Raw genomic sequence first — 144179 nt, forward strand, 5'->3', positions numbered from 1 at the left:
TCAGCCGACTAGCCTCGTCGGCTCTGGGGTTCGCCGAGCCGGGTGGAGGGGAAAGGCCGCGGCGACCGCGAGGCGGCGGCGGGGGCGCGGGCGGCGGCGGCGCGGCCGCGGCTGCCGCTTTGTTGTGCGGCCGGGGCCGGGGAAGGAGAAGTGGGAGGAGGGGGGAGCTCAGCGTCCCGCTCCCCCGGCGGCTCATGGCGACGACGCTCGGCACATCCGGGACCCTCCGGCCGAGGCGGCCGCGGCGCCGGCTGCTCGGGCCCCTGCCCCGGCCGCTGTGGTGACTCCGCCGCGCCTCGCCGTCGCCCCCGCCCCGCCCGCCGGCCCGGAGCGCCGCCGCCGCCGCCGCCGCCCCCGCCGCCGGGGACATGTCTAACCCCGGAGGCCGGAGGAACGGGCCCGTCAAGCTGCGCCTGACAGGTGAGGGGGGCGGCGGGCGGCCGGGCAGCGCGGGGTGGGCCTGCCGGCGGGGGGTGCCTGTGGCCTTGGGCAGGGCCAGGGTCGCGATCAATGGTGCTTCGGGGGTCGCGGCGTGGGAAGGCCTAGTTCACTCGCGCGGGTTTGGAGATTCTTGAAAAAGCCAGGAGGTCTTTTGTGGAGGGGAGGGGGGTACGCCGGGCCGAATCTCTGGCGGATCTGAGGTCGGGACGTCTGGGCGGAGGAGCTCGCCTCTCTCCCCCACCGCGACCGCGAGCAGCCCCTGGGCTGCTGCCCAGGTGGGGTCGTGAAGGGGATTATTGAATCCGGTTGCTGACTGCGCGCAGTAAACACTCCTTAAAGATGGAGTGCTTAACGGGAGGGTGTGTGTGTGTGTGTGTGTTCCCGGGTTGTTAACTTGGACACCCACTTATGCCCGCGTGCAAAACCTTGACTCTCTGCTGCCGGCCAGTGTGGCCGGTGCCACACACCTTAAACGCACGTCTAAGGAGAGGGAAGGAGACTGAGGTCGACTTTTCCGGTGTGTCTGCCTGATCCCACAACTCGGGCTTATTGTACACTCTGTGTTTTGGAAGTGTTTGATTGTAGGGTAGCATGTTTTGGGTTGTTCCTTGTAGGCCGCAGAATGTGGCTCACAGTCTGACTTTAGATCTGCTGTAGAAACACTTTTTTTTGGGGGGGGGGCGGGGGGGTAACATTTCTAAGTATGTGCTCATACAAACTTTCAAGCAAACTTTCTCTCATTCTCTCCCCTCTCCCCCTTCCCTTTTCTAAATGGAAAAGAATGTCCAGAGGGGTTTGCTAGATAGAAGACTATTCTTACAAAGTGTTTACGATTCCATGTGCATGAAATCTTTACAGGTATGTTTTGTTTACGTTGCCGTTTTTGGTATTATATGAACTTGTCAGCTTCATTTTAAGGAAAAAAATTTATTTGGTTTGGAAGTGTAATTGAAATCAGTGTAGTTACAGTAGTTTCATCATTTACCGTTGATAAGTCGTCCCCTTTTATGTTCGGATGTGTGTTGAGTAAATTTTCCTTAGAGGATTTGTGTGGATGTGCCCGAGTGTAAGAATAAGCTGTAATTATGTTTGCCCACAGTAGACTTTGAGATTTATATGGACTAATTTTCTAGTCGAATACTCATGGCACATCCCGGTCCACTGGCTGAACTTTCTAGATAAAAACTTGCATTGAGTTTGGTATTTGAGAATTTGGTATTTGAGCTTGAATGTATGTTGCCTGCAATTTAAAAAAAAATTACTTTCTTTACAGTTTTGCTTTCTCTAGGGAAAATTGCAAAGAATCATTAACTAAGAGGTTCTTAATAGAAACCCTAGGTTGGGGGATGCATGTCCTTACCACCCTTTCAATTTCCTTATTTTGGGGAAGTCAGTGGAAACCTTTATAAGGGATCTTTGTTGCTTTAGTTTATCTGTTGTTGTTCTTATCAGGAGTCAGTTCTGAGCTAGCAGTCCTGGAAGGAATCTGTGAATCCTAGGTGTGCAAAAACTGTTGAAACAGAATGTTGTCATTTATTTCCCTCTAGGCTAATATACATACAGAGAAAATAAGGGAGAAAACAGGGATTTTTATTTTCTGCAGGTAATATGAGTTTTGAGGCTTTTAGTTGATTCAGTAGATCTTGGAAGTATTTTTCTGTGGCTTCCTTACTGTATATGATTCATTATAAAAAATTCATAAGCAAAGTTTGTTAGGAAAGGTCACATTTAGTTTTGGGGGTAGGGAAAGGAAACATTGAACTAAATAGAATGATTTTGTATATGTAGATTTTTCTGAAGAATTTTAAATACAATTGTAAAACAGCCCACATACTCTTAATAGTTTCTTAAAGCCATTGGGAATTTGCCTCTGAATAGTTTTAAAGTTTGACAAATATTAACAACACTCCCTCCCCCACCATGTCTTTTGGTTACATATGATGGAATTTCTCCTGTTTTGCCAGAAAAGTTATCTTATATTTTTTCAGTTTTGTTCATCATTTACAAATTAGATAGTATAGATTTTAACAAATAGATCTCAAGAACTGGATTCAATTAGCAGCTTTTTAGGACATAAACATTAAAGAGTTAGATGGAAAAGATTGTTTTGACTGACTGGATAAATGACAGGGCTGTGTTTGATGTTCATCCAGGAATTGGTCTGGAGCTGGTGCCCAGCTTCTCAGTCCATCTTGAGGAGCCAAATAAAATATTTAACCTAGGCCTCATTTTATTTTATTTTTTTAAAAAGTTGATTCTTTGTTAAGACCTTAAGAAATGTTTGGCATACCTTTAGACGAAGCGTTTAACAGTTCATTTAGATCTTGGTTTCCTAATGGAGGGAAAAAAATTACCAAAAAAAAAAAAAAAACAAAACCCTCAGAAAACAGCACATCCCACAGTGAATTTTGTTTGCTTTAGAGTACATTTGGGTTGTAAGATGTTTTGAAATTATTGTTCAGTGCTTTCAGTTCATATCATACTAATATTTAAATTTTTAGTGTGCCTTTGATTCCAAAGTGCTTTATGAACTGTAGCTACTCAATTATATCCTTAATGTAGAATTGCTCATTTACTGAAAGGTGGTAACAATTCTTTTTTTTTTTTTTTTTTTGAGATGCTAACATATCTTGCAGGAACACACACACACTCTCTGAAGGATAAGTATTTAAGTCATGATATCTCTGTCCACAATAGATAATAAGAGTTTTCCACATATTGTTCCTAAAACCACAATTAATTAATGAACTGTGGTATTTTTTTTTGGTACTAAGAAAGTGGGGTTAATCCCAAATTTGAGCTTCCTTAGAACATTTATGGTTAAAATCTGATTTGGTCCATCAAATTACTTTTTTTTTTTTTTTTAGGGAGAGAGAATTTCAATATTTATTTTTCAGTTTTCAGTGGACACAGCATCTTTGTTTGTATGTGGTGCTGAGGATCGAACCTGGGCCGCACACATGCCAGGCGAGCTACCGCTTGAGCCACATCCCCAGCCCTCAAATTACTTCTTTATGACACATTAACACTTGATCATTAAAATGGTCTATGTGGCAATACTATCAATTTTTGACTAGTATTTCTAGTGCAAATTGATTCTACAAAGTGTAATTGGTATAGTATGCTTATCTGATACAGGGTTTTCTTACAATAGTAAGAAATAGTTTGTACAGAAAGTACTCTTTATGTTTGCTTGTAGTAAAAACAAAAAGGAGAGCATATATATATATATATATTTTTTAAATACCATATTGTTCTTAAAAAAACAAAGACTGGAAAAAGCAGTTCAGTGTAATTTCTATTATTTTAAATTCTTAGATATGGAGAAATAGTAGGTTATTTCTCTAGAACATTTATTTGAGACTTTTTGTAAGTTTGATGTTTTTGTATGCTATTTCTCATCTTATTTTCTTATAAAAATCTTGGTAGTAAGGTTAACCAGATCTATAAATTAAAGAAAATTAATTTTAAAATCCTACTTTATTCTGGTTAATGTTATTTAATTGTGTATTATTGATAACAAACCTTTAAAAATTACAACTTGATTGCACCTTGCAGGTTTCTGTACACCATAATGACTTCTTTTAGGGACATTAGTGATTGATTTGAAAATCCCCAGTTCATATTATTTTCTTGGTGTCTGAGGAGGAAGCCAGTGTGGCTTTGCTCTTTCCTTTTCTCTTTAAGTTCTCTCTTGTTGTCTAACCTCCTTTGGACAGGGAGCAGAACATGCCTAGGTGCTTCACACAGTTTGGGTTTCTTGGTGAGTGAAGTGTGTGTATGTGTGTGTGTGTGTGTGTGTGTGTGTGTGTGTGTGTGTTTTAATCATGGCTTCTACTTTTTCTGTTGGTTGACTATTATCACAACATTTATTTTGCATATAATTCAATTTTCAAGGTAAATGAAAGGTCACACTTAAGGAACACAAATATTTTAGTCATTTTTGGTGAGAGCCTTTTAAAGATATAGTATTCCAACTTTTTAAAAATAGGCCATACTTAACAGACTATAATGTTGTCCTTGTGATTCATTATTATGAATATAAATTGTTGTATAATTACAATAGGGCAGAGTGAGAATATCATCATGGTCTGTAGGCAGTACTATTTGACTATATGATATGTTGTTTAACTTTCTGTTCTTACTGATTTTTCTTTTTCTTTTTTTAAGAAAGGGGGGAGAGAGAGAGAGAGAGAGAGAGAGAGAGAGAGAGAGAGAGAGAGAGAATTTCAATATTTATTTATTAGTTTTCGATGGACACAACATCTTTGTTTGTATGTGGTGCTGAGGATCGAACCCGGGCCTCACGCATGCCAGGCGAGCGCGCTACCGCTTGAGCCACATCCCCAGCCCCCTTACTGATTTTTCTCTCTTGACTTTTTTTTTTTTTTTGCTGTTACTTTCATGTTTAGGAATCCTGGATCCTTGTAATACACTATTGTAATCAGCATTATTACATATTTATGACACAAATGTATTAAGTGTAAGACATTGCCATGTTCACATCTATTATCACTTTTTAATTCTCACAATAGCTCTGTGAAATAAGAGATTAAGTACATGTTAGAACCCAAATTATCTGTCTCTATATAAAGGCTGCTTCAAATGAATTAAGAGTTGTGTGGAAAAATAAAATAAATACATTACATTCATTTGGAATTACCTTCACCCCTTGCAGTTCTTTCTTACCTTTTAAGGTTCAACTCAAGGATTGCCATTATCCCTAGAACTTTTCCTGACCTGTATTGACCCCTAAGACTCTTAAGAAATTCTTTCTCCATTATTAAACCTAACTCCTGGAAGGCATTTATTGTAAATATGTACGCTGTAAACTCCATGAAGGCAAGGTCCTGGTGTCAGCATGGATTAGGAGCTTTTTAGTTTTTTATTGAATGAATGCAGAGATACTAGTTCTGTATATAGTTGTACATGTAGTTTGCAATGGCTAATGCACTGGATGTGAGTGATGAGATGAGGCTATTGACAAATTAGCCTATTTAGGATATTACTATAGTTTTCCAAGAAGTTCGATTAAAAATAAAACTTATTTTAAGATGGTGAGAACCACGGGCTGGGGATGTGGCTCAAGTGGTAGCGTGCTCGCCTGGCATGCGTGCGGCCCGGGTTCGATCCTCAGCACCACATACAGACAAAGATGCTGTGTCCGCCAAATACTGAAAAATAAATATTAAAGTTCTCTTTCTCACTCTCTCTCACTCTTTCTTTAATGGTTCTCACCATCTTTTTTTTTTTTTTTAAAGTATTTGAAGCTTTGGTATATTTTCTAATTAAAAACAGTCTGGGGGGCTGGGACTGGAGCTCAGTGGCAGAGTGCTTGCCCAGCATGTGTGAGGCACTGGGTTTTATCCTAAGCACCACATAAAAATAAGCAAATAAAGGCATTCTGTTAATCTACAACTAAAATAAATAAATAAATAAAATAATAAAATAAAAAAAAGGTTTATTAAAAAAAAAAACAGTCTGGGAATGACGTGGAGGATAGGATTCCAATAGGATCTGTGAAGACCGGCTTTAAGATAATCAGTTAAGGGGGTTTGATAGTGACCATTGTTCAGATTTTTTTTTTTGTTCTAACACTTCCAAATTTTGTTATTACAAATAATTTTTGTAAACATCTTGGTGTAGATAACTTTAATTTTAAAAAAAGTACTATGTTTTAGGATATTTCCAAAGAAAGTTTGTTACTGGGTTTAGGTGTATTGATATTTTTTAGGTTCTTGACTAAATTTTCTTTAGGCTGATTTCTAAAAGAGTTGTGCCTATTAGAGCAGTAATGAATGATTAGTGTCTTTAAAAATAAAACAAAAATCTATCCCATCATAAGAATTGGCTTTTATTTTAAAAAGTCTTTGTTTATGTTATTTATGTTTTATGTTAGTTTTATTATTTAAAGGTTTACTTATGAAGTTGAATATTTTCTTCTGCTTACTAATTATATTTTTCATTGTTGAGTTGTTTGGCTTTGTTCTATTTATCTGTTAGGGACTTAGTGTTTTTCTTATTGATCTGCCTGAGACTTTAAAATATATTAATCTGTTGTCATATTTGATACAAACATCTTTATGATACTGTTTGTCTTTTAATTTTGACTGTTTTTAGACATGCAGAAATTTGTTATTTTAGGAGTCAAATTTGTTCGACTTTTGTGAAGTTTTTTTTTGTGTTATTTTTATTTTATTTGTTGTAATTGTTATTTTTATACTTAAGAAGTCCCATTTCTTGAGAAACTTGGTATTTAAATTCATTTTATTTTAGTGTCTTTAAAAAATGGTGTAAGAAGCTAGGAGTGGTGATGCATGCCTAAAATCCCACTGACTTAGGAGGCTGAGGAAGGAGGATCGAAAGTTTAAGGCCAGACTCAGTATTTTAGTGAGATCCTGTTTAAAAATAAAGAATAAAAAAAGGACTAGACATGTAGCTTGATGGCAAAGCATCCCTTAGTGTTCAATCCCTAGTAACTCCTCCCAAGAGGTTTAAGAAACCATTTACCCTCAAATTGCCATTTTAGCCTGCTCATCAATATTTATTAACCAATTCTTCCTTTCCACAGTGTTTGTGATATTTATTTCAGTTTAATTACTGAGAGTCAAATCTGTCTCTTGATAATGCTATAGTGTTTTTATTATTATAGCATTATAATTTAATTTAATATTCTCACTGTGGCATAGGAGTGTAGGTCAGTGGTAGAGTGCATATTTAGCATTCTGAGACCGCGGGTTTAAATTGCCAGCCCCCCAAACCCTCCCACAAAAAAATCCCATTAGGCCCCCAATTTTTTTTTTCACTAATTTGCTCTGTGTGTGTGTGTGTGTGTGTGTGTGTATGTATATGTGTGTGTGTGTATGCACACGCACACACGGGATGCATATGTTTTACCAGGAATAGAATCAGGAGCTCTATCACTGCCACATCCCCATAAGTTGCCCCAGGCTGGCCTTGAACTTGAGCTCCTCCTGCCTCAGCTTCCTGAGTCTGGGATTATAGGCCTGTGGCACTGTGCCTGGCTCACTCATTTGCTCTTTGGTATAAATATGGAACTTTAAAGAGAAATTTTATTTGTATTATTATGAGAATTGCACTTTGTGAAAATGAGGTATTTAAGTGTACTCAGTTTTCTCACCCAGGAGACTGCTTTTTTAAATTTTATTTTATTTTTTTACATTTCTTCATGATTTGATCCATTTTGATTAGGATAGTTTTATAATTTTCTTGTATTTTAACTTAATTTCAGCTAACTTATATTTCTGGTACTTATTGTTATTTTCTAATCTTAGCTATAACTTGTATTTAGGAATGCAATTACATGTTTTTTTGCTTTATTAGAGCAATTTTCCCAGGTAGAGCTTATTAATATTTCACTTGATGCTAATTTTTTTAGTGATCAGTTTTTGGCATTTTATTTTTTAAATAATTTTCAGTTGTGATGGACACAATACCTTTATTTATTTTTTTATGTGGTGCTGCTGGTCAAACCCAGTGTCTCACACATGCTAGGCAAGTGCTCTATCACTGAGCTACAGCCCCAGCCAAGTTTTGGGTACATTTTACAATTGACCATAAATATCAAAAAATTTTTTTGCTGGCCACAGTAGTGCATGCCTCGAACTTGCAATCTTCTAGCCTCAGCCCCCTGAATAGCTGGGATTATAGGTTTGAGCCACATGCCCAGCTGATAATTTTTATTACAGTGCCATGAATGGAGAAATAGTGTATGTGAAAAATAAAAGAAATCAGAATAAGCCGAGTTTGCCCCTTACATTTTTCTTTTTAAAATTTTTATTTCATACCTCAAAATTTTAAATTAGTTTTCATTTCTTACTGATGAATGTGGATTGCCGCAAGCTTGACTTTAATAAAGTTTACCTGTCTGCCAGCCATCAGCCCCTTCGAATCAGTTTTGGAAAAGGTGGAATATAAAGAAAAGCATATCTATCATTACACATTATACACATGTATTTAAACATCCCACTATACCCGATAAATATGTACAATTATTATGTGTCAATTAAAAAAGAGTAAATATCAAAATGTGACCACAGAAAGGGTTGTTCTGTTAAATGTGGGTTGGATTATGAGTACTTACTGCTTTTGCTTATTTTTTTCTACAAGACAAAAGAAAGAAAATTATATTAAAATCTAACTAGACGATTTTGACGACTGCATTCCTGAGAACTGTCACAAAGCAGAAACCCATAATGGAGATTATATTTTTCTTCCTTCCTTCCTTCCTGCATTTCTTTCTTTCTTCTAATTTGTTGTACATGATAGCAGAATGCATTTCAGCTCATAGTATACAAATGGAGCACAGTTTTCCATTTCTTTGCTTGTACACAAAGTAGAGTCACACCATTCATGTCTTTATACATGTACCTAGGGTTATATTTTCTCTGTAAGATATACTTGGTAATTTTATGGAAGGCAGTCAGAATATTGTGGAAAGAGTATAGAATCTGGAGACAGAAAATTTGGGTTCACATTCTAATTATGCCACCTACAAGTTTTGTGCCCTGAAGCAAATCACACATTTTCTCTGTGCCTGTGTCTTTAGTTATAAATGCATGTTTAAAGTAACAGTGTTATTTTTAAAATCTGCAAGATAAGAAATAGTGTATGTGAAAAATACTGTTTTATCTGTAAAATTTTATATAAATATATTTTGTCATTTTTTACCAAGATTGTGTTAAAATAAATTAGAGCAAATTTTCTATTTTATATGAGCAGATACAGATAACAGTGACTAATACAGATATTGATTTAAATGATATGCATTGTTGGTGGGACTGCAAATTGGTGCAACCACTCTGGAAAGCAGTAGGAGATTCTTTAGAAAACTGGAATGGAATCACCATTGACCAAGTTATTCCACTCCCTGGCATATATCCTAAAGACTTAAAATCAGCATAGTGTAGTGATATGGCCACATCAGTGTTTATAGCAGCTCAATTCACAATACCTATGCTATGGAACCAACCTAGGTGCCCTTCAACAAATGAATGGATAAAGAAACTGGTATATATACACATTGGAATATTACTCAGTCATAAAGAAGAATGAAATTATGGCATTTGCTGGTAAGTGGAGACTGTTATGCTGAGTGAAATAAGCTAATCCCCCAAACCCAAAGATCAAATATGTTCTCTCTGATATGCAGATGCTGACTCACAATTGGAGGGCTATGGAGCCGGAGGTTCATGGATTGGATGGGGGGATGGGGAACATGGCAGTGGAAAAGACAGAATGAATTGGACATAACTCTCCCATGTTCATATATGAATACATGACCAGTGTAACTCCACATCATGTACAACCACAAGAATGGGAAGTTATACTCCATGTATGTATAACATGTCAAAATACATTCTACTGACATGTGTAACTAAAAAAGAATAAATGAAAAAATTGAAAAAAAATAACTGATCTGTCTATTAAGATAGGCATAAAATATCTTGTGTACCCTGGAGTACCAGTGTATCGTAAGTGTTTAAATTACTGTATTTGTGCTATTGTATGCAACCATTGTGTGAAGTATAAAAAAAATGCTGGTGTTACTTAAAAATCATTTATGTATAAACTTTTTGGAATAAGAGTAGCATGCATGAAGTACTTGAGAATACATGTTAATGCAGTGGTGATGATTATGTGCTGAAATAGTTATCTTTTTTTTGTTTGTTTGTTTATTAGAGATTTCATCCAGGTGCACTTTACCCCTGGGATACATTCCCAGTCCTTTTTTTTTTTTTAATTTTAAATTTTGAGACAGTGTTTCACTAAATTGCTGAGGCTGGCCTGGAACTTGTGATCTTCCTGCCTTAGCCTCCTGAGTCCCTGGGATTTCAGGCATGTGTCACCACACCCAGCTAAATACTGTATCTTAAAGTACTCTAGCAGACAAACAATTGTACTTCTCTCTTCCTTCCCTCTCCAAATTTTTGTTAATAAGCAGTCCTTTGGAGGATAGTTTTTAGATAATTTAGGATTGGGGATGGAGGCTGTAGATGGGGCCTCTGTGTAGAGCAAGTATTTATGATTTGATTAATTTCCATGTAGTGGGGCTGGCATTCAAAAATAGCCTGTAGTTTCACCTCTTGCCAGTAGATGGAGATGTTTCTGTGCAGGTAGGTAGATGTCAAGCTTGAGGAAGGCTTGTGAAACTGAAACCCAAGGTCTATATCAGTGTATTTGGGTTAAATTTAATTGAAGGATTAGAAACTGAAACATGACCCAAGCTTCTAATGAAAATCCATACTTCAGTATAGTTTTCTTACATAAATTCTTTAAATACTACATGCTGTAGAAGGAGAAACAAAAATTATTTCATTCTATCAGAATTACAAACTAATTAATTCTACTTTTATTTTTGTATGATCCTTCATTATTGGGTTTTGAATATAACTTTCTTCTTCCAGTGAGGAATAAAACATGTTGGTTGGATTGGGAATTTTGTAAAGGAAGGATGGAAAAATACTTAAAATTTAAGATAAGTAATGTGACATTCGATATATTCAAAATACTATCTCTAACATAGTATTTGATACATAATGTATCCTCAGTAAATGTGAATTAAAGAGTGATGAAATTCAAAGAGGCTTTCATTGTTGTTAGGACCTCACTTAAAACAATAATAAGATTTTTCTTTGTGGTATCATTGAATTAACTGACATCTATATCTTAGTAATTTTGATGACATTAAGATATAACGATAGTGGACTGCCAGGAGCAATGATGCATGCCTGTGATTTCAGGGGCTCTGGAGGTTGAGGCAGGAGGATCAAGAGTTCAAAGCTAGTCTCAGCAATGGCTAGAGGTTCAGCAACTCAAGTGAGACCGTCTCTAAATAAAATACAAAATAGGGCTGGGGATGTGGCTCAGTAGTTCAGATTCCCAGAGTTCAATCCCTGGTACCTCGCCCCCACAAAAGAAGACTGAGGAGTTCTTTTGTTAATATTTGATTTGATTAACAGAACTCCTTTACTATGCTCTACAAATTTAGCTTCTTAACAAAATAAAGATCAGGCTGATATCCACTAGACATACATCTGTAGAGTATCACCTAAAAAATTTCACTTGCATGAGTAGTCTGTCAATATTAGGAAGATGATTTAGTAATTTGATAATTATTTCAGAGCTCTGTGGGGTTTTTTGTTTTTGTTTGTGGTACTGAGGCTTGAATCTAGGACCTAGTGCATGCTAGGCAAATTCTGTGCCACTAAGCTACATCCCCTGTACTTTTAAAAATTTTATTTTGAAGCAGGGTCTTGCTAAATTGCCCAGGCTGGCCTTGAACTTGTTTTCCTTCAGCTTCAGCCTTCCCAGTGTACACCATCATTCTTGGCTAAGAACTCTGATTTTAAAGTGTTTGCTTTTTTGGGGCTGGGGTTGTAGCTCAGTGAAAGTGTGCTTGCCTAGCATGTGTGAGGCACTGGGTTTGATCCTCTGCACCATATAAATAAAATAAAGGTACACTGACAAAAAAATATTTTAAAAATTTTTTAATTTTTAATTTTTGCTTTTTAAATTTCTCATTTCTTTACTATTCAGGTCTTGTCTTTGTAGGTATTCTGAACTGGAAAAAGTGAAATGGACACCTTTAATTTCATGAAAAGGGTTTTAAAAACTCTTATGAAGGAATTAATAATAGATTCTCAAGGGAATAGTTGGTACCAACTTTTAAAATTTAGGATGGGGTACATCAAAAGTTCTTTGTAATAAAATTTGAATTCTTGTATAATTTAGTTTCCTATTTTCTAGTTGTTTCACACTTTTCTTATTTTTAGCTTATGTAGGAAACTGATATTTTTATTACTTTAAAATGAGGGTTGGTGATGATAGTTTAATTTCCTCTGATTTCTAGTTTAGTTGGCTCTTAATTCTGTTTTCCCTATCCATGAAGAAGACTTGGACTAGGGTGAAATTTGTTCATGTTTTCCTATTCACTCAGTAAACATTTGCTAAGAGTCTTACATGTATCTAATACTGAGGTTTAGGCCTGAGATTGGAAGAAGAGGTTAGGACAGTGATCTTGCTGTCAGAGAACTTGCAGTGAAAACAGACTGATGAGAAGACTTGATGGATTAAATAACTAAATAGTGTTATAGTTAGAAATATGCAATGAAGTGAAATAAAAGAATGAAAGCTCATGGATATTTTTAGGGGGACTCTGTTTCTAATTTCTAAAAATTGAACAGTATATCATATTTTCTACCCTCCTTTTTATAAAAGAAAGGTACATTGCTCAGCTATCCCAAATGGGACATTGTCCTGTGGTAAGAGGGCCTTCCAGGCCACTAGAGACAAATCCAAATATTAGTGAAGTAGGTTGAGAAGGCATGGCTCCAATGACTGGGTAACTTTTTTTGGGGGTGGTGGTGATGGTACTAAGGAATAATGCACTTAGGGCCTCATGCTTGCTAGACAAGTACTCTACCATTGATCTGTATCCCCAAACATGGGTAACAGCTTTTCACAAGACAATGGTAATTTCCATTCTTTAATTTTCAACAGAATGGAAGAACTTAATCAAGTTGTTAGGGAAATCAAATACCTTTATTTTCCAGAAAATTTTTTAATAATTACAGATTTTTGTTATTTCTTGACATATGTAACTCAATTTTTTTTTATTTCTTGACATATGTAACTTAATTAAATATATATTTTTTTTTTACCAAGGATTGGACTCAGGGACACTTGACCACTGAGCCACATCCCTAGCCCTATTTTGTATTTAGAGACAGGGTCTCACTGAGTTGCTTAGTGCTAAATTACTGAGGCTGGCCTTGAACTTGCAGTCCTCCTACCTCAGCCTTCTGAGATTCTGGGATTGCATGTGCCACCATGCCCAGCTTTATTAGTCTTTTTTAAAAAATAAACTTTAGGGCTGGAGTTGTAGCTCAGTGGTTAGAGTGCTTGTCTTGCATGTGTGAAGCACTGGGTTCTATCCTTAATATTACATAAATATAAAAAATAAGGTATTATATCCATCTATAACTAAATATTTTAAAAAATAAACTTTAAATTTTAGAATTAAGATTTACAGAATGATTATGAAGTTACCATGGAAAATTCGTATATTTCCCATACTCAGTTTCTCCTCTTTTTTTTTTTTTTTAAAGAGAGAGTGAGAGAGGAAAAAGAGAGAGAGAGAGAGAGAGAGAGAGAGAGAGAGAGAGAGAGAATTTTTAATATTTATTTTCTAGTTCTCAGCAGACACAACATCTTTGTTGGTATGTGGTGCTGAGGATCGAACCTGGGCTGCACGCATCCCAGGCAAGCGCGCTACCGCTTGAGCCACATCCCCAGCCCCAGCAGTAGCGCGCTCGCCTGGCATGCGTGCGGCCCGGGTTCGATCCTCAGCACCACATACCAACAAAGATGTTGTGTCTGCCGAGAACTAGAAAATAAATATTAAAAATTCTCTCTCTCTCTCTCTCTCTCTCTCTCTCTCCTCTCTCACTCTCCTCTTATTAATTAATCTTACATTAGTATTGTACATTTGTCACAGTTAATGAACCAGTAAGGGTACACTGTTATTAACTGAAATCCACACATTTGTAGATTATTTTTTCCCTATTTCTCATTGTTTTTATCCCTAATAGATTGGAACTTCTTGCAGGACAGAAGAGTGTTTGTGTGTGTGTGTGTGTGTGTGTGTGTGTGTGTGTGTGTGTGTGTATGTATGTGTGTGTTGCATTTACCTGGTATATGAACACTTACTTCTTCCTCACTTGGTGAGAAAATTGTTTAGGGAGGTCACATATGAATTTTCCGAGTCCCATAGCAAGTTCATTTTGAATTGGTACTGTAGTCATACTTTGTCATATCCAGTTTACTAAGTACAAAGGTGGATTTATTGTGAAAAATAATGGATATTAATTTTTAGGACCAATCTGAGGGTCTGGGAAGTACTCTAGCAATCTGTTTACATGGTCCTTTTTAAAATAATGTTTTCTTGGTGTAGAGTACATGTATAGAAAAAGTACAAAAATTTTAAGCATATGTAGTTTAGCATTTTTCAGAAGCTGAACACATTTATATAACCAGCATATAGATCAAGAAACAGAACATTGCCAATATGTGATTACAGATTTTTGAAGTTTGCAAACTTATTTTAAAATATCAATCAGCTAAGATTGCTGTCTTTTTACTCCAACTTCCCCTGTGTTACACTTATCGTGTTGGGTGGCAGTGGAATGAATGGCTGTGGGCATTTTGGGATCTGACTGTGAGGTAAGTGATTTGGGAATACATTTGGTTGTGTTTTAGCAGGTTATATTTCTGTGGTTCACAGTCTGTCTATGTGTAATCAGGGCATTGCTAGCCATCCCATATAGGAGTGGTTTCTAAAAATACTACCTGTTTTGCTAACCCATTTGGTATTGTGGCATAAACCTGCAGAGCTAGAGGTAATACAGTGGTATGAATGTGTCTTATGTCATCTGGCACATGAAGTATGATGAGTACAGGGAAAATAAGGTTTGATACTAAAAACTAGTTGGTGGAAAATTATTCCAGTTCTTATAGCTTTATTTGAAAAACACTTAAGAGTTTTCCCAAGTTTGACAATCCTAAAGTTTACAAAGCAGTACAGAAAATGACCCTTTGCTTAAAGAAACTTCTAAGCCATCAATTAACAACAAAAATGTGTTCAATTAGCCCAACATAGTTGGGTGGAAACAACCCATATATACAGTAACTGATGAATTAATTAAAAAAAGATGACATATTTATGCAGTGGAATATTACTTAGCTTTTAACAAGGAATATAGTACCAATATGTGCTAAGCATGGATGGACCTGTTTGAAAGACGTTAGACACATGGGGTTCCACTTGGCAAGTCCATAGAGACAGAAAGTAGATTTCTGGTTACCAGAGGATGGGGAGGGAGAGTGATTTATAATAGGTGGTATAGTTTCTTCTTGGGATAATAGAGATGTTCTGGAATTAGGTAATGGTGATGATGGTTCAGCATTGTGAATATATTAAAAGCTATTGAATTGTATAGTTTAAAATGGTGGATTTCATGTTTATATAACTTTTATCTCAAAACAAATTTCAAAAAGCCTGAAACAAAAATATTATTATTTTCTGGTTTTTATAATGTTTGTGATATTTGTCAGCTTATTAAAATTTGTGAGTTATTGTCTTACTCTTAAGTTAAATATCTACTCTCATGCCTAATTCTGTATTATTAATAAAGTAGGGTCCTCATACTGTATAAATTCTAGTCTTCATATACCTGCACGTACCCCAGGATGTATATTAGGATCATATAAAATTGTTGAAGAACTCTATCTTATTTTTAAGCATGGGGGATTAAACCACCATGTTTGTTTGTGCTCTAACCCCAAACCCCATTTAATGAGATAACGGGATTAAAAATAGTATGAAGATACAGGAGCAGGCCAGATACTTGGGAGGCTTTGGTGGGAGAATCACTTGAGTCCATAATTTCAAGACCAGCTTGGCCAACATAGCAAGACCCTTTCTCAATAACAAGAAAAACAAAACTGAGCTGGGTGAGTGGCTCACACCTGTAATCCCAACAGCTCATGAGTTTTCTTCCTGAATGTTTTTATTTGTGGTTGGTTGAATCCTTAGAAGCAGAACCTGCTGAGATGGAAGGCTGATTGTATTTTAAAGATTGAAAGTTGTTTTTATGAATTTTTTTAAAAACCTGGTTACAACATAGTATACATACATTTTAGAAAATTTGAAAGTCACAATAAAGTGCTAGAAAAATAAATGACTACTGAAAGATAACCTTACATTTTGGAATATATTGAAACACTTCCTTTTTGAATAGGCCCTGGCTCAAAAATATATCTTAATAGGGATTTTTTTTTTTTAAAGAGAGAGTGAGAGAGGAGAGAGAGAGAGAATTTTTTTTTTAATATTTATTTTTTAGTTCTCGGCGGACACAACATCTTTGTCTGTATGTGGTGCTGAGGATCGAACCCGGGCCGCACACATGCCAGGCGAGCGCGCTACCACTTGAGCCACATCCCCAGCCCTTAATAGGGAATTTTTAAAAAAATATTTTTTAGTTGTCAGTGGATCTTTTAATTAATTAATTAATTTATATGTGGTGCTGAGGATCGGACTCATGCATATCAGATAAGCACTCTACCACTGAGCCACAACTCCAGCCCGGGAAATTTACTTTTTCTAAGTTTATAAGTGATTTATATTGATATGAAGACAAGGAAAGTTTTGTTTTGTTTCCTATTTAAAAATTTTAAATTTTTGAGGGGAAAGATCAGAGTTGCCCTGAGGTAGTGTTATTTGGCTTGAACTATGAAGAACAAGACTTGTGATTTATTCTGATAGTGTGATTGATTTGAAATGGCTTGAAGAAATCAGGTGTTACTCAGTTTTTATGTCTTTGTTACATAATTTTAAGTTTTTAAAGCTAAATATGTGTGACTAATTTAGCTTGTACCAAGGACTGTACAATGAAAAAAAATTAATTTCTCTCCTTTTTTTTCTTTTAATGGACACAGTACCTTTATTTTATTTTTATGTGGTGCTAAGGATCGAACCCAGTGCCTCACACATGCTAAGCAAGTGCTATACCACTGAACCACAACCTCAGCCCTCTCTCCTTTCTTAAATGTGGCCCCAGATGTAGTCTCTTACCAGTGCCTTTCCCTACCTTGTAAACTACCAAATACTTAAGTAGACGATGCTTTCTGGTTTTTATCTGCCTATCCATTCCCTCTTCTTCTGGTAACTTTTGTCCTACTTTTCCTTTTGGAAATCTTTCCTGTCCTACTATTAGCACAAGTAATATTCATGAGCTCAGCTTGCTTCTTAGAGCCAAGCTGTTCTAATCTCTAGGTGGAGAGAGAAGTGTAATCAACATTAAAAAGTAGAAAGTGCAAGGTTATGTATGGTTATGTATGATAGGCTAAGGAGTCTGGATTTTAAACAGAAGGTAGGATTAGTGTAATGTGTCCAAGCAAGGGGTTTATAATTGCTCCACCTTTCGTCCACTGAGCCATGTTCCCAGGCCCCATCCCTGTTATTTGTCTTTGAAATTTCTCTTGACCAATCCCTTTGTTTCCAGTCTTACCTCATTTTACTATGGTAATTCAGTCCTTTTGACTTCAGACTGAGATTGTTGCTGTAATTAACAAACGGGTGTTTTCTCTGGGCTACAGGAGAAAGGACTTATATATAGCATTCTGGACACCCAAGATGATTCTAATCATGTCCTCTCAGAAACTTTTAGTAGTTCCCTGTTGTTGAGAGGATCAGATTCAGGTTCCTTAACCTATCATTCAAACAGGTCATTCCAAAAATTTACCCCATTCTATCTTTTAAGTCTTTTTTTTTCCCCCCCTTTATTTAATAGGTTCTAGCAAACTTGAAATGTTTCTTTTCACCCTCTCATATAATCCTTCCCTTTTTGTTTTTAAATTTTGTGTGTTTCTTTTTTCTGGGTTGTCCTTTCTCTGCTTCTTCCTCATTCTTTGAGTTCAGTTAAAATTATACCTCCCTTGTGCAGGCTCTTCAAATAATTTAGAAGCTAACTTGAGCTCTTACCTCTGAAATCTCAGAAAAACTCTTTGTACTTAATAAGGTGCTTGTCATATAATGCTTTCTGCTGTTTGTCTAAACCGTTAAATTATACAACTCAATAGTGTTTATTTTCCATACACAGTGCTTTCATATGATTGTGTGCTTGATAAATATTTTTTGTCCTGTTAATTGAACTTTCCTATTTTGAACTACGTTTTGTACTGACTCTAAATGTTTTGGGAATTCAATTTAGTACTGCATGTTTAACATTAATTTATTTGTAGCTATTTTGTTTTTAATCCATGGCATTTCAGCTAAACTACAGAATTTTTCAAAAGGCAGGAAATACATCAAATATATAGTTCCAGAATTCCTCCAGAGTGGTTTTTTTTAATATTTATATTTTAGTTGTAGTTGGACACAATACCTTTATTTTTTTATGTGGTGCTGGGGATTGAACCCAGGGCCTTACACATGCTAGGCATGCGCTGTGCTGCTGAGCCACAGCCCTAGCCCCCGTTTTTTTTTTCCCCCCTAAGTGATTTAGTGAAAAGCCACTTTATTTACTTATTTTATTTTTTAATTTTTTGTGGTGCTGGGGATTGAACCCATGGCCTTATGCATGCGAGGCAAGCACTCTACTGAGCTATTCCCAGCCCCTACATTATGTTTTTAGTTTTTAAAATAGTGCTGAGGACTGGGGCTGGGGCTCAATGATAGAGCACTTGCCTCACATATGTGAGGCACTGGGTTCGATTCTGAGCACCACATATAAACTAATAAAATAAGGTCCATCAACAACTTAAAAATTTAAAAATAGTGCTGAGATATTCCTGTCTAGCATTAAGTATTTTAGCTGTTTTTTTTTTGTTTGTTTGTTTTGTTTTTGTATACACACACATACACAATGACATTCCCTTCACCTTGAGATAGGGCTGTTCTAAATACATGGGATCATGTGATCCTCCTTCCCCAACCTTTTGAATAGCTGGGACTACAGGTACATGCTACTGTTAATTGTAGGGACTAGAATTTTACTGCTATCTATAATTCCTATAATTAATTGAAATCGTGAGATCATTCATGTTATGGGAACAAAATAGACCAATGAAGGTAATGATTCTGGAATTTAAACTTGCAACAAAGCAGATTACTCATTTAATGGTTGTTCTTGTGTTACATGCTAAATATATACTAAATATTTTTTATAAACAACCATACTTATTATTGTTACTCAGCTAATACATTTCACCTCCAATGAAATGATACTAGGGTAGGTTATGGAGGGGTTAGTGAGAAGAAAGTCTCCTTTCTCTGCTTCTGTTTGTATACTTTGTCTTTTCCTTGAAGTTGTATTTCCTCTGTTTCAAGAGACCTGGATCAACTTTCATATCATCTCTCTCTCTCTCTTTTTTTTTTTTTTTAGAGAGAGAGAGAGGATTTTTTTTTTTAAAGAGAGAATGAGAGACAGTGAGAGAAAGGGGGAGAGAGAGAGAATTTTTTTAATATTTATTTTTCAGTTCTCGGCGGACACAACATATCCGTTGGTATGTGGTGCTGAGGATCGAACCCGGGTCGCACGCATGCCAGGCGAGTGCACTACCGCTTGAGCCACATCCCCAGCCCGAGAGAGGATTTTTTTAATATTTATTTTTTAGTATTCGGTGGATACATCTTTGTTTGTATGTGGTGCTGAGGATCGAACCTGGGCTGTATGCATGCCAGGCGAGCACGCTACCACTTGAGCCACATCTCCAGCCCTCATAATCAACACTTAATACCTAGGTATAGAGAAATCAGTTACTATCACTAGGGATTCCATCTTCTATTCTAATAATAAATTATACATCAATTTCGGTAGCTCCCTGTTGTTGCTGGAGATCAAACCCAGGGCCTCTTGTGTGCTAAGCAAGTGCTTTTCCACTGAACTACATCCCTATTCCCCTGTGTGTATTAATTGCCATATTTTGGGAAATTATATACCTAAGTCATCTCACTTAATCTTCAAAGCAATGTGAAGTAGGTGAGTGTGCATATGACATATCACAAGAAAATACTGATCTCAAAGAGGTTGAATAATTTATTCAAGGGCTCACAGTGAGTTAGGTGTTGGGGGAGGTGGAATTTGAACCCAACTGTGTTTTACTTCTGTCTCTAAGCTCTGTATTAGAGTGTAGTCCTAAATTGTGTAGCTCTTTTTTAAAAGAATATTTTTTTTTTTTAGTTGTAGTTAGACACAGTATCTTTATTTTTATTTATTTATCTCTATGTGGTGCTTAGGATCGAACCCAGGGCCCACTCCTGAGCCACAACCCCAGTGTTTAGCTCTTTTGACAGAAGTTTGGAGGCCTTTGAACACTTGGTTTTTATTTGTTTTTCCCCCTAAGCAGTTACTGTTTGTCTAATCCCCCCCGCCACCTTTTTTAAGGGCAGGTGAAGTGTTTCTGACCTTTTTTAGAACCAGGTTTTAGGTCAGATAGTCTCATATAGTCTGTGATTTGAATTAAGAGAGTTTTTTGTTTTTTCCTTTTCCCCTGTGTCTCTTTTTCACAGCTGCTTGTCAATTGGAGATTCATTTGATTTAATCTGCACATGTCTGTGGGAGGGTTGAGGCTAAGAGTATGTTGGGGCATGCATGGTCAGTTATTAACCTTGTGTGGATTTCACAGGACACTTCAGCCAGTCTAACTTCAGACCTCTGAGCTGATGGAGAAATTTGTGATTAATGTGCCAGCAGTAGAAACTTCTGGAGATTAAGAGCTTTGCCTTTTTTCCCTTTTATATATAGAGAGGCTTAGAATAATAGGATGGAATGGTTAATTGATGATGAGAGGCAGTGTATTATACTAAAGTGCTGATCCTCTCTAATCTTTAATTTCCTTCTGTAGAGTGAGAATATATTAATCCAGAGAAACTAATGCTCTAACCCATATAAAGTACCTGAGAAGTAGAAAACACTCAATGAATGTTAGTTATTAATTGTGTGGATACTTCTCATGTCCAGTAAAGAGTGTGTGATCATAAAGGCAGGAGTTGAATTTAGGGTATTTTTGAGTTTCTCTGTTTTTTGTTTATTTTGTTTTACATTTTTTGTTTTGGGAGAGGGAGGTGATTAAGTACATTTTGTGTTCTGAATGTGTATCATAGGAGTCAGGCTGATTTTCAGATATCAGTTAAGACGAATTCCTTTTCTGTCCAGGTTTGATAAGGTTAATTCTAGAGCTGTTATCTGTTCCTATCAAGTAGCCTTTTCCACTTCTTTTAGAATTTAAATATCCATGTGTCTATCTTTAAAATTCCTGCCTTTGTAGATTTCCTTTAATTTTCACCATTCTTCTTTTCAGGCTGGACTTCTAGAAAAGAATAGCCTTGCTTTCCTTTCTGAGTTTTCATTTCTCATTTAAGCAGCTACTCAGATTTTGTCCGTTACTCTTGTAATACTGTTCTTGGTGAGGATGCCGTTCTTAAGTGATTTAACAGACTTTTCTGATTTACTTGCCTGTATCTCAGTTGCTTTTTCAGGGACACCCAAGACCTAATTGAGTGCTGGTGAAAGTAGGGCCTCTGGGTGCATGTTGTAAGTTCTCCCAAGTCATTCAGAGAAAGCCCTTAACTGGGACCTTTAAGAAGCCTGTAAAAGCAACTGTTCTCATCATCAGTTAAACTATTGAGAGGCAGACTCTGAGTAGCTCTTATAATTTTCTAACAACAGTTTAAAAAAAAATTTGTGCTAATAAACTTGTTACAACTCTGAATGGACCATTATTTGTGACCCATTTCCCCTGCCATAGTTGTTCTAGTGGCTTTAAATATAAATTTTTAGATTTGATAATATTAACAGACAGTTCTCTTGTTTTACTGCTCGTATCTAACCTGTTGCACCAGTTTGGGTGTGGTGGTAGGAACTAATTTCTTGTGTTTTGGCCAGTAAGCGCTCTGTATAGACTTACAGAGTAACTGGCTTTTCTTCTTTTGTGGATTTAATTCGAACAGGATCATATATTTTTAGAAACTCCCAAAAGGCTGATAATCTCTCAAATGATTTTCTATTTCATGTAGGCAAGAAGACTTTGGAAGCAGCTTGTAAATAAACAAAACAACTTCTAGAATTTTTGTTAACTGCTTCATCTGTTTTAACTTTATACTTTGTCTCCTTGGGGCACAAGCAGGTGCTTTTTTCTTCCATTCACCCCAGGTGACCAGCCTGTCATTTTATTGTCCTTTTATAAATCTACTCCATTTACTGAGGTCAGATTTATAACTAGTCTTCATATTGAGAGAGTTTCTGTATGTGTGTAATTGAAACATAGGTAGTTTCATGTATCTTAGCATGTGACTTGTTTAATACAGCTCCTTCTGGGTACTTTTTTCATTTGTTTTTTGAGATTCCCAAATTATTCTAAACCTAACACTTAGGGTTGTTGTCTTTGTTAAGTTTTCTTTATATCTTCCTCAGGGTTTAAGATTACTTTGACTTTATTTGTGTTTTTATTTTTTTATGTGGTGCTGAGGATTGAACCCAGTGCCTCACACATGTGATGCAGGCACTCTGTCACTGAGCTATGGCCCCAGCCCCCAAATTCATTTTTTTTATAGACTTCAAGTCAAAACTACTCTCAATGCAACTCTTTCTGTAGTTCTGAATAGGCTTTCCTTTGTTGTGGAAAGTTTGTTTACCTTTTTATTACTATGATTGATTCTCCTAGCTTTTGTTTTTCTTAGTTCTGTTTTTTGATTTGCTTTTTGTCTCCTTTTGCTGTATTATTCTTAAAATTTTGTTAACATAGTGTTCATTTTAGCTTCTTTTTTTTTTTTTCAGTATTGGTTTACCTGGTAGATTTTTCTTTCTACTGCAGTATTATTAAAAAGTCATCTTTGCTGGGCATGGTGGCGCATACCTGTAATCCCAGCAGTTTGGGAGGCTGACGCAGGAGGATCTCAGGTTCAAAGCCAGCCTCTGCAAAAGCGAGATATTAAGGAACTCAGTGAGACCCTGTCTCTAAATAAAATACAAAAGAGGCTGGGGGTGTGGCTCAGTGGTTGAATGTCTTTGAGTTCAATCCCCAGTATCCCTGCCAATGTTATCTTAAAGATTTTCCCCTTGGACATAAATGTTCATCTCTAAGATAGCTTCTCAGGATATCAGTTGGTTCCCCTGGAAATTTTATCTCTTTGGAAACTTAGGGTTTATCCTGGACTGGTTGTCCCTTTAATTCCAATGCAGTGATAATTGCTTTAACTTGCCTAAGAGTTCTTGTATAATCTTTACAATTTATAATCAGGTTTTGGCGAGAGGTGAAGTTTTGAGGGGAGCTCTGTTCTCTCTAGATTTTACTGATAAGTAAATAGCAAAATGTAGTGAAAATAGTTAATTCTGTTATATATTTTATATATTTTAAAATTTTATAGTTTATTATTATTTCTGGGTGGTACTCGGGGTTGAACCCAGATGACATCTCCCACTGAGTCACACTCCATCCCTTTTTTAAAGTAATTTTATTTTGAGACAGGGCCTTATTAAGTTGCCCAGGCTGGCCTTGAACTTGCAATCTCCTGCTTTAGCCTCAGGAGTTGCTGAAATCACTGACATATGTCACTATGTTCGGATTCAAAAAATCACACATTTTAAATGTGTGAAATGTATTGTCAAGTACACCTAAAAATCGTTTCAAAATTGTAGTGGAAATAGTATGAATTTTGAAGTAAGAAATTTGGATTTTAATCCTTTTTCTACTTGGTAGTTTTGAAGTTCTTAGTCTCAGTTTTCTTATAAGGAAAGTTATATCCACCTCATTCAATTGATGTGCTATTAAAAGTTCAGTTTATGTGAAAGATGGTACCTAGAAGATAGTGAGCATCTTATTTACTCACTACAGTTTTTGTTTCATCCTTAAGAAACAGACCTCAGACCATTAGAGTAGTGACATTCCAACATGCTGAGAACATAATTCATTTGGGTAAGAGATATTGAGTACTTGATATGTGTCAGGGATTGTGGTAGAGGAGATGTTAAGACATTATTTATAAGGTAGCTTACAGTATGGTATTTCACTATACTTTAGAGATAAACACAATATCCTGAGAAGACTAGGAAAGGAAAATCTAATTTGACCAGGTTAGTAAAGATCTGAGTTAAGATCACTTTCTGAGTAGAGGTTAAACGATGACTGTGCTCAGTTTTTAAGGATTAATAGGATTTATTCAGGTATATAAGCTAAGGAATAACGAAGGAGGCATTTTGCATTGAAGGAAAGTGATAAGTGAAAGGTGCTCGTGGAGGATATAGTGTGAGATTGTATTGGACATCAGGGACCATATCATAAAGTCCCATGTGGTTTTAGGTGTGTTGGAAAGCCTTGAGGGTATTTACACAAGCAGGTAAAACAGTCTTGAGTTTTGTGTTAGAAAATTTACTGTAAAGGTACATGGATGATGAATACAGATTAACTTTCAGGTTTTCTTGATGACTGTGTGGATTGATGATGCTGTTAAATTTGAGGGGAAGAAGGAAAGATGAGTTAATATTTAATAATGGGGAGAACCTTAGAAATAGTTATTGAAGGGAAAAAGACTTATTAGAAAACAAAAATTGAGCACCCAATAAAGTAGTTTTACTGCCCAGCAGGGAACCTGATCTGTCAGAGTAGTTTCTGGGAGAGAGAAATGGAGTAGGTCTTTTAAAACTAAACAACCACAAAATGTCCCTGTTCCCTTTTTGGAAAGCAAAATCTCTGCATGTTTTGATAGGCTGGTGATACATATATATTTGTTGACCAGATAAGCAGTGGCTTGTGTATGTGTCTTAATTGAATGTGCCCATGACAAAATTATAGGGTGTAGCTAGTTGCCAGTGCATAGACTAACCAGGAATTAAATAAATTAAGCTCAGTACCTCTGTGCTAAGAGAAAACAGTGGTTACTTCTTATTTGAATTAACTCACCAGCATAATACTGTAACAATCTTTTTAAAAAAGGAACAGATGATTCTGTTTTCTGATAGGTTGTATAGGAGCTGACTTTATCTGTCCTTAACTTGATCTGGGGTTATGGGGCAAGTTCTGTGTTTCTTGGGGTCATTTATTTTTGAAGGCCTTTTAAGACTCAGTAAGAAAATCCTTTAAGGGCATAGAAATCCACTGTTCCAGAATGGTAGCTTGCTTTAACATAAACCCATGTATGGGCCTCTTGAAGCTTGCCTGTTGTAGCCACTGAGAGGGGGACCTGAAATGAGCCTCTTAAGTGCAGTCCTTTCCAGTGAGGAAAGTTAGCTACTTTGGGGCCATAATACTGAGTGTATCAGGGTTTGGAATGATGGTATAGCCATTAATGTTACTGACAAAATTTAGGCTAGGAAAACTAGGGTACCCTGAAACTTCAGAGGTAATATCAACAGTAGGGTGTCTGTTTTAAGAGGATGTTATAAAGTTTCTGTTTAACTCTTCCAGTGAAATAAATTCTCCAATGATTGAACAGAAAAATAGGGCCTCCCCATGTGTGTTAAGCAATGAACTACTTCAGTGCCTGCATGTGCAGTAGTTACACTATGTCTTGTATGAGGAATGTCTCTGTCATTTTTAAGATTAAATCATATTCAACAACAATATTAAACCAGAGTTGACAAAAGGGGGAATTTTGGTGGGGGGGGGGAGAGAGAGAGAGAAACTTTTATTGGGGAAAACAAAAAATTCTGGGGAAAATCCCACCCAATGAAGATTAAGGGGGGCAGCATCCCAAGGTCAGGGGCGACGATTGGGTCTTTGGGGTAGTGGCCAGACAGACCTCTGCACGGACAAGCCCTCGGACCTGGAGAAGGGTGGGAAAAGCACTGACACTACTGTGCCTAAGCACCTCTCGCCCAGCCAGGGAGGTAACTCAAATCACGTGCGAGGATGGCTTCCCACAATTCTCCTCTTCACCATGCAAGGAAACAGCAAGAGTTCTATATTTGTAGAGTTCTTTGACTTGCCTTTTAGTAGTGACTTGTCTGCAATCCAGGAAGAAGGCTCTCTCTAGACATTTAATCTTACTGGCACCTGATCTTGGATTTTCCATCTTCTAGAACTTACTTCCAGATAAATAAGTGTTTTTTTGTTTAAGTTAATAGACTGTACTATTTGTTTTGGCAGCCCAAGCTAAGATAAACTTCTTGCCAAACTTAGACTCCTTTATTTCTTTCTTAAGGTACTTGAAGCCTAAGTGAATTTCTTTAGAAATTTTTGAGTAGGAAGAATGACAGTTAATATTTATTGAGTATTATATAGTAGGTGCAAAATGTTTTATGTGTTTCAGTTTGTTTAATCTTTAAAACAACACTGTGAGGTGACATTTAGTGTCCTCATTTTATCCTCATTTTCAGATGAGGGTCTCTGAAGCAAGGTGACATTAAGTAGTTTTCAGGGCATTCTGATCCTCAGTTTTATGGTGCTTATAGTATAAGTCATACTGTCTCAAAAAAAAAAGAGAGAGATAAAGAAAAAGGAGGAAAACTTGGGAGTGGCCCAGAAAGTGATATAGATCTTTCTCTACATATAAACTAAGTATTTAGGCTTCATGGAAAGGGCTAAATACTTGAATCTTAAAATACAATCTTCCTTCCCTTGGTATGTGGCTTCTTTTACGGTTTGGCTTAATTTAGGTATTCTCTTTCAACTTCTTGGACAACCATCGGTTAGGAGTGGGTCCGTTTGATTTATTGTTTTCTTTTCTCTTTCTTTTTTCTTTTCTGAGACACACGCTGGCCTCCAAACTTGCTATTGTCCTGCCTTAGCCTTTGGAGTCTGGAATTACAGGCTGGGCTGAGTGGGTCTTTTTGAATGAAGGTGTCCCTTAAAGGAGGTGGTGACTGAGTCTCAATTAGGATAATGTTTGGTCTGCAAACAGCATAGGAAATGCCTAAAACATTGTGAATTTGTAAATGGAAGATGGTACCTTTATGAAAATATTCATTCACAAGTTGGAGAAAATAATTCACAGAACTACGGATTTAAGATATATAGCTAAAATGCTTTTAGATAGGTTTTCAAAAATATAGCTTCTGTAATGCGTTTGCTATGTGCAAGGTATCAATAGAGTGCATACTATGTATTTATCTCATGTTGAATGTGCTGTTTGGCTTAAGTTTAACCTGTGAATCAGATCTTTATTATTATGCCAGTTGAAAGACATGTTAAAATTCTGATACTATAAGGAAACATTGTTACTATGGCTAGAACAAATAATATCTGCATTTATAATGCCAAAGTAGACTATTATTTTTGTATTGAAAAAGTTCAACTTGCACTTAATTAAAAAAAATCATTTGTGTATACCCTTGTCTTGTTTTATTCATTTAAAAAAAAAAAAAAACAAAACAATTGTGCTAAGCATGGTGGTGCATGCCTGTAATCCTTGCTATTTGGGAGGCTGAGTCAGGAGGATGGCAAGTTTGAGGCCAGCCTGGGCAACTTAGTGAGACTCTATCTTAAAATAAAAAAATAAAAACAAAACAAAAGAAGGACTGGAATATAGTCAGAGGACAAGTATTTCTAGGTTCAGTGCCTAGCACCCCCACACTCCACATAATTTTTTTTTTTTTTTTTTGGACTGGAGATTTAACCCAGAGGCAGTTTACCACTGAACTACATTTCCAGCCCTTTTTATTTTTTAGTGTGAGACAGCTAAGTTGCTTAGGGCCTAAGTTGCTGAGACTGGCCTTGAACTTGTGATCTTCCTGTCTCAGCCTCCCAAAACACTGGGATTATAGGCTTGTGCTTCTGTGCCTGGCATCCCCACCCTGCCTCTCCCAATTAAAAAAAAAAAAATTAAAAATAAAAACCAAACTTGTTTGGGAAGGGTTTTTTTTTTTTAAAATCCCAAATCTCCATGTTTATTGAAATTTAAAAAAATTAAAAAGTTGATGTGAGAGGTTTAAAAAGGTCATTTTAAATTTGAATCAGAACCAATTTTGCCTTTGGTGAAATGTTTAAATGGTGATATTACTTGTTTATTTTTGTCAGGTTTAACCTCATTATGAAAGAACTTGTTTTTAATATGTCATTTTTTTTTAATATGTCATTTAACATATCAACTATATTAAATATCTGCCAGGTACTAAGTTAAACTTAGGAGGCCTAGTTTATTCTGCAACATGCATGAAAGAAATTGCTAAAATTCCTTGATTAAATGTAGTGGTAAAAAAAAATGTAGCTGTAACATGACATTTAGCTAAATAAAACATGGCTATTGTGATTACAGAGGTAAACCTGCTATATGTATTGAAAGATTAGAATTACTGATTTTTTGGAGAAGGTCCTTCTGTAACCTAGGTTTCAATAAACGATTTTATGAACCTTGGTCACCAATAATTGCTTTAACCTAAGTAGGATCCTGTAAGAAGGAAGATCAGACTTGGGAGAGTATGCTTCATTCATATGGTGATTAAGACTTTGGGTTTTATTAGACTACTTGAGTTGGAATTTCAGCTGTGTCACTTATAGTATAATGTTGTAATAAATCTGTGCCTGACTCTCAGTTTCTTCATCCTAAGAAATATAGATACTAACTTCACAAATGACTGATACACACTTGCACATAGTAACTATTTGATAAATATTATCCAGTGTCTTTATATTTCCTGTTAAAATTGTGTTTTATTAAATGTACTATTTAAATAGACATTTTCTAAAAGCATATAAGAAAATATTTTTCGTGAAAAATTTTTTTTGGAATTGGAGATTGAACCCAGGGATACTTTACCACTGAGCTACAGCCTCAGTCCTTTTTATTTTTTATTTATTTTTAAAAAATTATTTATTTATTTTGATTCGGTATATATAACAGCAAAATGCATTTTGATTGATTGTACACAGTTGCAGCACAATTTTTCATTTCTCTGATTGTATACGATGTAGCCACTTACCATATGTGTAGTCATATGGTAATAATGTCCATCACATTCCACCATCTTTCCTGCCCCCGTAGCCTACTCCCCTCCACTCCCTCCCCCTTGCCCAATCAGTGTTTCTGTATTTTCCTGAAAGCCCCATCTCTGCATCCACTTTTCAGAGAGAACATTTGGTCTTTGGTTTTTGGTGAATGGCTTACTTTGCTTAGCATGATATTCTCTAGCTCCATCTATTTACCTGCAAATGCCATAATTTTATTCTCTTTTAATGTGGAGTAATATTCCATTGTGTATGTGTACCACAGTTTCTTTATCCATTCATCTGTTGAAGGGCATTTAGTTTGCTTCCACAGTTTAGCTATTGTGAATTGAGCTTCTATAAACATTGATGTGGCTGCGTTACTATAGTTTGCTGATTTTAAGTCCTTTGGGTATAGATCAAAGAGTGGGATAGCTGGGACAAATAGTGTTTCCATTCAAGTTTTCTAAGGAATCTCCATATTGCTTTCCAGAATAATTGCGCCAATTTGCAGTCCCACTAGCAATGTATGAATGTGCCTTTTCCCCCTACATCCTTACTAACACTTATTGTTGCTTGTATTCTTGATAGCTACCATTCTGACTGGAGTGAGATAAAATCTTAGAGTAGTTTTGATATTCATTTCTGTAATTACTAGAGATGTTGAAAATTTATTCATGTATTTGTTGATCGATTGTATATCTTCTTCTGAAAAGTGTCTGTTTAGTACCTTAACCCATTTATTGATTGGGTTATTTGTTTTTTGGTGTTAAGTGTTATTTTTTTTTTTTAATATTTTGGTTGTAGTTGGACACAATATCTTTATTTCACTTATTTATTTTTATGTGGTGCTGAGGATCGAATCCAGGGTCTTGCACGTGCGAGGCAAGTGCTCTACCGCTGAGCCACAACCCCAGCCCGGGTGTTAAGTTTTTTGAGTTCTGTATATATCCTGGACATTAGTGCTTTACTTGATGTGCATGTGGCAAAAATTTGCTCCCAAAATATAGGCTCTCTCTTCACCTCTTTGATTGTTTTCTTTTGCTGAGAAGAAGCTTTTTAGTTTGTGAATCCATCCCATTTATTAATTCTTGATTTTATTTCTTATACTTTAAGAGTCTTGTTAAGGAAGTTGGGGCCTAATCTGTCGTGATAAAGATTTGGGCCTACTATTCATTTAAATTTTTTTTTTTAGTTGTAGATGGACATATACCTTTATTTATTTTTATGTGGTGCTGAGGATTGAACCTAGTGCCTACACATGCTAAGCAAGCGCTTTACCACTGAGCCACAACTCCAGCCCCTTATTTTTTATTTTGAAAGAGAGTCTTGCCAAGTTGTTGAGGGTCTCATTAAGTTATTGAGTCTGGCCTAGAGTAAAATTCTCTTGCCTCAGCCTTCCAAGTTGCTAGGCTTAGCGGTATGTGCCACTGCACTCAGCTACTTGTCAATATTTTTACATAATTTCTAATGGCTGTCTAATAGTATTTCAACAGGCCATGATTTACTTAATGGCTTCATTATTGTTATGCTCATAAGGTTGTATCTGATACTTATGCTCACTGCAACATTTTATAATAATTCTTTTATTTATGAATCTTTGTGTAGTGTATCTGTGGTACAGATACACTAAAACATGTAAAAATTATATTGTCTCAAAGTTTTCTGTAGAACTTAAATTTCATTTTTATTTCATGTTGGGGTTGAAATAGAGGTTGTTTCTTGGAACAGAAAGATCTAACCTGTTGTATGGATGATCAGAAACGGTGCATCTTAGTATATATTTGTAAGTCACTGGGGTAACTTGCTGAAATTCATATTGAAATGTTATTTTGGATTTCAGTTTTATTTTTTCAATGATAAAGTTCAAAGAACATCCAGAGAAATATGGAGAAGTTTACTCTATTAAAAAATAGTCTATACAACTTTTGAGTTGCAGAAACAGTGTTATACAATCTCTTTTTGTGGGGCAAAGGAAAATGGGATGTCTGAGCTCCCCCTCTTTCTTTTTTCCTTTCTCTCAGGCAGTCTCATTCCAATCAGCAATGTAATTGGAATGCAGCTCCGTTCTGGAGGAGGAAGGGAAATTTTTGGCAAGGAGTTGCTGTGCAGTTGGGAACTTTATTCACATTAAGCATAGACAGTCATTCATTATGAATCTAGCTCAATAAAAAAACAGCATAGAATTTTATTCCTACAGCTGGAATTTACTCTGATCTTATTACCTGGTGTTTTGCATGTAGATAATTCCTTTTTTACCCCCCCCCCCAAAAAAAGAAAGAAATTGTTGACTTAATTTAAATGATAATATTTATTGTCAGCTGTACTTCTGCAGATGGTTTTATTGCTGCCTCAAATAAAATATACAAAAGAGATTTTACAAAATTATTAAACATTTCTTGAGGAAAACAAAGCAACCAAGGGTATTCATGACAAAATATTTGAATTGTAGCTGACCTGTGAGTTCTAAGGGCAAAGGATCATGTCTTATTTATCTTTGTAGCTAAGGAATCTATTCTAGTACATGGCACAAAGTGAATGTTCAGAAAATATTGAACGAAAAAAATGTAGGAAGCACTCTACCACTGAGTCATAACCTCAGCCCTCTTTTTTATGTTTCTTTAAGAAGACAAGTAAAAATAAAGTTAAGAAATGTAGGAAGTATCCCCTTCTCATTAAGCATCTCAAGATGATTATTGCTGTATTCATGTGAAATAAACATTATCCGTATACTTTAGCATAGCTTATCTTAATTTATTTGGAATATCTCCTAATCATTTCAAATCATTTATCTGAAGAATGGGCAAGTGGACTAAATACAACAAGATAGGTTTTGGGGATGTAGACTTAAGAGTGAAAAATACTTTGAAGGAAGATAATAACATGATCAAAGTAGTATTATAAATTTAATCTACTGTGCACCTACAGATGGTTTGAGACATTGTCCCTAGTAAATTCTGTAGCTGGTGAGGCATTGTGTTCGATCCTCAGGACCACATAAAATGAATAAATGAAATAAAGATATTGTCTCCATCTACAACTAAAAAATATTTTAAAAAATGAAAGAAACATAAAAAAGAAATAAAATCTCTTCCAGACTGCCATTCCTCCTGAGCCTCAGAACTCCCCAACTTAGTATTACTTTTCATTATTAAAAAAAGAGTCTATGTACATTCCTCAGAATAATCTCATACACATTCTTAATTGAAAATTCATTATTGTGAAGTAATCAGGAGTTGTCATATTGAAATTCATGAATTTTTTGAGCATTTCACTAAACTCCTATAATTGGTACTTATGTGGATGAAAGGCCACAGAGCTGTTGGTCTAGTCTCTGAGATAAATTCCCAGGAAACCAGAACAGTTCAGTAAAATCTGTAATGTGTGAAAATAATTTATTTATACAAATAAATAAAGTTACCAGTTCTCAGATCATGTTTGGTAATCTTCCTTTTAAAAATTACAAATAAGAGTGTTTGCTTCCAGGGCATAAAATAATTATGCAAAACTGGCTGGAGCTGATGAGAATCCAGCATTAAGGATAGCAATTTGGCAATTTTGATAATTTAATATTTTAAACTAAGTCTTGTTTCTTTTAGGACCCTGATGTTATCTTTCCTAGTCTCTTAATTAATAAAACACAATTTCTCTTCATAAACTTTCAAACTTGTTTTAATGTTCATTTTATTTTTTTAGTTGCCCTTAATAGCATCTGATTTGTGATTTTCAAAAGAAAGTATTAAACATGACCTGAAAGTGTGTTTAAAATGGATTTCATAAGTCAAAATCATGATTATATCAGAATTGGTAATTCATCCGCTATATAGTTTAAAAAATATCCTGTTTAATGAAACTATTTTTGAGTTATTTTGGAGTCAGTTTCATTCATTCTGTAGATACTGAGTGCTCATCAGATGCCAGATAAAAAGAGATAAGGGAGACATGGTTTGTACAATAAGGAGTTTGCTACCGCCATAGTTATAAAGAAAAATTTAAACTTAAAAAGTTATAATGAAATGTGAAAAGTGCTTGTCATAAGTATGGGGAAAATACAAGTCTGTCAAGGGTTAAGAGAAACATGCTGTAAAAGATTTCCTTCCCTTTTTGAGACTTAAAAGATGAGCAGGTGAAGAAGCCTGGCGGAATGTTTTTGAGACAATGGAAATTGCATCTCAGGACTCTGGTCATGTGAGAAATGGGAGTGCCTCTGAGAAAGTGAAAGTTTAGTATGGCTGGATTTTATACTTAGGGATTTAAGGGGCAGTTTTGATGAAAAAAAAAAATGAGGACAAAGAGGTAATAGAATCCAGAGCTCTTTTTTTTTCTTATATTTATTTATTTTTATGTGGTGCTAAGGATCGAGCCCAGGGCCCTGAACGTGTGAGGCCAGCGCCACGAAGCCAGAGCTTTTGAAGGGCATTGAAGCCAATATAATTTTGGGTCAGAAGACGGTTCTTTAAGGATGGGAGGAAGGGAAATGGGTGAGAGCACATTTTTAGAAAGATCACTTTGGGTCAAGTATGTATAACTGGTGGAGGTGAGCCTTGAGGCAGGAGACTTAATTAGGAGGCTATGGCAATTTTCTAGACACTGGTTGATAATGACCTTGAACTAAGGTGCTGTGGTACTCATTCTAGAGAGAAGTGGACAGATGAGGGATATATCAGAGAGAGAATTGATTAGAATTGGTAATTGCCAAGAGATGGGGAGAGAGAGGAATAGTGAAGATTGCTGTGTCAGTTTCTGACTTGGGCAAAAGAGAGGAAAGCAAGGCTGTTTATTGAATGAGACTGGAGGGAGGAGCAGTTTTGGGGGCAGAGGAGGATGGTGATTTCATTTGTGAATATATTTAGTTTTGTGGACTTGAAGTTCAGGATATAGCTAAGATTTTGATTTTGAGATTGAGGTATCGTTAAAAACCATAGAGTAAAGGAGTAAAGATTCAGGAGAATATTTGGAAAAGTGACTCTTCAAAATTATATTTCTTTTTTTTAAAATATTTATTTATGTATGTATCTTTTTAGTTTTAGGTGACTACATTAGTTTGTTTTTATGTAGTACCGAGGATCGAACCCAGTGCCTCATGCATGCTAGGCGAGCACTCTACCACTGAGCCACCACCCCAGCCCTTCAAAATTATATTTCTAGAAGGAGGAAGAGTGTTATCAATTTGTGAATTCTCTTTCAGGAAAGTTAGGAGTTCCTTTTCCTAGAAAAATACACATACTGATAGAAATTTACATATAATTCCAAAGTTTACCAAAAAATGGGCATCTGTAATCCTCAGGTTACGGAGTAAAAAGAGAGGACTTAGGACAAAACCATAAAGAACCTCAACTTTTATGGATGGAGTATAAGAAGATCTGGCAAGGAAGACTTAGAATGAGTTTTATGTACTATATGAATGTGCTTTTAAACAGAAGCAAAAAGAGAGAGAGCTTCCAGAAGAGAGAGTAGTCAATAATGGTAAATGCCTCTGAGGGTCCGGCGTGATAAGGAATGGAAATATCCTTTAGATGGATTTAATAATTAGGTTCCTAAGCCTTTGGAGAAAAGCATTTTGTGATGAGGGAATAAGACAAATTAAGTGGATTGAGGTGTTGGAATGATGTAAAGAAGTGAAATCAAAGTGTAGACAGTTCTTTTGAAGAAGTATCATAAGAAAGGGAACAGGTTGCTAGAGGGAAACTTGCTTAGGTCTTGAGTAAATTTAAATGCTGACAAAGTGGAGACAAGGTAGATGTGCGAGGTGGCACTCTGGGTCTCTGAGAACGTGGTAGAGTGTATATGAGATCTAGAGACCGGAGAGTGGGCATTGTAAGTGAAAGGGGGGGAAAAAGTATGAAAAGAGTAAGTTTGTGACAAGAAGTTAGAGAAATTTTCATTTTTTAAAAATTTCTTTAAAATAGGAATTGAAATGGTTTCACTTAATGAATTATGGGATAGGTCGTGGCTTAAAAAATCACCTCATTAATATCAAGGATTATAATTTTGGATTTGAATGTATGTTTATATGATGATAAAAATTTGGGGAGAGATTCTTTTGAATCCAGTTTGTAATTTGGTATTTCTTAGGTATAGCTCTGGTTTCCATGATTTTTTATGGTCTGAGATTCTGACAAGTAAATCATTGTGCTTACTTGCTATTTCATTTATTTACTGATAACATCTGTTTTCAAAATAATATTTATATTTCTAAAGTGGTTGCTTAAATTTAGACTTTTCCCCAGGTTTATTTTGTCAAATGAGTTTTATACTCTAAACTTCCAGTAATTATAATTAAGGAAACAGATCACTAAAACTGCAAATAGAAGTGGATACAAATTAGCCATACATTACATATATATTGTATAGGTTTAATTAAGAATATATAAAGGGCTGGGGATGTGGCTCAAGCGGTAGCGCGCTTGCCTGGCATGCGTGAGGCCCGGGTTCGATCCTCAGCACCACATACAAACAAAGATGTTGTGTCCGCTGATAACTAAAAAATAAAATATTAAAAAAAAAAAAGGACAGCAGAAAAGACTTCCTACTGGAGGAAGAAGGGGAGGTCTATTAAAAAAAAAAGAATATATGAAAATGGACCTTTTTCTCTAATGAAGTTGATTTAAAGACATATGGCTCTATATAACTAGCAATTTTTAATTTGAAATATAATTTATATACCGTAAAATTTATCCTTGTAAAGTGTTAAATTCAGTGACTTTTAATATACTCACATACTTCTATTTAAGTAATACTTTAATGCAAGAAAATTCAGATTTGTGATCTCTAGCTTTAATATACTAATTTAAAATTTTAAAAGATTAGGCCCATCATGTCATTGAGCTGATGATTTAGGGGATGGTAATTTATTTCTCCTACAAAGTTTCTGTGGCATTTTGATAGTAACAACATGTTATTTTAAAAATGTCTCATTTGTCTTGTGTATGATCCTCTTAAATGTAAAATTATTTTATCCTTAAAATAGACATGACAACCTGAATTTATGATCTTTCCCTTAGAATTATTTTTCTCATTGCCATTGAATTTTTCTAATAGGTCTTGATGAAGATAGGAATTGGGTCTTGATTAAGAATATCAGATTTATACATTTCTTGCCCTGAGCTGTTACTGGTGATCATTGCTAAAGTTGCAACCATTGCTGTTCAGTTGTCTTTTGTTTGTTAATCTTTAATGAAAGTTTGTGATCATATTTCATACAAGCACTGCAGTAAGGGTTTAATTATCCACTGTTGTTTTCAGTGTTTTAAAATGAAACAGTGCAATCTTACCATTTTATTTTAATTTTTCCCATGTATTTTTTTGTTTCCTTTACAGTACTCTGTGCAAAAAACTTGGTGAAAAAGGATTTTTTCCGTAAGTAAATTAACTTTAAATATAAATCTTGCATATCTTTTGTAAATTTTTTTAGATAATATTTTCAGAATTGCCTAGTTTAGGAACTTCTCTATTCAGAGAGATATTTAGTGTTTTTTTTTTTTTAGATTAAATTATTTATTTATTCTAATTTGTTATATATGACGGCAGAATGCAATTCATTTCATATTATGCATATAGAGTCAATTTTTCAAGTCTCTGGTTGTACACAAAGTATTTTCACACCATTTGCGTCTTCACTCAAGTACTTAGGGTAATGATGTCTAACTAATTCCATGTCTTTCCTACCCTCATGTCTCCTTCCTTCCCCTCCCTCCCCTTGGCCCTATCTAAAGTTCCTCCATTCTTCCCATGCTCCCCCCCACCAACCCATTACCATTATAAGTCAGCATCCTCATATCAAATAAAATATTTGGCCTTTGGTTTTTTTGGGATTGCTTACTTCTCAGTATTATATTCTCCAACTCCATCCATTTACCTGAAAATGCCATGATTTTATTCTCCTTTAATGCTGAGTAATATTCCATCGAGTATATTCACCAGAGTTTCCCTATCCATACATCTACTGAAGGGCATCTGGGTTGGTTCCACAATTTAGCTATTGTGAATTGTGCTGCTATAAACACTGATGTGGCTGTATCCCTGTAGTATGCTGTTTTAAGTCCTTTGGATGTAAACTGAGGAGTGGGATAACTAGATCAAATGGTGGTTCCATTCCCAGTTTTTCAAGGAATCTCCATACTGCTTTCCAGATTGGCTGCACCAATTTGCAGTCCACCAGCAATGTATGAGTGTGCCTTTTCTCCCCATATCCTCACCAGCACTTATTGTTGTTTTATACTCAGTGTTATTTTATGAATGCTTTGGTTCAAAGCCATTAAACATCACATTTTTCTAGGGGATTTTGTGCTTTTTACCCTTAATCCCTTTCCTTTTATAAATTACCCTTTTAGATATTTATATGAATGTGTGTATATGCAGATGTGTGTAATACATGTGAAAGTTGTGCATATTACTAGGTTTTTAGAAAATTTTTAAGAAAATATTTTTTGAATACTTTTTTCTTTTTTCACATTTTGTAGGAAATTTTACCAATAAATTTTAGAATTTAATGGGAGGTTAAAAAAGTTATTGAGCCTTCTTAGAATTTACAGAGTTGTAGGAATGAAATCTGTCACATTTGATTGTAGATTGTAGATGTGCTTATGTGTAGTGAATTGACTATGAATATGGCAAACAAGTGGTTGTAAAATTTATTGTGGCTTTCTTTAGGGTTAAGTTTTGTGAGAGAGGATTGGGAAGTACCTTTTGTGTGTGAAAAATTTTACCCTTGTAATTTCATGCTTTACAATAGTTATTATTGAGTAAAATCTTACTCAACAAAATTTTATGTGTAAAATATTTGAAATTAAAAACTAAAATCTTACTCAACAGAATTTTATATGTAAAATATTTGAAATTAAAAACAGTAAAATCTTACTCAACAGAATTTTATATGTAAAATATTTGAAATTAAAAACAGAAGGAATTCATTAGATTTTAAAATTTAAGGCCTGTCACCCAGGAAAAACACTCTGTGTGTACAGATTTGGTATGGTATAATTTTCAGGTGTTTGAGTGTTTTTTTTTTTTTGTTGTTTGTTTGTTTTTTAAAAAAGCTCTTGATATGTTTTATTTTTTTTTGGTACCAGGGATTGAAAACTGGGGTACTTAACCACTGAGTGACATCCCTGGCCATCTTTTTTATGTTTTTTATTTTGAGACAGGATCTCACTAAATTGCTGAGGCTGATTCTGAACTTGGGATCCTTCTTCCTCAGCCTCCTGAGCTGCTGGGATTACAGTCGTGCACCACTGTGTTTTAAAATTATACTTACTTTATTCCACATGGAATAAAATTCCTAGAGTAGAGCCTGAATTAAGGTTTTAAAAATAACAGTCTATAAAGTTACATCTTTTCATGTGCCTTTGTGTTTACATGGGAAAGCCATTTAATAGAATAATTTGAAACATAGGAAGAAAATCGCAAGCAGTCTTTAATTCATATACTATGAGCTCTTGATCACACAAAATGTCACAGCAAGGGGAGAGCTCAGTGGCTATAGAATTCCCAGTCTCTCCTTGCTGCCACCAGTTTATAATTTATCATGCTGCAATCAATGATCCACTTCCTCCTTGATACTAATAACCTAATAACCAAGGTGAGCTTTTTTTCTTAACTTTCCTTAAGGTTGATCTGAGATAGGATTTATCCTAGTAAAACTGCAGAGCAGCAGATAGGATTAGATAGGCTGGTGATAAGGAGAAAAGGGATGAAGTGAGGGAGCACTCTTACAGCTACTTCTGTACTTTCTAGGACATCTGCTATGGCCTGAAGATAAAACCTTCAATGTTGTCTCTCAGCCTTCCTTTTCAGATTAATTTCCTTCCCCCATAGTCCCAAGGCATGGCTTCTTCAATAAAATGTCCAGATAGTTTTTCTTGAAAATCTAGAGGAATCTTACTTCAATTCTTTGTAAGCCTCTGAGAATTGAGTGTAATCCTTTATGGGACCTTCCTTAAGTTGTAGTTGAAAGAAAGAAGGCTATCTTCCTTATTCATTAGTGTAGGCAGTAAAAATGATAATTTTAAAAGTGTGAACCTGGGCCTGGGGTTGTAGCTCAGTGGTAGAGTGCTTGCCTAGCATGTGTGAGGCACTGGATTCAATCCCCAGCACCACATAAAAATAAATAATTAAATAAAACAAAGGTATTGTGTCCATTTATAGCTAAAAAATAATAATTTAAGAAAAAAGAGTGAGATTTGCTATAGGGATAATAAGATCAGGGAAAACTGTGATTATTTTTAAAACTCAGAATGGGAGATACCTAATGGCCGGGGAAGGGAAACAGGAGAGCTTATTTTAGGCCTTCAGAAAGGAGTCAGCCAGAGGAGGAAATATCTTGCAGATTCACACTGACCATGGTTCTAGATCTCTGCTGTGATAGATTTACACCTGTACTTTGGGATATTTTTGACCTCTTTATAAGTTGAGATTTGTCCACATTAATTTCAGAGAAAATTGAGTTTGTAAATTTTTAAATTTGAGTATATGATTGATCAGAATGCAGTTATTATTTTTAAAATTTTTTTTTAGTTGTAGTTGGACACAATATCTTTATTTATTTTTATGTCGTGCTGAGGATCGAACCCAGTGCCTTACATGTTCGAGGCGGGTGCTCTACCACTGGGCTTCAGCCCCAGCCCAGAATGCAGTTATTATTAATAATAAAACATAGGTAAGTTTTGCTTGTGATTTAGTTTAAATTGTGTTCAATGAGAAAAGTAAATTTTACTATGGAAAATAACTATGGAGTGAGGAAATAGATAAACATTTTTTTACTATGTTGAAAAAAATTCTGCCATGTATTGTCTTTTGTAAAGTAATTTGCATGTGAGATACCAATTGTTCCAAGGCATAATAATTGTTAATTACCTTGCTAGTAAAGTTTTGTTAACTCATATTTTGAAACTGTTTTCAAGATCATTGTCTCTTAAAAAAAATACTTCCCCCTTCCCCCCAAATTTCAGCAGGAAAATTTTCAACCATGAGGAAACATGTAAATTCTAGTTTTATCATGTATCTATCCATATGTCCATTATCTATTTTCTTTATAGAGATATTGTCTTTGTTTCCCCCCCCCCTCTCTCTCTCTCTCTCTCTCTCTCTCTCTCTCTCTCTCTCTCTCTCTCTCTCTCTCTCTCTCCCAGGGGCGCTTAACCACTGAGCCACATCCAGTCCTTTTTTATTTTATTTAGAGACAGGGTTTTGCTGAGTTGCTTAGCATCTCACTTTTATTGAGGCTGGCTTTGAACTCCTATCCTCCTGCTTCAGCCTCTCAAGCTGCTGGGATTACAGGCGTGCATCACTGTGCCTGGCTTTTTTTTCTCTTTTTAATGCAACATTCAAAAAATATTTTTGTGTAAGATGATGTATTAAAATATTTTATAGAAGCCAAATCAAAGTCATTTAGAAGCAAGATGTGTTCGTTAAATGTTTTCTTTTTGTCTTTATTCTATCAAAAATAAAGTTTTGTTTCTTTTGGAAAGAAATCCAATTTTAAGTTAAAATACTTATTTCAGGGCTGGAGGTGTACTCAGAGGTAGATTGCTTGCCTAGCATGTATGAGGCATTGGGTTCGACCCTCAGCACCATATAAAAATAAAAATAAAAATAGTCTTGCTTCTCTAGAACAACTGCACATACATATATATTGTTATTCTTTCCATTCACTGAGTACATTTGTATATTAAGGAGGTTCTTGAAATTATGGGGAGAACTGAGAAATTTTTAAAATACAGAAAACACTTTAGCCACTTTATATTTACCACTAGAGGTCTCACTAGTGTCAGAAAACTTGATCACTTTTGACCACATTAGAGTAAGTTTACTCTCAAATTTTTGTAGAATAACAATCAGGTTGAAACCCAGGTGTTTTTTTTTTTTTTTGTTTGTTTTGTTTTTGTGTGTGTGTGTGTAGAGCTTATATTTTGGTTTGTTGTGTCATTTAACAAAAGAAAAACAAAGGCACCCGGGATTCAGACTTTCCTATTTCATTAAGGATCTGGATGCCACACCTGGAGGTTTGTGTGGAAATAGTTATTTCTCTTAATCCTTAATTCTTTAATTAATTAAATAACACCCAAAGGAAAAACCAGAAATGTGATTTTTGTTTGCTTTTGTTTCCATACGTGCATACATTTATGTTTACTTAGTAGAATCAAGAGAACAAGTTAGAGTGGACTCTTCCCAGAAAATACTTAACTGCTATTGAAGGAAGAGGTAAAAATATTCTTCCATCAAACACTTTTACAAATGGTTAGGTATTATTGAAATGATATGAATAGGACTAAACTTTAAAAGTAATATAATTAAATAGATTTAATATCCTAATTTAAGTTTCTTTAAAACTTAATGCTTAAAGTTTGGTTTTCCCTTGTTTATTTGAAGGTGATAGATCATAGAATTGGAGAACTGGATAAAGTGATTTCTTTCTTTTTTGGGGGCAGGGGTGGGGTACTGAGATGAAACCCAGGAGTACTTAACCATTGAGCAACATCCTCAGCCCTACTTAATATTTTATTTAGAGGCAGGATCTTGCTGAGTTGCTAAATGCCTCCAAGTTGCTGAAGCTGGCTTTGAACTCAGGATCGTCTTGCCTCAGCCTCCTGAGCTTCTGGGATCACAGGTGTGAGCCACTGTGCCCAGCTTTGGATAACTGATTTCTATCTGTCTATGAATCTTGAAAAATTAGATCTTGACTTAAAAAATTACTGTAGATCTTGAGATGCAAAATTTTTCCAGTTATCAACACCTACTAGCATTTTGTTCTAGTGTTTTCAGCCTTTTTCATGAAGAAGTCTGCTCTCACTATATCTAACATCTAAATTCTCATTTTTTTTCTTAAATATTTTTAGTTCCTCCTCTGATTTTCTTCTTTTTGTCAAAAGCACCACTGACTGTTTTTATGGTGACATCTTTAACAGTAGTTTCTTATTATTAGAGTAGGTCTTTTAACTGTCATTTCCTTTCCCTTTTCACGTGATTTCCCTAATTCCAGGCTTCTCATCCTGCTGTAGGATTATATAACAACTTCCCAGAAATCTCTGGACCTACGATCTTTCCTTTCCCTGGTCTACCCTGAATACTACTAACAGAAAAATATGACTGTATTTACAGCCATGCTCAAGAACTTGTAGCCTTGCTGATAAGCTAAATTATTCCAAACCTATTTTCTGACTTTTAAGCTTCTCTTACTAGTTCAGTCTTATCTCTCCAAATAATACTTACTTTTAGCACAAATACCTTGTTTAGATTCCTCTAAGCCCTTTAAATATTATTATACCCTCCTTGGCATTCTTTATTTACTATTTAAATAATAAAGCCCTATCGCCCTTTATATACTATTTGAAGTTGAACTGTCCTCCTGGTTTCCTGGGCTCTTATTTGTTGTACTTATTGTTTAAACATGTGGTAAATGGGAAGTATAGTGGTTGAGAGCAAGTATTTGAAAGCCAGCCTGCATATGTATGGGTTTAGAATCTAAACTTCAGACTCTGAAGTTTAGCCCACTTATTACTGTGGGCTAGTTAACGAATCCTTTGGTGCTTCAGTTTCTTTATCAGTAAAATAGGGATAATAACAGTATCTACCTCATAGGGTTATTATGAGGATTAAGGATATATATAAAGCATTTAGAATATTACCTGATATAATATTATAAGTGTTTGCTATTTTAATCAGTACAGCCAAACACTTGTTTTTGTTATGTTTTAACATATCTCCATTATGACAGTAAGCTCCTTTATGGCAGATTTTACCCTTCTTGTTTAGTCTGTAATTGCTTATGGTTAGTTATCCAGTAAAATTTGTTGGTTAATTTGATTATCTGTAGCCCATGTTCTTATGTGAAAACCTATATTTAAAGAGCTCTTTAAGTGAGCTACCAAGGGAGCCATTTGGAAAGGGTGAGGCATGAACCTTCCTGAGGTCAAAGGGCTGGTAATAGTCCTTGGAAACTTCCACATTATGAGGTAAACTCTATACTCTGGTACTTTAATTGAGAATGTTTTGAGGCAGGAACAAGAAAAAATATACTTTTGATATTTGATGTGGAAGTGACTTTAAGTGGCTTAAAGTAGGCCACTTTCATTTGTAGCTGAATGTTAAACTTTTGAAAAAGAATGGAATAATCTTTTGTTTTGTAGCAATTGGTAATTTTTATGTAATTAATCTTTTATCTTACATGGTAAAATATTCTTTAAAACACTAATCTTCCTCTTTCTTCACAGGCCTTCCTGATCCATTTGCTAAAGTGGTGGTTGATGGATCTGGGCAATGCCATTCTACAGATACTGTGAAGAATACACTCGATCCAAAGTGGAATCAGCATTATGACCTGTAGGTTTAAATGATTAATTTGAAATAAAATACAATATTATATGAAAAGAATCATAGAAAATTGTCTGAGTTAGAAAAGGTATAATTTGGTGTTCACAGGAAAGGTACAAAACCCAGTTCCTGGAAAGGTGCTTTGGCCTATTAATACCTGGTTTTGAAAGATGCAGTACCCCTAAAAAGCCTGTGAAGAATAAAATGGCCAGGCATAGTGGCTTGTGATATTAGCTACTAGGGATACTAAGGCAGGAACATTGCAAGTTTGAGGTCAGCCTCAGTAATTTAGTGAGATGTTCAGCAACACAATGAGATCTTGTGTCAGAGTTTAAAAAAATAAATAAAAAGAATGGGGATATAGCTCACTGGTAAAGCATGCCTAGATTCAATCCCCAGTACCAACAACAACAACAAAAAAAGGAAAACTGGCTCATAATATAGAACCTCCCCCATTTTCAATGAAATAAAAGTATTAATTCACTCTATGCCAATTAAAAGTATAGAACTAGGAATCAGAATTACTTCTCTGGGTGTCTACTTTCTTTAAATTATATTTTAATCATAGTATATTCACCTTTTAAAAAAGGCACATGGTACTGTAAGGTTTTTAGTGGAAAACAGTATTCTCAGTCCCATTCTCATTCCCGAACTAACTGCTTTAATGTTTGGATGTTTATTCTGATATTTTCTTCTATTTCAAAATATTTTATAGCATCTCCATTATTTTTTTTTGTTTCTGGTTTTAGATTTTTATTTTTTAGAGAGAGAGAGAGAGAGAAAATTTTTTTTTAATATTTATTTTTCAGTTTTCGGTGGACACACATCTTTATTTTTTTATTTTATGTGGTTTTGAAGATCAAACCCAGCGCCCCCCACATGCCAGGCAAGCGCATTACTGCTTGAGCCACATCCCCAGCCCTGGTTTTAGATGTTTTAAGATTTCCTACCTGAGGGGGCTGGCGATGTGGCTCAAGTGGTAGCGCGCTCGTCTGGAGTGCGTGCGGCCCGGGTTCGATTCTCAGCACCACATACAAAGATGTTGTGTCTGCCAAATACTAATAAATAAATATTAAAAAAAAAAAAAAAGATTTCCTACCTGAGAAGATGATTAAGCTTTTAAAACTAATACCACTCATCCCCACTCCCATAATGATACTCACTTGCCCCTTCCTTTCTCTTAGCTCTTTAGTATAGTTATATGAACCTTTGTAGTTAAATCATTGTTCTGTGATTACATGAATATGATTATGTAAATATTCAGAGCTGTATCACATGGTGTACAAGAATTATTTTTTCTGTCTTGACCACTTTTGTTTCTGAAGTTAATAGTTATCTCTGTCATTTGTCTTGTTTTCTGTCTCATTAATTAATTCCCAAATTCTACTACGGAAGTAAACATCCTCACCATACATTCAATCCTGTTAGATATTCCATTGGATTTTTCTTCTTGGAGACATCCTTCCAGGGCCCTCTGTCCTTTTACTCTAATCTGGTTTGGTAGTTCTCTAAGAATTGCCTTGCAGTTGTCCTGGGATTTGCCTTTATCATTATGTCAGGAATTGCCTTGGTTTCTTCTAGCTCCAGTGACTTCCTGTGTTTTGCTTACTCCCCTGTTTTGGTGAAGTCTATCTTCCACTGTCATTTTGAGAGTGCAAAAATAGAAAAAATTTTTTGAGATGTGATCTAATAATATATTTCACCTTTTTACCTGATAGTTTGGGTATAGACTGTAAGGTCAGATATAACTTTTTTTTTTTAAGAGAGAGAGAGAGAATTTTTAAAAAATATTTAATTTTAGTTTTCGGCGGACACAACATCTTTGTTTGTTTGTGGTGCTGAGGATCGAACCCGGGCCACACGCATGCCAGGCGATCACGCTACCGTTGAGCCACATCCCCAGCCCCAGATATAACTTTTGTTCCAAATTTCAAATACATTACTCCATTATATTTAAGGTCTAGATTAGCATCAATAGAAATATGTGAGCCACAAGTGGGAATTCATCTGTAATTTAAAATTTTCCAGTAGCCATATTGAAAAACAAAAGCAGAAGAAATTAAGCATAATATATTTTATTTAATTTCAGTGTCTAAAATATTGACATTTTGACATATACTCAATATAAAATATTGAGCTATTATATCATATATTGTCTTTGAAATCAGAGGTTTATTTTCTTTCTACCTAACATCCCACTTCAGTTTGGTTTAACCACATTTGAAATATTCACTAATCCCATGTGGCTGGAACAGCATGGGTTTTGGATTAGTACAAGTTTAGATTATTGCTAATGGCATTCTAATTTTGGTCTTTTGTGATTATTGTGGTTTTTTTTTAACATTTAGTTTTTAGTTAGACACAATGTCATCTTTATTTTGTTTATTTATTTTTATGTGGTGCTGAGAATTGAACCAAGGGCCTCGCACATGCTAGGCGAGCGCTCTATTGCTGAGCCACAACCTTGCCCTGATTATTGTTTTTCATATGAAAAATTTCAGGGCATTTTCTCTATTCCTCTGTTGCTAATGCTTATTATTTTTCTTAAAAAAATATAGTGATCTTAGTGGGTATGAATTGATAACTTCATTGTGGTTTTAACAATGTTGAGCATTTTTTTTTTTTTTTTTTTTGGTATTGGCAATTGAACCCAGGGATACTTTACCACTGAACTACATTCTTACATCACCAGCCCTTTTTATTTTCTTTTGAGACAGAGTCTTGATGAGTTACATAGGGCCTTACTAAGTTGTGGAGGCTAGAGTTGAACTTGGGATTCTCCTGCCTCAGCTTCCTAGATTGCTGGGATTACAGGTGTGTAGCCACTGTGCCCAACTGCAATATTGAGCAACTTTTCATGTACTTCTTAGATTCCTTTCTGTGTGTGTGTGTGCATGCGTGTGTGTGCTGGGGATTGAACCCAAGGCCTTGCACCTATCAGGTAAGCATCTCACCAGTGAGCCACATCCCCAGCCCTAGATTTCATCTTGCTTGTTTCCAAGATACACCTTGAAAGGGAAAAGATTAGGGAAATGCTTAGAATCATTTTGCGAAATCTTTACCTTTAGTTGGCTAAGTTTACAAATTCTGATAATTATATTTAGCCAAAAATCTTTAATGTAGACATCATATTTTGGTCTATATGATAATGTTATGTTTTCATATAGAAGTATCCTTCATGACAGAATGTCCTGAGGCTTATTTATAAATCATATATTTTTTGAAGAAGTTTTAGTAGAACCTAATAGAAGCCTCTGTTTAACTTTCAGTTATAAAATGATTGACTTTTATGTGCTATATGTTATATTGAATGAAGTTTCCTTAAATTGAGAACAGATACTTCACTAGGTGTAAAAAATTATTATAGTTCTGATTCATTTCTGGCTCAGGATATTTGGACAGAATGTTTGTGACATGTACACTTAAGCAATACAGTACAATTAATGATTTTTAGTAATTCATAGTTTGACTATTTTCCAGAAAGTCTGTAATTACCAAATGTGTATTACAGCTTAATGTAGAGATTTCCAATCTTTTCACATCATAGTGTACATAAAACATGTGGTGGTATGCATGCAGAAAAACCTAAATAGAATTTCTCAAAAGAAGAAACACAAATGACCAACAAATATGTGAAAAAATGTTCAACATCTTTAGCAATCAGGGAATGCAAATCAAGACTACACAAAAATTTCATCTTACTCTAATCAGAATGGCAATTATCAAGAACACATATAATAATAAATGCTTGTGAAGATGTGTTGAAAAAGATACACTGATACATTGTTGTTGAGACTCAAATTAGTACAGCTACCCTGGAAAACAGTGTGGAAATTCCTTAAAAACTAGAAATGGAACCACCATATGACCCAGCTATCCTCCTCCTTTGTATTTGTCCAAAAGAACTATAGTCAGCATACTGCAGTGATACAGCCACTTCAGTGTTTATAGCAGCACAATTCACTATAGCCAAATTATGGAATCAGCCCAGATGCCTGTCAATAGATGAGTGGATCAAGAAAATGTGGTATATATACATAATGAAGTTTTACTCAGCCATAAAGAAGAATGAAATGATGGCATTTGCTGGTAAATGAATAGAAATGGAGAACATCATGCTAAGTGAATTAAGCCTGTCTCAGAAAATCAGGGAATGTATTCTCCTATATGTAGAAGCTAGAGCAAAATATGGGAAAGAAGGTTGGCCAGGGGAATTAGATATCATAAATGTATAGGGAAGATCAGTGGAGTAGAAGGTAGAGAATGAGGAGGGAGGAAGAGAAAGGGAAGGAAATATGGAATGAATTTAACAAAATTATGTTACATGCATATATAAAGGTAACAAAGGGCATTTTGCCTTTATGCATATTTAGAAAGTACCAATCAAAATTAAATAAGCAGCTAAAGGAAGACCAGTAGAGTAGAGGAAGGAAAAAAGGGGAGGGAGAAGGAGAGGATCAGCCAGGGTGGGGAGAAATGGGGATTGAAATTAGATTCTTTGCATGTATGATTTTGTCAAAATGAACTCAACCACTATGTACAATGCCTTAATTTTTAAAAACTCCAAAACTTAAAAAATTTTTTAAAAAAAATTTCTGTTACCTTTAAAATCCATATTTCAGCATATGTACAGTTCAGGCCAGCTAGTTGGGAAACTGATTTAACATACTTCTTTTGTTTTAATGTTTAGTTTGAGGTGATTTATTTGTTTAATGCTTGATCCTGGTTCTGGAATTTTGAGGTAGCATGCAGTAGATACATACCAAGATATATGTTATAGATGTGTTGGAAAATTGGTGTTTGTGTCTTGATTGATATTTTTTCATTTGTAAGCATTGGGGGCCAAATTCAAATTGGTTTCATTTTAGAAAAGAAATGATTGGTTTGTATAATTAAGAACCCTGGGTGGACATTCTTTAGGTATAACTGGATCCAGGGACTCAAGTATGCCTTCCATGTTCTTATTTAAAAGTTTTAGCCCTCATTTAAGTGGTTTATACTTTTTATATAGTAAGTAATTTTTTTTAACTAAATGATACTTTTATGATCAAGGTTGCTGGACCAAAAATTTGACATCTTAGAGTCTTGAAATGAAGTTAGTTTATATTGATATAATTATGTTATATGTTTTTGCATGGGTTGATTCCATGTTAACAATTGGCTGTGGTGGAGCTTTTATGTAATTGCAGACATATGCATAGACAAGAACAGTAACGCTTTTCCCTGCTCTGCTTGTCTGCAGGCAGTAAAGTGAAATCTACAAGAGTCCTGCTCCCTCAAGGCCTGCATACAGGGAAGAAGCAAGGGAAAAGCGTTACATACAGCTTTTGTTCTACAACATTTAAAAATATAACAGGTAGGTCAGATTTTTGGTCTGTCAGCCTTGACAATGTCCCTTGAAAGTGAAGTAAGTCTCTGAGATGGTAGGTCATGTAATTGAACTATATTTTAAGAGTAACCAATAGAAGTTCTTTTTAGGATTTTTGTTCTTAGAAAGAAATAATTGTTATAAACTCCCTTGTTACTAGACACTAGCTGCTAGAGCTTTTATTTTTTATTTTATTTTTTTAAACTAATAAGCATTGTTACCCATGCTAAGAGTAGCAGGTATGACAAGGATATATTAAAAATTATTTCTATATATTTTAAGATTTTTAAAAATTTAAATTCAGACCTGGAGATTGATTGAAATCAAAACAGATTTTGCATGACCTAGCTAGCCATACTTTGAAATATATTTGTAACTTCAGAATATAAAAAGGACAAAAGAAAAATTTTATATCACTTGTAACTACCAAGTTACTTATGTTGCCATCTTATTTTTTAGGTATATTGGAAAGTCTGATTCAGTTACAATCAGTGTATGGAATCACAAGAAGATCCATAAAAAACAAGGTGCTGGATTTCTTGGTTGTGTTCGTCTTCTTTCCAATGCCATCAACCGCCTCAAAGACACTGGTTGTGAGTAGATATTAGTGATTTTTGAATTTAAAAATATGTTATTTATTATTATGTTATTTTAATTGTTACAAAGATTTTAATTATATTATGTTATAGGGGTTCAGAAATCTAACTTCTGTATGTCTGAAACATTGGTGAAAATTCCTGGTCTGTATTTATTTTGTGAACTTCAGAAGGATTAAAAGAAAGGTGTTAAAAGTACATATGCCTTTTTAAATTTCTTAGCATCTTTTTCTGGTTTTGGTGGATCTGTGAGATGAAATTGAGTTTTTATTTAGGTGATTGGAGTGTTTAAGGTGGCAGTTAAGGGAGAATTTTTAGAAGATAAGATTGTTATATAAAACTCCTGAACAAAATTAAAAGTTAAAGAAAGATAAGACATTATTTTGAGTACAACATAGTTGTATTAACTACTTAACTATAAATTAGGTTCAGTTTATCATCAGCCTGGCCTTTAGGAGATATACCAAAATCAAGATGTTAGAAGTTATATCCATAACAGATGGACAGATTGATTTTTAACAAGTGTAATTCATATAATTGACAAAGCTGAGAGTGGCATGTATGATAAAGATATATTAAAAATTATTTCTATATTTTTGTAATGTCTTCCCATTGTAACATAGATGGAAATATGTTTTTTTTAATATTTATTTTTTGGTGTAGATGTACACAACACAATGTCTTTATTATTATTTTTTTTTTTAAAACTAGCCAAGGACCATGGTACACACCTGTAATACATGCTACTTGGGAGGCCAAGGCAGGGGATCACAAGTTCAAGAGAGAGAGAATGTTTTAGTATTTATTTTTCAGTTTTGGCAGACACAACATCGTTGTTTGTATGTGGTGCTGAGGATCGAACCCGGGCCGCACGCGTGCCGGGCGAGCACGCTACCGCTTGAGCCATATCCTCAGCCCCACAATGTCTTTATTTTTATGTGGTGCTGAGGATCGAACCCAGGTCCCACCCGTGCTAGGTGAGTGCTCCACCACTGAGCCACAATCCCAGCCCGGAAATATCTTTTTCAACAGATTTTTTTTGTTGTTGTTTCTACAAAATTCTTTTTTATACAATATAAAAAAAATATTGTTATTATCATGAAATTTTGGCCCAGATTCCTGTACTAATAAACTCATAAAATTTAACTAAGGAACTTAAATTTAAAAAACAGTAAATATAGCATTGAATATATATTAAGAGATGAACTCTTTTAATGGACTGCAATACCACAGCCCAGATTTACAAATGTTCACCTGTTAAGAAAAAGGGAGAAAATAGAGCTAGAAATTCTGAATCACAGGAATTTAAAGGAATCTGAGAAATCCTTAAATTTCTGGGTTAACAGGGTGATGACCAACAGGAAAGAGAGGTTGGGTTTGGAAAAGGTCTACATGTATAAACAAACATTTATTTCCCAATCCAGCAGGCAAACGTAAAACTTACAGATCAAATAAATGTCTGGCATTATCCCTTGTTCAGGTTACACAATGTTTATTGAACCTTGGTGATACAAAGATGAAAAAGGCATGGATCTTGTTGACTGAGAAGTAAAAGCAAAAGCCTCTGACAAAGGGTGTATGCCACATTGCAAGAACTGAATAGGAGAAGAGGGAACATGCTCTGCAGACATCCACTGTATAGCCAACCCAGTAGCACCATTTATTTTGCAGAGGGAAAAAACATTTTGTGTTTTTGTCTGGATAGCCAGCAGTTGTAGTTTGGGGTACAGAATTTTCTTTGTGCTGCTTGTAAATGTTTTATAGCATTAATTTATTTGAGCTTTTTGATATGTAGTGATAGTATCAACTATTTCTTTTTTTTAAACTGGGATTGAACTCTGGGGCACTGACCACTGAGCCACACCACTGGCCTTGTTTTCCATTTTATTAGAGACAGGGCCTCACTGAGTTGCTTAGTGCCTTGCTAAATTGCAGAGATTGGCTTTGAACTCGTGATCCTCCTGCCTCTGCCTCCTAAGCCGCTGGGATTACAGGCGTGTGCCATGGGCTAGTATCAGCCATTTTTAAGCACCTGATGTAGTGTTCTTCCAGATTGAATTTTAGGATACAAAGACTAAGATATGGTCTCCTCCTTTTACCAATTCATGATTATTTAAGAAGCAAGTTTTAAAATGCTATATGTGTTATAATTAAAGTAAAACCAGCATGCTAATGGGTGACATTGTTTCTTAGAGGGCCAGGTCAAAGTTGTATTTGTTTTACAATTGAGGCACTGAAGAGAATAAATTTGTTGCCCCTAAATGATTAGTGGCAGAACTAAATCAAACCCAGATCTTAAGTTTTCCTTTGGCTTCTTATTAATATTTATTGTGTGTATGTGTCATTTGGAATGGTTGCATAAAAATAATAATAATGTCAACTAACATTTATTGAACACTTACATGCCAGATATTGTACTGAGATTTGTAATTATCTCATTTAATCCTTAAAAAATCTAAGGTAAGGGGCTGGGGTTATGGTTCAGAGGTAGAGTGCTCGCCTCGAACATGCAAGGCTCTGGGTTCCATCCTCAGCACCACATATAAATAAATAAAGTTATAAAAAAAAAAATCTAAGGCAAGTTTTATCATATATGAGAAAACCAAGGCTCAGGTTGTTTAAGACCAACAGCTATTAAGATGTAAGCCACAACTAAAACTGAAGTAGTTTGAAAGCTTTGGAAAGAAAGAACTACCTATTGACAATGTAATACACCACTGTTGTAATTTTTGAAGTCCTAATTATCAACACTTGTTGATATTTATTATATATACAGCTAAGAATATTTTGAAATTCGTTTTATAATTAAAACATGATTAATTCCTTAAGTGATCTGATTTCTAATGGATTATGTAAATTGTCACTTAATAGATGTTAGAATTAATTTCCAGTTAATTAAAATTTTTTCTTGTTGTTGTTGATTTGAAATAGATCAGAGGTTGGATCTATGCAAACTTGGGCCAAATGACAATGATACAGTTAGAGGACAGATAGTAGGTAAGTGTACAATTTAAATTTATGTGAATTTTGACCTCATTCAGAATATAATAATTCAAATATATAATTCAAAATATAATAAATACAGCTTCACTGTATTGGCATTAATTAAAGATGAGTCATGAAAAATGCTACAGTATATACAGAATTCAGGTTAACTTAATTTTTAAAAATCTTAATATAAAAAAAATTTGTAGTTTCTAGTGTTGTTATTTTGTTTCTTTAAGCCAGGAATTCTTTCAAAGTACTCAAATATGGTAGAGCACTGAGGTAAACTTGGGAGATGGTTATTAAAGTTTTCTGAAAATTCTTGAACTAGTTTTGGAGTAAGAATAAGAATAGAATATTGAACTTTTAAAATTTAATGCTTTGTTTAATGTTGAATGCTTTACAGTTTTGAAAATGGTGCTAAAAAAAATAGAATGAACAATAGCAGTGTAACACTAAATGGAAATGAGGGTGAAATTCCACCTGAGTCATAAGGCACTCAGTTAGAAATGGGCTAATAGACTGTCTTAAATTGACCTAGAGAAAAATGCTTCATATAATATTTCTGGAGACTTTTCTTAAGAATTTGTATACTGACCGCCTGTTGCGGAGCTGCCTCCTTGGCCTCCCTGGAGAAGGCACAAGCACACAAAGCACCAGAAGACAAGACCCAAGCACTGATGTGCAGGAAACCCTAAGTGCAGGAAGTACTGGAGGAGTTTCAGTGGGCAAGGGGCTAATCCTTGATGCAATCACATGGAAACCATATGAAATAGAAGGAGGCTACTTAATATGAAGTTGTAAACCTGCAGAGTTTAATAAATTGACTGCAAGTTAAAAAAAACACAACAAAAAAAAGAATTGGTATACTGAGATTTGATGAAGATGCACAGTGTAGTAGGACACTGAGGAAGGCACTTTTGAAGCTTCTTGAATTAAAAGAAGAAAATGCAATTGGAATCTTATACTTCTTGATAGAGCAGAATTTAGACTAAACTGATTTTATTATGAGTCTGCCAGAAAGGTTTTGAGTATTTGGAAGACTTCATTTTACAAGGCAATGCATTAGTTTCATAGTTGGGGAACTGCCACAGTAGCCACATAACAAAGCTCTTTTGGGGTTTATCCCAGGGAAGTATTTGCATTACAGAATTATTGACAGTGCCTGTCATTCTTTAATTGAGAAAGGTGTAAAAAACATGTCAAAAATAAATCCTGGGGGCTGGGGATGTGGCTCAAGCGGTAATGCGCTCACCTAGCATGCGCGGGGCACTGGGTTTGATCCTCAGCACCACATTCAAATAAAGAGATGTTGTGTCTGCCAAAAACTGAAAAAAAAAAATTTTTTTTAAATTCTCTTTCTCTCTCTTTAAAAAAAAAAAATAATCCTGGCATACAGTCCTTTTACATGCAATAGCTTAAACTGTATTTGATTTGATGTTAGGTAATGCTTGCCAACTAATATCTAGGAGTAACAAAGTCATTTTACTGGGTATAAATTTACATTTATAAAAATAGGATACTTTGTTTTACATTAGAAATACTGGAGTATACTACATAGAAAACAAATGTTTTAATCCCCCACTCCGCCCCCCAGTACTGGGGATTGAACCTAGGAGTTCTCTACCTCTTGGCTACATCCTCATCTTTTTGAGACTGGGTCTCATTAAGTTGCCCTAGCAGATCTTGAATTTGAAATTCTCCTGCTTCAATCTCCCCAGTAGCTGAGATTATATGAAAATAAACTACAGATTTTACTAAGGTATTAAAAAAAGCTAAGCCAGATGCCTTCTAAAGATAGATATTTTAGATTGTAATAGTTCTTTCTATGAATCTTAGTAATGTTTCTGTTGTTTAATAGTAAGGCATCAAACGTTTTACTCTGTGTGTGTGTGTCTCTGTCTCTCTCTCTCTCTCTCTCTTTCAACCTTAGGTTGGTAAGTATTTTGTCCAAGGTTTCAGTGCCAAGCTAGTTGATAGAGACCACTTTTCAGTTCATATGTCCTGTTTATAGTGATGGTATTACAATGCACTAGTGTAATAGGATGACATATTGTTAAAACTCACAGAGTGTAAGGACTGGCTTATTGCCAAATTTGGGGTATTTTTAAAAGATGGTCAGATTATCAAGAATTAAACCCAAATGAATGTGAGATTTTCTAACCTCTTTATACATGAGTATACCATTAATGTGTTGTGTCTCTTAAGTCCAATAGTGACCTTGGATTGCCCCATTATAATAAATTAGACTTTTCTCCAAGAACATGAGAAAGTGTAGAAAACCCTAATATTTTTTAACATTACTCTTAAAGAGCAAAATTATGTGAAAATAAACTATAGATTTTACTAAGGTATTAAAAAAAGCTAAGCCAGATGCCTTCTAAAGATAAGATATTTTAGATTGTAATAGTTCTTTCTATAAATCTTAGTAATGTTTCTGTTGTTTACAATAGTAAGTCTTCAGTCCAGAGACCGAATAGGCACAGGAGGACAAGTTGTGGACTGCAGTCGTTTGTTTGATAATGATTTACCAGATGGGTAAGCTAATATCACTAAAATCATTAGAGAAATATATAAAGATTATCTGTAAAATAATAAAAAAGTTGATATTTACTATATGCTTTAGAAATTTGCTTGATCAATTTCATAATGAAGGTTTTCTTTCTAATTGGAAAATTAGAAGGATCTTGTCATAACAAATTTATAAAATAGGCTATGAGTTTGGTCTGTTAAATTTGATTTTTTTATAAAAAAAGTTTTGACAAAGAAGCAAGTGAAAATATTTTGCTAAATATAACTCTTCTACACATATTATCTATTAAAAGAAAAACTTTTTTTGCTTGATTAAATTATTCCAAAGAGACCATGTAGGTACTAGATTTGAAACATTGCTCTATTTAGAGGGTTGGAAAAGATAATTTGGGTAATAGTAATTACAACAAAGTAGCATTTATTGAACATGTATGGATCAAATACTGTTATAAGCACTTTATAAACATTACATCATTTAATTCTTAAAACATCTTGGAAGGTAGTGTAGAACATACAATTCTGGTGTTTGATCACTTTGGTTCCAGTCCTTACTCTTCTTTATGACCTTAATTGATTTATTTAACTTCTGTAAGCTTCAGTTTATATATATTTATTTATTTATTAAGAAGGATGATTGATAATATAAATTGTTGAGAAAATTAAATGAAATCATTTACTTAAAGCACTTTAGTATCTTGCATACAGTGTTTAATTTTAGCTACTATTGTTTCTGTTATTACTATTATTGCCACTCTTTCATTTTACATATAAAAAAACTGAGGCTCAGAGAAGTAAAGTAACTTGTCTAAGCTCACATAGTAAGTGGCAGAGCTGGAGCACATACCTAAGTTTTAATTCCTAAGCTCTTGATCTTTATCACTACTCTTTATCTTTTTAAAGAAATATTTTTAGTTGTAGATGCACACAACACCTTTATTTTATATATTCATTTTTTATGTTGTGCTGAGGATCTAACCCAGTGCCTCACAGGTGCTAGGCGAGCGCTCTGCCACTGAGTCTCAGCCCCAGCTCTATCACTACTCTTTATCTTTGATACTAATTTTGTCTTTAATTTTTTTTAACTTTTAAAGTATTTTTAGTTAACTTTAAAGAAGTGTAATTTACATACAATAAATTGGATCCATTTGAAGTATATAATTGGTTTTGTTTCAATTCAAATTATTTTTGATGGATTTTTTTTTTCTACCTGGGATTAAACTCGGGACATTCAACCACTGAGCTACTTTGTTGTTCCCCAGCCCTTTGTTATATTTTATTTAGAGATAGGGTCTTGCTGAGTTGCTTAGTGCCTCACTGAGTTGCTGAGGCTGGCTTTACACTTGCTATCCTCCTGCCTCAGCCTCCCTAACTGCTGGGATTATAGGCGTGGTCCATCTCACCCAGCTTTTGACAGAAATGTTTACATCTAAGCTGTGGTATTTGCTCAATTTATTTAAACTATTAAAAATTGCTATAATTAACTCTGTTTATAGACCACTTCAGTTTTTTGATGTCTGTTAAGTCTTTCCTGGATGTGACGTAGAATATGATAATTTTGAAGGGGAGGTTTAGATTGAAATAATTAATTAATATTGAGCGATTATAGCAATATGGGCTCATTAGTCTAACTTGCCCATGACTATTGTACTATGGTGGGGGGAGGAACCCCCTAGCATCTTTTTCATTTTCTGCTAAAAAGTTAACCTCCCCAAAACTCTGCTAATATTTTGGTGAAAATATTACATATCTGTAGTCCTTTGCCTTTTTCTTTATATGATTTGCAATAAAAAGTTGAGGGGTAAGTGGCATTCTTGATTTTTTAAAAATTAGTTTGGTAGAGTGCTTGACTCACATGCACAAGGCCCTAGGTTCAACCCCCAGCACCATCAAAAAAAAAAAAATAGTTTGGATAGATAGATTGCTTTGAAAGCTTTTTAAATATATGCTTTTTGAAATTTTACTTTAAAAAATTGAGAGGATTTTTTTCTTTTTTGGCCACCTGGATTCCAATGCTTAGTTTTGTGCTTAATAGCTACATTAATTTATGGTTAAACATATTTTTAATAGTGCCATTTTTTACGAAATTAGTATAATTTGAGTTTTACATCATTGAAAATTCTCACTGTAGCTGATGGAAAGATATTTGTCACATCTCAGTGTAAATATTTTAGAAGCTCAGCATTTTATAAAATATATCATGTAGTTCTAAAGTAAATTGAAAAAAAATCTTTATTCTGTGATTTGATCCTTCCATTTGGTCTGATTTGTGATAGTAGATAACCTTTGTGATTACAGTGAAAATCTTCAGTGTCCTAGTTTCCTATTAAATCCTATTAATGCCTTATCTTTCAATATTTTTATTTAAGCTGGGAAGAAAGGCGAACTGCCTCTGGAAGAATTCAGTATCTTAACCACATAACAAGAACTACACAATGGGAACGCCCAACAAGGTAAGAACATATAGGTATTTCTGATAGTTTTTGCTAGTCACTTTCTTGAACTTCCTTTCTTTTTATCTCTCATCTTTACTAGATTGTTTTCGTAGATTTTAGAGCAGATATTTGCTATCATTTTTAAAAAGTAATCATCGGGGCTGGGGTTGTGGCTCAGTGGTGGTGTGCTTGCCTTGCATGCATGGGGCACTGGGTTCGATCCTCAGTACCACATAAATTGATAAAGTGAAGGTATTGTGTCCATCTACAACCAAAAAAAAAAAAAAAGAGTAATCATCAACAGCTGGGTGCAGTGGTACATGCCTATAATCCCAGCAGCTTGTGAGACTGAGGCAGGAGGATCTTGAGTTCAAAGCCAGTCTCAGCATTGCGGCCCTAAGCAACTAATGGAGACAGTCTATAATATAAAAAAAAGAGCTGGGTTCTGGATCTGTGGGTAAACACTCCTGGGTTCAATCCCTGGTACCCACCCCCCAAGTAGTAATAATCATCAAGAAAGATTGTTTGACAGGTCATCCTGGTATTGGAGTGCCAGGGCCTATGGTATTATTTAATAAACATTAATTGATCTGGGCATGGTGGTCTATGCCTATAATCCCAGCGATTCAGGAGGCTGGGGCAGGAGGATTACAGGTTGAGGCCAGCTTCAGCAAATAAGCAAGGCTCTAAACAACTTAGTGAGACCCTGACTCAAAAAATAAAAAGGACTAGAGATGTGGCTCAGTGGTAAAGTATCTCTGGGTTCAATTCCCCAGTACCAATATATATCTTTATTAATTGAATCACTTGAATAAATTGAATAATCATTTTATTTCTGGGTATCTGTGGGGTTTTTTTGAGCTTGTGGTTACATCTATTATTGAATGGTCATTATAAAATATGTGTACAGGGTCTCTATTCTTTCAGTCACATAAAGAGATCATATTATATCAAGTCCAAGTAAGGTCTGTGATCAAGATAAGAACACTATGGAGGGGCACCTACCTTAGAGTGGGTGATGAGGAACTGGTTGAAGTTGCAAAGGAAAACTGTGAAGGAGGTGACTCTGAATTAAACCTTGAAGAATGGTAGACATATAGTCCCTTTTTTATGGAGCTTAATTTATAAAGACATCAGAGTGCAAGCTCATTTTTGAGAACTATAAAGACATGCTTTTAAAGTAACTGAAAATGAATAGAGTAAGTGACTTAGTTCTCCTTGCCCACTTTAAAAAAAATATTTTTAATTGTAGGTGGACATAATATCTTTATTTATTTATTTTTATGTGGTGCTAAGGATTGACCCCAGTGCCTCACATGTGCAAGGCAAGCACTCTACTACTGAGCCACAACACTAGCCCGCCTTTTCCTCTTTTTTTAAAAAATTTATTTCTTACATACATGACAATAGTGGAGTGCATTACATTCATAATTATCCATTCACCTTTTCCTCTTTTAAAAAGCAAAATCAAAGCTTATTTGTCATCTCTGTTCAGTGTTTTGTTTGCTTTTTTTCTTCTACTGGGCAGGACTGGCACCAGAAATAGATTATCGATTGCTTCTCATGAGCTTTACCTCTTTTACTTATTGGGAATTAATTGATTAGCTCATTGGAATCATAAAATTTCTCTATCACATTGTAATTGTCAAGTAAAGCTTAGTTTATGTTGCCATTTTTAAAGATGTTTCATTTGTAGCATAAACTGTCAAGGATTTTATTGAAGTTGAAAAACACATTTATTATAAATGAGCATAAGTGAATGGGTATGTGTGTCAGTGTTTGAATGAAGCCTATTTCCTTCTAATTCATTAAGTTGATAGAATTAATTTCCACATGTATAAAATGTTGGTTCTTATAAATGTTATTGTAAAAATGAATTCTTGAATATTTTGTTTTGGAAGACTTCCAATAAGTCTGAAAGCTCCTTGATAGAGAGAAATAGCTTCTTTCCTTTATTCATTCAATAGGTATTTATTGAGCTACTTGTACTAACACAACAAGCACTAGGTGATAGTAGGAAATAAAATTAGCAGACTTCCCACCCCCCTTTTCAATGAATATTCTAGTGGGGGAATATGAACAAAAACAAGATTGTAAAAAATGAAAAATACCAGAGATAACTGCTGTGTTGAGGAACTAAGGCAAGGTATGGATGTTCCTCAACTTGATTGGATAATATCTGATAAACCCATTGTAAGTTAAAAATATCTTAAGTCAGAAATTCATTGAATATACTTAACATACCACACGCAACATAGTGTACTGTAGACTATCTGTCATTTACTTTGTGATCATAAGCCTGACTGGCAGCTCCAGTTCCCTGCCAGTTGTCTAGCATTTTGAGAGTATGCTATGTGTATTACTTGCTAGCCCAGGAAAAGATAAAAATTTGAAGTACTGTTGCTATAAACATTGGTTGCTTTTGCACTATTGTAAAGTCAAAAAAATCATAAGGTGAACTATCATAGGTTGGGTTCTGTCTGGACTATCAAACGACTGGATGACTTCTTTAGTTTAGAAGATTGGAAAGACCTCTTAATGAGGCATCAAGTGTAAATTATGATTTGAATGATAAAAAAGAACCAAGCCCAGGGATAATAGGAGAAATGAGTATTTTAGGTGGATGAAAAGATACTGTTTTTGAGGACTATAGGTAAAATGACTTTTGAGAAGTTCAAGGAACAGAAAGAGTATCAGTGTGGCTGAAGCTAAGTTGGGAGGGAGAATGATGGGAAATCAGGTCTGAGAGGTCGGTTGTATTACGTTGAGTTATGCTTTGTATATCCAGTATTCAAATCTATAAATATCTGGACTTTATATAAAAAGCAATTAAAACCAATATTTAAATATATAATTGACATGCTAATCACTTCCATTTCTCTGGTGCCTAAAGCTTTCAGGCTTGCTTTTGCGTGCGAGAGTTCTTAAATCATTATGTTTGTATCAGTCATTCCATTTTCTTATATGATAAGTGATTGTTACTGTAGAGAACTCTACTTTTGATATCTAAATTGATAACTTTGTTTCCTTGTTACTTTTCAATAGACCGGCATCTGAATATTCTAGTCCTGGCAGACCTCTTAGCTGCTTTGTTGATGAGAATACTCCAATTAGTGGAACAAATGGTGCAACATGTGGACAGTCTTCAGATCCCAGGCTGGCAGAGAGGAGAGTCAGGTCTCAACGACATAGAAATTATATGAGCAGGACACATTTACACACTCCTCCAGACCTACCAGAAGGCTATGGTATGACTACTAGCAAAGGAAAAATAAAATGTGGCTTACTAATTTTAGTTTCTAAGAACAAAAATTAACTTAAAAATTTATTAATCTGGGCTTAGGGATTCTGCATGAAAATAAAAGCAAATATAAAACCTCTCAACTTTGAAAAATCTTTGAAGTGTTAGAAGACTACCTAACCAATGTTTGACTAATTACTTTAGCTTTTATGCTCTTTTAAAATTAAATGTGACTAATACCTTATCACAAGGTATTGTGAGAAACCTGAATCATAGTGAGACAACTCTGCAAGTAGGCACTGTATAAAGGTATGGTAGCATTATTATTGATAAAGGTCATCTGAAGTTAGACATACAGTGTGGTTTTTGGTTTTGGATAAACATATTTAGGAATAATTTCAAAGGCGTATTTCTTATGGTGTTTATTGTTCTTTGTTATCTATAATTTTTGATTATCTGAGTGACGGGATTATTGTAAATGATTTAGTCACATTTTTGTATAAGATGATTTTACTTTTAGGTAATTTCCTGGAATTATAGAATTTCATGTGGAAGATAATGTGAATCTTCTAATTGAATACAGACTTTCTAATCACTCCTTGCAAACACTAGCATTTTATGAACTTGACTGGCATCGCTTGCTTGCTAAAAAGCTAACTAAATTTTTGCCCTGTTAGCACTGACTGTAGATAAATTATTTTGGACTGATGGTGACACCTAATGACCAACATTGGGAATTGCCTAATCTAAGTTTTCTTATTTTTAATTGAGTTATTTAAACAACTATTCTGCAAATTCATGATTCTAATTTTATTTTAAAACATATTTTACAGGAGGCAGCAACTTGGGAAGTGAGGCAGGAGGATTGCAAGTGCAGAGCCAGCTTCAACAACTTGCAACTTAGTGAGGCTCTGTCTCAAAATAAAAAATAAAAAAGGGCTGGGGATTTGGCTCAGTAGTATAAAGTGCCCTGTGTTCAATCCCTGGTACCAAAAAACAACAACAAATAACATATTTTAGCTCTTTTTTTTTTTTTTTTTGCTTTTGGCACTGGGCATTGAAGCCAGGTGTTCTTTACCACTGAGCCACATCCATAGCCCTTTTTATTTTTATTTCGAGACAGGGTCTCACTAAGTTACATAAGGCCTCATTAAGTTTCTGAGATTGGCCTTGAACTTGCAATCCTCCACCTCAGCCTCCCAAGTCACTGGGCTTATAAGCATACACCATTGTGCAGGGCCATTTTTAGCTCTATAATTTGGAAAAGAAAAAAACTGTCCACTAACTGTGCTATGCCTCAGAGATTACAGTATGTGAAACAGACAAACCTCAGTTCACATCCCAGCTTTGCCATGTTACACTGAGCATAGTATTTAGCCTCTGTGAACATATGGGGAACGTAATAGTACCAATAGTATAGGTTTATTGCATGAATAAATGATATTTTATGTGAAGTATCTGAAAGAGTGGCATAGAAAATGCTCAATAAAATCTAGCTGTGATTGTCAATGTATAGGTCTTAAAATAAAGTTATCTTTCGCCATTTATCTTTGAGATTATAAGGCAAGCTATTTGGAATAGGAGTAGTTATACTTTTATAATATTGTGTGATCTAGATTAAAAAAAATTTTGTACAGCTAAAACAGAAATAAGGTAGATACCAAGGCTGAAATTATTACAGCTGTCATCTGTAACTGAATTTAAACATTTTTATGTTTAAAATTTTTTAAAGTTTGCAATTTAAGTTTATTGACTTAATTAGAAGCTTATAAATAAATTTCTGCTAATAAATATTAACAATGGTTTTGTTGTCTTGTATATTGAATTTTTAAAAACTTTTTAAAAATATTTATTTTTTTAGTCGTAGTTAGACCCAATACATTTATTTTATTTATTTATTTTTTAATGTGGTGCTGAGGATCGAACTCAGGGCCTCGCATGTGCTAGGCAAGCGCTCTACCACTGAGCCACAATCCCAGCCCTTTACCTGTTTGTGATTTTATAATGTGTTTCTTGTAGCTCATCTTTTTTGTGTGTCTGTTTTAGCCTAAATATAATTGAAAGAATACATTTCTGGCCCAGATGGTGGTGTATGTCTTTAATCTCAGCAACTCAGAGGCTGAGGAGGAGGGTCATAAGTTTGAGGCTAGCCTTAGCAACATAGGCCCTAAGCAACTTAATGAGACTCTGTCACAAAATAAAACATAAAAAGGGCTGGGGATTGGCTCAGTGGTTAAGTGCTCCTGAGTTCAGTCTCTAGTTCCAAAAAAAGAGATCACTTCTTTACCTTTGTCTTGTTTACTTATTGGTGTTATGACAGTCTTATTTTCTATTTTCCATTGCGATTGCACTACATTATAAGTTTAGTTAGGTTTTAGATATCTGGTCTGTAACTTTCATATAATTGTTTCTAGGAAACAGAAAAAGTGATTTGTGAAGCTGGTTTTCATAATGAAATAGACTGGTAATTTGGAAATTTTCCCTATTAGTATGTTATCCCAGAGTATGTAAAAGTATTTGATTTGGACATTCTGAATTTTGTTCTTCTTATTAGTTTTCTTTATTTTACAGAACAGAGGACAACACAACAAGGTCAGGTATATTTCTTACACACTCAAACTGGTGTGAGCACATGGCATGATCCAAGAGTACCTAGGTAAGAATATATTTTAAGTACTCTTCATACAATGAATATACATCTTATTTTGGGTTTCTTGCAGTTTTTAAAAAAGATATTTAACTTTTAAAAATAGTTTATATATATGTTTGAGTTTATATATATGTTTGACTCTGACAGTCATTTGAGTTTGACATTCAGTAGAAAGTCTTACCGGTTTCTCTGAAGTCTCACCAGTTCCCCCCACCAGTGTCCAGTCCCCTTTTCTGATCCCATTAAAAAAAAAGTGAGACAGCTGAGCATTGTGGCATATGCAGTCACACCTATTCCCTTATTTTGGTACCAGGGATTGAACTCAGGGGCACTTGGCCACTGAGCCACATCCCCAGCCCTATTTTGTATTTTATTTAGAGACAGGGTCTCACTGAGTTGTTTAGCGCTTCACTTTTGCTGAGGCTGGCTTTGAACTTTTGATTCTCCTGCCTCAAATAATAATCCCAAGCTACTGGGATTACAGGCGTGCACTACTGCCCCCAGTTTGCAATCTCATTTTAAATGAGGTAGGAGGATCAAGTTCAAGTCCAGTCTCAACAATTTAACAAGGCCCTGTTTCTGGGAAAAGGAAACAAAAAGAGGGGGGGCGGGGCTGGGGATGTTGCTCAGTGGTAAAACACCACTGTGTTCAATCCCAAGTATCAAAAAAAAGGCAAGCCAAAACATGGGCTAAAACATTGCATTTAAAATAGGTAGAGATTAAAGATGGTGGAATGAGATGGACATCATTACCCTAAGTACATGTGTGAAGACATGAATGGTGTGACTCTACTTTGTGTACAACCAGAGACGTGAAAAATTGTGCTCTTTATGTGTACTATGAATTGAAATGCATTCTCCTGTCATGTATAACAAATTAAAATAAATAAATTAATTTTTAAAAAGACAGGAAAAAATAGGTAGGAGATGATAAGTTTTATTTCTGGTCAGGCTTTATTATTAAGTTAAAAAATTTTAATCTTGTACAAATTATTCAGTGATCTTCTATGTGTTCCTTAATAGTTTCATTTTGATGCAGAAAAGAAAATAAGTGGCTGAGTATGGTGGCACACACTTATAATCCCAATTCTGTAGACTGAGACAGGGTCATGGCAAGTTGAAGGCCAGCCTCTGCAATTTAGTGAGACCTTGTCTTGATATAAAAAATAAAGGGTTGGGGATATAACTCAGTGGTAGAACACTTGCCGAGCATGTACAAGGCCCTGAGTTCGACCTCCAGTACTGCAAATAAACAAACTAAAAAGAGCTGAGGATCTAGTTTAGTTGTAGAGCTCCCTGGCTTCAATCCCCAGTACCAGAAAAAGAATAAAGAAAACAGCTTAGAATTCCAATTCCATTTTATTTAAAAATTAAAACTTATACATTTGAACTGTAGGCATTGCATTTGTTAACCAAAATATCAGTTGTATTCTGACTTCAAGAAGATGGAATGACACACAAATCAATTTAATAATTAGTGTAATTTTAAATACATTCTGGTACTAAATATTTAGTTTTTTTTTCTTTTCCTCTTTTTTTTTTGAAACTGGGGATTGAACCCAGAGGCACTTTACCACTGAGATAAGTCCCTAGCCCTTTTTATATTTTATTTTGAGACATGGTCCCCCTGAGTTGCCCAGGCTGTCCTTGAATTTGCAATTCTTCTTCCTCAGCTTTCCCAGTAGACCTGGGATTATAGGCATGCTTCACTGCTAGCTTGAGTTCTTTTCTTTTTTAAAATATTTATTTATTTTTTTTAGTTATAGGTGGACACATGTCTTTATTTTATATTTATGTGGTGTTGAGGATCGAACCTGGTGCCTCACTCATGCTAGGGGAGTGCTCTACCTCTGAGCCACAATCCCAGCCCAGCTTGAGTTATTTTTCTAATGAGCATGTACAAAGTACCAAGTAGTGCAGCCTGATTTGCCAAAAAGCTTGGAATTCAAAATTGAGTTCTAAATCAACTTTCTGTGGTACATGTGTACCTTTGTAAAGTGAGGATGTTTTGTATATCAACCCCCTCAACATAATAAAAAACCCAGGGAGTGTCAAGAGAACGTTCCTTCCTAAAGCTGACTCAGTCTTCTGTTTGTAACTGAATCAAAAAACAGATGTGACTAGCTGATGTTGGGTTGCCCTGATACTTGCTATTTATTTATAAATAAAACTATTATAATGAAAATATTTGATTATATAATTTAATTAGAATCTTTTGAGGGTGGCAGCCAGCAAAATACGCTATCACTAATTACTGTATCAAGTTGCCATTTCTTGGTGGTATAAATGTTAAAATTTTAACTAGTAGTAGAGAGAGAATTTTGTATCTTTTAAGTTAAGCTTGGGAAAAAATTTTAAGGTCCTAACTTTTAGAAAGCAGAATTTGTTAAATTATGAAAGGAAGTGTTTTGGATTCTGTTTATCAAATTGAAGATAAATAATGAGCTTTTGGGGGGCTGGGGATGTGGCTCAAGCGGTAGTGCGCTCGCCTAGCATGCGTGCGGCCCGGGTTCGATCCTCAGCACCACATACAAACTAAGATGTTGTGTCCGCCAAATACTAAAGAGTAAATATTAAAATTCTCTCCCACTCTAAAAAAAAAATAAATAAATAATGAGCTTTTCTTTAAAATTACTTAAAGTCATTGGAAAGACATATATAGAAGAAAAATGATTTTGTGGTAGCGAGAAAGATAAACTTGAATTATCATTTAAAGATATCCATACACTTAAATTTATCTGAGAAGTCCCTTTTTATTATGCTTTGCATTTCTGTTTAAAGTAATGATTAAGGCCTAATTATTCATTTTATTGTATATTGGCTATAGTCTTGAAGTTCAGATTCATTTATTGATTGTATCAAGGATTAACCCAGGGGTGTTCTACCATCGATCCACATCCCCAGCCCTTTTTATTTTTTATTTTGAGACAGGGTATCACTAAGTTGCTTAGGGCCTTGCTAAATCATTGAGTCTAGCTTTGAACTTGTGATTCTCCTGCCTCAGCCTTCTGAGTTGTTGAGATTACAGGCATGCACCACTGTGCCTGGCTCAGATTTGTATTTTTATGGCTGTATAACATTCCATTTTTCTGTAATCAGTTCCCAGTTGGACATAAAAATTATTTCCAGTTTTTTACGTTTTTAGTCAGTCCTCTCCCATGTATGACTGTAGATCAATAAAATTCTAAATAAAATAATATAAAATTAGTTTCTACATTATATCAATAGAATTCTCATTCTTTGATTTCTATCATTGTTTTTTACTTCTAAAAGTTCCATTTAAGAAAATATCACCATTTATTTTTATTTTTAAAAAATTTTTTCTTTTTAGTTGTAAATGGACCTTTATTTTATGTATTTATATATAGTGCTGAGGATTGAACCCAGGGACTCACACATGCTAGGCAGGTGCTCTACCACTAAGCCACAATCTAGCCCCTTCATTTATTTTTTAATAACGTTTCATTGATAGTTCATTTTGTAATGGTACCTTTTAATTTTTTAAAAAACTGCATATCATCACTATTCTCTTTTTGATTTCTGACAGTGCTTGGGGATCTGATTCTGGTTTATTGTTTCTCCTGACTTTAACAGTGTTGTTCTTTTCTGAAGTGTTTGGTGATTTTAGGTTGTGAATTTATTATTTGATCTTGATTAGTTGGGGTTCTCGAGACCTGAAGTCGAATTTTAGGTAGTTTTCCTGGAATTACCTCATTATTTTGAGATCTCAGTTTTTGGGGAAAGTTTATTAGTTTTCTTTCCCAACCTTGCTGATGGCCTTTCTCTCTCCACACTGGCCACTCAGGTACCAGCTCCACCTTCATTTTCCTCCCTCCCTTCCCTCTTTTTCTCCCTCCCTCTCTACCTCTTTTAGTAGGATTCTTGGAGCTTTCCCTTGCTTCTTTTGTGACTCGCTATGTCTTCAAATATATGTTTCCCTTTAAACTTTAGTTGTTTTGTAGAGGATCTCTCTTTCTCTTTTTTTTTTTTTTAATATTGGGGATTGAACCCATGGTGCTCAACTACTGATCCACATCCCCAGCCCTTTTTATATTTTATTTAGAGACAGGGTCTCACTAAGTTGCTTAAGGCCTTGCTGATTTGCTGAGGCTTTCTGTGAAATCACCATCCTCCTCCCTCAGCATCCTGAGCCCTGGAGGAGGTCAGGAGAATCCTCTTGGAGCACCTCTAAACAAAAGTCAAAGTCATCATTTCAACAAATCTATGAGGGCCCATATGTGCCCATCATCATGTTTCACCCAGAACAAGCTGTTACTTGAGGGGGTTTGGCGGAAATCTTTGTCTAGTTTAACTTTCAAAATGTGATTTTGAAGAATCTTATCAGCACAATTATGTTCTAGTTTAAATTTACTTTAGACATGCTGCTTTTATCTTTTCAAGCCCCCTTCCCCCAAGCCCCTAAAGACCACAAAAGGCAAACAGTTTTAGTGTCTAGATGCTTGAGCTTTCTTGGTCACTTTCAAAGAGTGGCAGTTCCTTAGCATTTGCAGGTAATTCCTGTAGCCTGAAGTGGTTCACTTGGGCTTGAAATGACCTGAGCATATTACTCATTGTTACATGAGGCTTTAGTGGGGTCACGGAAGACAGTGACTTCATTGTCCCAGTAGATGATGACAGTAACTTTGGGATCTTCACTCTGAAAGATTTTTGTTCTAACAGTGTAGAGGATAGGATTTTATAGTCCTTATTGTTGGTTTCATTATGAATAACCAAAGGGAAGCAATGCCTAGTGTCAGGTATAGGACATGCCTACTCTGAGCATATTAACTTCCTAGCACCTTAATGTGTTTAATAACTTAAGGCTCCTTATCTTATTTTTTAAGGTCCTATAAATCCTTGTTTATATATAATAGTATTTTAAGTGTGTGCAATATAATAACAGTGGCCTTTGGTTCATTAAAATGCATTAACTGGGCTGGGGTTGTGGTCAGTGGTAGAGTGCTTGCCTAGCATGTGCAAGGCACTGGGTTTGATTCTCAGAACCACATAAAAACATAAATAAAGATATTGTATCCATATACAGCTTAAAAAAAGTCTATTAACTGCCTGTAATCCCAGCGGCTTGGGAGGCTAAGGCAGGAGTATTGAGAGTTGAAAGCCTGAGTCAACAAAAGTGAGGTGCTAAGCAACTCAGTGAGACCCTGTCTCTAAATAAAATACAAAATAGGGCTGGGGATGTGGCTTGGGAGTGCCCCTGAGTTCAATCCCTGGTACCCCCACCCCCTCCCCCCAAAAAAGTTTATTAGCTTTTTTTATTGCAGCAGTAGTAAGCCTTAGTGTGTTGTTCTTTTGGTGTATCAAACAGGTTCTTTATTCACAAGTTCACAGACTTCAAAAGTCAAAATGAGCTAGTTATCCTTTAAAAAAAAAGCTGTGATTATTTTCAAGATTATAATTTCTTCTTTTTTTTTGTATTTGGGATTTAATTCAGAGGTGCTTTACTACTGAGCCTTTTAATTTTTTTATTTTGAGACAGGGTTTCATTAAGTTGTGTAGGGCCTTGATAAGTTGCTGAGGCTAGCCTTGAACTTATGATAGGATCATAATTTCAAAAAATTTCCAGTTTTGCTTTGTTGGAGAGCTTAAAATTACTCATGGAATAGACATTATTTACACATATTTTTGATGTAGTAAAGAAAGAAATAGTTGAGGGAAATTTTAGAAAACATTTAATTCCTTTTATCACTGATACTTGTAACACAGTATTTTCTGTCAAACAAATATTGAAGTATAGTTTATGTTGGCAAATGTTGTGATTACTTTTACATTAAAGTCGAGAAACTAACCTACTAAAAATGTAGGCTTTGTGATAAGTTCTTCTGAGCTGTTTATGGATTGGGTTTTGAACATGCAAGTTTGTTAAACCACTGGGAATTAAAGATTCCAGCTCAACATCTCAAGTTTCTGAAACAATACATTTTCTCAGACTTCATGGAATTGTTGTATGTCATTTACACTTGCTTGGCCCAGCAGGCACAGCAATGAGGTATTTTTTACTTTATATTTGTTTTTGCAGGGATCTTAGCAACATCAATTGTGAAGAGCTTGGTCCTTTGCCTCCTGGATGGGAAATCCGTAATACTGCAACAGGCAGAGTTTATTTCGTTGACCATAACAACAGAACAACACAATTTACAGATCCTCGACTCTCTGCCAACTTGCATTTAGTTTTAAAGTAAGTTTTTTGAAACAATACATATAAAAATACCTGCTGGAACAAGAGGAAATTGATGGATACTTTCTATAATCAATGTGAAAGAATGTCTGCTCTCTTCAATTTATTATTATTTTTTAAGTTTTCTGGCTTCTTTTTAAATATTTATTTATTTATTTTAGTTCTCTGCAGACACAACATCTGTTTGTATGTGGTCCTAAGGATCGAACCCTGGCCGCACGCATGCCAGGCGAGCGCGCTACCACTTGAGCCACATCCCCAGTCCTTCAATTTATTATTTTTACTGATCAAATTTTATGTAAGAGTGTGACAGAGTTTACTCAGACATATGAGTATTTTAATTCTACTATGCTTAAGTAGGAATTGATCTTGAAATGTTAGGTAAAGGTATGTATGAAAGTACTCAAGTGAGGGGCTAGGGATGTGGCTCAAGTGGTAGCGCACTCGCCTAGCATGTGTGAGGCACTGGGTTCGATTCTCAGCGCCACATAAAAACAAAATAAAGATATTGTGACCACCTAAAACCTAAAAAAAATAAATAAATAAAGTACTCAAGTGAGAGGGTGTTTTTTCCGATAGGCAGTAGCTTGACAGAAGTTGAGGCTGAACAATGTATTTTTGTGTTGCTGTTGCAACACAACTAATATTAGTGGCTTTTCAATAGCTTTTATTATTTGTGAAGTGTTGTTCTTTTACTTTATATATATTAACAATTTTTTTCCCCACAAATTCCTTGAGGTAGTTACTGCCATTTATATGTATAAGGAAACAGAAATCTAGAGGTTGACTTTCTGTAGGTCGCCAGGCAGTAAGTGGCCATGTCCGGATTCATACCGAACATCCTGGCTTTAGTTGGCTGTTAACTATGTTATTGAGCATTGTTTGTAGGTGTTATTTGTATCTTTGCTTTTCTTTTTTCTTTAGCTGTCTAGTTTTTTCCTAACTTTGTTAGTTCCTACATTGCCTTCTGAGGAAGGGGAGGGGTAAATAAAGAGAGAAAAGGAAACTTCATTACTAAGCAAAGCACCAAAGTATCTTTTTCAACAATTTTGATGAAACTGTTGGGTGTGTGTATGAGTGGGGAAAGGGAGAGAGAGAGAGCCGACTCCACCTCTGAACTACATCCCCAGCCCCGGCAAAAACACTTTGACAGTAGTATATCAACAAGGTTCTTGGCCTTAGACTTTGAAGAACAAGGTTCTCTCTGACTCCAGAATAACTTACTCTATCATGTCTAAAAAATATTACATGGTCTGTCTTCTCATTCCTAACATACATGATAAGTACTCAAAAGTCAAGTACTTATGAAGAATGTTAAAATTTTAAAACAAACTGTACATGTTGGCACAATCTTGTAACCACTGCTTGGGAGGCTGAGGCAAAAGGATTGAAAGTTTGAAACCAGCCTAGGCAGCATAGAAAGCCCCTATCTCATAACAAAAGTGTTTTGAAAGTTTGGGGATGTAGCTTTGTGGTAAAGCATTTGCCTAGCAAGTATGAGACCCTGGGTATTATACCCAGTAACCAGTCCAACCCTCTTCCCACCTCCAAGTAGTTAAAGCTTAAATAACTCAGAATGGAAAATATCTTTAATTCATTAATTTTTTTGGAGCAAGATTTCATAAAGCAAAACATTTAAATGAGAGGTATCTAGCAGTTGTTTACGAGAACAGAATGAAGCATTTAAAATATCTATGGTTCCTTCATTTAAATGTATACAGTTATCTTAGCAGTCTCATTATGTCAATAGATCTTACTTTATTGTGGATAGAAGATTCTAAAATTTTGGTTACAAATTCACAAGTATGTGGCAGATTTACAGTTTGTAAGCACTTGAAGAAATTTGTATGGGCTTTTTCTGAGCATTAGGATCTGCAGTCTACTCTTTGAATAACACTGCTCTGGGGCACTTGCCTAGTGGTTGAATTACAATATCATAGAGTATTTTTTTCTCCCATTCTAATATAGAAGCACAATTTTTCTAGAGTCTTTTACCAGCATTTTATGAGTTCCTGTTGCTTGAGAACCTTACTAGTATTTGGTATTTGCTTATTAATGCTTTGTAATTATAATTTGCCAGCATTTTCCTATTTTTTAATGAGGTTGAACACCTTCTCATAGGTTTATTGGCCTCTTGGATTTCTTTTCTTTTTTTGGTAGAGGTCCCCTTTACATCTTTTGACCATGGACTATTCAGATCGAACAGTTTTTTGTTGACCTGTTGATCAGTTGTATGACATTTCATATAAATAGTTTACATCCTTTGCTTACTTTTCTAGTATGCCCTTTAAATTTTAAAATTTGAAGTGTAAATGAATTTTTGATGCATTTAGAGTTTTTTTCTTTACTAGGCAAGTCTTTAATCTATTGGGACTTTTTCCTTTGTGTGTGGAATTAAGTGGCATATGGGAGTAACTAACTGGGATTTGGGGAGATGATAAGGAATACATGAGATGTTGACATTCTCTATAGAGAGCTTTGTTTTGTTTTAGTATTAATCATTATCTGTTACCTTCCTGCTTCCCCTACCCCACTGGACCCTGAATTACTTAAGAAGAGTGCCCATATTCTCTGCATTTTTCCTTCTTTAGTATGTAGCATACCCAAGTTTTTGGTAGATGTGTATTTATTGAAGACTCAGAATTCTGGCTCTTTTGGAGGCCCAGAAAAGCCTCAGGAGGTACTCTATTTTATCTTCTGTCCTCAGAATCACCTCTTTAGGTAGTAGGAGTTTGGAGTTTGACTTGATGTTGCCAGTGAACATTTCAGTAGAATAGTTATAGGTATTCTGTCTTTTGAGTAGTTAGTTGTATCAAATAACTGAATTAAAATTAGTGTTCTGAAGGAAGGACTAGATGGGATGATTAGAAATGTCAGTTGCCTTTTCTGTTCGAGTAAATTATAGAAGGTAATTTGAAGAACAATTGACTGCTTTTCTGATGATTATTATTTTTCCAATTCTGTTTAGAAAGTAGCATTAATATCATCAACATTTGCCTTTGTCTTATCTCCAAGTTTTATGGTCATTCCCAGTAGATAGTTCTCAAGTGAATTTTTTTTCTTTGCACTGGGGTGGAACTGAGAGACAGTTGGTCGTTGAGCTACATTCCTAGTTAAATTGTTGAGGCTGGCCTTAAACTTCTAATTTTCTGCCTGAGCCTCCTGAATCACTGGGATTCCAAGCAGGCACCATTTTGCCTGTTTTTTTTTTTTTGTGTGTGTGTGTGTGTGTTTGTGTGTGTATGGTATGTGTATTAAAGTATTGCTCCTCTCTTTAATATCTTTAACTTATTATGCTGTGAAAAAGCTTAAACATTTGTGTATCTGTTTTTTTGTTTGTTTCATTTTGTTTTTTAAGGAGGACAGAATTTCAGAACTACAATTGACAGAGTGTCATCTGTAAAGTCTCCAACCTGATAAATCTTCTCTGAGGTTTATAGTCATGTTATATTAGAACAAATATATAAAAATTATTCACAACATTTAAATTTCTATCAGAAGTTAACTTAGAAGTGATAAAGGAGTTAGTTTTTATTCAGATATAAAATGTAAAACAAAATTTGTATGTACAAGTGAATTTATCATGATGAGGTAAAGGAAACAGTTTTAACCTAGATTATAGTTTTAAAAAGGATATTCAGCTGGGATTTATCATGATGAGGTAAAGGAAACAATTTTAACCAAGATTATAGTTTTAAAAAGGATATTCAGCTGGGAGCAGTTGCGCATGTCTATAATACTAGTGGCTTTGGAGGCTGAGGCAGGAGGATCATGAATTCAAATGTCAGCCACAGTGACTTAGCCAGGCCAAAAGCAACTCAATGAGACCCTGTTTCTAAATAAAATACAAAAAAGGGCTGGGGATGTGGTTCAGTGGTTAAGTACCCTTGAGTTCAATCTCCAGTACACCCTCCCCCCACATCATAAGGCATCAGTTTTAAAATTTAACTGTTGTTACATTAATCCTTGTATATCTTAGGATATGTTGGATAGAAGACTCTTTTTTTATGTTGATGCTTTATTTCTATTTTAAAAGACTTTGGGGATGTGTTTTAAATGTGTGTTACAGATAAGTACCCTTTCTATGATTGTATTGCTATCAGTTCTCACTTCCTAAATGCTGAAACAGGCAGGCACACACACACACACACACACACACACACACACTCACAAACAAAACCTAATTAAAAATCAAAATCATCTAAAAATATTTATGAAAGTTATATAACAATAAAATATATACTAGAAATATGTACTAGGCCTAGGTGCAGTGGCACATGCCTGTATTCCCAGCAACTTGGGAGGCTGAGGCAGGAGGAATCACAAGTTCAAAGCTAGCCTCAGCCTTTTAACTAAGCTTTAAGCAATTTAGTGCCACCCTGTCTCAAAATTAAAAAAAAAAAAAAAAAAAGGCCTAGGAATGTGCCTCAGCGATTAAGCACCACTGGGTTCAATCCCTGCTATAAAAAAAAAAAAAAGGTCTGGGTTAAAGGAATTTTGAATCTAAATCTTTGATCTGTCAAATATATTGTTCTCTTACTTCGTAGTCTTATTGTTTTCTGTCTGAAATTTTTTCTTTTTTCCAAAAAATCTTATTGGAGTATTGCTGTTGCTATTAAGCTAATTATGAATTGGTGAAAGTAGTTTAACCTTTAGTCTGAATTGTAGGAGAAGCTATGATGTATGGATTTTATTGTTGTATAACTTTCATAAGTATTTTTAGATGATTTTGATTTTTAATTAAGGGTTTTGTTTGTGTGTGTGTGTGCCTATTTCAATATTTAGGAAGTGAGAACTTATTGCAGTCAATCGTAGAAAGGGTACTTATCTGAGCTAGAAAATAATGTAGTGGAGCAAGTTATGTTTTAGAGAGAACTCTCCTATTCAAACTAAGAAGAACTGGTAATTAAATTTTTGAAAGGAAGTGATAAGAAAAGTTACCTCTTAGAAATATGTACTAGGCCTATTATATATAAAATGTTTATGAGAATATTATTTAAGTTCTTTCTTATAAAGTTCTTTAATCTCTCCCTCCTTAACTCCCAAGTCCCTCCTGAAATTCTATTGGTGTTATTTTTTTTTTAATATTATGAAGATTATGTAGTACCTGTGAGGCTTCAGCACATACTCTGTCAGTGATGGTACAGAGTTGATAAACTATTACAAAATATTGTCATTGGGATTCAGTAAATAACTTGGCAAAGGACATATTCTTCTAAGAAATAATTTAAAATCTGTTTTTTTTTAAATTTTCCTGCTTCAAGCAAACTTTATAGATTTTTTAACCCAGTAACTATACCGTTACAGTTCTGATGATTAGCATTCACTCTGCATAGTGTGCTCTGAGCACTGTGTCATCCTTATTGTAACTCTATGTTGTCTCCCTCTCACCAATGAGAACAATGGAGCCTCAGTTACATAAGTTGTCTAGAGATATATAAAAAGCGTGAGAGCTGGGATTTGAATTCAACCAGTTTGACTGTAGAGAGGTATTTTTTTCTTCCCTTTTTTTCTCTTCCTGTTTTTATTTTATTTTTTTAATAGTTGTAGATGGATACAATACCTTTATTTTATTTATTTATCTTTATGTGGTGCTGAGGATCGAATCCAGGACCTCACATGTGCTAGGCAAGTGCTCTACCACTGAGCTACAACCCCAGCCACCCTGTTTTTATTCTTTTAACAGTAATTATTTCCTTTCTTTTATGGCATTGCAGGAAGTTATTACTATAAAGGAAGCTTTTCACTTTTTCTTTTTAAAGATCACTATGGGCAAGGACTTTACAATTTGAGTCTTTGCATGTCAGGTTCACTTATTTTAAGAAAATTGTTTGATTTCCTAATTAAGTCACTAGGCATTGTTAGACATCTTGAAGGATAGAGGATTGACACCTGCAGTGTTTCTTTCCTAGCACAGACATTAGTCTTTACATAAATGCCTTTTGCACCCTAGTACAGTTTGAAGAGACAGACTGCTTTATTGGGTAATTGTATTTTTCTTTTCCCTGTGTGTATGAGAAATAATAGCTTTTGGTGGCTGAATCTGAGATTATTTACTGTTTCAGTTTTAAGCCTTTTCTATTTGCAGGTCTTCAGACAGTCTTTCACACAAGGCTTTGTGAATGAGCTTGCTGTTTCTGGATTAAAAAAAAAAAAACAGCTTTGCTGGGCGCGGTGGTGCATGCCTGTAATCCCAGCGGCTCGGGAGGCTGAGGCAGGAGGATCAAGAGTTAAAAGCCAGCCTCAGCAATTGCGAGGCACTAAGCAACTCAGTGAGACCCTGTTTCTAAATAAAATACAAAATAGGGCTGGAGATGTGGCTAAGTTGTTGAGTCCCCCTGAGTTCAATACCCAGTACCAAAAAAAAAAAAAGACCCCAGCTTTATTGAAATATAATTGACATACAATCAACTATAAATTTTTATACAGTTTAGCATATTTAACATGTTATATACCCAAGAAACTATCATCACATGAAAGTGAACATATCCATCCTTCAAAAGTTTCCTCATGCCCATTTGTAATTTCTTTTCCTCTCCCTCCCTATGCTGCTTTCACCTTGTATTAGTTTCCCAGGGTTACTGCAACAAAATACCACAAGTTGGGTGAACAAATAAATTCATTCCCTCACAGTTCTGGAGGGAAGTCCAGACTGGGGGAGTCAGCTGGGTTGGTTCCTTCTGGAAGATCTGAGGGAATCTGTTCCATGCCCCCTCTAGCTTCTGGTGGTTTCTGGAAACATTGGTGTTCCTTGGCTTGTAGACATTTCACTCTGATGTTTGCCTTCAATCATCTTATAGGTTTATTTTCTTTGTATCTACATCCAAATTTCCCCTCTCTTATAAGGATGCCAGTTGGATTTAGGACCAACCCAATGCATTGTTATTTTGTCTTAATTTGATTATATCTGCAAAAACCCTATTTCCAAATAAGGTCACATTCACAGGTCTGAAGAGTTGAGACTTCCAACATGTTTTGGGAGGGGACAATCCACAACACTACCTTTTGGATATTAGATAAATCGAATCTTAACAGTATATTTGTTTGATTTCTTTTCTTTTACCTCAAATAATTTTGGGCTTCATCTCTCTTACATATATAGTTCATTTCTTTTTAGTGTTACAATGGAATATCATCTGTGTTGTTTCCAGTGTTTGGCTATAAAAGATAAAGGTCTTTATGTACCTGTTTTTGTAGGAATATATGCTCTCATTTCTCTTGGGTAGAAAAGTACCTAGGAGTAGAAAGGCTAAATCATATGGTAGATTTATGTATAATTTTCAAAGAAAGCGCCTGATCGCTTTTCAAAGTATTGTTCCATTTTACAGAACCACCAGCAATGTATGAGATGTTGCTCTGTATCCTTACTAACTCTTGGTAAGAATACCTTGTTAGTTTTAGACATTCTAATTGGTATGTAGTGGTGTCTCATTCTGGTTTTAGTGTGCATCTCTGTAATGACAAATGATGTTGAGCATCTTTCATGTGTTTCTTTGCCATCCATGTATCTCCTTTGGGGAAATCTTTGTCTTCTACTCCCTCATTTGAGCTGTTTAGTTTAGTTAGTTTTTTTAAAGATATTTTTAGTTGTAGACGGACACAATACCTTTATTTTGTTTATTTTAGTTTTATGTGGTACTGGGGATCAAACCCAGGGCCTCATATATGCTAGGCAAGTATTCTACCACTGAGCTTACAACCCCAGCCCCCTTGAGCTGTTTAGTTTTTATTATTGAGTTTTTGAGAGTTCTTGGATATTTACATGTCAGATATATGCTTTCCAAAGATTTTCTTCTAGTCTATGATTCGTCTTTTCATTTTCTTGTTGGTGCATTTTTAAAAGCAGAAATTTTCTTTAAAATTTTTTAGTTTAATTTATTCACTTGTTCTTGTGTTATCTAAGAAATCATAGCCTAACACAGGTTATAAATATATTTTCCTCTGTTTACAAGTGTTAAGGTTTTAGATTTTACACCGAGGTCTATGATCCATTTTGAGTTAGTTTTTGTATCTGGTATGAAATATACCCAAGTTTTCCCCAACCCATCCTGTAGTACTGGGACTTAAATCCAGGGCCTCACATACACCAAACAGTTCTTTACCACTGGGCCATGTCCCTAGTCCCCCAAGTTAATTTTTTAAAAATAGGATTATATAATTTTTATGGAATACTTTAAAAAATATTTTGTTTTAGTCGTAGTTGGACACAATACCTTTATTTTATTTTATGTGGTACTGAGAATCAAACCCAGCGCCCCCACACAAGCTGGACAAGCGCTCTACTGCTGAGCCAAAACCTAGCCCAAGGGAATACTTTTTATAACATTGAGTGTGTGTGTATGTGTGTGTGTATATATGTAATAACACCTTTATTATTATGTTTAGAAAAACAGTTAATACTGACATTTTCAAAAATGCTGTTTGTATGGTTATGTTTTAGACATGAAATTTGCCCTGGTGTGAGAATCACTATATGTAAAGTAAATTAGGATGACCTGCTAACAAACTGAGTTATTTTCATGAATTTTATCATCACTACCATTACTCTTTCCTGTAGGTTAAGAGAGATTATTTTCTTATCTATTGCATGTAAAATTAATTTTAAACTCCATCTTTGTCACTTGGTGTCTGCATAAATATCAATAATAAATTATAACTTTATTTTCTGACAAACTTTTGGAATTAACTACTTCATTATATTATAGAGTTCTTTTTTAAAAATCTCAAGTGCAACTTAGAATTTGTGTCAGGAGGGTTGGGGATGTGGTAGCGTGCTCGCCTGGCATGTGTGCGGCCCGGGTTCGATCCTCAGCACCACATACAAACAATGATGTTGTGTCCGCCGAAAAACTAAAAAAAATATAAAATAAATATTAACAAAAAGAAGAATTTGTGTCAGGAGAATAAAAACATATGTAGATAAAGTGTCTCTTAAATTATTATTATTATTATTATTATGTACTTGGAGCATTATTTTCATGTTGTGGTATTATATGTGTAGTTAGACGTCACTTCAGCCCAACAGTGAATTTTCTTAGTGTCTTTGAAATTTATTTATATTTATTTTACCACATACACACACAGAGAAATAGTCATTTTTATAAAGTACTTAGACTTGTTTGTAAAGTGCTTATTTCTCTGTGACAGTAACTTAAACATGATCTCCCAAATTGTTGTAGTATAGATTATAACAGATAATTGCCATGCTGCCAATTTAAACTTTTGTTTGGCTCTTCCAGAAAGACAGACTCAAGATAGCAAGCAGTGGTGGCATCTGCCTGAATTTTAAAATGAGTGATGGAAAAATGTAGAGGAAAATGGAAATGGTATTTGAAAAATTTGTTCCCAGCAGCAGTATAAAGCTTTGTGGATAAAACTTCATTATCTAATTCTATCAGTTATTGTGGATGATAAGAAATAAACTTTGGAAACTGGTTTATTGTTGCCCCCCTCCCCCCCCAAAAAATTAGGCTGACCATATGTCCTAATAAGGCTTGGCAAATGATACAGCTAGACTTGATTTACAGTTTGATGGTATTTGATATTTTAAATGTATAATAGCAATCTTTTTAATTTAAAATACTTTCATAATAGCATTTCTGTTACTTCCAGTCGGCAGAACCAGTTGAAAGACCAACAGCAACAGCAAGTGGTTTCATTATGCCCTGATGAGACAGAGTGTCTGACAGTGCCAAGGTACAAGCGAGACCTGGTTCAGAAACTGAAAGTCTTGCGGCAAGAACTTTCCCAACAACAGCCTCAGGCTGGCCACTGCCGCATTGAGGTTTCCAGGGAAGAGATTTTTGAGGTAAACTTGGAAATCTTTTTTTTTTTGACAAGTCTTATTTTAAAATAGAGGAAAATTAAATTTAGTGTTTTATTCTCCCTTTTCGAAGAATACTTTTTTGGGATTCATATCCCTCTCAAATGGAAGTATTCTCATTTATATTTTTTAATTGTGGGAAGTAAAGGCAGTAATATTGGAGATACTCAGTATGTGATATAGGCATTAAATGGAATGAAGAGTGCCACATGTTCCCCTTAGTTCAATTTGGTCCCTGCATTGCAAATTCTTATTTATTAGTGAATTCTATTTTTCTTAATTAATTAATTAAAATTTTTTTGGAACTGAGAATTGAACCCAGGAACACTTATACACTGAGTCACATCTTCAGACCCTTTTTGTATTTTATTAGATACAGGTTCTCACTCGTGATCCTCCTGCTTCAGCTTCCTGAGCAGCTGGGATCACAGGCATGCACCACCACACCTAACCTGTTAGTGAATTTTATTTATTTATTTTTAAATTTTTTTTTGTAGTTGTAGATGGACAGAATGCCTTTATTTTATTTCTTTATTTTTATGTGGTGCTGAAGATTGAACCGAATGCTTCACCCATGCTAGGCAAGTGCTCTCCCACTGAGTTACAGCCCCAGCCCATGTTAGTATAGATTATAACAGATAAAGGCCCCAAGTATTATCTATCCCTTGCTTTCTGATTCTTCTGAAAGTTAAGGGACTCTAATTAAAAAATAATTATTTTGTCTGATTACTGTTGGACTACTTCTTTAATTTATTGAAAATCTTTCTGTTATATACTTTTATCCTTGGATTATGGTCCTAATGCCAGCTTCAAAATTCTTGTCATAATACTCGGTAGAGGCCAAAGGTAGGGGTTTCCCATCCATTAGAGGATTCTTGTACAAAAGACATTTGGAACCTGATAACCCTTTTCCTAAATTAGGATGCACTTTTTACTTTCAGAGCAGTTCTGACCTTGTTTGTAGTCTACTATTCATATTTTAAAATGATATAAGGCTGTCTATGTAGTGAAGACCACTTTATGATTGCTGATTTTCTTTTGGAACTTTGTTTTTCTTACACTTGCTTTACTGGTGCCTGTAATCTAAGATTAGTTCAACCAACTTTTAAAAAAATCTGCTCTTCTACCAAATTCTCTTTTGATTGTGAGTGAAAACATTATTAGTACCTAGTAGGGTTTTCATACAATATTTATCAAATAAATTGCTTTCAGAAGGATTAAGCTATATATCTATTTTGTTTTTCAAAATATTGTGCGTTTTAAAATATTTGGAATTTATTCATTGATTTAATGGACAAATTTCACTTTATTTAAATTGTGTTTTGTGAGTGAGATGGGTGGGAGAGTTTAATAGGTTAAAAACACCTAATAATAATATATATGTATTTTTTTTTCAGGAGTCATATAGACAGGTGATGAAAATGAGACCAAAAGATCTCTGGAAGAGATTAATGATAAAATTTCGTGGAGAAGAAGGCCTTGATTATGGAGGGGTTGCCAGGTAAAGACTTGCTTGTCAGTTAATGATATGTGGATCTTTATACTTACAAATTTAAGACACTTCCTGTGATATAGCTTTGTCATGGAGATTTATTTTCTAGTATTATATTCCCTAATGTTTGCAAAACAGGGAAAATTCTGTAGATACATTCATGAGGTTAGGACAGTGAGACTTTTTCTGAAAATAGCGGCAACCCTTCATGGACTGTTGGTAGGACTAGCTGGCCCTGTGTTTTCATCATTTCTCTTCCTTAGCATTTATTATTTCCTCTGCTTTACATTGTCAGGAATAATCTCGAGACTTTAATGATGTATTACCTAAATTACTGTTTCCTTTTTCTTCCATTGACAGTTTTTTTTACCTTGCTAAATAATTGTATGTATGGCAGGTCTAATGATGGTCCTTGGAATGTTTCAGTACAGAAGTTATAATGTTTCTGTTGCATTCATAATTACACATTTAATTACCATTTGATTTATTTCTGATGGCATATATACTATTTTAGAATTTTTTTCCACGTGTGAAAATTCACTTTATGTATATGTAGGAGAAACAATATAACTCTGAATAGAAATGTTGAAAGGACTATCGAAATAATTGTTTCCTTATTCTAAAGCCAACCTACATTAAATAGTGCTTCCACTAAGTCCTATAGCTGTTATTTAATGTCACTTGTGTTCATTTGTAGACTTATCTTCATTCTGTCACCTATGGCAAATGGTTAATTTCTTTTAATATTTTTAAAAAATGTTCTCTTGCACATCATATTTAGTACTTAGTAGTTCTTGTGGAATTACAATTTACTCATAAATAGAATTCATATGTTTATAGGAAAACAGTATATGCTAGTGGTGTCTATGTGTATAGAATAGTAGTCTTTTATAAAAATCCTTTCTTAACCTTATATACTGTCAAGATTTTGGCAAAATAAATGGGATTGGCATTGAATGGCTTTTTCTGAACTTTATTATGTAGTAGAACACCCAAATAGTTAAGTTCTTCTCTTATACATATTCTAAAAACTTGGGCAAACAAAACAAAAATTGGGGTTTTCTTTGACAAAAACACACAGATTCACATGTAAGGTATATCAGCGAGTATTGTGTTGTTGGGATGCTGCATATGTGGAGACTTCACTTCTTTTTTTATCTTTATGGTAATTTTTCAAGTGTTATATCATGATAGTAATTTGATTTAGACTATCACATTATTGAATTTTGAAATTTTTTCCTTTAATTGGGAATTCTACCCCATTTGCTAAAAATGTGTCATTTTAAGCTACTTAATCCATAATGTTTTTTTTTTTTTCTAAAGAGAGAGTGAGAGAGGGAGAGAGAGAAAGAGAGAGAGAGAATTGTAATATTTATTTTTTAGTTATTGGCGGACACAACATCTTTGTTGGTATGTGGTCCTGAGAATCGAACCCGGGCCGCACGCATGCCAGGCGAGCACGCTACCGCTTGAGCCACATTCCCAGCCCAATCCATAATGTTAAAACATATCATTTTAAATAATTTTCTGTAACTCAGGAATAAGAATTGGGATTAGAACTGTCTCTCTGAAGTTCTAGACTAGTGATTTTATTTCATTTCCACCAAGATGAGTGACAAGTATTCATTTATTCTTTGAAAACTATCAAGGATTTATTAAGTTTGGGACAGTAGTAGTATTTATTGTGAAGTTTTTGAAAACGTTGATGTAGAACACTGGAAATGAAGAAGTAGTGTGAATCATAACCAGAGAATGCAGACTGGCCCTTGTATTCACACCTATGCCAAGTGCCTTAGAATTTCTAATTTCTTATATTCATATCATGGTATGCTTTAGGCTGCATTCAATAAAATATAATGAAATCGATGATGAATTTTTCTTACTAAAACAATATCATCAACAAAACACCCCACTGTCCGAAAGTAAAAGTAAATTAATGTTATATATCCATATAAACTTGTATAAACCTGCCACAATGGGAGTGAATTAGGATAGTCTACATGACATGGATGCTTTGAAATAAAACCATGTTTTCCCCTTCATTTTGTATTTTTCATGGATTACAAATTTACTTAGCATTTAAAGTAGCAGACTATGGGGCTGTAGCATTTTATGAGTAGCTGAACTGCTAGGTAATTTATACTCTCTGATGCTAAAATGTATTAAAATTGCCCAAAATTACCTGTGTAACTCTATATCATGTACAACCAGACAAATAAGAAGTTATACTCCATTTATGTGTGATGTGTCAAAATCCATTCCACTGTCATCTATAACTAATTAGAACAAATTTTAAAACTGTAAAAAAAAAAATTAATTTAAAAAAATTGCCCGGGGCTGGGGATGTGGCTCAAGCGGTAACGCGCTCGCCTGGCATGCATGCGGCCTGGGTTCGATCCTCAGCACCACATACAAACAAAGATGTTGGGTCCACCGATAACTAAATAATAAATATTAAAAATTCTCTCTCTCTCTCTCTCTCTCTCTCTCTCTCTCTCTCTAATAAATAAATAAATAAATAGCCCAAAATTGAGTGAGCAGAGACTTAAGTATAACCACAGTTATTACTTTGTTTTCTTTTTTTCTGGGTACGGGAATTGAACTCAGGAGCACTCAACCACTGAGCCACTTCCCCAGCCCTATTTTGTATTTTATTTAGAGACAGGGTCTCACTGAGTTGCTTAGTGCCTTGCTTTTTCTGGGGCTGGCTTTGAACTCAGGATTCTCCTGTCTTAAGCTGTGTTTACACTCTCTGATGCTAAAATGTAATAAAATTGTCCAAAATTACCTGTGTAACTCTACATCATATACAACCAGACAAATGAGAAACATTTATGTATGAGGTTTACAGGGTGTGCTACTACACTTGACTGTTTTCCTTTCTTAATTAAAGAAAAATATTTGCTAAAATGTTGAATGGTATATCAATAAACATTATCGATTAACAAAAAATTTTTGTCATATCTTGTTTTCTAGGGAATGGTTGTATCTCCTGTCACATGAAATGTTGAATCCGTACTATGGCCTCTTCCAGTACTCAAGAGATGACATCTATACATTGCAGATCAACCCTGATTCTGCAGTGAATCCAGTATGATTTATAGTTGTAATGATGTGAATTGGGACCTATTGTGCTTGTTTATCTCTAAATATCAAGTGAAGTTTATTACATTGATTGATTGATTGTGGTACTAGGGATTGAACTCAAGTGTACTCTACCACTGAGCTACCTCCTCATTCCTTTTTATTCTTTTTAATTTTTAACAGCGTCTCACTGAATTTCTGAGATTGGCCCAGAATTTAGGATCCTTCTGTCTCAGCCTCATGAGTAGTTGGGATTACAGGCATAAATTTCCATGCCTGGCTCAATATAGTTTATTATAATAGAAATTACTTGTTCATGTCCTAGTCATGCTCTTTGACTCAGTAATTCTTCTAGAAAATTTTCTCAGGTGAATGATTATGGATATATGCAACAATTTAAGCACAGGGCTGTTTATTATTTATAATAGCTCTAGTTGAAAACAATAGTTATCCATAAGATTGGTGAAGATGTGGGGAAAAAGGTATACTCAATACATTGCTGGTGGGACTGCAAATTGGTGCAACCACTATGGAAAGCAGTATGAAGATTCCTTAAAAAACTTGGAATGGAACCACCATTTGATTGTTTTCCCACTCCTTGGTATATACAGTGATGCAGATACATCATTGTTTACAGCAGCTGTATTCACAATAGCTAAGCTATGGAACCAACCTAGGTACCCTTCAGAAGATGAATGGATATAGAAAGTGTGGTGTACATATACACAATGGAATATTACTCAACCATAAAAAATAATTACTTTATGATTTTTGCTGGTAAATGGTTAGATCTGAAGACTATCATGCTAAGTGAAATAAGCCAGTTCCCAAAAACCAAATGCTGAATATTTTGTCTGATATAAGGATGCTAACACACAGTGGGGGTGGGGGGAGAATAGAAGTTCATTGGATTAGACAAAGGGGAACGAAGGGAAGGGAGGGTAGATAGGAATAGGAAAGACAATAGAATGGATCGGACATATCTTTCCTATGTCCGTATATGAATACATGACCAGTGAAACTCTGTATCATGTACAGTCACAAGAATGGGATCCTAATTAGAATGAGTTATACTCCATGTATGTATAATGTGTCAAAATACAGTCTACTGTCATGTATATCTAAGAAGAACAAAAAAAGAAAAACAAAACAGTTATCCATAAGAAGGAAGATTAGAAGATTAAATTATGACATAAAGCAGAATAATAGAAATGGTTAAGAACACAGATTCTGGGATTGGAAGACATGGAATCATATCCTGTTCTCATCATTTACTTAGCTTTGTGTTATGGGTGAGCTCATTAACTTAAGCCTCAATTTTTTAATTACTAAAAATAATAAGTATGGTTCATGTCTCAGAGAAGAGTGTGAGAGTTGAGTGGGACCTTGTACATTGCGAACTTAGTATAGTGCTATACTTTTTTTTAAATATACTCTTTTTAGTTGTTGATGGACTTTATTTATTTATTTATGGTGCTGAGAATCTAACCCAGTGCCTCACACATGCTAGTGCCTCACACAAGTGCTCTACCACTGAGCCATAACCCCAGCTAGTGCTATACTTTTTAAACCCTATTATACATTATTATGAACTTAGGAAGAGAAGCTGTCTACAGGCATTAAGTGAAGCTGCAGTGGGACTATAATTTGGACTGATTTCTAAAAGAGAAATTTTACAAAGGACCTTTACCCTCTGAGAGAGGCATCAACTGTAACACGTTATTTTATAGTGATGTTTAAAAGCTTGTGTGTGCCCTACAGAAACATTCCTGAGTTTTATTGAGCTTTGATGTGACCATCTGTTCCATTTAAATAGTCATGGAGCACAAATTTGGTATTTATCAAAAAATCTTAATGCCTACTTAAATATTTACTTTTTATTTAAAAACTTCTTTGATAGTTTCTAGCTTGAGTATTTATATAAACTTTTTTTCAATTTCAGGAACATTTATCATATTTCCACTTCGTTGGACGAATAATGGGAATGGCTGTGTTTCATGGACATTATATTGATGGTGGTTTTACATTGCCTTTTTATAAACAGTTGCTTGGAAAGTCAATTACTTTGGATGACATGGAGTTAGTTGATCCAGATCTTCATAACAGTTTGGTGTGGATACTGTAGGTGGAATCTTATATCTGTTTATTATAGCTAGAATATGAGCTTTAAAAAAGAATCACTCCAAAACTATTTATTTTAAAACTTAAAAAAATATGTGCTGAAAACATATTAAATGTAGTTACATGAGTAATAGGCCCACATAAGACTTTCCCCCTTTCTGCTGCTTTCCTATACATTTCAAATTCCTTAAAGTTAGCAGGTGTTAGTACTTTAAAAAGGAAAAAATTCTAGTACAGATTGAGTATCCTTTATCCAGAATGTTTGGAACTGGCATTGCTTTCAGAATTTGGATTTGTTTTAGATTTTGAAATATTTGTCTATACTTACGATATTTTTGTGGTGGGGGGGACCCAAGTATGAATATAAAATTCATTTATGTTTTTGGTATACCTTTTCTACATTGCCTACAAGTAATTTTATATTTATTTTTTAGTGTGCCTATGTTTTTACTTTGACCCCTCCCTTGAGGTCAGGTGTGGAATTTTCCATTTGGGGCATGTTGGCACTGAAAATGTTTTGGATTTTGGAACTTATGGGATTTAGGATTTTTAAATTAGGGATACTCAATTTATATATTCTATACTATTTACATATACAGTACTATGTGTAATGATTTCCCCAATGTGGTAAAGTTCTGTTCCTGTTTTGCATGTGGAAGAATAGCAAATTTCTGAATCCATTGCTTTTTAATGAAGTGCTGATTGTTGGAATCATAAATAAGAATCATAAATAAGAACTAATTCTATTTAAGTTAATAAATAATTTAGGAAGATATGCTGGTAGAACTTACTTTTATGAAATATACAGATTACTTTCTCTGGATTATTCAGGTCAGTGAAGGAGGTTCCCAGATTCCCTAAGGCCTTTTATCTGAATGTCAAAATATAACTGAACTTTTCTTACATTGTGGTCCTAGCAAAGTTCAGCTTTGATCAAGGTTATTTCTCATTAGTAAGGAAGTGAAATGTTACTTGTATTTATATTAAAGCTTTTTTACTTTTCTGCCCAAGAAAAGTATGTGGTAGTATAAAAAGTAGAAAATGAATCTGACCTTATGTTTATCATATCATAAAACTATCTTAGTTTTATCTGTCTCACCAGTTAATAAACCTATAGGACTGATGTTTTAGGTTTCCCAGTTATGTATCTTTTTCTCTGTTTCCTGTCCAGTGAAAATGATATTACAGGTGTTTTGGACCATACTTTCTGTGTTGAACATAACGCATATGGTGAAATTATTCAGCATGAACTCAAACCAAATGGCAAGAGTATCCCTGTTAATGAAGAAAATAAAAAAGAATATGTCAGGTAAACATTTATCTGTTCTCAAGATTGAGAATTTTTGTAATGTTCTAGAATGTCAGTATGGACAAACATTAAGTAATTTTATTCCTATAAAATATGCTTTCATAGAATTTAGTGACTTAAAAACAGTCACTGTTGTTTTTCACAATTCCAGGGGTCAGTAATTTGGCGAAGAATAATAGGGATGGCACATTGCTGTTCCACAAAAAGTCAGCTGGACTAAAGGGCCAAGGTGGCCTCTTCATTCTTACAAGTGAGAACTCGGCTAGGATGGCTCAAATGGCTGTGGGCTGGCAGGAACAACTGTCATCTGAGGGCATTGTCTGGGGCCTCATTGCCACTAGGCTCCTTGGTACTCCCTTTACAGCATCAAAGATCTCTATCTCTCTTCCAGCAAAACAGTCAGATTTCTTGGGGGTGGCTGGCTTTCCAGAGCACAAAAGCAGAAGCTTCCAGATCTTTTTAAAAACTAGCATGGCATTGTCAACTTGATGTCTGCTGTATTGTTTTGGTTGAAATGAGTCACAGGCCAGCCCAGGTTCATTGGGGAGGAGGGGCTGAACATAGGTGGGAATGCCAGAGACTGGGAGCATCAAAGCTATGTGTAGTATAGCTATTTCAGGGAACTTTGTGTTGTATTCCTAGCACTTTGCCTATTTATAAATGAGTACCTAGTGAGTTTGAGGGAGAAATATAAGAAAATGTTGTTCATGTTTTATAAAATACAAATTGAGGAATTTTGAAATTGGTTTAATACTTACTATGGTAACTAAAGTCTTCTAAATATAAAACTGGATCAGATTTAGGAGTTTGAGCTTCATATGTACACAGAAACATGAATATTATTGCTATTTTGTATATATTATTATCCCCAAATCATTTTTTTGGACACAATACCTTTATATGTGGTGCTGAGGATTGAACCCAGGGCCTTGCATGTGCTAGGTGAGCGCGCTACCACTGAGCCACAACCCCAGCCCCTATCCCCAAATCTTATTAGCTAAAATTTTCCTTCTTCAGAATGAGACCTCTCAGTTTCATACACTGTTGGTGGGATTTGGGGAAAGCAGTTGATACAGCTACCAAAGTGAACTTGCATATGCCCTTTCACTGGCAGTTCTGTTTTTGGGACTCTCCTACAGAAACACACATCTAATTAAAAAAATATGAATAAGGATGTTCAGTAAAAGAATGCTTATAGAAAAATTAACTACCAAAATGTTTTTAGAGTAAAATGATTATACATTCAGTATAATATTATGTGGATGTTTAAGAAGAGAGATTGTATAAGCTATAAGATTTAAGAAGCGGGCTAGGGATGTGGCTCAAGCGGTAGCGCGCTCGCCTGACATGCGTGCGGCCCGGGTTCGATCCTCAGCACCACATACCAACAAAGATGTTGTGTCCGCCGAGAACTAAACAATAAAACATTAAAAATTCTCTCTCTCTCTCCTCTCTCACTCTCTCTTTAAAAAAAAAAAAAAAAGATTTAAGAAGCAAGTTCTAGAAGAATTACCTAGGGACAAAATTGTGTTGTTGTTTTTTTTAATTATATGGCTGTATAATTATTTGGTTCTATACCAAATATAGTATTTGCTAGAAGGAGGGAGCAGAGGTGGGGGCCTGAAAATAGGGAGGGCAGAAGAATGGACTTTCAGGTTTCACTTGGTCTCCATGGTTAATGTTTGATTTTTCTTTATATTGGTGATTGCTCTGTTACATTTCTGATAAAAAATGTAAGAATGGCTGGGAATTTCTCTCATCCCTGCTGCATTGTCAGTCTAGGATCCAGTGTGTCCTCAGTTTTTAGATTTACTTTCTCCAGGGCTTATGTGTTTATCAACACAATAATAAATCCTGTGCAACTGTAGGAGTGAGATAAATAAGGACAAGAATTATATGGTTTTGCTGCCCCTTGAAACCAACAAACAGATCCTCCAGACAATATAGTATTAAGTAATTATTTATTAATTAGAGAAATAGTCATCCAAGTTTGGAAAAGGAAATATTGATAACAAATTTGACAGAAAAGTAGTCCTGATGTGTTAGATTGAGAGGTTTCCTGGGTAGACAGGTAAATGAAAGCAATTTATTTTTAAATGACAAACTCCAGTCAGAGCACAAGTTATACAATTGATGTATAGTTTAGTGCTTTTTGGGAGAGGGGTAAAGTGACATCTTCCAGAGTTTTTACAGCTTCCAGTGAACAATGAATATTTATTCAGAGAGTGCTGTTGGCTTTAGTTTCTTCTCATTTTGGATATGAAGATTCCCTACCTCCTTTTCCCCAGTAGTCCTGCCCTAGATATAAACAGAAGACCCAGCAACACATTCTGATAACATTTTCAAATACAGCCAGAAAAAATGGTCATCTTTTGAGTCAGTGGGCTATTTTTCTCTGGTTTGTTGGAATGTGTGTTATAAGAAAGAAATTTTATCAAGTTTGTTTGTGTATGTTTGCTGGAGATTGAACTCAGGGCCCCGTGCATGTTAAGAAGCATGTGCTCTACCACAGGTCTATACCCTCAGCCAATAGGAGTTGAACCTCAGACTATCTGAGCTCTAGTAGACTAGTTTACTAGTAGTTTCTCTGATTTGAAGAATTGCTTCATTAATATTGCTTTTATTTGTGGAAGTTTACATTTTATCAAGATTGAACTGCCTCACAGCTTGGGATCCATTTATCCCCATTAGTTTGAGTTTTTTTTAAAAAAACTTTAGAAAAAAATTCTTTTTTTAAAAAATTATTTTCTAACTGTTGATGGGTCTTTTTATTTATTTGTATGCGGTGCTGAGAATCGAACCCAGTGTCTCACACATGCTAGGCAAGCGCTCTGCCACTGAACCACAACCTCAGCCCTAGAATAAATTCTTGATGCTAGATGTTTATAAAGTACAGTGTTGCTGAAGAAGTGATTCACACTAATTACCAAATCTAAATATATCTGATCATACGAAACCCCTGCCTGATGTTTATAGGCTCTATGTGAACTGGAGATTTTTACGAGGCATTGAGGCTCAGTTCCTGGCTCTGCAGAAAGGGTTTAATGAAGTGATTCCCCAGCACCTGTTGAAGACATTTGATGAGAAAGAGTTAGAGGTCAGTACATCCATGTTATGACATCATCTAGCGTGATAAGATTAGCAATTATTTTGTTTCTTAGTTTTTAGAGGTAAGTTGTGTTTCTAATGCTTTGAAAGTTTTTTATTTTTTTATTTTTTTTTATTAGTTACACATGACATTACAATGATCTTGACAATTCATACATTTGAATCAAATGGGGTATAATTTCTCATTTTTCTGATTGTACAGGTTGTAGAATCACATTGTCATACAGTCACCTATATACATACAGCAGTAATAATGTTTATTTTATTCTGCTGCCCTTCCTATCCCCCCTTCCCCACCCCTCCCTCCCATCACTTCTCTCTACCCAATCTAATGTGACACACTTTTCCCCCCCTCACAACATCATACATGTATTCTGTATAACGATGAGGGTCTCCTTCCATCTTCCGTGCAATTCCCCTTCTCCCTTCTTTTCCCTCCCACCTCTCTTCCCTGTTTAATGGTAATCTTCTTCTCATGCTCTTCCTCCCTGCTTTGAAAGTTTTATGGTTCAATGCTTTGAGAATTCTTATTCACCGGAAGTCTTTTATGCTTGGAATATCTTTGAGTAAGCTTACATTATGAACATTTTTTCTTTTTCTCCTGTTTTGGTATTGGTAATTGAACCCAGAGGTACTTTACCACTGAGCCACAATCCCTAGCATTTATTCTTTTTTTTAATATTTATTTTTTAGTTTTAAGTGGACACAATATCTTTATATTTATGTGGTGCTAAGGATCGAACTTAGCTTGCTAGGCAAGCACTCTACAACTCAGCCACAACCCCAGCCTTCCCAGCACTTCTTATTTTTTATTTTGACACAGGGTCTTACAAAGTTCCTTAGGGCATTGCTAAATTGCTGAGTCTAGTCTTGAATTTGAGATTTTCCTGCCTCAACCTCCTGGGATTATAGGCATGCACCATTATGCCTGGCACAATGTGAACATTCTTAATTTCCTTATTGTCCTTTCTTCTCTTAAACAGACTTCATGTCTTATGTGTATATTCTTCCAAATTTTTTTCTGTTCCATGATTTAGTGGTTATCGATTTAACTAAGTAAAGCCTTGTCAACTATCATATTGAACTTTATTTGGATAAAGGTCTAAGCTCAGTTGTATTTGTACTAAACTTTGCTAGAAAACATTTAGTAGACAGATCATTAGAGGAAGTAAATAAAACACTTAGGAAAACTATACAGTATCTAATCACCTTTAGACCTTTAGAAACATTCATATACCAACAGTAGCTATACTCAACAGTTAAAAGTTTGTTTCTAATTAAAACTAGTCTTTATAGCACCTCAGATCTGGTTAAAGATGGTTAACGTCTTTTAATAGTCACCTTTAATGATTAACATCTTTAATAGGTTAAAGTTTAACAATCTGGTTAAAGTTATAATAAACATCTTTAACAAACACATCTGAAGTTTCTTCTGAACTACTTTGAAAAATTAATGAGGTTTTATTCTGCCAAAGGTTCCAAATTATTTAGTAATTAGGGATAGCATAAATATTTGAAGTCTACAACTATCTTAAAACATGTATTCATTAATATCAGTGTCCTAACTAAATGTGCTGTTTGCAAATAAATCTAAAAAGGTTCATTTGTCTTAGTGCTATCTCCATTCCTTCTGCAACTTATTATTCATAGTAATATGGCCAGAAGGAGGTGATCAGGAAGGGGAGGGACACATAGCAGCAGGAGGGGCACTAAAGTTGAGATACAGGACCTTTTCATCTGTTTATGAAACATTAAATGAGTTTTCTTTAGAGGAGCAGAAATTAGAAAGCAAAGAATTTGGAAGGTGTCTTTTGTGTTCTGAATGCATCCATAATCCTTATATGGTAACCTTTTCCCAGTGACTTAGATTCAGTAATCTTTTAGAAGCCTATACAAACTTTGTTGGAGATCTTGTTCCGTAGGGGTAGGATTTACTTATAGTTTCAACTACTAATGAAATTGTTTAAATTTTTTAGAGTTACACTGGATTAATAGGATTAATTATAATCTAGGATACACAAGTTACATTGTGTTTTACATTATATACTTTCATAATTCACCATTATAAACATGTTAGATTAATAATATGAGTTAGTCTTCGACCCTAAAGAGATATATTAGTAGTGTCAAATGATTTTTGATATAGTTCATCTCTACTAACCCTGCATTAGGATGCTAAGCAGAGTTCTATAGCAATGTGTTCATGTATTTCATATTATAATATAATTTTAAGATTATTAAGCAAGTTGTGTTAATCACTTATTCAAGACAACATTTCATGAGTTGCTGTGTACTGTGAGTCACTTTCATGGAATGTGGTGGTGTAGATGTAACTGTCATTTTACAGCAGAGGAAACTGTTGGCTGACGGAATTGAAATGCCCCAAATCACAAAGCTAATAGTGTTGAAACTAATACAATGTGATGTGGGTCTGTGGAAGGCACAGATAAACTGTATGTGTCTCAATTTCTGACCTTTTTTTAAAAAATGCAATTCTGTTATAAAACTGTGTAATTTTCACAATTCTTTTGTCTTGTTGAGTCCAACACAATGGTGATTTTCAGATCCTGGAGAGGGAATCTACAGTGAATAGATACCTCTGTTGGTTTTTAAAATATAGATCTTGGGGCTGGAGATGTGGCTCAAGCGGTAGCGCGCTCGCCTGGAATGCGTGCGGCCTGGGTTCGATCCTCAGCACCACATACCAACAAAGATGTTGTGTCTGCCGAGAACTAAAAAATAAATATTTAAAAATTCTCTCTCTCTCTCTCCTCTCTCACTCTCTCTTTAAAAAAAAAAATATATATATATAGATCTTGTCACCCAGATGCAAAGAATTAGAACCTCTGAGCATAGGACTTGGTGTATATATTTTGGAATGTTTTATCATGTGCACCTTTGATTAAGAGGCACCAAATGAGAACTAACACCACAAATCTCAAGTTCTATTTTGAAGAATTTTTGGTGTGGCTTTGGTTTCTAGTAGCTCATCTACTTGTGCAATATTTTAACAGCTCATTATTTGTGGACTTGGAAAAATAGATGTCAATGACTGGAAGGTAAACACCCGGTTAAAACACTGTACACCGGACAGCAATGTCGTTAAGTGGTTCTGGAAAGCTGTGGAGTTTTTTGATGAAGAGCGACGAGCACGATTGCTTCAGTTTGTGACAGGATCATCTAGAGTGCCTCTGCAGGGCTTCAAAGCACTACAAGGTAAAAAGAGGGAGAGACTGGCACAGCTTCTCTAAGCTTCTTGTAAGCTTGTGGAGGTGGGGATGGCAATATTTAGTTTGTACGGATATTTTACAAACCATGTGCTTATAAACAGATTCTCTTTTCACTCTATTTCTTATCTGTAATACATACCATGAAATCTTCTTCTCCTTCCTTCTTTTGTTCCCCTCCTAAGAGCCTTTTCTGCCGGGTTCTCTGTGATTGTAGTGAGTGCTGCATGCTAGACTGGACTATTCATGGTGATGCTCTGCCTTTTGTTTTCTGGTTGCTTGCTTATACTTCTGTTGCACATTCCTGTAGTGGAAGTTGTTCATTTCATGTTCACATTTCAACCTGGCAAAATATTTACTTCCCTTGCATGCCTCTCCCCTCTACTCTTTGTTTTAATAGAAACAGGCAGTTTGGGTCATGGAAGCCATCTGTTTGGTCAGAGCACTTCAATTATTGCATGGCCTCACACCATTGATGTATAACAATATTCCATTTTTTAAAGAATTGTTTTCTGAGGAATAAGCTGTTTAATTTTGGATGAATTGGTAATATTGCTAATGACTGTGGTACTTCACTGTGCTTTCCTTACCTCTTAAGCTCTTCATTTTAAAAGCTGCTGCTACTGGTGATGAGGGAGGATATACAAAGCAAGGCTGGTACATAATGTCAGTGCCATGCACAGTGCATACCTTGAAATTCCACAGGCAAAGTTGTGTCCTTTGAGATGTGTTTATTTTCCCTGTTTGGAGAACTCAAAATTGTATTCCTTTTCCATATATTTATATGGGGCATCTGTGTTAAAATTGTATATGATAAACTACTAATCTGATCTTAGCCCATTTTGAGTCATGAAATCTAAATTTGCATTAGGTTGTCGTTTTTTAAAAAAAATTATGCATATATTTTATCTTGAATTTATCCAGTTACTTTTTTTTCCCTCATTCTTTGGAATATTGATCTATAAAAGAAGTTTGACCAAAGGATTCAATTCAGCACTTTTTCCAAAAATGAAATGGTAGCATATAAAGGCAAACAGCCTTATCCAAACCAACTTTAAAAACCCAGATTCTTTTTCTGCTGCCTCCGAAGTAGCATGTGTGGATTTATAGCATTCTCCTATCCCTACATCCTGTGGCTTATGTACCAGTTTTAATCTAAGATTTTAGAGATGAGACTTATACCCATGGTGATTTGACCCATTTTTTTCCTTTGCAGGTGCTGCAGGCCCACGCCTCTTTACCATCCACCAGATCGATGCCTGTACTAACAACCTGCCAAAAGCCCATACCTGGTATGTTATTTTTGTAACTTTCCTCACTGTCCTGTGTAGGTGTGTGTTTGTTCCTAACAGATTTGATTTTTCATTTATTGTTTTTACCAGTAAATTGACACTTAAAAGGAATGATAAATAACTCAAGTAATTTAAAAGAATATTATTCAGAAGTTGGTAATCTTTAAAGCATAGATTACTAACCCCAAATTAGTAATCTATACTTTATAAAGAAATACAGCCTTTTAACATACTGAGTGACATAAAGATTGACATGGTTGTATTAGTAGTACACATTTAGTATATAGATCATTTAAATGAACTCTATAATATCTGATTTACTTATTCACAGCTTCAATCGAATAGACATTCCGCCCTATGAAAGCTATGAAAAGCTCTATGAAAAGCTGCTAACAGCCATTGAAGAAACATGTGGATTTGCTGTGGAATGATGAACTTCAAGGACTTACCCAGACTCTATTTATACCCCTGACTGACAGCCTCCCTTCAGCAGAGTTTAAAGAATGCTGAAATACAGGAAAACGCCCTACCCCCTTTTTAAATTTTAGGACACTGTGAGGGGAAAGGACAATTTTGAAATTCCTTTTCAAGGAAAAAAAAAAGTCTTTATGCTTTGCCATGAGGACACATTCAGCTGCTATTAAAATTAATATCTTGAACCTTACAGAATGCTGACTTTTCCTGCATTTCCAGAGTTAGGCAGTATTCTACACTTAAAGACTACTACTATTTTTATAAAAGGTAATCTATTCAGAATGCTTCACAGATTTCAAGTTTTTCATACATCAAGACAACTTCAGCAGTCGGTACAAGTCACATTTCATTTTGATTGAATACATGATTTTGAACAGCTCCTGTACTTGCTCTTTGTAAAAATAAATAAATAAAGTTATTTTGAATTATTCTACCTTTGTAAACAATTGGCTAAAAAAATCATTATCTTTGAGAAATTAAGCCATTTACATGTTTAATCATGTTTTTCTATAGAGCATTATATTTTGCATTATGTGGTTCAACCTAGCCTATGTGGGTTGTTTTTATATTTTTCAAGCATGGATTTCCTGGAAATACAGCTGTATAATTTTGGTTATCAAATTCATAATACAACCATTTTGTCTAAACTTAGTAGTTTATTTCTTATCTAAGATATGTTCAGGGGTTCCTGTTTTTAAGAAGACTTAAAAAAAAACTGATGTTTTTATCTTGAATCAATATGATCAGGAGTTTTTGGAATTACTTTTCACCTTAAATTGAAATACTGCATTTTTATAGTTTCTCAGAGCATGTGGAAGGGATAGGATTTTCATTCTTTTGCTGGGTCAGCTTGTCTTTAGTATATATACTACTCTTATAAACCAAAGCCTCTAATAAGTGCACCTAATTTATATTTTAATTACAGTGTAAGTGTCTATCAAGTAAACCACGCTGGAGCTTTGTTTAGCTGCTTATAACTTCAGTCAACTAAAATTATCAAGAATGAAAATTTTCTTCTAAATATTATTTAGCAAGCTTTAACTCTGTGGTACAAATCACTTTAAAACGGAAGAATTAATTTTGGAAGTAAAGGAATCCCAGTTCCCTAAGTGTTGAAAATTTGCATCTGACTTTCAAGGTGCGTGGCATGTCATTCAATCCAGAAGGCAACCAAAACTCCAGGGTGAGAGATTGGAAAAATCTGAAATCACAGGTGGATTTTTAAATTCAGCCAACAAAAAATATATACCTTCTGTTTTTAAAAACATTGATGTGATATTTTGGACAACTTTTGGATTTTGCAGTTTAAATATCAAGTGAAAAGAATATTTATGTTCTGGTTCATGTGATATAGTGGGTTCTAGTCTGTGTTTTTGAAGCCAAAGGGTTCCTCAGAGGTGCCGGATGAGTGATGGTTTAGAAAGGGAGGGAAAGCCTAGCCTATCCTCATCCCTTCCCCCTTCACCCAAAGCAGCTTCTATTTTTTCTTTTATATATTGGAATTCTAAGTAAGCTTTCCTGGGGTGTGTTGGTATGTGGGGGGGGGTAGGGAAATGAGTAGGATAAAACAAGTGGAGACTTTGCTGCTTTAAAAACAGTTTTCTGAGTATTTTAATGTATTTTATTTGGCCAAATTTGACTGCTACAAAAACTAGTCATAATAACTGTGCAGCAGTAATGTGCAGATATGCCAACTTTTCTTCCCACTGTTTTTCCTACTGCATTCTTAGTACTGAAGAAAATCTTGAAATGTACAGAAATGCTATTTGATTATCAGTAATTTTTAGCTTTTGTGAAAGTACAGTAGTTACAGGTCCATCTCTCTTTTCTATAAAGCACGAGTGCAGTTTGTAGTTGTGCCTACTCTTATAATATTTCAGTAAAAAGTAAATACACGATGAATACTTTCTAGAATTCATAACTGACAGGGATGCCGTAATAATAAAATGATATTAACAGTTTTCTTGTACAGTATAAAAAAGGCAGAGCTGGGCGCGTGGTGCTCACTTGTAATTCCAGTTACTCAGGAGGTTGATGATCACAAATTTGAGGTCAGCCTCAGCAAATTACTGAGACCCCCATCTCAACAATCAAAAGGGGCTAGGGATCTAGCTTAGTAGTAGAGTACCCCTGGGCTCAATCCCCAGTACCACACATACACACAAATAAATAAACATGAATAAGTAAAAATTAAACAGGCAAATGTCATCTCTTTTTGAGTGCCTTTTAACTTTATAATAATGACTTAATAGAACTTAAAGAGAAAGAAATTATCCTACATAATATGTCTATGGTACCACCAACATAATAAATGAAAACATGATTTAGATTTCAATTTCAAAATTACATTAACTGATTACTTTCAAATGGGTGCTAATCAAACAAAAACACGCAGTGTGTCATTGAAACTTGGATTTGCACCTCATGTTTAATGTGAATATTTATTTCCACACATCCCTTTAACTGTTTTTCTTCCCTGTCCTTTCTCTAGCTATTATTTCAGATAATGTTAAGTGTCATCTTTCCATACTTTTGCCAATTCCATCATGAATTCATTATTTTGAACAGTGATTACTTTGTAGAGCTTATATGCAGTACAGCGGTGCATTTTGATTCAGAGGGCTTGTTTCTTGATGTAAAGAGTTTTTAAATAGTGCTGTGTATAGTGTACATTGTTTTGCACATAGTTTGTTGCCCTGAATGGGTTTATTTTTTATCAAGTCCTTTTTTCTTTCTTGTATTTACAATCCAGAGCACAAGTTTCTCCTCTTTTAAATACAATGTAATTTGCTTTATTTTACAACACTAAATCTGCTTTAAACTTCGGGTGCATTGGACTGATTGCACTGGCGGGAGTTAGAGATGGTTCCAGCCACCTCTGTGGTCTGGTAGAGCAGCTCCCTCTGCTTCTGTGTTTAAGCTGCAGCGTAGTCAACGGGTGCCATTTGTTGTGGTATTTAACATTCTTACGGTAGGATGATGATTGTACCAAATGCTGAGTTGTTTTATTTCTAAATGTAATTAGTTCACCTTATGTAATTTTCTTCCTTCTCTTGAACTGACTTTAAAAACAAAGTTTTATCATTTTCGTTGTATTTGTATTTATTACAGAGTGTTTTAGCTTTGATATTCTTTGTATTTTCACTCAGTTACATGAGCTTTATCGATAACATCTACATAAATGGTTTTTAAAAATTAACTATGTATGTGCCCATGCCGAAGTTGAGCAATAAAATGAATGCTGTTTGCACTATCACAGCATCAAAGTTTTTAAAGAATATTGTGTGTAATGAATTGTCTTGAAAAAATCTGATTGGCTCTACAAAAGGTGATAAGCTTAAGTGATAAAATGCATGCCTTAGTTGTTCCTTTATCACATTAAGGAGCTTTATCATTACAGATCCTTTATCACATTAGAGAGTTCAGGACCCCTTCTCTTTCTCCAGTAGAGCAGGAAGGTGCATGTTTTCTCCTGCCATGGCAATTTGATGAGTTGCCTGTGCCTGCTGAGGGCTGTGAGGTCTGTCTGGATTTAGAGTGGTCCTGAAACCAGTGTGTACCCAGGACTGTCGGGTCTGGAGGGCAGAGCTGTGGTAGGGACCTCAACATTTGCCAGTCCTGCCTTGGTGTTGCAATAAAATCCTCAAAATGAAAAGGAAAAATCAGTTCTACTCTCCTTAAACGCCAAGAATTTTAAGTTATGTGATTTACAACTCCATAAATGCTAGTGAATGAAAACCCAGCTAAAATACATAATGGGAAAAGAAATGCATGTGGTATATTTTTTTTCATCTAGAAAACAGTCTATTTGAGTCTACACAGCACAGGATACAACAGAATGGACTACCTGGGAGACCTGTAAGTAGTAGCATGTATTAAAGAGTTTTAAGAGTGGGAATGCTGTGCTTTTTTTTTTTTTTTTTAGTTGTAGATGGACACAGTATCTGCTTATTTTTATGTGATGTTGGGGAGGGATCAAACCCAGTGCCTCACATGTGCAAGGCAAGCGCTCTACCATTGAGCTACCGCCCCAGCCCCATGCTGTGCTTTTAAATATTCATTTGAAATTTATTTATTTTCCTTTGTCTCATTGCCACATTAACTGCTTTTTAGCTAAAATTTATAAGGTTTTAGTAAAGATTTTTGATAATTTAATAGTCTACAAATTAGCTGAAAGTTTGATTTAATGTTTGTTGGAAGTTTTTCTGCTGTGTGGTAACCGGAGAAGTTTATCCCTTTGCTAATTACAATCAAGGTTAACTCTATTTCCCACTACATTTATTTGTACTTTCTATCCCAGATGTCTACAAGGACAAATTTAACTGGAGGGGAGCCTAGCACCAGGATAGATGAGGCATTTATACAAAAGGGTTAACCTCCCTGTGTTAGCAATCTTAGCAAACAAAAATTAGGTTAAACTTTATATGGGAGGTGTTGTTTGCAGCGACTTCTTTGTTCATTCAGCAGATATTTACTGCTTTTCTCCTGTATGCGAGGCTGTGTGTCATAGCTGTGGGTGGCTATTAGAAAACTCAATTTCCAAACCAATGCTTCAGCCTATGTCTCAGTGAAGGCCAAATTCAAACTGGCTCAAAAGTCAGTTCTCAGTCTGCATCCAGCAAAGTAATCAGTTCAGATGGGAGGAGCACATGATTAAGCCTTTTTTCAGGAAATTTGTTGAGATGTGGCTGAGAAAGCAATTGGTTTTGCTCCAGGAGCAAAAATATCTCGTCTGGTAGCTCAACTTTCTATCAGCTGCCATTCCAAGAGGGCAGCACTTGAGACCACAGTATTTGATCCAATCACTTACTTTACTCCAGGACAGTCAGATCTTACCCCTTCTTGCCTCCTTGGGCATTGTTTCACTCACAAGCTCCTCCCCATGCCTTCATGGGAACCTCACTCCTCCCTGCATCCCTGCTGTGGTACGCTCTGCCCCCCCAACTTGCTTTGATTAGCAAGGCCCCCATATCCATAATTGCCCTGAAGCTTTCTGCTCCTAGCCTTCTCTAAAGCCTCCTTGCTATGGAGGACACCATCCCTGCATGGGTTCTCTCTCCCCACATGCCCAAACCAGAGATTGGATTGTTGTGCTCTTGTCCACTTTTGAGTCCATGTGCAAACTGTCTGGCTTTATAACCTTTGCTGCTTCTCACTGCTGTCTTCTCCCACCCAATAGAAGCCATGATGCTTCTTTTCTCTTATCTTCCAATGTGTTCCAAGAATCCTGCACATACACTGTAAAGGCTCAACTCAAAGGCCTACCTCTGACGACCCAACCTATATTCTAGCTTTTATCCAATTTGGGGGAGATGGGGGGAATCCTCTTGTGTGTGTGTGTGTGTGTATCTATTGTTGACATGCAGCAACAGGCTTTAGGGACTGTCTGCTAAGTTTAGCACAAATCTGACTAATGAAGAATATGTACCTTCACTTCCCTTTTCCAGGTTGAAGTCAAATTCAAAAGCAAGCTGGGTGTGGTAGTACATGCTTGTAATCCCAGAGATTCTGGAGGCTGAGGCAGAAGGATGCCAGGTTTGAAGCCAGCTCTAAGCAACTTAGTGACTTATTTGAGACCCTGTCTTCAAATAAAGTAAAAAGGGCTGGGGATGCTCCTCAGTGGTAAAGTGCCTCTAGGTTCAATCCCCAATATCCAAAAAGAATTTAAAAAAAAAAAAGAAAAAGCAGTAAGCTTTAAGAAAACATTTTTATTTAAAATATTATGAGTATTGGAATGAATACACAGATAAGGCATTTAAAAAAATTCTTCTGTTTCAGACTGTTTACTGGCTCAGTTCTAGCTCTGTCCTGGTAAAGACCTCCAGAAACCTCACCTATGAAATCTGGCCTCATGAGAAGGGATTCCGACCATACTGAAGAGAAGCCAGCTGCAGCCGAGCTCTGAAGCGCTCAGCTTCCAGTTCCCGGAAGAAAGCGTCATCGTCGTTCTGCGTTATCATGTTCTGTAGTTGCTGAATTTCCTTCTCCATCTTAGATCTCAGCTCCCTCTTCACCTTATGTAATGTCTAAAAGAGAATTCATGTCATCCTTTTACTCCAAACATTTATCCAGCCCTTGTCTATTTTTAGTCTTTGTTCTACCTTCCAGCTCATCAAGCTCCTCCAATAAAATTATAATTTAGCAGCAGCTCTTATAGAGACCTGAATGAGTGAAGTTAAACTCACAGGACAAATATCTTGGATGGTAAATGGATTACCTTATTAGTATTCTCTCCATTTCCTAAAAGGTACAATACCATTTTCTATTTTCTAGAAAATTTCTATCCTGTTAATTATTACCTGAGCCTGGAATTTCTCTCGGGCTTTGAGTTCCTGACGTTCCTGTGATATGGCTTCTGCCAGCAATGAAAACTGTTTATAAGGAAGAAAAAGAAATCTTTATTTAATGTTTTCAGTCCAAATGTAAAAATTCTTACACTAATGTTCACAGGCTTAAAATCTTTTCTTAGAAATGAAAAAAAGCAATACAATATACTATAGCCAAGCACTAGCTTATTTTATCTTAAATTTGTCTTGGAAATAGAGTTATTGTAATTTATACAGTCTGCAAAGTTCTGAGTTAACAAACAGAGGTTTATTGTCTGTATACTAAGCCAACTTTTGACACAGGTGGTCAAGATCCAACACATTCTAATGAGCCCACCTGGTCCTTATAGTAGTTCTCCATAGAGTCCAGTTCATTCTGATGCTGTCTCTTTTCTTCGTCTCTTTTTTCTTTGGCATAGTTTCTCAGGTCTTGTAATCTTTGTTTCTGAATTTGTAAACCTTCCTCAAACAGCTTCTTAAATATCTGTCATTTAATGACAAAGATAAATTTAAGCTGAACTTCATGATTGTTTTGCTCAACTACAGGTAAATACCAATAGTATTTTTTTTTACAGATTTTTAAAAACAGGAGGCTTTATTACTATTATTCACATATCATAAACTAACCTTCTTAAAAACATATACTTTGGTAGCTTTGAATAATTCAGAATTGTGCCATCATTACCGCTAGTTTCAGAACATTTTTGCTCCAAAAAGAAACCCCATGTCTGTTGGCAGTCACTCCCTATATACCCCTCCTTTTAGCTAGCACCATCAATCTACTTTGTATATATGGATTTGCCTGTTCTGGACACTTCTTTCTCTTAGCATAATTTAGCATAATGTTTTCAAGTTTTATCTACATTACAGTATATATCAGTACTTCATTCCTTTTTATTGTTAAATATTCTACATGAGTTTATATTTTAATTATATTTACATTTAATTATTATTTTGTTCATCCATACTAGTTGTTTCCCCCTTTTGATATTAGAAATAATGCTGCTATGAATATGTATGTACATCCATACCTAAGGATAAAATTACTGGGTAACATTAACTCTTTATGGTCCTCTGGAGGAACTGCTAAGTTTTTTCCCAAGCAGTCACACCACTTTACAACCTCATTATCCCTGCATGGGAGTTCCAGCTTCTCATCCTTAACTGACTTTTGTCTTTTGTATTCCCATTCTTGTGCATGTCAGTGATATATTGTAGTTTTGATGTGTATTTGATTAATAATGTTCAGCATTTTCTTACTTATCACAGAGATCCTTTACTGCTCGCTTCCAGAAACGAATTCTCAAGCAGCCATGTGTATAAGGCAGGAACTCCAGAGCAAAACATGCTGCACTTCTGTGCAACACTTACATGAGGTGGTTGGCATTTGGGGAGCCATGGAAAAGAAATCTCTTCAGCAGGTTTGATACGCTACTTATTCTTTTTTTTTTTTTTTTTTTGGTACTAGGATTGAACCAGGGACATTTCACCACTAAGCTATATCTCCAGCCCTTTTTATTTTTCATTTTGAGACAGGGTCTTGCTAAAGTTGCTGAAGATGGCTTTGAACTTGTGATCTTCCTGCCTCTGCCTCCTGAGTCACTGGAATTATAGGCGTGTGCCACTTGGCTCGGATTTCAGATTTAAAATTTTAGGACTACTTTCTTATGACAAAGAAAGTAGTCCTAAAATGTAACAGACACAATTTACCTTCTTAACAGGGCTGGGGAGAAAGAACACACTTACCATTTCTTCCCGGGTTCTCATTCTCATCATTTTTGCACGCAACTGAACTCTATAATCATCATAATATTTTCGGGCACGAATAATTTGCTGACGATTTTCTTTTATTTTTGATTGGGTCAACCTCTGTCTATAAATGCAGTCCTTAAAGTCTTGCTAGGAAAGGAGAAGAGGATGTAAGGATAAGAGGAAGGCATATACATCACATCTCCCCCACAGTCCCTTAAGATGTCTTTGAGCAGAAAGGCAGCCATGCAGGGACAGTGGCCCTGCATCCTGCACAGAGTGTGAAAGACCATCAGTTCCCAGAAACCCTCATCCTTTGCAGCTTAATCACCTTGATCTGAAGAGCAGCACTGGCAAGCCCCGACAGTGCAGAGAGCAGCCAGGACCTGAGCACTTCCCAAATTTGAGGGTCTCGTCTCCTCACTCTACCAGAGATCACTAAGTCACAGCCAATGCCTACTTAAAAAGAACAAGAAAATGGCGCTCTGGACTTTTAAGCTTGAGTTGTCAATATTTAATTAGGACAATATCAAAGCAATGAGGATGAAATGAGGTCCTATATCTAAAGCCTCCAACTCAAATATTCAGATATTTTCACCCATTCAGTGGTAGAGTGCCCCTGGGTTCAATTCAATTCCCAGCACTGAGGGGAAAATTGTATTTAGCATTTCTATAGCATTTGCCCCTAATCAATTTTGGATAAAGCCCTCGTTGCTTCTGCAGGCAAGTGTTAGAAGAATCTGTACTGCTCAGCTATACAGATAGAAACTAAGTTATACTTATTTCCTTTTAAGTTCAAAATTAGAATGCCCAACTTGTTCTTAACATACCAGTCTCTTGTTATGTTCATATTCTTTCTTGACAAGGGAAGTGAGGATTTCATGCCTTCTCAGGGCTTCTTCTATCTTTAAGGGAAATAACAAGGCAAGTTAACAATGATGTTCAAGTACAAGATCTTCCCCTTTCTGGTTTATATTCCTACACTTCAAACTGTTGGTAACTTACTTCATCCTGGAGTTTCTTCTTTGATCGACTGTCCCTGTGTGCCTCTTTATTGAGCTGTTCAACATGTGCAATTTGTTGTTTCCACATTTTGCTTAGTGTTGGGCCAGAAACATAGAGAAATGGAAACTGCTCCAGCATAAGGGGCAAGAGACTGTGTTCATTTACTTTCACTGTAAGGACAAATAAGATGCTCTTAATTTGGGAAACTTGCCAATAAGAACTCTTACCCCATCTTCCTGGTATGCCAAATCTTATCTAATTGATGTGGTGATGATCCTGACAAAAGCCATTCTAAATGTACTCATCACTTTTGCATTCCTTCTTTGATCAGAGTAAGCCAGCTACCTGTTAGGGATGAAGATAAGCTCAACATTCTTACTGATGATATGCTAGGCCTGAAAGTGCATACTAACTGCTTGGCTGCCTCAGCACCTGTTATATGTTCATCAGCCCTCCTAGTAGGCATGTGCTTAGAAGAAAAACTCTGTTTAATGGCATGTAGCTGGAAGGCCAGCCATCTTTGGGGAATAGTTGAAAATCTGGCATTTTACATGACCCAACTATCAGTATATAGAGGCTGGACAGGCCATCTGTTTGCCTTCGAGCATCCCTTGCATTCTACCAATTTCCCAGAAACAAAAACAAAAAAAGGCAACCAGAGTGAGGCTGAAGCTGGAGCTGTGAGTGGTAGCCCCAGCTTTTTCTTGGTGCAAATATACAGGCTTCCCTAAGGCAATTCTTTGGAGTTTTTAGCTCTCTTTACAGAAAACCAGCCATATGGCAATGATAAAGAGTCACTTTCTGCTGCTAACTGGTGGATGTTAGTTTGCAAAGCTATCCTTGGAATGCAGTGCATACTTTCAAAGTTGGCCAGTTTTTCATAAAGTACAATTCTATGGTTCTTACTTGGAGCTGCTTTATTTGGCCTTTGGAAGCCACCTCTTGAACTCTGAGTTGTGGATTTTCTGGAGTAAATCTTCCAGGGCTGACTATGTTTGGGAGTTCTTGTATGAATGACTTCTCTGTATATTTTTCCCTTCAAAGCAGATATGGAACAGAATGGAAGTAAGTAAAACCCTTTCATACATCATCTTAAACATTTTTATACTGACAAAATAGCTAACCAATCCCTCGACAAATCACCTTTCTTCTAAATCTCTAAAAATCTAACTAATGTTCATTTATTCTAAGGTAAAGACATCTTTTGGCCATTGGTGTCCCTTGGAATTTTTCACGTTTTCAGTCACCTTGTCCCACACGCTAAATACACCTAGTATTAATGCTGTGATATGCTTGTTTCTTTCAGAACTTTTCCCACATAGATTAAAAAAATTCCCAAGCAACTATGCATTAGGTTTAGTTGTGACCATATTGTACTTCATAACCCATTTTGTTCAGTAACATTTAATAAAAGCATTTCCCCATGCTTTTATTTAGTTTCTGTAGTCAACCTTTTGAAAAGCATTATACATGCTTTGGGTTTCTCATACTCAATAAAGCAACTTGGCTTCTGTCTTCTCTTATTCCCCGTTAACTTGGTCAGCTTATGCAATTTTTTAACCCCCTGGTGAACTGGAAAGTAGAAACTCGTAAAAATTGATACAAGTTTTAGGCAGAAGGGAAAACACTAGCTTTCTCTGGTATCATGTCTTGCTGTATCTTAGCAACCTGACTATGAGTAAGGAAAAAAATCCTACATTATGAAATTAGGAAATGAAATCCTGTCTTTTCCTAAATAGCTATTGATTAAGGCCCTGTTGGGTCTTTAAAAAAAAAAAAAAAATCTGTACTTCCCACTGATCTGACCAAATGCATTTATTATAGTGGAGACTTTTACCCACTGTTTCCTCCTCCTCCTCCTCATTTATCCTTTGAGATCCAATATTGTCTTGAATTTTATTTCTTCTTAGCTCCCTTTCAAATGCTTCAGTTAATGCCTAAATGGGGAAAGGTTATATAATATTATAGTTGTTAAAAAACATACTTGTGAGTGCTGGGGATGTAGCTCAGTTGGTAGAGTGCTTGCCTCGAATGCACAAAGCCCTGAGTTCAATCCCCAGCACCACAAAAACAAACAAACAAAAAAAACCCACAAATATATGTAGGGGAAAAATTCATCTAGGAACCTTTCAAGCCAAAAATATCAAGCTCATTCTCTCCCACCTTTTTATAAACAGTTCCTTTCAGGCTCTATACACGTTGTTTTAAAAGATATGTAATTGGGACATAAAATGAAATTTTACATAATGCATTTTTTTCTCACAGGTTTTATAATTATTTTGATACTCCCCTAAATGGAAGTTACATGATGAATTACATACTGATTATAACTACTGTAAGACATTTGAATTAATTTTAGTTTTCACTATTATAAATACTACTGCTGGGCACTGAGGCAAATGCCTATATACCCAGCTACTCAGGAGGCTGAGGTAGAAGGAACCCAAGTTCAAGACCAGTCTAGGCAACTTATTGAGCCCCTCTCTCAAAACAAAAAATAAAAAGGGCTGGGAATGTGGTTCAGGGGTAGAGGGCCACTGGGTTCAGTCCCCAGTACCACAAAAAGAAAAGTTATTTAAGCTGGTTGTTGTGGTATATGCCTATAATTCCAGCTACTCAGGAGGTTGAGACCAGGAGGACTGGGCAACTTAGTGAGACCCTGTCTCAAAATAAAATTAAAAAGGGCTCAGCAGTACAGCATTTGCCTCATTTATGTGAGGTCCTGGGTTTAATCACTAGTACTGCCAAAAAAAGAAAAGGAGGTGGGGAGATTATGAAACCTACTAAAGCAAACAACTAAGTGTCCTACATTTATGCAACATTTCAAAATCCCTTTACCACAGCAGAAAGTCGTCCTCAACAATCATCATCATACCAGTCTCCTTGTTGGAGGCCAACCATCTCCTCCAATGGATACTCAATGGCCCATCATGTAATTCAAATGATCTATCATGTGTAATCCACCTCAAATTCCCCTTATATCTTAAGTTCTCTCTGAAAATACCAACTCATACCGATCTCTTCCTTAATCCACTGGAACAATGAGCTAACATTCTTGAGAATTTCATGATTTATTCTCCTTAAGAGGGACATAGACCATATCACATAATTCTCTATCATCCACTCAACTCAAAACATATTAAGTGCATTTTAAACCTTTAATCAGCAGCATGCTAATTTAATCCATGATAGCAAGGATAAATGGCATTGTCTCCTACCCAACAACAGTCAAGGAATGGAGAAGTACCTTTGCTTGGAAATGGCGGATATCTGTTTCTTTTGGCTTACGCTGCCGCCTTCTCTCTATCTGGAACTGTTTGTGTTTGTTAACTGGAGATGGAGAAAGCGAATGGGATCTGTAAGGTGGCTTTTTGTGCTTGGGAAATCCTGCAACACAGAAAGGCCATTTACCATTAGTTCCTGACAGGCAGAATGTTAAGCTGGAAACCAATTAGTTGGTTCTCACCAGATCCAAAGAGAAGGAGAAGTAAGTGTGCTAAATGTATTATAACTAATTCATATTTGTATACTTAGTCATACCAAGTAAACAGACAAATGAATACAAATATGAACTGTCTCAAGCATGTAGTTATATATTCAATTTTGGATTGAATTCAATATTAGATTCAGTATGAATTTATATGCATAAAGTTCCTTGACTGGCAATGGGGGGAGAATCTAGATGTAGAAAAGATAAATGATCTGGGCCACGTGTCTGCATTCTAGATCCTAAGGAGGAGATGAAAATATATACACATAGCTTATAAATACTTACAAAGTAGAATACTTATAAACAAAAGTTAACATGGTTAAGTACTGTCTAAGCAGTCCAGATTCTTCCCTAATGAATAAATAGTGACATATATGCTCATACCAATGGGATACATCTGCGAATTTGGTCATACCGCAGCTAAAATGAATTAGCTGGACCTTTAAGTATCAAAATAGATTTCCAAAACAATGTTAACACACACACACAAAAAAGCAGACTGAAGAATGATATATATAGTATCTATGTAAATTTTTTAAATTTTTGGTTTTTTTGGGGAGTGATGAGGATCAAACCCAGGGCCTCAGGCATGCTAGGCAAGAGCTCTACACTGAGCTGTATTTCCAGCCCTATGTAAAATTTTAAAAGAACATAAAACAATAGTATGTTTAGATAAGTAATATATAAACAGTCAAAGTATGAAAATAGTCATAAACCCAGCCTAGTGACACACCCCTGCAATCCCCAAGCTAAGGCAAGAGGAATGCAAGTTCAAGGCCAGCCTTGGCAACTTAGTGAGACCATGTCTCAAAATAAAAAAGAAGGTTTGGCATGTAGCTCAATGATACAGTGTCCCTGGGTTCAATCCATAGTACCCTCCCCCAAAAAAAAGTGCTATTATTTTTTTTATCCTTTTGCATATTTCTGAAATTTTTCAAATGAGAAAGTCATTAAAAACACACAGAATGACCTAAGTAGTTCACATGGACACCACCATTCTAGGTCCCTCTAAGTTTGTACCTGGCCTTAGCTTCTTTGGCTCATATTCCATGATGCTGTCACTATGTTGAGAAAGTGTCTCCTCATTTCCATTCGCCATCTCTTTGTTTATAATATCTTCTTCATAGACAGTCTTTTCTTTAATTCGATCACCCAGAGCACTTTTTAACATCTATTGAGAAAATTCTTTTCAACATCTTTCATTGATTTCAACAGAATGTAAATTAGTAGAAGTAGACAGCAGACTTTTAAAGTTTCCTCTGATAATTACTAATAATAAGCTTTCAGATGCTTATGCATCTTTAGCTTTTAAAGGCTGGATATTGACGCTACCAGCTACTCAGTTTCAGTAAGCTTAACAGTAAGTCAAGTAGGGATTTAATTAATTCAATGTTGTCTCACTGCATTTTGTGGCAATCAGTGATCCATCCAACTTTATATCAGATCCATCTTTAATAACAAAGGGAAATTAAAGATAAATGGTTTAACATTAACTTGTATATTAAATGATTTAGTTTTCATCAGAAGTCAATATAATTTGGACAAATCTGTGTCATACTTGGTTATATCAAGAAAGGTTAAGAGATCATTATTCATGTCTTACCTGTTTGACTTCTAGAACATTTTCACAATAACTAAGACTCAACTGATTTTCCAATACCTAAACTTAGCTTTCAACTTCAACTGGGAGACACTGAAATGCTCACTAACCATAGTAATTATACATTAAAAAACAAAACTTGCCCAATCTAGCTCACAGAGCCGTTGAGAGAGTTTCTCTGACACTGCATGTAGTTCTTGTTCTGTTAACCTCTTTCTTGACCTCTGCGGGGAAGGTGAATCCCATGATGAGACTGCAGCTCTGTTTTCACTTCTGTAACGAAAGTGACCATGTGACATTTAAGTAGCCACGTATACTTTATTTAGTTCAAAATAACCATGTAATATATACTTTAATATATATTTCATACTGGTTTCCACAGCTAAATTTGTAGAGTGTACCCTTCACTTTTCAAATCCATTTGCAAACAGACTATCAACATGTAAGCCTGGAGTAGTGTTACCTTTTTCCTTTGGGAATCTTCCTTGTTCTGGGGCTGGGGACCCGAGTTGGGTAGGCTTCCTGTTCACTATTGTCAGGCAACTTGGAAGTTAAGGTAACTCTATCATCTGGTTCCTATTAACACAGAACAAAATTAATTTGAAAAAGCTATGAAGACGACAGGCAAAATCCTTTTGATGGTGGGACGCAATAAACCTGTGGCACCAAAGCTAGATTCTTCAATTTCCTTTATTTTTAAATGTATTTGTCAAAATACCATATTGATACTCAATGTTAAAGGACTGGAGCATGTCTATCATTTCTACTCAGAGAAAAAGTGTGGCTTAGAATGCCATTCTAATATAAAGCCAGGTGAGGCGTTCTCAAACATGAAATTTCAGGGATAATGCCTACAACTAGACAATTACAAATGATCAAATCACAAATTTTTATCTCTTCTATTGAAGAATCAATCAACTGTATAAAATTGAAACACTTTTAAACAAACCTGAAACTTCCCAAAATATAAATATAGACCCAACACTTTCAATAATATTTTCTTAACCTTAGAGAGAATCTTTTTTGCTTGTATGTTTGGTGCTACAGATTGAACCCAGGGCCCTTGAGCACACTAAGCATACATACTCTACCATTGAACCACATACCCATCTCCTAGAGGGAATCTTAGAAAATTTCTTGTGATAAACATTATTTAGTATTTAGTGATATCCTCAATTATACTTCAGAATCCTTTTCTTCTATTAAATTTTGTACAGTTTAGTAAATAGCAATAATTAATCAAATTTTAAAAACTTTTAAAATGAAATTTAAATGTCCAGCTTAGTGAATTATTTCAAAATGAATTCTCCCATTCACTGCCACCCTAGTGAAGAAACAAGAATTACCAATAACGGCATTATACCATCTCGGCAAGACGTCCCCAAAGGTAACCATTATCTTATGACTTCTTTCTTTCTCTCTCTTTAATGTATCCACCCTCCTATCTGAACAGACACAGAGAATGTTTAAAACGATGGTTACCTAATGCTAATGATGTTTATTTCATCTTTGTACCTTTTCTGCACTGTTTGAACTTTTTAATAATGAGAATTAAATGTATTCTTTCTAGGAAGATATGGGCAGAATATATATATATATATATATATATATATATATATATTTTTTTTTTTTTTTTTTTTTTTTTTTTAAAGGGACCGGGTTTCTCCATCCCTTCCATAAGAAAAAATAAAAGCCAACAGACCAAGATAATAACAGGGGTTCATGCTGATAATGGAAATACGGATGAATATTCTCCCCCCCCGCCCCCGGCTTTAAAACAGTAGTTGGGATTGAACCTAGGGTTGCTCTACCATTGAGAACATTTCAGGCCTTTTTATTTTGAGATAGAATCTCACTAAATCACACAGGCTGGCTTCAAACTTGCTTCCTGAAGAGCTGGGGTTATAGGCATGCACCACTGTGCCCTGTGGCAATTTGCTTTTTCATATTTTCCAATATTTCAAACATTTTTAAGTATTTAATTGGGGATATACAATAGTGTTCTGAAGTCAGAATGCTTGAGTTTAAATCCTGCCTCTAATAATTGTTGTGTAAACTTAGACAAGATATGGACCTCTCTACATCAGTTTCCATAGAAAATTTAGTGATTTCTCCAGAACTGTTTGGAAGAATAAAATATCCAACACCTGTAAAGTACCCAAAACTGTGCCTGGGATAAAATATACTTATTTTATCCCAACCTTCCTATAACAAGAACATGCAGGGGTATGAAGAAGTAAATTTTAAGAAGTACAATGCTTTGGTCAATGCAATATACTTGACTTATTCTAACAAGAGACCTCTAAATAGATAGGCTTCTGGTGTTGGAGATGGAGCTCAGTGGTAGAAGAGCACTTGCCTAGCAAAAGAAAGGCCCTTGGTTTGACACCCAGTACAATAAGTAAATGAATTTTTAAAAATATGGGCTTTCTAACCAAATGCAAGCAAATTTTTCCACTTACAGAAAATGCTGTGTGCTCTCCAGATGAATTCCCGGCAGGGGAGAAGTGACTTGCACGCAGGTATTCTTTTCCTATAGGGCAGGGTGCTCGAGGTTCTGAAGGGTGGTAGGGTGGATGTAAAGGAATAGCTGCTCGGATGGGCTCCCCTAGCTTTCTAGCGCTTGGAACCATACTCACAGAAGGGGTTTCCACTAGTAGAACAAATTAAAGTGGATCTACGATGAAACTCTAAGACATAAATCATTTTACATACACCTACACCTATATAAATACATTCACACACACTAATCTTTTTAACTTGATTAAAAATAAAAAACACAAAATATAATTAAAGCAGTGATACATCCTTAGCCAACAAGTAGAAATCTAATTAAATCAGAATGAATGTAACCTTAATATTATATAGTATAAAAATGGACCCTGAAAGTTATTTAAAAATAATGAGCTGGGCAAAGTGATACAAACATATAATTCCAGTGACTTGGGAGGTTGAAGCAAGAGGTTCACAAGTTTGAGGCCAGCCTCAGCAACTTAGTGAGATCCTGTCTCAAAAAATAAAGGGTGGGGATATAGCTTAGTGGTAAAGTGCTCCTGGGTTCAATCCCCAAAGAAATAAAAATAATGAAAACTGGAAGCAACCAATGTTTAAAGAATGGCTGTGTAAACTTATGGTTCATTCACATGTTAGAAAACCAGCTGGCCATTAACAATGATTTTATGTAATACTACCATATAAAAATTCTGTAATAAATAGGAATATTTTTCAAGTACTATATTTTGTTATTCAGTTATAAGTTGAAGACCATCAACTGTATGTATATATACATATACAAATGTATCAGACTGTATTATCCTTAAAAGAAAACAAAAAAACCCCAAATATTTTGAGAGAAGATGATTAGATAATAAAACAGGGGAAGAAAAAATATGTGGTGGGGCTGCGCTTGCCTCGCATGCCTGAGGCCCTGGGTTCGATCTTCAGCACCACATTAAAGAAATAAATAAAAATAAAGATACTAAAATTAAAAAAGCACCTTTGCCTTAAAAAAAAAAAAAAAGAAAAAAGAAAAAAATGTGTGGCCAAAGACCATATTAAGCAGAAATTAGAGCTCAGAATTAAGAAAAAACAATTACAAGTAAGATCACTTAAAACCAAAAAGATTCTTATATAGTGCAACTAAGTAAAAAGACCATTAGCAAATGTCCTGGGCAATGACTCTGTCAACCCAGGAATAGACTAAAGAACGAACAACACATTACGACTCACTATCTTCAACAAAGGATGTTCTATCCTTGAACAGAAAGCTAGATGAGGGAGGGTTTAACATATCTTCATGTAGTTTTGCAATTGGTGAGGGTGACATTTTTTTAGACTGCTTGTGGACAGGACTTTGAGCACCTAGGAAAGAAAATAAAGGTAAATTTTTTATCTATCAAAATGTTTGCTAAATATTACACTAAATGCCAAGAGGAATGTTGAAAGATACCAATTATTTTTAATAACTAACATATTACAAGGCAGTTCTATAGTCCAGAATCACTTTTACGACTTGAAAACAAGATTTTCCTCAATGTTTCATTACTCTGCTTCAGAAAAATAGGTGCTAGAGTTGTAGAAATGCTGATTGTTATATGGGCATTTCTAGGTATAAAGATGTTAAATGAATTAGGGTTTGTGGCTAGTACCATAATCAAAGAGTTACAGTTCAGAAATTAAAATCTAAATTAGATACCTGTGAATGTGACAGTTGTCTGACATCTTAATCTAATGATAAAAGGAAGCTGCCATAAGCCCTTTCATCAAATCAATCCCAAATACCTTTGCTAGCTTCCTTCTCGACCTTTTCTCCTTTTCCTTAAAAATGTTAAACCAAATTCCACTCTCTACAATTTGAAAACAAATATAGATTGAGTATCCTTTATCCAAAGTGCTTGGGATCAGAAGTATTTTGGATTTTGAAATATTTGCACATACAGAATAAGATCTTAGGGATGGGCCCCAACTCATTTATGTTTCATATACACAGCCCAAGGTAATTTTATACACTATTTCTAATGTTTCCTGAATTTTGACTATGATCTGTTATATGAGGTCATGTGTAGAATTTTCCACTGGTGATATCATGTCAGTGGCTCACAGAGTTTAAGATTTTGCAGTCCTTCAGAGTTCTGGATTAGAGATGCTAGAATAGTAAATCATATTTTTCTGTTGTACTTAGTTTACATGGCACTTAATATCAGAGGACCCATTTCTAAAATCACCATCCCCTCCACTGTGAATGTATCTGACTTCCTTCAAGTAATGTTCTTGAAATAACTATACTTTACACTTTGCCTGTGATTTCAGACTATTCATATTTAGTGCATAATGGTGCTAAAAGTCCTTTACTTTGCCTCTCTCAATGACAAACTCATGTCTTTGGTCTACTGTGATGTTCAGACTTGGGTTTTTGAACATGATTTCTTAGGAGTGCAGCATTCATTCCTTGGAATTAGAGTATTAGTGCTTACAGGGACTTTAATGTTGGTTTAGTCCAATTCTCTTATTTCAAATTTGAAGAAATGGGGCTCAGAAAAGATAAGAACCTTGTCCAAAGTCACACAACCAGTACCAGAGTCTGGATGAGAAAGCAGACCACCTGATTCCCAATTCAAAGTACTAATTATGGGGTAGCTTTCTTGTCTTTCTATTCAAAAAATACTTATTTGGGATGGGTGTTTTCCTAAGTTTTGAAAAATTATGATGAACAAGAATAATCTTACTATATATTTTTATTTATCAGCAGTTTTCACAGGTAGAATGTAAGTTCCATGAAGGCAGGGATTTGTGCCTGTTTTGTTCCCAACTCTCTCACCACTGAGTGGTATAGGAAAAGCACCAAGTAAGTATTTGCCGAATGACTATGATGTGGCCACTTTCCCAGGAATTCACAGTTTACACAACAAGCTATAAGTTACCAAGCAATGTGGGAATGGTGTTATAGAAAGGAAGAGAGAACGCAGAGTTGACAGCCTGAGGCAGGTAGGGGAGGCTGGGCTATGGAGAGTGAGTTTGTCAGAAATAGGAAGAAAGAGCACCCCAGTGGATGAACAATATATGTCAAAGATGAACATGGCATGCAAGGTGGGTAGGATAGTCACAGGGCCTGAAACTGGGAATGAGAGAGATTACACACAGTTCTACTGTGTGTAAGCAAATTACTGGAAATATGGCCTAAAGCCTGGGAGGAAATTTGCTATTGGAGTATGAATTTATTAGTTGAAATGATGAAAAATGTCCAATTTGGGAAAGAGGTACTCCAGAATTTTGACTAAACTGTAAAGATACATCCACAATTCTCTTCTCAGGATATCAGGTCCCACAAAGTACATAACAACCTTGCACCCATAGATTTGCCTTGATCTTATGTGCCTCTGTGCTTGTGACTCCTACTTGCCTATGATTTCAGACTACTATTCATATTTAGTGCATAATGGTGCTATTCTGGAATTTCAATGCTGAGGTTCAATTAGGACTCTATTCTTCTAATACTAAAGAACATAATCTTCGTAGTATTATAACAGCATACTAAATAATAACTGATATTAACTACTCACCATTACTTCTTAGAGAAAAGGTGTGTGCTGTGTCTCCGAGTCTAATTATTTCACCAGTGGATTCTGCTTCATCTTCATCCCAAGAGGGTCCCAAAGCCTCAGGTGAGGAGGAGCTCCTAGAAAGAAATTCTCACTCACTCAGGGCCCAGCCTGACCATAGAGGACCCTTCCTGCTTCCAACATCCAGCCTGCAGGTATTCAGATTGCTCATTTTCTAGGTGCAAAAAAATTGAAAAAAACCAGAGCCGGGGAAGTAACTCAGCAGTAAGGCACTTGCCTAGCATGCCTGCAGCCTGAGATGTACAAAACAAATGATAGTGCATGATCTTCCTCTTAATGCTTATCAATCCTTGCTGCTTGTTTTGTGTTGATATATAATGAAAAAAAACTGTGTATAAAGTGTCAAGGATGAAATGGACAGAATACATACAGAGAACAGCTAACACGGGGGAATCTAAAAGTGCAAGAGTGGAAGGAAGTCTGGTAGGGCATTAATTTTGCACTAAATATCTTTGAATTGTCTCACTTTTGCAATTGTTTTACTTTTTAAAATATAATGATAAATAAAGTCAAGAATTTCACCTTATGATGGGTCTCCTTTGAGACATTTTTCACAATGTACTTTACCTAAAAAAAGGTATTTGCCAGCCAGGTGTGGTGGTACATGCCTAAGATTCCAGCGTCTGGGGAGGTTGAAGCAGGAGAATCGTGAGTTCAAAACCAACCTCAGCAAAAGCAAGGTACTAAGCAGCTCAGTGAGATCCTGTCTCTAAATAAAATACAAAATAGGGCTGGGAATGTGGCTCAGTGGTTCAGTGCCCCTAAGTTCAATCTGTGGTACCTCTCCCCTCCAAAAAAAGGTATTGCCTGTGTTTTTCAAACCACGACACACTCCATAAAAAAATCAAAATTTAGATATTTAAAAGAAAATCACAATATTATGTTCAAGTTTTAGTTAGCAAGGAGTACAATCAAATCTGTAACAACAATGTATTCTGTCTATGAAAGTAGCATAAATTTTAAAACTGATATTGGTCAATGAAAATGGCTCATGAAGTACCTGCTCTTTCATGCTGCTGGTGGATGTAAATTAGTCATGGCCTCCTTGAAAAACTTGGCAACTTTTATTAATAGCCTTAAAACATTCATACTCTTTTACCCTGAATTTAACCTAAAGACATGAGAGAAAGGGAGAATAAAAAAAGGCTCCCCTCCCAGGGTCACTCTACCCCTAAACTATGTCACCAGCCCTTTTTATTTTGAGATAGGGTCTTGTGAAGTTGCCCAGGCTGTCCTCAAATTTACAATCTTCTTGCCTGACTTGCTTTTTAAGAATTTTGTCGTCACCGTCGTCGTCGTCGTAGTCGTCATCATCATCATCATCACCATCACAAACCTCCACATTATAAGATCGGGGTAGTAAATTATGTTATAACTACGTGAATGATGATACATAGTCATTATAATCCCAGGTATTCAAGAGCCTGAAGCAGGAAGATAACAAGTTCAGGGCTATCCTAGGCAACTTAGCAAGAACCTATCCCAAAATAAGAAAAAGAAAAAGAAAAAGCTAGTGATGTAGCTCAGTGGTAAAACACTTGCTCAGCATGCATGAAGCCCTGGGCTCAAGGGCTCATGCTAAATAAATAAAGTAAAATAAAATTAAAACTTACTGCAGGGCAGAAGGTGTATGTAGCTTAGTAGTGGTATGCTGGTCTAGCATGCACTATTGTCCTGGGTTCAATACTAAAAACTAGAAAAAAAATATTATAGTTTGACAACTTGGGAAAAGATTGGATGTGTTAAATAAAGATAATGCCTGCAGACAGTATGACTTCATCCAAAAAAAAAAAAAAAAGTATAAAGGACTAAAATATAACAAAATGTTAACAGCAATATTTAGTTTTACATGACAAATTTCATCTTTTTTCTTGCTGTTAAAGAATTTCTCTGGGGCTGGGATTGTGGTTCAGTGGTGGAGCACTTGCCTAGCACGTGCAAGGCCTTGGGTTTGATCCTCAGCACCACATAAAAATAAATAAAGATATTGTGTTCAGCTACAACTAAAAAAAAAAAAAAATACACACACACATATACACACACACACACAAAAGAATTTCTCTGTACTTTGCAAGTTTACTCAAAGGAGGATGAACAAGGAAAAAATGATGATCATTTCATGATCAAGGGACAAATGAAAAATGAGTAGGTAATTAAGATGGAGAATTAGGATTACGTGTAGCTCATGTTCATAAAACTCCCTCAAAAAGGTATAAAATAGAAGAAGTTAGTAAAAATGTTCACATTAGCTTTTTTGGGTACCATTCTGGTATACTACGTGCAATTTTAATTCTTAGTAGATGAGAAAGCACAATTTGTTTTGATAAAATTCAGACATTGTGGGCTACCTCCCAAAAGAAACTCTTTTCCATGATGATTTGGACTCCTTAGTGCTTTCTAGCTCTTCCAAAGGTTCTCCTTCTTGGGATTCTTTAAAATACTGTTCAGTTTCACCTGTTTAAAACAGATTAAAAACAACAATACTAAAAAAACCCAAGTTAATACCATTTTTTTTTCTATAAAAGAGGCCAGAAGAGGTAAGTAAAGTGAGATAACCCCCAACCTATAATGGTAATCTAGGCTCCCATGACAGTGAAATTAGAAAGAATCAAAATTTTTTTTTAATATTTATTTATTAGTTATTGGCGGACACAACATCTTTGTTTGTATGTGGTGCCGAGGATCGAACCCAGGCCGCAGGCATGCCAGGCGGGCGCGCTACCACTTGAGCCACATCCCCAGCCCCAAGAATCAAATCATTACCTGCAATGAGTTACTCAAGTAACAAAGAAACAAGAAGCTCGTTGCTTTCAAATCAAGGCCTACTGAGTATATTATGATATTTTCTTTTTTAAGCAATGTGATAGGTTCACTTATCATTCTTTATACTTCTCCATCTGTAAGGGATGTCTGAGGTAATCAATTAAGATGGCAGGAATAATATGATTCTATTAACCTATTTCAAGTTCGAAGACAACCATGCCTCATGTGAGAGTCAGAACATATCATGGTTTAGATGAAATTTTTCTTAAGACCACTGACCTTTTTCTCCAACCTAAAATACCCAAGAATACACGCTTTCACCAGCAGCACTAATTCACTAGGGCTATGATTTTAGGCATTATGAGGATAAAATCTGATTCAGATTTACCTCTCTGGATATTCCAATGCGTAATTCTAGACATTTCCTGTTCAAACATCCACCTCATTATTTTCTATTTCTGTATTCACCAAGCAACATCTTAATATCATTTGTCAACACTGATGGTGCATGTAGTCTGAGCTAGGCTCTGTGCTAAACGTATCTCCTTACTTAATCTTTACAACAAGCTTCGTATGAAAAAACAAGTCTAGAGAGTTTCTCAGACGGTGAGGGTTTGCCTTCAAATCCCTCATTCTTTAATGGTAAATGATAACACTAGCTCAGGTTTCAGAGAGAAACTGCCCTGCACTGCTGGCATGACTAATGCTAGCAAAGATTTCCTTTCCATTTTGTCAATTGGCATTTAAAAAAAAATTTTTTTTTTTTAGTTGTAGATAGACATAATAGCCTATTTATTTATTTATTTATTTATATGGTGCTGAGGATCAAACCCAGAGCCTCACACTTGCAAGGAAAGTGCTCTACCACTGAGACAACCCCAGCCCTGTCAATTGTCATTTTGAAGAATCTGATCAGCTCCAGATAATAATGCCAATTAAGTACATTTTGGACCTGCATAAGTGAGACTCAAATCTTAGATAACACTGTTCAACTGTCATCCAGGGAGGCCCAACTCAGCAACTCCCACCTATCACAATTCAGCTCACCACATACTACCAACCTTTCTGGGAGGTAGTATCCTTCAGCCTTTCACTACCACTAGACTCACATGAGAGCAGTCTTCATCCCTCCATCCCCACTGCTCTATCATCAATGAGGCACTATCTTCCCACTCCTCCCCACAATCAAGCACTGAATTGTAAAAACTGTTGCTGACTTTATAACAGTTCAAATTAATTTTATTTACTTATAGTTTTCTGTCTCTTAATTTTGCTGCTTATAAGACAAAATGATACAGAGGATCGAAATACCTATTGGTAACCTTGCATTAGGTGAATTCCACAGGTTAATAGCTTTCAACACTCACCCCCAACTTCCTTCTTTCGTGTCTATTGTATGTATTTAAGGCTGTCTCCCTGACTTAAGTACAAGTTTTTGGTTTAAGTCTTTGTTTTTGTTTTGAGAAAAATCAATGACATGCAGCTTTGAATCCTTCCAAAGTACCCAGATTAGCATTTAACACATAACTACACCCAAAAGTTTAGAATTTTAAGAAAAAGAAATTTCAAATGTATACCTTTCAATCTTCCCTTCTGGCTTTTAAATCATTTTAGCTGAAATTGATTAAAGATAGGGAAGTATCTCTAACTAAAAACTTTAAGATTAATTTAAAGTATTAGAATCACAGCACAGGTCTATCCATGATGGCAGAAATTAGAAAAGGTGAGGCAACCCAAATTTTTTATTGTAACTTATATTAGAATTTGTTAATTACTGTGCTGATAATTTTTTGGATAAATTTGTAATATAAGAACGGATAATATATTATTCCATTCATGATCAACAGTATTATGTATTAAAGATGATACAGTCCTTAAGTACTACTGATTAAGTTTAAATAACCATAACACTTTTAGATAAAAATAAGGCAATATTGATATTCATAAAACAAAAACATCATACAATAAATTTTTATAATTTGGGGAACTGGGTTAAAGAGTAAAATAAAAAATATTCAGCCGGGTATGGTTGTGCATGCCTATAATCCCAGCAGCTCAGGAGGTTGAGGAAGGAGGGTCACATGCTCAAAGCCAGACTCAGGGGGGGGGGGAAAAAGAGCTGAGGATGTGACGTAGTGCTCCTGGGTTCTATCCTTGGTACCAAAAAGAAAAAAAAAAGTATATTCAGGCTGGTAGTCAGGAGCAGTGATGCATGACTGTAATCCCAGCTACTCAGGAGGCTGAGGCAGGAGGATCACAAATTAGAAGCCAGCCTGGCAACTTAGCAAGAATCTGTCTCAAAAAAAGCAAAGAAAAAAGGAAGAAGAAGAAAAAAAAGCTGGCCATCATGAAATAACAGTGTTGGTAGAAATGCCCCAGTTCTTCCTGCTAATGCCTTAGTAATATCCAAATTTGTAATATAAAATGGTGATTCTGAGGTAGGAAATTTTGGAATAAGAAATTTTATGCAATAATAGAACAATAAATAATTCAGGCAGAAATTTACGTTCCCATTTTAGATTAGCTTTAAAGTTATTTATAAGTAACAATCCAAATTAACAAAGGATTTGATGATACAGTTTCTAATCACCTGAAACAGAAACAATTAGAAATATACAATTAAATTTATCAAGCATATTGTATTGGTGATTCTGCTTCCTAAGAAAAATAACCAAAGAAATAAAAGGCAAAAGGGTATGTAATCCTTCTTGGGATTTCTTTTGCTGGGGTTCAAACCCAAGGCCTTATCCACACTAAGTATGCACTCTACCACCGAGCTCTGACCCCAGCCTCTTCATTCTTTTTTTTAATTTTTTTTTAGTTTACATAGATAAAATATTTTTATTTATTTATTTTTATGTGGTGCTGAGGATGAATCCAGGGCCCTACACATTCAAGGAAAGCACTCTACCACTGAGCTATATATAGCCTCAGCCCAACCCCTCTATTCTTAAACTTACTTTTCTCATGAGATGTTTCACTGATGTGTTCTGTAAGATACTCCAGCAATCCATCAAATATTTCTAGGAGATTCCTGATAGATTCTTTGTCTCCTTTAACAATATTTTCGCCTGAACACAGAACATAAAGCTATTAAAAATTTTAATAAAAACCATTGAGAGCCTCATAATTGGTTTTAGGCTTTTATTTTGGTACTAGGAATTGAGCCCAAGGGCACTTTACCACTGAGCTACATCCCCAGCCCTTAAAAAAAAATTTTTTTTTTTTTTTTAGTTGTAGATGGACATGATATCTTTACTTATTTTTATTTGGTGCTGAGGATCAAACCCAGTGCTTCACACATGCAAGGCAAGCGCTATACCATTAAGCTACAATCCCAGCCTCTTCCTTCTGATTTTTTTAGGTTCTTGCTAAATTATCCAGGCTGTCCTCAATCTTGCTATCCTTCTACCTCAGCCTCCCAGCACTGGGATGGAGAACCATACCTGCCTTGAAAGTCTCATAATCTTGAAATGGATATAACATTGTGAAAGAATATATGGATTATAAACTCAGAAGAAATAAAATTATAAATATTAAAAAATTCGATTTTGTACTATTTAATTATATTCAAAAAAATACAAAATAAAAACAATAGGCTTGGATATAATGTTTAATAATTCGATGGCATATTTCTTCTTTTTTTCAAGAAGCAAAATAACTGGATTTAAGAAAACATTTTCTGCCAGGTACAGTGATGCATGCTTGTAATCCCAGCCATCCAAGAGGCTGAGGCAGGAGGATCACAAGTCCAAAGCCATCCTCAGCAACTTAGCAAGGTCCTAAGCAACTCAACAAGATCCTGTCTCTAAATAAAATATATAAAAAGGGGTTGGGGATGTGGCTCAGTGGTTAATTGCCCCTGGGTTCAATCCCTGGTACCCCCCCCCAAAAAAAAACCAAATTTCTAATAAGAGTCATACCACAACATAAAGCAGCAAAGCAGAACTTTATTAGGCTGGTGGAAAAAAAAATGACAGAATAAAATACTTTCAGATTGTAGGATCCTATTTCTTTGGGTTTGTTCTAAAGGTAATTGCAGTAGAATAATACCAAAACAAACAAAAAAAATCAATAATTTTTCATTAGGAATTCATGGTTCTTTTCCCCTGTTTACTTCTATTCATATTGTATAGATCAAACCATACTTCTGATTAAAACTGCATCCATGAGGTTTGATCCCCAGCACTGCAAAAAATGAAAAAAAAAAAAAAAAAATCTCATCCAGGCTCCCTTTCTAAATCTAAATCTAAAAATCCTCTCCCCTTTTTGGGGGTACTGAGGCTTTAAACAGGGAGTGCTTTACCACTGTGCTACATTCCCAGTACTTTTATTTTTGATTTATTTATTTTTGTGGTGCTGGGGATTGAACCCAGTGCATTGTGTTTGAAAGGCAGACACTCTATCTACTGAGTTATATCCCCAGCCCCTAGTACTTTTTTTTTTTTTTTAATTTTTGAAGCAGGGTCTTGCTAATTTGCTGAAGCTGGCCTCAAACTTTAGATTCCCCCTTCCTCTTGACTCAGACTCCTGAGTTACAACCACCATGCTTGGCTAAATCCCTTTTTAATCTCGCCTCATCCTCAACTCTCTAGTCTCATCTCCTACCACATTTACATAGTATCCAGAAGTTAATCTTGAAACAATTTCTAGCACAGTACTTGGCCCCTAACAGATTATTAACAAATGCTAAGTTGAAATATTGAATAAAAATGGATTGGCAAAAGCGTGGATACTTGACATGTTTAATGTCACTTAAAATGGACTCCAGTCAACATCAGGTATGGATGGAACTTGGCCGTTGTGATGCTCTGGTGATCCCTTTGGGATATCATGCCTAGCATTCTCAAGAATTCAAACCAGAATGGGAGAAGCAGAGTAGAAGTTCGACATCTGAGAAAAACTGGCCACTCTTAACTTATGATACAAAACAAAACTATACCAGAGTTGGAATACTTTATTCTATTTGAAATAATGAGTGTGAAATCCTGTTTTTAAGCCCTGTGTTTTTCTGGCTTAAAATACATATGCATACCCATGGGCATACTCAAGACTTCTCAGTTTCCAGGATGGGGAGCATACTCTGCCAACCCAGCAATTAAGACTGTTGGCCAGAATGCATTGCTTTGTGGTGGAAGAAAAACTACTTTGCACATAACACAAGGAGTCAAAAGCTGCTCTGCAATCTACTGGAGGAGGTAAGCAGTTTGCAATAACTCAGGGGTGAATGCAGTCTGTGAGAGGCAACTTCACAATAAAAAGTTCTGTAAACATATGTATGTTTACAATCTTGCTATAGTATATTTCAAAAGTACAAATATCAGAAAATGTCCAACATACTCAGGTGATTTAGCAATTTCAAACTGCAAAGGAACAGGGAAATTCTGGGATCATTTCTTAAAATAATTTATCTCCAAATTGATTTATCCCATTTACTCCCCTAGAACTGAACTTAAATACTAATGACTGTCTCTCTGCAAAAATTTGTTCTTGTCAATATTAAGTTAAGAAATGTCAATTTCCTACCCTTATTACCATTTATCTTCTTTAACAATGTTGAAAAATACATCAATAGTACACACCTTCTTTTTGGACTGATATATAGCTTCAAGTCCCTAAGATTCTCTGTTCCTTAGCTTGAAATAATTTACTGGAATAATTCTTATTCACTACTTTGGACAAACATAAGGATTTGTAAATATATTTGGTATGCTTGTTTTTGGAACACAGCAAAGTATCCTTCATTTTATTTTAGGAAAAGTCTTTAAAAAGCAGCTTATATTATTAAAAGCTTTTGAATATATAATATGGTTCAAAATTCAAAAAAATGAGATATATTGTGAAAATCTGGGTTCCCTTTCTTGTAACCCTGAAGTTCCCCTTGTTGGAAGCAATCATTATTAAAGTTTTTTAAATCTATTTTTCAAGAGTCTTTCTGACTGCAATCAACAGGATATATCTGCATATATATTTTCCGTACTCGTTTTAACAAACTGTAGCATACTCTATACAATATAACTACACTGTGTTTTTCTCACAATATACACTGGCGATTGCTTCTCTAAAATGGAACACTTTGTGCACAAAGAGCATTATCAATCATCTTTTAAACCTATTGCGCAGTTCACTCTCCAGAGCTATTATTGTTTATCTAAACAGTCCCTATTAATTGGCATTTAAGTGTTTCTAACTTTTAGCTACTAAAAACATGCAGCATGGGTATGCTTTAATATAACAAAACAAAAATATACATGAAATACATTTCAAATCCAGATCCATCACAAACTCAGTGTTCAATTCTCCTGAAAAGATTTAATGTATGATTGCCCTAAGTATATAAGTTGTCTTGGTTCAGTCTTAGTTTGTTGGTTCTATAAGATCCCTCATTTGGTTAATTAAACAATACCTAATGTTATTTTACTAAGATGCATAATTATCTAATATACTAACCTGTTATGTGAGACAAGCTAACCTGCAGATAATCCAAGGCCAATGAATCAATCACTGCTTGTACATTGTGGGCATCATCCTCTTGACTCTTGGGAATAGCTATGAGGTCTGTGGAGCAAAAGTCACATTATTTTGCATCTATGAGGATCCAAGTTTTTATCTATTTGTCTTTGACTAGGCTTTTGAGTAAGCCCAAATGCAACAAAAGTAAGGTGTGCATTAGCTGGACAGATGGTAGTACAGATAAAATGATAACGCCTGAATTCTACAAAGTAGTATCTTTTTAGTTGAAAATTTATTTTTCAATATTATTTAATTGTTTGATACTATACCCAACATATAAACATGTTCTACATTAAGTACCATGTAAAAGAATATGCAGATGAACAGGGAAACTCTGGGATCATTTCTTAAAATGAAGTATCTCCAAATTCAAGGGGATGTGAACAGTTGATAAGGAAGGCAAACATAAGCAGAGACTTGACAAAGAAATGAAGGCAGTAAAGGAATCTATAGATGAGAATTCTGAGAGGTGAGTGGTGGGAGGGAAAGGGAGAGAGAAGGGAAATTGCATGGAAACGAAAGGAAACCCTCAACGTTATATGAAATCACATATAAGAGGTTGTGATGGGAAAGGGGGGGAAAAACAAGGGAGAGAACTGAACAACAACAGATTAGGTAGAAAGGGAAGATGGGAGGGGAGGGGGGATAGTAGGGGATAGGAAAGGTAGCAGAATACAACAGTCACTAAAATGGCCTTATGTAAAAATGTGAATGTGTAACTGATGTGATTCTGCAATTTGTATTTGGGATAAAAATGGGAGTTCATAACTCACTTGAATCAAATGTATGAAAGATGATATGTCATGAGCTTTGTAATGTTTTGAACAACCAATAAAAAAAATAAAATAAAGAATTCTGAGCTATTTAACCAAGGTCACAGCAAAATGTGCAAATCACAACTTAAAATATAAATTTACTATCTTAGTGAATTAGGGTCAAAATAAACATCAATTCTTATTTGTAATACTGGTTAAGTAGCAGAATCCAACAAATTTCCAAGTTCTGCTCAATTTTTAAAACTTTGAAGATTTACTTACAGAAATGGTGTGACTTTTACAAGGCATTAATATGATTAGATTAAATGGGGCTGGCCTTCAAACTGATTTGATCAAGGCTATTATTATGAGGGTCCCCTAAAATATTCATTAGCATAAAAATACTACATTTGGATAGAAATAAGATGCAGACAGAGAAAATAAAATTTTATAAATATCAAGGGATTTAACTAAAAGAACTAGAAACTTCTGGCCCAAAATACAGACACAATTAGTACTATTTTTTCAGTGAACTTACCTGGTACTTTTTCTCCCAAAATGGATTGATAAAGAGCAATAAAAACATTAGCATCACAATCTTCAAGTGTGTGTATCCTCAGATGTATGTGACATTTAAAAAGAAGGTTATTGGCAATGGTTACCCACTCTGTTGGGGAAAAAGGAGAAAATAAAGTCTTTACTAGCACTAGGAAAAGTCAAGCACAAAATATCAACAACCTCCACAAAACAGATATTGAACTCTACAAAATAAGAAATTTATTAAAAAATTTCAAAGACCCTCCTAGTTAAGATTTTTGAAAAGATGTATTGGGATGATTTCCAGAGTTTATAATTTCAATTTTTATTGTTGCAACCCAAAATCTTTACTTATTTAGTATTAGTTTTTATTTTATAAAAGCCTTAAATAGGTGTTTTTACTTAAAAGGTGTAAGTAAACAGACTATCATGTTATTTAAAAAAGTTTGCAAATGACAATCTCAAGTTACTAGAAACTAATTGATGGAGGATGTTTAAAATTCCCAATAGTATTAGTTATGTTTTTACCCAATTATCTTGTGCAAGTCAAGGTCTCTCTGGTACCCAAAAGGGTGGTGATTAATTTAGGCTGTTAAGAACTGGAATAATGATAACACTAATGCATCTGTTAGGTTTTATTACATTTTATATACATTAAAGAAAATACATGAAATACATTTTTAAAAAATCCCTAAATTCCAGAACTAGCATCTTAAACATACTGTTGAAGTTCTTTGTGGGCTATACCACATCCGGCCCTCCCCCAGTGTTAGGATTATCAAGATGAAAGATTTCTCGACTAAAGATAATGTAGAAAGCTTGAAACATTTGTTCACTGAAATTATTGGTGATTAAAGGGAAAGTACTTTAGCATTAGATGCATCTCTGGTAAGTAATGGACGCACGTTTTGGAAGCAAATAAGTCTGTGTATCTTCCATACACCAATTTCCCTCCACATGCCCATTTCTCACAGCTGACCAAACCATGACAACTGTTTTGTACTGCAGAAAAGGACGAAGCGCCCTAGACAACCAAATCAATTCGCTTTTCAAAAGCGATGCCAGACAAACCCTTAACTCCAGAGGGCAGCAAAACAACAACACAAAATCCCGCTATTTTGCTTTGGCAAAGGCATCGGCATATCTTAAAAAATATCACGTCTTTCAAGACCAATATAAATGTAGGTTCGGCCTCAGCGCCCACAATGCAAAAGCGGAGAACGCACTGACAGTGGCTGGACATTCCAGAGAAATACAAGTCCGAGAAGATCTTTCTGACTGCTGTATAGCAGCCAGGATGCGGATGTCCTACCAGCCTCACCACAAGACCCCTCTTTCCCAGCCCACGTCGCTGTCCGACTGCCTTGAAGCACAGGAGTAGTTAGGCTGAGACCCTTATCCAGAGAACCCGCGACTGCGACCATGTGCCATACGGTCACGAGCTTCAGGGGCAGCCCAGACCCAGCACTGGACCGCCAGAAAGTTGGACAGCTGAAGTCCACACACCAGGGATCCAGGCCGAGACTCACCAGCCTCTGAGCCAGACATGTCGCGGAGACGGGTCGCCGCCGGACTCCAAGGCGGGCTCGCGGGTGACGGCGTCCCGTTAGGGCCACACTGCGCAGACACGGAGCGAACAGAAGGGGGAACGGACCACATTGCGGGGAAGGAGAGGTGAAGAAGGGAGGGACGTTAAAACGGCTCCTCGCCGCTGATTGGTCATTACAGGAACACTTCCTTTCGCACCACGCGACGAGGCAGCAGTTTGCGGGCTCTAAGAAACCCTTCCTCGCGGGCAAGATCCCGCGAAAGTGTTCTCAGGGAGCGGGGCTGGACAGGCCAGGTCATCCAGCAGCCCTGGCCCGTCTCCCGGGGGCAAAAGAACTGCACTTCCGGTGAGCTCAGTTAGTTTGTGTTCCTCCGCCGACGCCAACCAAGGAAGTAGTGCGGCCCGCTCACCCCATGGGGTAGTCACGTGACAATATCAGGCTCCGCCTTCTCGCCTCATTTGGTTATGGGCGTGGGGGCTCTTGCGGAGACGTAAACATCACCAAGTGGGGCGAGTGGGTTGGATTGTGCTGGCCTTTTTATAGTCTGGCTAGGCCTGAAAAAGAACAGAGTAGCTCGCTTGACGTGTGGAAAGGCAAGAAAAAGGTGAAGTTAAGAGACTGCAAGATGAGGCAACCCAATGATAGATGGGCACAGACGTGAAAGGGGCGAAAACCGGGCAACTGTGAGGGAGCGACCGCGGGGGGAGGGGTGAGAACATGGCGGATTCCGGAACGCCAGCGGGCGTTGCGGCCTTTGCGCGGGGGGCGGGGTGATTAGGTCATAGAGCGGCTCCCAGCATTCTTTGCGGTGGAGGAGGCGGTCCAGACTATAAAACCGGCTGCCGGGACTCGGCCGGCACCTCATTCATTTCCACCGGTCTCTGGTCGTTTAGCTCCAGTTGTTGTCATCGCGGTTCCTCCGCCGCTGCCGCCCCCTCAAGGCTTCGTCGTAGCCGAGGCCACTAACAGCGACTCGTCGCTCCCGATTCTCTTCATTTCGTTCCCCGCCAACCGCAACCATTGACGCCATGTCGGGTTATTCGAGTGACCGAGACCGCGGCCGGGATCGAGGGTGAGTGTGGGAACTAACCTGTCAGGCCGGGTGGGTGGGGGATGGGAAGGGGTGAGGGGGGCGGCGCGCTGGGGACTCGGCCTTTTTGGCCCATCTAGGGCCTCAATAGAAGACTTGCGCCATTTTGGTATTCAGGTAAAAGCCGTTAGGAGGGATTTGCCAGTTAATTGTCTTCAAGATGGCTTTTTGCTGGGGGGTGGGTAGGGAGCCCTCGGGGCCTCGGATTTAGCAACTGGGGGGAATCTGGACATTCGTTCTCCGTGGGGAGGAAAGCGCGACGCTTCGAAGCCACGGCGTCGCCGATAGGTGCAGCCTTTCGGGAGGGGTTTTGGGGGCGCCGGGTAATGTGTGGGCGTTGGGGGGCCGCTTGCGAGGCCATCGGTGCGCGGGAGGGTGTCGAGCGCGGGGGAATGGGCCTCGTGTCCGCGCCGCGAACACAAAATGCCGGCCTTGGACATGGCGGCGGCGCCTTTGTTACCCCGCCCGGCGGAGGAGCTCAAAATGGCAGCGTCGAGAAAATGTGGCGCAGAGAGAAATGCGAGACAAAGGGGGAAGCGCCGCCCCAGCGGGAACGCCGCCCGGCCGGCTCCGCCCGGGCCGGGACTCCTCCCCCGGTAGTCGCCGGCTCCTCCTTCTCTTTTTCCTCGCGTTATATAATTTTGCTACCTTGGTCGGGAGCTCTTCCGCGGGGTTCCCCCACTTCAGTTCGCCTGCGTGATTGTCCCCGAGAACACCCTCCTCGTTTGGCTACTAGGGCTGTCCCGTTATCTAACAACACCAAAGCTGCTTTGCTTGAAAACAGCCGTAAAAATAACTTCGTTGTTAAGCTACTTCCTTCTTGTCTTTCTCCTACGTAATTCTTAAACTTCGCGGGAAAGACTAATAGTAGATGCAAGCTGTTGTTTACGTTTGTAATCTGAACTTCTGCCTTTTGGGCAGCCAGTTTCCCACCTATGAATCCCAGGTTGTTTGGCCCCTTTAGTGTGTACTGGGACCAGGGGAAGTGAGACATGCAACGCCAATTGTGGCTGTCAAGAGAATGACTGTTTCTAAGGAGAAGTGATGGGCCTATCCTTAAGGAAGGACTCAGGTTGTATATCTGCATAAGGATACATTAGCCAATGTCAAGGAATAATAAGTGAATGTGTATTCGAACCTGTGGATTTTGGAAATGTAAATAACTTTTTTCCCTAATTTCAGGTTTGGTGCACCTCGATTTGGAGGGAGTAGGGCAGGGCCCCTATCTGGAAAGAAGTTTGGAAATCCTGGGGAGAAACTAGTTAAAAAGAAGTGGAACCTTGATGAGTTGCCCAAATTTGAGAAGAATTTTTACCAGGAACACCCTGATTTGGCTAGACGCACAGCAGTGAGTAATTTCTTATGGTTTCTAGTAAGTCAGAATTTGATAGGTATCTTGAAAATAGCTCCAGTTTTGGGAGAGTTAATTCTTTGACTTGGGGAGGAGGTATGACTTGCAAACAGGTGGCTTTGAATTTTCCACATAAAATAGGTGGGGTGTAATAGGACAGGTGGTTTAATGCTATATAGGGTTTTTGTATGTGAATGTAGTTAAATTTAACTTTGATCCGTTATAAGGTTTTTTTGTTTGATGGTTTAGTTAGAGTCTAACTAACCTGCCCTAATTTGTTTTGTAGCAAGAAGTAGAGACATACAGAAGAAGCAAGGAAATTACAGTTAGAGGTCACAACTGTCCAAAGCCAGTACTGAATTTCTATGAAGCAAACTTCCCTGGTAAGTGCTAGTTCTCAGTTTCCATCCCCTTTCGTGTTCCGTCCTTTTTCTTATTATTAAAATTTTTTTACTGAAATTATTTTATTGATGACAGCAAACGTCATGGACGTGATTGCAAGGCAAAACTTCACGGAACCCACTGCAATTCAAGCTCAGGGATGGCCAGTTGCTCTAAGTGGATTGGATATGGTTGGAGTAGCACAGACTGGATCTGGAAAGACATTGTCTGTAAGTTAGTTTAGTTACATTATAACTTTTGGGTTAACTGGATGGTAAATACCAAGGAAAATGGAGGGAAAGGAAAAATAGCATTCTAATGTGTTCTTTCATGGTCCTTCTTTTCCAATAGTATTTGTTGCCTGCCATCGTTCACATCAATCATCAGCCATTCCTAGAGAGAGGTGATGGGCCTATTGTGAGTATATTTTTTAAATATTTGGCCAGAAGGATATTGTGGAGATGGGTAGGCTGTGTAGCAAACAGTATTATAAAGCATAAATAAACTGCCAGTACAAATTTAGCATTTTGAAGCAAGTATCCACCTGGTTCAATTCCTAGTACCCCTCTCCCACCCAGAGAAAAAACTTCACAGACCTAGTATCCAAGTCTGCTTAAAAAGTTGTTTTTTTTCCTTAGTGCTTGGTGCTGGCACCAACTCGGGAACTGGCCCAGCAGGTGCAGCAAGTAGCTGCTGAATACTGCAGAGCTTGTCGATTGAAGTCTACTTGCATCTATGGTGGTGCTCCCAAGGGACCACAGATCCGTGATTTGGAGAGAGGTATGCAGTTTAAAACGTTTTCCTCATCCTTAGCAGTGACATAAGTTCTGGGTATCACAGTTATATTTATCCATTTAATTGAAGGTGTGGAAATCTGTATTGCAACACCTGGAAGACTGATTGACTTTTTAGAATGTGGGAAAACCAATCTGAGAAGAACAACCTACCTTGTCCTTGATGAAGCAGATAGGATGCTTGATATGGGCTTTGAACCCCAAATAAGGAAGATTGTGGATCAGATAAGAGTAAGCACCCTTGTATATGTTGCCTTTCAGACTCAATTCTGCATTTTTTCCAATTTCATCATCTTTACAATTTCATCTCCTCTCCCCCATTTTTCAGCCTGATAGGCAAACCCTAATGTGGAGTGCGACTTGGCCTAAAGAAGTAAGGCAACTTGCTGAAGATTTCCTGAAAGACTATATTCATATAAACATTGGTGCACTAGAACTAAGTGCAAACCATAACATTCTTCAGATTGTGGATGTATGTCATGACGTAGAAAAGGATGAAAAGTTAGTATTTTATTTTTGATTCTTATAAAAATCTTATGCAGTGAAGGTATCCAAGAAAAAGATACTGTGTCCACCTATAAAAAAAAAATAGTTTTTCTAAAAAGTGACTAACTTGATAATATGAATGTATTTGTTTAAAATTATTCTGCCAATCCTTAAAAATTTCTTGTATCCTTTAAGATAATTGGCTAATCAAATTTATAATATTCCTATAAGGAAACTAATGCATCCCATGGATTACTTTAAGGACCAAGGGCAGAATAAGTGGTTTATAGTAGATGTTTCCTTTTTTATTTCAGAATGTAAATGTGTACCTATCACCATTGATCTGCTTTTTATTTATTTATTTTTTAAGAGAATTTTTAATATTTATTTTTTAGTTTTCGGCGGACACAACATCTTTGTATGTGGTGCTGAGGATTGAACCCGGGCCGCACACATGCCAGGCGAGCTTGCTACCGCTTGAGCCACATCCCCAGCCCTGATCTGCTTTTTAAAATGCATAATTTTTCCTTTATCTCCAGACTTATTCGCCTGATGGAAGAGATCATGAGTGAGAAGGAGAATAAAACCATTGTTTTTGTTGAAACCAAAAGAAGATGTGATGAGCTTACTAGAAAAATGAGGAGAGATGGGTAAGTAAGTGGGCTTCCTCAGTTGAAATAATTTTAAGAAAATGCAAGTGATGAATCTTGGGTTTCATTTATGGGGATCATGAGATAAAAAAAATTATCTTATTTCTGGTGAAATGAAAGAGCTACCAGAAATGCTAGAATCTGCCTCAGGTTTTAAATGTTAGTCTGCTAATGTAGCTTTTTAATTTAGGTGGCCTGCCATGGGTATCCATGGTGACAAGAGTCAACAGGAACGTGACTGGGTTCTAAATGGTAAGTATTTAATATATAGAAATTTTCTTATTAATTTGGATTTTTTTGCTCAGATTAATGGTTTTATATATATATATATATATGCCTTCCTTTGTAGAATTCAAACACGGAAAAGCTCCTATTCTGATTGCTACAGATGTGGCCTCCAGAGGGCTAGGTTAGTACAAACTCGCATTCATGGCTTGGTTTTCCAGAAGATCTCCATGTAGTTTTTTTAAAGAAAGTTTATTGCTTTCTTTAACCTCTGCATTTTTTCCAAGTTTTTTTCACATAAAGGTGCAGTCTTTGTGGCAAGGCCTAGGCATGACAATCGGAGGACTCGAGGGGGATGGAGGACTAGTGATCGGCTGGCTGCTTCCAGTCGATTAGAGAGGTGAAAAGCTGAAAGTGTGCCAGTAATCTTCAAAGGGCAGAACATACCATCTCTGCCCCATAAACTGTTCTCTCCGGGGGAAAAAAATGGAAGTTATCCTCACAGTTCACTGCCGTGGTATTTCTTCTGTCCCATGCTTTGCATGATTGCCATGGTACAGCATTGTTTCCAAATGTTTACTGTGATCTGTGGGTCTTTGAGTTTCAGTGAGTTTGCTGAAATGTCGAAGAAATATTTCCAAACTTCAATGTTCAATGAAATTTTTGTTCAAGTTTGAAATGGAGAGAGCAGCTTTAAAAGGTACTAAGCCTTTTACAAATTGGTGAGTACTGGCACATGAGACCTAGAGCAGGAGCAACTTCTCACACTTAGTCAGTGGGAAAAGAAAGCAGTGCTTTGAAAGTTCCTCCCTCACCTACACAGTAGTCGTCATGTCGAGACCTGCCAGAGAGAGACACATTCTCAAGTGAATCCTGGCTTCTTGGAAGCGCTTGCCTAGACGAGACACAGTGCATAAAAACAACTTTTGGGGGACAGGTATGTTTTTCTTGCAGCTGCGGTTGTAAGGTCTTGGCAAGACAAGCAGTGTGGCCCGAATTTTGAACTTCTGATGAGTGTGTAATGCAAAGGACCTTGTACGTTTTTGTTCAAAGGTCCTCAAAATGAGCACATGAAGAGGTTGCTGTGAAACTATAAGTGGCCCTACTGCGCAGAAGCATTCAGATGTCACTTGATGATCTGTAAGGGGACTTGCCGATTTGGGAATATGCTAGGGAGAATACATATTCCTTTCGACAGGTGCTATCACTGGGTGGGCAATGACCTGTACAGATGACATGTGCTTTTTTTTTTTTTTTGCTTTTTTTTTTTTTTTCAACCTCAATGGTATTCCTACAGGGAATGGATAACCATTTTAACTGTATTTTTTGCAGCCCGTACCTTCTTGGGAATACAATTGTCTAACTTTTTATTTTTGGTCTGGCTGTTGTGGTGTGCAAAACTCCGTACATTGCTATTTTGCCACACTGCAACACCTTACAGATGTGGAAGATGTGAAATTTGTCATCAATTATGACTACCCTAACTCCTCAGAGGATTATATTCATCGAATTGGAAGAACTGCTCGCAGTACCAAAACAGGCACAGCATACACTTTCTTTACACCTAATAACATAAAGCAAGTGAGCGACCTTATCTCTGTGCTTCGTGAAGCTAATCAAGCAATTAATCCCAAGTTGCTTCAGTTGGTCGAAGACAGAGGTTCAGGTAAGGCTAAACCTTCAATAAGAAATATGGGTAGTTTTGGGATCACATTGCTATCTACAAATCCACTTAAATGGAACCCGGAGGGTGAGTAAAATTTTGAAATTTCTGTTGTGAAATTGTAAAACTCACTTCAAGCCTAGCATGAATAGAGCTACCCAATTCTTTCTGTGTTAGCAATAATTTGTTCCATAGACCTAATTGATCAATTTGCAATTATTTTCTTAACAGGTCGTTCCAGGGGTAGAGGAGGCATGAAGGATGACCGTCGGGACAGATACTCTGCGGGCAAAAGGGGTGGATTTAATACCTTTAGAGACAGGGAAAATTATGACAGAGGTTACTCTAGTCTGCTTAAGAGAGATTTTGGGGCAAAAACTCAGAATGGTGTTTACAGTGCTGCAAATTATACCAATGGGAGCTTTGGAAGTAATTTTGTGTCTGCTGGTATACAGACCAGTTTTAGGACTGGTAATCCAACAGGGACTTACCAGAATGGTTATGATAGCACTCAGCAATATGGAAGTAATGTTCCAAATATGCACAATGGTATGAACCAACAGGCATATGCATATCCTGCTACTGCAGCTGCACCTATGATTGGCTATCCAATGCCAACAGGATATTCTCAATAAGACTTTAGAAGTATATGTAAATGTCTGTTTTTCATAATTGCTCTTTATATTGTGTGTTATCAGACGATAGTTATTTAAGAAACATGGGAAATGCAGAAATGACTGCAGTGCAGCAGTAATTATGGTGCACTTTTTCGCTATTTAAGTTGGATATTTCTCTACATTCCTGAAACAATTTTTAGGTTTTTTTTGTACTAGAAAATGCAGGCAGTGTTTTCACAAAAGTAACTGTACAGTGATTTGAAATACAATAAATGAAGGCGATGCATGGCCTTCCAATAAAAGATATTTGAAGACTGAATTAAGTGGAAATTGTACTTTATTTTACACATTGTCATGTAAAACTTGGCTTAGATGGTATGGGTTTTTGGTTTTGCTTTTTTTAAAAAAAAAAAATCTAAAATGACTGCTTTTTCCATTGGGAAATGGGAATCAAGAGGCCCCTTTAAAATGGGATTGATTTAGGTAAATTTATGATTTTTTTAGACTAAATTGTATAAAAGCTTTGTCAGTAAGCTTCCAACATCAGGGAGTCATTTTTAATAGCCTGTGTTCCTTATTTGTTAAGATGAAAAAACAGTAGTAATAGAATCACCTGTATGGAATTGGAACAAACATATATGACTGTTCTTTTGCAAAATCTATAAAGAGCTTCAAATAACTTGCTTTTTCAAAAAGATTATATCAGCAGCTGGGTTATATAGAGTACTTTCCTCACGTGCAAAAGGCCCTGGGTTCAATCCCCAGTACCACGAAAAAAAAAAAACTTTCATGCTCTTGACTGTATTGTGAACAACAAACATTTAAGCCTGAGAACTGAGTCTTTACTGATTGAATATGCATAGTGTCCTTAGTGCAGATTACTTGTAGATTCTAGTCTTTAAAGACTTTTCAGGTATCTTGGTCATACTGAGAGTCATGAATGTCCTCATAATTCAGGGAGTTCTAGAGGTCTTCAAACTGTAAGGTCTATTCATACTCTTAACGGGGGAAACCTCATCAAACTGTTTAATCTGAGGCAACATAACCAAAAGCACAGTGAATTATAAGGGTCAAGTCTTCATGTTAGATTCTAGAGATTATTGCTTTAAAAGAAAAAAAAAATCCAGGGGATAGTATTAGAGTTAACTTTGGTTCACCCACCTTTCTAATTTTACCAATGACTACTTCCCTATAGGGTCTGGTATATGTTTACCTCAGAATTTTGAAAGTCTAAAGGAGTCTTCATTTAAATTCTGAGGATTAAGTTGAGGCTTTGATGTTAATGCCTTACCTCTAAAATGTAAAATGAGAACATGCTTAGGGTGGGGGCTGGGATAGGGAGTGGTATTTCTAGGACTAATAAAGATTGAAAATTGGATTCAGCCTCTAGAACCCTGCCTGAATAGTTTTCAATGGCATGGGTTAGTCTTGTGATTTTTAACTTAGAAAAAGCTTTTGGGATAGGTTGGAGCACTTATTACATATTTATTGTTTAATGTCTTTAACATGAGCCTTTTTAATTTGTAAACATGGAAGTGATTGTGGGACTGTGAAAAAAAACATTTACCTTTGAATTTTTAACACAGTCCACTTTTTAGCATGTGTGTTGTGTCCAGCCTGTGGTTGTCTTTAATAAATGTGATTTTTTTCCCTCCCCATTCTCTTCCTTATTTATTTGCGAAGAAGCCTCTTCCTTAGTGAATTAGTGTAGAAGAACATTTATTACTATAATTGTTTACCTTCTCTCTCCCCCATCTGTTAACACCCACTTTGTAAGGAATTATTTCTTGAGCCTGTCCTACAACTTTTTCATGATCAAACGTCCTCATCCCTTTGGAGACAAGGACTGGCTAACTGGCCTCAAAAACATCCTGCCTTTTGAGTTGCTGGCGTTATAATTATGTGCCACCCAGCCCAGCAACAACCCAATATAACTAATTGAATTGCTAAATGACTACCCTTTGTAAACAGCCCCTTCCTTGGAACCTAGTGAAATGTAGCTTGTTACTCTCTACTGGGCCTATTAATCTTAAAACTTTCCAGAACCACCTAAAGGAAGCTATTAGGAAATGAAGTTTGGAATCAGCGACTTTTTATCTCTGGCTGTACTTTCCCACTAAGCAATTAAAGTCTCTTCCTGTTCAAAAAGTGATTGTAAAGTCATCACATGTCTGCTAGGTAGGTGGTTGAGGGGTCTGATCTTGGGAGTCTAAACCCAGGCAAACATCCCCTTTCGAAAAAAGCTGCTTGTACATTAGGGGTTCTGTATCAGGGGAGGGCTTTTTTAAAACAGCTGGAGGGATGGGGGTCATAGCTCAGTGGTAGAGCGCTTGCCTAGCATGTGTGAGGCACTAGGTTCTTATCTTGGCACCCAAGTCCATTGACTAAAAAGTATTTTTTTAAAAAATGGCTGGAGCTCAATTCAAGACAACTCCAGGAGCTTTCTACCGGCAGCATTTGCCCGGAAAGTCTGGGTCTAAACCATCATAAATGCTTAAAAAAATTTTTTTTAATTAATTTGGGGGGAGAGATTACTGGGGATTGAACTCAGGAGCATTCGACCACTGAGCTGTGGCTTTTGATCACCGGTACTGACCTTACATCACGGGTCTCACTACGTTGCTTAGCACCTCGCTTTTGCTGAGGCTAGCTTTGAACTCGCGAGCCTCTGGGAGTACAGGCATGCACCACTGAGTCTGGCTAAAACCTTTTTAAAAATGGAAGCCAAATTTTATTTTTGTAGACACCTAAGATTAAATAGTTTATTTAAATGGTGATTTGGAGAACACAAATTTTGGTCGTATTTCCGGATTTCAAAGTATGGAAGTTAAAGTTCTCAAGTGACTGCAGGACGCTGGTGAAAAGTAGGTGAGATACGGGTGAATAAAGGACCAATGACCAGCAATTGCCAGATGGGGAGCCGGGGCGGGGGGCGGGCGCTACTACACTACAGTAGGTAGACGGTAAAGATCCCGTGAGCAACACCGGGCGGGGCAAACCGGAAGTGGCTGTCAATGCAGTGATTCACTTCCGGAGGCGGGTCCTTCCAGCGCATGCTCGTTTCCATCGCCTGCGGCGTCGTCCCCTACAGTTTGTGGCAGTTTATTGGGCTCTTCACAGTGATGGGGTATCGTGCCCTTTAACTCTTGAAGGAGATGCGCTCTAATGTAGCCATCAGGGCCTGCCGAAAAGTCTGCAGGTGTCTGTTGTCTGGGTTTGGGGGTCGAATAGAAGGGGGACAAGCCGAGCGTTTGGCGGAAAGGAGTGGCTCCCTCGGAGGGCACCCCAACGCCCACGCGGAGCTCGCCAGGGGCTGCGAGGACACGGAAGCCACCGAGTCTGCAGAGAGTGAGGCGCTGGTGGAGGTTTGTCAGAGAAGGCATTTTCTTAGCGGAACTAAGCAGCAGCTTAGCCGAGATTCTCTTCTGAGCGGGTGCCACCCGGGTTTTGGACCTTTGGGCATAGAGCTGCGGAAGAACTTGGCCGCAGAATGGTGGTCCTCGGTGGTGGTGTTCAGGGAGCAGGTCTTCGCGGTGGACGCCGTCCACCACCAACCAGGCCCTTCACTTCCGGGAGACGGCGCCTTCAGGTTAGTTTCGGCAGAAACTCTACGAGAAATCTTGCAAGACAAAGAACTGAGTAAGGAACAGCTAGTAGCATTTCTTGAGAACTTATTAAAAACTTCTGGGAAACTCCGGGAGAATCTTCTTCACGGTATGGTTCTTCACGATTTCATGCTTCAAAAACAGGTTTGGGGTAGAAAGGCAATCTCACTAAGTTTGGGGATTGCATCTGGTCCTTTTTTTTCCCCATGCAAAGGAAGTCATCTGGGTCTCACCTCATTGAAGTGGTCCGTGGAGCAAATTGGTCCATGGAATTATTACTGTTAAAGAATTTGAATGGAAGAAGCTAGTAATGCTCTCAGTTTCACCGAGCAACCCCATATACTTTTACAGCTCAATTGAATAGCCTAGAATTAAGAGCTGAGTTCAATCAAGTGTTTGAACCATTTGCTCATTGTTAACAAAAATGTTTACAAATATTTCCACAGTTACCTAATTGACTAATCAAAAGGTTTTTCTTTTCCCGCTTGAGCAAAAGGAAAAATTCATCCTTTCTCCCCAAATTAATCTTACTGAAAACAGATCTGCAGACTGGTTTGACCCTTTAGGTAATGTTTGAGTTTGCCAACTCTTAAGACTAATCAAGCTATATAAGTAATTGTTGAGTGAATACACAGTAATTTGTGGGGCATCGTTGGCCTTTAAAGTCAAACACAACATAATGCCAAAATTCTGAAAGAAAAAAGGACCTCAGGTTCTTTACAGGACGTACTTGCTGCCATAGGGTCTTATTTTTGTGAAACTGTCCTTGCCATCTTAGTACTGTAGAGTAACTTAAAATATCGTAAACATCCATAGTTATGCCCATATTGTATCCATTTAAAGATTTTTTTAATGAAATAAAGTAAATAAAAACAAACTGGTCAGATGCTGAGGTTGTCACTCAGTGGTAGAGTGCTCAACTAATATGTATGAGGCATTGGGTTCCATCCTCAGCACCACATAAATATAAAATAAAGGTATTGTGTCAACCTAAAACTAGAAAATAAGTATTTTAAAAAATTGGTCATCAGTATGATGGTTTCTATTCATAACACTTTATTTCATGATGGCTTTACTTTGGGATGTTGAATCACTATCTGCTCATTTACTATGACCAGGAAACAGATCATCTTCTTTCCTGTCTGTTAAATGGAAGCATGGTCTTTCCAGGTACAGAATTAGAAAATGAGACATCCATTCATTTGAGCATCTATTTAGTTAGGAAACTTACTTGATTTAACTGCCAGTTCCTTAGTTGTCTAGTGTTTTTAGCTTAAAGTTTCCCAGTTTGCCTTTTTTTTCTGTTCCAAGTGCCTTTGTGCCCTTCCATCCCATATCTGAACTGTTGTGATACCCTCTACTTATAAGTTTTTAAAAGTTTCTTAGCCATTCTGTCTCCAAATACTGCCCTGCCCTATTTTTATGCCTATATGTGACTAATTATGTTAGACCTTTTCCCCATCTTGTCATCAATTTTCTTCAACACATTAACCATGTTTTAATGTTCATGTCTAATAACTCTATTGTATCTATTTTTATTATCTGTTTCTCTCTGAGCTTTTAGTCATTTGGACTCTGATATTCTAGGTAATTCATACATAAAAAGTTGTAGAGATAAATTGAAGTTACAGGTGGTAGTTTCTTCCTGGGAGGATATACTTTTGCTCTGGCAAATGCAGAGAGGGAGTGGGGTGCATAGCTTCTTTTTTCTTTCTTTTTTTCTGATACCAGAGATTAAACCCAGGGGGACTTAACCATTGTACCACATCCCCAACCCTTTTTATTTTGAGACAAGTTGCTGAGGGCCTCATTAAGTTGCTGAGACTGGCTTTGAACTTGTGATATTCCTGCCTCAGTCTCCCAAACCTTGTGATGCATATCTTCTTAACACAATCAGGAACTCAGCTGATGAGGGATGTGGCTTCAGATCTTCACCTCTAGTGTGTAGTCCTATTGGTGTCCCCAGTAAAAATTGGGTATTTACCAGGCCTGCTCTTTTTTGGTGGGTCACCAACAACAAGTTTTGTATTTCCCAGTAACAGCATTCAGCAGGATGCTCTGCTACTTGGGGAATTTGAAGAGCATCACTAAATATTTAGTTCACCTCTCTGTTCTTCCCTACTTTCCAGATCTTGGACCCTCACATTCCTTTCTGCCTTGGTAATGTTCTGTCTTTACACAGATTTTAACAAAATTTTGACCAGTATCTCTCATTACAACTTAGTTTCCCCAAATCAGGTAACATACAGTGCTGTAATTTACTGAGATGTATTCTGAGTGCACAAAGAACTTTTTTTACAATTCTAAGTAGAAATGTTATAATTCTAACTCTGAAATTATTTAACGTATATTAGAGGATAAAACAAATAGGTAAATGTTATTGGTACCAAGATTTTCACTGTAAGAGAAAAGGCAAAAATAAAAAGGAAGGCAAGGATAAACTGTAATGTTAATTGTGAACTGGGAATATCAGCATGAACTCATGTAAAACTACATATTTCTCAACTGTCTTTATTGAAAGAGCATAGAAGCAATGATATTCCATAGCAATGAGCACACTTAGCTCCAAGATCTTAATTTCTAAAATGAACCAATGCTTGGAGAAGTGGCTGATTCCAGGTCTTGGGCAAGGAAAGTACTAGGTGAGTTTGGAACACTTAATGGGACTAGAAAGCAAAGGGACACAGAAGCTAGCTTGATTTTGCACAAATTGAGCATTTAAAAAACATTGATCACGATGGATCATAACGCACTACGTAAAATAAATCTTACAGATCCATAGTTTTAATTAAAAAAAAAAAAAGTAATGAAGCCAAGGGTAGAGAAGAAGGGGTAGAAAAAGGATTTGTTTTAAAATATCAGGTGGGATATTATTGGAAAGCAGGATATTATTGGGGAGTAGATACTTACTACCTTAACTAAATAATCAAATTTGGTTGTGTAAGTATTGGAATAATGTGTGCTTTCCTGCTAAAAATAATTAGCTCAAATTCAGTCTTAAGAAAACAGTAGATAGGCACTGGGACTCAGTGGTAAAGGGCTCGCCTAGCACATGAGAGGTGCTGGGTTTGAACCTCAGAGCCACATAAAAATAAATAAATATATGTGTAAAAAAAAAAAAAAAAAGAACAGTAGACAAATTACAAATGTGAGATAATGAATGACAGTCTGGATTAGAAAGCAAATGACAAAAATGTCATTGAAAGCAAAGTTGAGTTGGGAAGTCTTCTCAGTGGAAAGATTGAAGAAACCTAAAATGCAGTACATGGACCTTAATTAGAAAGAAAAGAGCAAAAAATGATAATTTGGGTGACAGAATAAAATATCAACCATGTGGGCTGAGGTTGTGGCTCAGTGGTAGAGCGCTCACCTAGCGCATGGGAGGCCCTGGGTTCGATCCTTGGCACCACATATAAATAAATAATATAAAAGTATTGTGTCCAACTACAACTAAAATAAATATTAAAAAAATATCAACCATGTGCTGAATGATACTGTGGTTAATTTTTAGGTGTAATAAAGGTAAGCCGAGAGTAGTTTTTGTTTTATAGGAGTTGCATGTTGAAGTGTTTGGGTGAGAATAAGAAAAAGAAAACTAGGGAAAATGTTGATTATTGATGATTTTAAGTGAAGAGGTATGCAGGTGTTCATTATATACAAGTGTCTACTATTTCAATTTTCTTACAGATTTGAAAATCTTCAAACTAACAGTTTGGGGGAAACTACCAAAAATTAAGTGGTAATTTAAGATTTCTCTTCATTAGCTCCATGCTACTTACACTGCTGTGTTAACATTACACTATTAGTTTGTCTACAGATAAAAATGATTTGAGGAATGGGGATATAGCTCAGTTGGTAGAGTGCTTGTCTTGCATGCACAAGGCCCTGGGTTCAATCACCAGCACCACAAAAAAAAAAAAAAAAAGGATTTCTGGAGTAGAATTTATACATGACTGGTGTTTTTTTTGACAGGTGCCTTGGAGCAGTATGCTAATTGCCTGGATCTGGTAAACAAGAGGCTACCTTATGGCCTCGCTCAGATTGGAGTTTGTTTTCATCCTGTTTCTGAAATAAAGCAGATTCCTAGTGGTGTTAAAAGGTACAAAATATGGCAAATAACCTAGCCTTGTATTTAAAAATAGTCAAGAACCAGATATTTCCACTTTTGGATAAATTATAAAATTTTCTGATGAGCTAACTCTGATATTTTTGATGTCTAAAGAATTGGTGAGAGGACTGAAGCTTCACTAGTATGGTTTACTTCTGCAAGGACTTCAAGCCAGTGGCTTGATTTCTGGTTGCGTCATCGACTCCTGTGGTGGAGAAAGGTACTACAATTATAACTTTATAGTTAACAAGTAAATCATCTTAATGTGTCAAAAGTAATGCTTTTCTGTGTGACAAATGAACTTAGATTTGATGTAGCTACATTATATTTGTAAGAGATAGCTATAATAAATCAACAAATAAAAATAAAAATTTTTTTGTAATGACTTTCATTGTTCAGATTATAGACTTTCTTTGGTAAAGACACTTTTTGAGCTCAGATACTGTTGTTGATAAGAAATTAGAGTTCAAGCCAGGCATGGTGGTGCACTCTAGTAGTCCCAGTTACTCAGAAGACTGAGGCAGAAGCGTTTCAAGTTCAGACGGGGCACCTTAGCAGGCACTGACTCAAAAAGAGCTTGTGGGGAGTAGGGGGTAGCTCAGTGGCAAAGCACTTTCCTAGCATGCTTGATGCCCTGGGTTCAATCCCCAGTACTGAGAGAACCATACAAGGTAGAATTTAAACCCCTCACCTGCCATTCTTCTCTGGGGAGAGTTCGACCCTTTCCTCTTTCACAGCGTCAGCATTTGCTTCCTATCTCTGTGAATGCTCCATGTTAGTCAAAATGGTTTTTATAATTTAAAATCAAGTTTTTTATATAATGAAAAGTTGAAGGGTTTTGTATTGCTGTAGTCTTACCTTTTCCCAACTTTTAAAAATCCCAAACCTAAACGGAAAAATCATAAATAACCAAGCACTTTACAGAAGGATAAGAATGGTGACCATACTTTTTTCTTTATCCGGTTTAGTTCATGTTTAAATTCCCTCTTATTCATTGGCTACAAAAAGTAGCATCAATAGTTTTTCTCACCTGTTCTTTCAGACTAAAAATGAGTATGTTTAGCAGTATACTCACTCATACTTAATTAAATTTCAGAAGTTTTACTTGGGACTTGACTGGTTTCAGTCAGTTGCTGGATAGTGTCTTAGGCAACTTTAATTCTTAGGACTAATTAGGGGATTAGTGGTAAAAAGTTAATGAAACAAACTTTCTTTTCCAGTTTGCCATGAGTCCATCTAATTTCAGCAGCAGTGATTGTCAGGATGAAGAGGGACGTAAAGGAAACAAACTTTACTACAATTTTCCCTGGGGAAAGGAGCCAATAGAAACTCTGTGGAATCTAGGGGATCAAGAACTCCTACGCAAGTATCCTGGAAATGTGTCTAAATTACATGTACGTTTTTCCTTGAGCTCCTGTGTGCTTTTTACCCAGATTCTCTGTGATCATTTCTGAACCATTTGAGAATGATTGCAGACCTGGTGTCCCATCACCTTTTAATATTTCAGTGTGTATTTTTCAGGTGACCTCTATATAAACCACAGTGCAGCCATCAAAGTCAGGAAATTAGCAGCAATCCATTGTTACTATCCATTCCACAGAACCCTTCAGATTCAACTGGTAGGCCTGGTGAGGACCTTTATAGATCCAGGATCTAATCTGGATCACGTGTGTTGTATAGT

General features: G+C 36.0%; 4 protein-coding genes across 10 annotated transcripts in view; 3 read left to right on the forward strand and 1 right to left on the reverse strand.

Moving 5' to 3' along the window:
* Positions 1-275: 275 nt before the first annotated feature.
* Positions 276-98399, forward strand: Smurf2 (SMAD specific E3 ubiquitin protein ligase 2). Of its 3 annotated transcripts, XM_078041870.1 has the most exons (19): positions 276-420; positions 36202-36240; positions 43092-43200; positions 49019-49152; positions 52087-52152; positions 54594-54678; positions 57039-57122; positions 60150-60352; positions 62917-63001; positions 69033-69191; positions 78804-78999; positions 80412-80515; positions 83483-83597; positions 85533-85711; positions 86883-87020; positions 89997-90117; positions 93143-93344; positions 94572-94647; positions 94979-98399. In XM_078041870.1, the coding sequence occupies exons 1-19, from the start codon at positions 369-371 to the stop codon at positions 95076-95078; spliced, it is 2247 nt and encodes a 748-aa protein (XP_077897996.1). In that variant the 5' UTR covers positions 276-368; the 3' UTR covers positions 95079-98399. The 3 variants fall into 3 exon arrangements, with proteins under 3 accessions (XP_077897996.1, XP_077897998.1, XP_077897997.1); XM_078041872.1 differs by lacking the exon at positions 69033-69191; XM_078041871.1 differs by lacking the exon at positions 36202-36240.
* A 2410-nt stretch (positions 98400-100809) lies between these two features.
* On the reverse strand, positions 100810-127918 carry Cep95 (centrosomal protein 95). Of its 2 annotated transcripts, XM_005328218.5 has the most exons (20): positions 127508-127918; positions 125980-126108; positions 124624-124731; positions 121134-121244; positions 117759-117864; positions 115351-115466; positions 113021-113152; positions 111754-111944; positions 109755-109867; positions 109435-109564; positions 108712-108862; positions 107449-107588; positions 106043-106138; positions 105108-105237; positions 104202-104371; positions 104027-104101; positions 103194-103346; positions 101785-101931; positions 101421-101492; positions 100810-101147 (listed from the first exon to the last, which is right to left on the reverse strand). In XM_005328218.5, exons 1-20 carry the CDS (start codon positions 127635-127637, stop codon positions 100971-100973), a joined length of 2577 nt encoding a protein of 858 aa, XP_005328275.1. In that variant the 5' UTR covers positions 127638-127918; the 3' UTR covers positions 100810-100970. The 2 variants fall into 2 exon arrangements, with proteins under 2 accessions (XP_005328275.1, XP_013215391.1); XM_013359937.4 differs by lacking the exon at positions 121134-121244.
* A 76-nt stretch (positions 127919-127994) lies between these two features.
* Positions 127995-135104, forward strand: Ddx5 (DEAD-box helicase 5). 2 transcript variants are annotated; one of them, XM_040268581.2, is made up of 14 exons: positions 127995-128132; positions 128422-128600; positions 129801-129966; positions 130256-130352; positions 130447-130580; positions 130702-130767; positions 130989-131130; positions 131215-131375; positions 131473-131645; positions 132170-132280; positions 132471-132532; positions 132630-132689; positions 133947-134171; positions 134400-135104. In XM_040268581.2, exons 2-14 carry the CDS (start codon positions 128557-128559, stop codon positions 134801-134803), a joined length of 1845 nt encoding a protein of 614 aa, XP_040124515.1. In that variant the 5' UTR covers positions 127995-128132; positions 128422-128556; the 3' UTR covers positions 134804-135104. The 2 variants fall into 2 exon arrangements, with proteins under 2 accessions (XP_040124515.1, XP_005328274.1); XM_005328217.4 differs by lacking the exon at positions 127995-128132 and having other exon boundaries at positions 128367-128600.
* Positions 135105-137767: 2663 nt separating this feature from the next.
* Positions 137768-144179, forward strand: part of Polg2 (DNA polymerase gamma 2, accessory subunit) — a 15403-nt gene continuing 8991 nt past the window's right edge. Inside the window, exons 1-4 of one of the 3 annotated variants that reach the window (XM_005328216.5) lie at positions 137768-138499; positions 142363-142489; positions 142613-142718; positions 143719-143892. In XM_005328216.5, the coding sequence (XP_005328273.1) occupies positions 137941-138499; positions 142363-142489; positions 142613-142718; positions 143719-143892 (966 nt within the window). In that variant the 5' untranslated portion in view covers positions 137768-137940. The remainder of the gene's footprint in view (positions 138500-142362; positions 142490-142612; positions 142719-143718; positions 143893-144179) is intronic. The other 2 variants (XM_078041875.1, XM_078041874.1) reach the window with 2 other exon arrangements.

This window comes from Ictidomys tridecemlineatus, chromosome 3 (genome assembly GCF_052094955.1).
Source record: "Ictidomys tridecemlineatus isolate mIctTri1 chromosome 3, mIctTri1.hap1, whole genome shotgun sequence".
NCBI classification, from domain to species: Eukaryota; Metazoa; Chordata; class Mammalia; order Rodentia; family Sciuridae; genus Ictidomys; species Ictidomys tridecemlineatus.

Coding starts and splice junctions, on each gene's coding strand:
- Smurf2 (XM_078041870.1), top strand. CDS start 369: ATGTCTAACCCCGGAGGCCGGAGGAACGGGCCCGTCAAGCTGCGCCTG. Junction 421..36,201: donor CGTCAAGCTGCGCCTGACAG/GTGAGGGGGGCG, acceptor TTTCCTTTACAG/TACTCTGTGCAAAAAACTTG. Junction 79,000..80,411: donor CCAGGGAAGAGATTTTTGAG/GTAAACTTGGAA, acceptor TTTTTTTTTCAG/GAGTCATATAGACAGGTGAT.
- Cep95 (XM_005328218.5), bottom strand. CDS start 127,637: ATGTGGTCCGTTCCCCCTTCTGTTCGCTCCGTGTCTGCGCAGTGTGGC. Junction 124,732..125,979: donor TTTGGGAGAAAAAGTACCAG/GTAAGTTCACTG, acceptor TTTGCTCCACAG/ACCTCATAGCTATTCCCAAG. Junction 109,565..109,754: donor AAGATTCCCAAAGGAAAAAG/GTAACACTACTC, acceptor CTTTCGTTACAG/AAGTGAAAACAGAGCTGCAG.
- Ddx5 (XM_040268581.2), top strand. CDS start 128,557: ATGTCGGGTTATTCGAGTGACCGAGACCGCGGCCGGGATCGAGG. Junction 130,768..130,988: donor AGAGAGGTGATGGGCCTATT/GTGAGTATATTT, acceptor TTTTTTCCTTAG/TGCTTGGTGCTGGCACCAAC. Junction 134,172..134,399: donor GGTCGAAGACAGAGGTTCAG/GTAAGGCTAAAC, acceptor TTTTCTTAACAG/GTCGTTCCAGGGGTAGAGGA.